General features: G+C 41.4%; 1 protein-coding gene across 1 annotated transcript; it reads left to right on the top strand.

Moving 5' to 3' along the window:
- The first annotated feature begins 6,453 nt into the window (after nt 1–6,453).
- Nucleotides 6,454–116,861, top strand: CDH20 (cadherin 20). Its single transcript, XM_065752384.1, has 13 exons — nt 6,454–6,517; nt 67,149–67,280; nt 82,725–83,092; nt 89,508–89,802; nt 91,458–91,577; nt 94,608–94,775; nt 96,612–96,799; nt 99,982–100,235; nt 103,569–103,705; nt 106,212–106,333; nt 108,056–108,173; nt 114,287–114,538; nt 115,253–116,861. Exons 3-13 carry the CDS (start codon nt 82,850–82,852, stop codon nt 115,750–115,752), a joined length of 2,397 nt encoding a protein of 798 aa, XP_065608456.1. The 5' UTR covers nt 6,454–6,517; nt 67,149–67,280; nt 82,725–82,849; the 3' UTR covers nt 115,753–116,861.
- The last annotated feature ends 27,318 nt before the right edge of the window (nt 116,862–144,179 follow it).

Consider the following 144,179-nt stretch of genomic DNA (forward strand, 5'->3'; position numbering starts at 1 on the left):
CACAGTTTAATACCCTATGGCTGAATACTGTTTTCTATAAGCTTCAACACTTGTAGGATGCAATTTGATTACTTCATGTGGTCAGGAGAAGATTTTGTTTAAGCGTATTCCCAGTACAGCAGTGAAAACATGTCAGAAGCTATTAATATTGCAGAGGAGTAACCAGGTTTCCAGATAGGTATTTTATAATTACATAAGTAGCAGCATTGTAACAGAGTGATCTAGGGCTCCAACAGAGGCTAATTTTGGGAGGAGAAGTAATGCCTTTCATGAAACAAGCTTGTACCTAGGGGAAAAAAAAAAAAAAGCAGACCAGTTTTTGTTCTGGGAAGGGCTTGTGCATCTGTCCTTCCATTCTAATCAGCAGGTCTAATAGGAAACATTACCTCCATCTACAAACCTTGCCTTGCAATATATGTGATTTGAATCAACAAATAGATCTTCATTGCACAAATAATAAGCATATGATAATTTAATGCCAATCAGTTTGTCAGTAGTGACATGTAAGCTGCACACAAAAATCTCTTTAAATACAAACCATATTACATGTATTTTGAGAAAAAATACTATTTTTTACAAAAGTTATTACTATGAATGAAACCTGTAATGTGCTTGTACAATGTAATCCAACTTTCTCTGTAGTATCGTTCTGTGTCCCCGTAATGCCCTTCATTCTTTGCTTTGTATTAAGGATATGTATTGACTTTGTAGAATCACTGCAGCAAGCTGTAAATGATGTATTCAAAGAAAAATCACTGCCCAGTTCCCATAGAGAGAACATGAACAGTGCTGGGCAATCAGAGTTATGCTGCATTTTGTATTGTGACATCCAGTGCAATCAGTGAAAGCAGCCCAAACACAGACATCACTGACTTTTGACAATAGAAGTCTGTTCCTTTTAATATTCGTACTAAGAAATTTGAAGTGTTCTTCCTTCTTCGCCTTATTCCCTTCCCATTAGCACCTCTCATCATCTGTGGGGAGAAGACAATCCTTCATTACCTACACTTCTCTTGCTGCAAGGGTGTAGCTACCCATGTGATGCCTGCTTGTGTACCAGCCTGGATACTGCCTCCAATTTGTCCACACCCCACACACAACACTCAGAAGCAGATACACCAGAGGAAACAGTTTGGTCCTTGCACCTAACCAGTGCAGCTACAGACATTCAGAAGTGCTTTTCTAAACATCTGGAAGAGCAGAAAGCTGCTCATCAGAACTGTTGTTTGAGAAAAGCTTGCAAAAGTAAATACTACAGTAATTATACAGTTCTGTGTATTTTAGACTTAAAATTCCACATGCTGGATAATAAAAGTGGTACTGGCAGGGAGAAGAAGGCCAAGGCAAAGCCAAGGTGTCATGGAAATTGCTTGGCAGCCTGCCTTGGATATCTTCAGCTGCACAAACCTCATGGTGTGCTCTGTCTGGGGTGAAATTTTCAGGTGCAAGTAGAACTCAGAACTTCTGTGCTTCTGTCTCAAAATGAGATCAGGTCTCAAAAGAAACCAATAAAGTCCAGACAAGTTTTTAAGTTGGCTCCTGCTACTGGGATTCCCTGGCAATCTGGAGTTTGAAAGCCTCAGAGTGAAGGGAAAGCTAATGAACATCGGTGGGAGAAAGGGCTGTGTTTTCCTGAGTGGCACCAGACAAATGGGGGAAGCAAACTCTTCTCTCGAAGATATGGATGGAGAAGAGTGTGGTGATGGTCTCTTCATAAAAGGCAGAAATAAAATTCTGCATTCAATTCGGTGTCTTCCCTAAGGACAGCCATTCAGAAAGAAAATGCTGAATTCTACTGCCTCCCTTCAAAGAGACAATAGACTAAAGCAGGACTGAAATGATGAACTGAAAATTAGATTTAACAAGCGGTGTAAGAGGCAAGCAAAGGCTCAATTTTTAAGAGCAGAAGATAGTCTAAAACACAGCTGTGCTGCCAAATGGCCAGGTTTAGATATGTGTTTGACTCAGGTTGTCATTAATTAAGGTAGAAGATAAGAAAGCCTTGTGGGATTTGTCCTACTATTTGTGAAGACAACCCGCTGCATTAAGTGACTGACTAATGCCAATTAAGGGAAGAAGCAGAGCAAAGACACAGTTCTGAGAGAGGAGGAAGCCTTTACAGCACTGTTTGACAGTGCTAAGCTCAGATAGCCCCCTATAAGGGGTGAAAACTTAGGCCCCAGCACTGAGCTGTGTCTGGGGTCTAATCGCCAATTACCTGGAGGAAAGGGAGAGTGGAGGTAATACAAAGGAAATAGCAGTCAGTGCTGTAAAGCCTGCCTCCATACATGCCTCCTTTGCTTTGGCCATGTCGCTGTCATGCTGAGCTCTCTGCTGGATTTCATGTGCTCGTGAACTCTTCAAGAGACTGAGGAGTTCAGCAATTTTACCATCGTGGCACATGACATCTGGCACTTTCTTGGTGAGTGGAGTTGGTATTCTCGCCTGTAGACATGACAACTTGAAAGCTGTTCCTATTACTGATTTAGTGACATCTTACACAGTTGGTATGGCTTTATGACTGCACATTGCTTTCGCCATTCCTGTTGTTACAGATGTGTTGTCTCTCTACATTGCTTTTACAGCAACATGCAATTCTGTTTTACTACTTTGGTGCCTTCTTGCTTTTTGGTGATGGCCTCTTTTTACCACTTGTCATATAAAATCCTTCTTTTTTAATGTTCACTTTTTGCCTTCCTCAAAACTTGTTGCATTTGAAAAGACATGATTCACTGCACTGTTTATATACTATATATACACTTTTTCTTTCAAGATTAACCTCAAAAAGAAACCAATAGTTGAAGGAGTATTTGAAAAAGTCATCTACATCTTGTTGAGTCCTACAACCCTTCTTGGTGCAAACATCTGGTTCTAGTACTGCTACAGACTGAGCGGTTCCCATTAGTGATACCACCCTTACTGTGGTACCACGACACAGCCAACATCTGCAAAACTTCTGCTGGAAGAATCATGAACAGAGTTGGATAAAGTGAGGCAGGGATGTAAGTAAGTTATGCAGCAACACAAAAGCTGTTGTATGACACGAAATGATAACGCCAAAGCTGAAAATAGCTTCTCCTCTATCATTTCTTCAGCTCTGTCATTTAGGTAACTTGTAACTCATTCTTCATTTCAGTCCTGCAAGACACAGCTATATGAACCCATAAGCAATATCCATATGTAATGCTGCTGCTCTCAGGTTTTCCTTGTAGGAGAACAGTGTAAATAGCTTGCAGCATACAAAATTCTCTTGTTCAAACAGTGATAGCAAAATGTTCCTTTCATCTCTCCGAAAGCCTCTAAATTTTAAAACTACTCAGCATGCTGTATTCTTTAGTATTTTTCACTCCGTTTTGCATGGCTTTAGCATTATGTATAACATGGTGTCAGGGAGAACATCCAGTATTGGAGACAAAAGACTTAGTTCTTTCATGTAAGGACATTTAACCACAGTTGTGCTTAATACAATAATCTATATTCAGGAACTGATTTCTGTGGTTCATGTAAGGTTCATGAGAGCTAGAGTCAGGTGTTTGGGTTTTTTTAATTGAAAATTGAAAATTTATGTTTTCTTTTCGAGGAAGGAGGTGACATAGATTCTTATCCACCTGTTCAGCACACAGTACATACATAGACTGCCCAGAGAGGTGGTGGAATCTCCTTCTCTGGAGACATTCAAGACCCGCCTGGACACCTACCTGTGCAACCTGGGCTAGGGAGCTGCTTTGGCAGGGGGTTGGACTCGATGATCTCTGAAGGTCCCTTCCAACCCCTACACTTCTGTGATTCTGTGATTCTGCATGAGGATGTTTGAAAACTTCTTGTTTATTTTCTCTGTGAAAAGCCTGTTGGTTGATATCACGCAGATGATGTTGAGGCAGGTGTGATGGTGGACGTATTTCTTCCATGTATGCTCAGTTCTGATTTCATAGGCACATGAGAGCACTCTTCAGTTCGCATGACTCAGCCCCATGCTAGGGAGGAGCATGAGACAACCACTGACAATTTAAGTTCTTCCTCTATTTTACTGTACATCTCACAGCATCTCCCAGAAAAGACAGTTGCTGTCACTGAGCTGTGTCCCCATGAAGGAAGACAACCCTCAAGGGGGTAATTAGAGTACCCAGTCACACCTACTCTGGTAAAACACAGTGTTTGGATAATCCATTTGTCTCTATATATGAAACTGAGGGGCCCATGTGTTAAATGGGTGATGTTTTTTTCAGTGCTCATACTGTATATTCTAAAATTCTCTTGGGTTTTCTCTGTCATATATGCAAGTGCTGCATCACATACTATGTATTAATCCTAAATTATAACCTGAAACAATAGACAGAATCTGCATTTATTTTTGTGGTGCTGTGGCGTATACAATAATCAGAGCCTTCACTACAGCTTCCATTTCATTAAAACTCTCATATGTATTTTATTCTTTTTTCATTCTTCCCTTTACTGCTGAAGTCCAACTTGAGGCTCACAGACTACACTCAAACTGAGATGCAAACTTTTCAGAGAAGTGGCATCTGTTCCGCCTTTTAAATGAAAATCAGACATCAGAGCAGGCTGCCCAGGGAGGTGGTGGAGTCACCGTCCCTGGAGGTGTACAAGAGCTGTGTAGATGTGGCACTGAGGGACACGGTCGGTGGGCATGGTGGGGGTGGGTTGGTAGTTGGACAAGATGAGCTCAGAGGTCTTTTCCAACTCTACTGATTCTATGATATCCTGAATATAGTATATTGAAGCGCAGAAATAGGGATGTTTGCACATGGTGCAAGAAAATTCCTGTTGTAAATAAGATCCTAGCCTGGATGTACACACTCATTCAATGAGAGCTGGATTCCAGCAACAGGTCATTGCTTCTGGGATCAGAGTTGTGATGGTGTGCTGGTCACTTCTGAGATGATATGACATGCATCCCGTCCTGCTGTTGGGGAGAAGTGGCACTGAGGGCCACGTTTGGCATTTTCATTACCAGAAATATCCCGAGCCTTTGGTGCTGACCAGTGGTGCTGACATGAGAGCCCCTCCTGTCCCCCTGCGCTCTTACACTGAGTTCAGAGATGAGCATGCGACAAAGGAAGCTGGGGTGACATCTTTTGGCTTCCCAACAAATCAAAGCATTCATTTATCATTGCTGTAATTCACCATTTGAGGCACCATGCCAGGCTCCAAAGTCCCAATAACTTCTCTCAAGAGATTCACATGCCCTTTTTCTTTCATAATGCTGAAATGACCGAGTTGTGGTCAATGTGAAAAATGTGGGGCCAGAAAACTAGCCTGCATGACCTCAGTTCTGTAAATAACCATTAGTGCAGATCTGGATGGAGGAAAAAAACACCAAAATCTTGACTGTATCATCTGAATCTTCATCTCCAGATCTGACTACCGAGGGACTGGCACTGTCCCAAAGAATCGATAATGAGATTTAGAGCCTCCCACTGCCAGGCTCAGGCTCAGCTGCAGTCTGTTGGGACACCGCTCTTCTGTGAGTGGGGCTGCCCGAGAGCTTCCAGCTGTACCTGAGCTGGAGTGCGCTCTGTGCTGGCAGTGGCCAGAAGTACGGCCCCAGTAGTACCCAAACGGGGTGAGATTCTGTCCCCATGTCACTGAGGCTGGCACGAGTTTGCTCCCTTCCCCTTCTGTACGCAGGAAGGTGAGTGCGGCTGGGTGGCTGTAAGGCAGGTTGGTGACAGAGGGGATGATGCTCCCCGCCCCATCCTGCCGCTCCGTGCCGTGCAGCTCTGCAGGCAGTGCATCCCAGCCAGCCTGGCAGCTTTTATGGATGCTGAGAAGATCTTTAAAAGTGGATATAAAACCCTTTTATTATTTGGTTGCTTTTCCAAAGTATCACACAAACCCTCCAGGAAACTGTACTGTTTACCCTCATAAAAAGTAGCTCTGACATTAGTCTGGGGATGTTTATTAACTAAAACTGAGCTTTCTAAAGAAAATCAGCTTTCATCTCTCTCTTTCTGTTAAATAAAGGAAAGCTTCACCCCCTACCCCCCCCCCCCAAACACACACACACACACACACACACGCACACACTCAGTAAGACTTGCTCTCCCTCAGCATCCCGTTTTCTCGCAGCCTTTGCGAAGCATCTCCAAACCCTCCCGAGGTGCGGACACCCTCGCGGATAGGGGTGTGCGGGGCCCCGGCCTCAGCAGGGGGGTTCCGCGAGGGGGTGGGCCGGGGGGTGGCAAGGGGGGCGAGGGGGAGGAGAGCGCACCGCCCGGCACCAATCGCCTCCCGCGTGTACCCGCCGCGATAGCCACGGGCAGCGCCGGCCCCGCGCAAAGCCCGCGCACGCCCCGCGCAAGGCAGGCGGCGCTGCGCCCCGCGCAGCCGGAGGCGGGAGCGAGAGGCAGCGCTGCGCGGAGGCGCCCGGCGGGGCCCTGCGAGGAGAGGAGCGGAGCGGAGCGGAGCGGCGTGGGGCGGCGATGTGAGGGCGCAGCCGGCGAGCGGGGCAGCCCCAGCGCCGGGGAGGCAGCCCGGAGCTCCTGCGCGCAGCAAGGTAACGCGTGCGGTCCTCAGTGGGGCTGCTTTCTGCCGTCTTTCCTCCTGGCTCACCGTTTCCCCATCTTTATCTTGTTCTTCAGTTTCTTTCTTTCTTTTTTTTTTTCTTTCCCTTTTATTTCTTCATTTCACCTTTTCTTTTGCCTCTTTTCTTTTTTTTCCCCTTCCTTTCTTTTCTCTCTCTCTTTCCCCCTTTTCTCTCTCTCCTTCCCCCTTTTCTCTCTCTCTTTCCCCCTTTTCTCTCTCTCTTTCCCCCTTTTCTCTCTCTCTTTCCCCTTTTTCTCTCTCTCTTTCCCCCTTTTCTCTCCCTCTTTCCCCCTTTTCTCTCTCTCTTTCCCCCTTTTCTCTCTCTCTTTCCCCCTTTTCTCTCTCTCTTTCCCCCTTTTCTCTCTCTCTTTCCCCCTTTTCTCTCTCTCTTTCCCCCTTTTCTCTCTCTCTTTCCCCCTTTTCTCTCTCCCCCTTTTCTCTCTCTCTTTCCCCCTTTTTCTTTCCTTGTTTTTCCCCTCTTTATTTTATTTCCCATCCTCCTTTCCATCCCCTCTCCCCTCCCAGTCTCTCTAGCTGGGTTCGGGGCAATCCCACCGCGCGTCAGCCCCGGGACGCCCCCGGCTCTGCAGGTGCGGCGGGCGTGGAGGGGGGAGCCCCAGGGACTCGCGGCGGGGACACTCGGAGCCGGAGCGGGGGCACGGAGCGGCCGCCTCCAACTTTCACGCGGCACGAACCGCGGGGCTTCTGCGGAAGAAGGTGCAGGCGGTGCGCGGCGAAAGGTGGGAGCTGCCCGCGCCGGGGATCCCGAGGAAGCAGCGAAGCCCCCCTGGGGGTGCCGGGCTCTGCGGGAGCGGCACCGGGCGCGGGGGGAGCGGGGCGGGCGAGCGGGCTCGGATGGTAGAAGATACGGAAGGAAGAGCCCCAGTGGCTGGGACATAAATCAGGCAGAATATATGGGGAGTTGATGAGAATAGGTCTTTTCACCCTTAAAAAAAAAAAAAAAATAGCCACTCTGGAAGAGAAAAAGGAGGCTGATTATTGGCATCCAGCTCCGAATCCCAGGCAGCTGATGCTGAGGGGAGCCAAAGGGAGCAGTTCTTCTTGGTTTAAAAACAGCAAGACAGTCTCTGCCAAAGATTGCTGTAAACACTGAATAAAGATTTCATTGTGGCTCGGTGTGACTAGAATAATTAGGCGGTTAATTGTTCATTCTGATCTTAAAGTGCAGCAATCAGTAGCGCACAGTATGAAAAATACAGGGGGAAGAGAGGAAAAACAGCAATAGGAAAATGATAGGAAAATGCATCACTTTTTCCTCTCCCGCAGGTTTTTCTTTTGAGGCTGAAAGCACGTGGATGCTGGTCTGTTTAGATACAGAACACCTTTGTACAGCCAGGGTGTAATTGTGCTTTTGCAGCCACTGTGTCAACATCACAGTGGGCTGGACAAAATCAAATTATGAGAGTTAGAGAAATCCCATTTTATGGAAATGAAATCTGAAGATGCCAGGAGAATGAATGTCTGAGCTAGATTGATTGATAGCAATTAATGCATTTTACTTATGTGTACACTTTATTGCTAGCTCAGCAGGGATGCAAGCTAATGGTGCCAGCTTTTGTGCTACTCCAAGACATTTTTCAAGCAGGCACACAAGGTTTTATTGGTAAACTGTTCTTAGTTTTTAATGCTGTGACTGTGCCCCCCTTCAAATCAAGCTCCTTGCAGCAATGACTCTTCCATGGCAGTCTAATGAAATGCTCTCTTGTTGCACTGTGAGCTGTTCCCTGTGACGCAGTAGGAAAGCACAACCTGTGTGTGCTTGTACTGGGGGAGGCTGTAAGTTGTCGAGCAGGATGAGCTCACAAGCATTAGAGCAGGACTCACTGATTGGAAGTGAAAGATAGCACCACAGGCAAGAAAGGTTCTCTTTTCTATGCAGAATGTTTTTCCATATGTGTTAGTTCATGGCAGAGAAGTTAATTGTCAGAAAGGAAGGAAGAGTGCTGTGTCTGAAAGAAAGAAAACTTCCAAAGAAGTTCATAGGCATTTGAGCAAAGTAGAAGAGCATTTAAATATCTGATTGTAAAGGTAGCGCATTAATCCCTCATATGACTTCGTGGACTCCAGAGAAGTCATTAGAAAGATACAATCCACTCAGAGACATCCAGATAGCCTGCCCATCCATTAGAAGTAAATAAATAAAGGTGCTGGGGTTGGGCAAGAGAAGCTCAGTTAAATGTAACTTTCTGTCACTGCCCGTTCAGAAAGCTACAAGCCACCCATTACAGAAAAAGGTATCATCAAACAGAAATAGAGCTTTCATTCAGCTCTCAAAAGTAGAGCGATCTGTTGCATTTTGTTGAAGATGAGTTTGTTGAAGGTTTTGATCTGACCTTTGCTAGATTTCTGTGGGAAGAAAGGTGGAGAGAACAGTCTATCCAGTGGTACAAACTGAGCACAAAACACTGCAGTCTTTGCTCCAGTCACAGAGTTTAGGGCAGTTGGGACAGGAAAGTGACTCCAAAGTTTTGTCCGAAGCAATGGTAAAAAAAATCAAGTAGATAGGCAAGTGCCATGGTTTAAATCTGCTTCACAAGCATTTTTATTAAGCTGTTGTATGTGCTTCATCCTACCACAATGATGCTGGTATTCTGTCTATGAAGAGTATTCCCGATTTAATTGCAAGGTGTATTGAAAGAAAGTCTTCCAGGCATTTTGCTTGCTACTACAGTCTAGAGTGGGATGTTGCTAGCTCTATTTGCACTCTGAGACACCTCGGAGTGTTCTGCCCTCGTTAAAGCAATTCCAGAAGTGTAGTGATCAAGTGATTACATAGGAGACTGCTCAAGTTTCTGCTTGTGGTGTTCTGACAAAGGATGTTTCTGAAGTCTAGGTTGTGATTTTCTTACACAAAGATGATGTTAAATTTTAGAACAATCTGTGATACAGAAACACAATTTGAGAGGAGCCTGAAGTGTTTTTTTCCTGCATTCACAACATTTACCAAACAGCTCCTCTTCATTGGGATGAAACATACTTTGGGCATCACAGTAAGTTGGAGAAGAGGTCTTTCTTGCATTGTTACAACATGTTTAACATTATACACAGGATTATACACTGATATTCAAGGAAAACACTTGCCATTGAATTATAGTCAAAGACTGAATACTATCTTATACCTAAAAGTTGTTTAAAACGCACACTACATCTTCATAATAAAATTGCATTGTCACAGACATAATTGTTATTCATAACAAGCAGTCTCACAAACAGATTCCATCCCTGTAAGTATTGCGTCTCAGTCAGGCCAATTATGACTAAATTACTGCATGTTCTCTGCTGTATCAACTAATTAAAGGGTAATTAATAAAATGATAATTTCATTCTATGGCAATGTCTACATCTGGTTGTCATAGCAGAGTTTGTTTGACATATGGTTAAATGGTCAGATACTACGTTGTATGAATGCAGCATTTGCACAGAACACCTGGCAAGCTGGAGGAATTTTAACCCTTAACACATTAATTTCAAGAATCTGTGTCAGTGTACTATTAGATTTCCTTGCTCGTTCTCTTCACCTGGTTGTCTTATGCATTTAAGAAAATTTGGTTCTCCAAGTAAATTTAAGAGAGTACATCTTCAGTAGGGGAAGAGTGGGAAGTGAGTTTGAGATGTTAGATTGGAAAAGCAAGGTGAAATAGTACTGGCTTGTCACTGTGGGAAACAAACTTCTGGGAAGAGACTCTCCACAGACCCCAGTATTACTGGGTGCACCCTCTAAGGAAAGCTGGGCTGGAATTTGCACAGAGGCAATATTATCTCTTTTCGTAGATTCATTTGTATGTTGGAATAAAGGCCGAGGTGGTGGTCAACAGCATGGGAAAATCTGCATTGCAGGCTTCGCACACTGTACCTGTCATCTATAGCTAAAACAAAACTTTGCTCCCCTGGGGCAGTTACCGTGGAAGTCACACATCCAGGAAAAGAAAAAGAAAAGAAACAATCTTTTATCAAGTCAACAGAATATGCAAACAGTTCTGTTTTAGACACCTGATGCTATCTTCTGAAATACTATCTTCTGAAATTCACTATCTTCTGAAATACTAGTGGTTGAAATCTTCACAGCAGTCTATGCCTATTTTTTCAAAGCTCTTTTTTTTTTATTTATTATCTTTTAGCTTCCTTTTATTTTCAGGGAAAATATGTATCTTAAGCCCCAATATTGCTGTGAAAAATTACAACCAGTGCTGTTTCAAAGTATGCAGAAGAGTATTTCTGTCCATTAAACTGTAAGTAGTGGTACTTTAATGTAGGTTAAATTCCCATTTCGCATCTGTACTGTGTCAAAATGAGTCCCTCTAAGAACTAAGGATGATAGACAAAGTTGCAGGCATAATGTTTTCCTTCTCTTTAGGGAAAAAAAAATAATATAAAAGGGGGGAAAATAACTAGTGCTTTTTCAGCAATTGAGCAAAGGGAAAAGGATGTAGTAAACTGCAGGAAGGCATGAAAGTCTGTCTTTTCCTATGCAAATGATCCTAAGTGAACAGTTCCCTCAGTGAATAGTCAGGGTGGCTCATCACCTCATGCCGTCAGGTGCAGAGTTTGGCCAGCCATGCTTATAAAGCACTGTTTGTCTGTCTCTCTGAGAGTCAGAGTACTGTTTCTTGAGAATTTCCAAGTGCACAGATCTATCTCATTTTCATTCTACTCATGGAACTCATTAACACCTGGAAAATCTTTTATAGCGTTTAACTGCATCAGATGCGCTGTCCGGCACATGTTTTCTTAATAGGGCTTTCACTGTGGTATTGTCAAAGAACCCTTATGTCACAGCTGGGAACATGAATCTGTCATGTCAGTACTGTACCCTGTTTGAGACAGGAATAGTGCACGAGTGTGTTTTATGGAGGAGCCAAACATGCCCTTATACTGCATTAGTGGGAAAGAATGTGAAGCTTGTTCTCCTGAATAAAGATTCAGGCTGGTGGTAGTGGAGTACTTTGTACTATTTAAACACTGCTATCTCTAAGGCATTGTACTTAAGGAAAGGGAAGTTTGAGGCGTGCAAGACACTCACAGTCTTCTAGTGGTGTAATGCTGATGGTTAACGATATTTCATCATTTACATTTCATTGGGAAAAAAATTGCCAGAGGTTTCTAATTCTGCTATAGCAACTTGTTTGAAACTGGAAGTTGATATGAAAGTCCTCACCCTGGGAATATTTGTTTTTAAAACAAGTTTGATTTAAATATATTTGGCAATATAAGAAGGGGAAGAGAAGTAAATGTTTTCTAATTCTGTATGCTTTTTGTGCCCATTAAATCACTGTAAAACCCAATTTTAAATAGCCTACTTTGTAGCTCTTTAATCAGCATGCCTAGGGTAATTAAAAAAGGATAGAACTGTGAATACTGGCTGAAATGCATGTGTAAGACCTACTTTTTCAGAAAAAATTTTAACACAGTTACATACATTTCATCTACGAATTAAATGCTTAAAAGTCACTAGCTCTAACACTACCCAGTCTGTCACAACTGTATTCCTCTTTGAGAAGTATTTGCGGACTTGAGTGACCATCACTGTTGTGAAGGTTTTAACTTGGGCCCTCACATAAACAATTTGTGCACAAATGCAGTCACAGGAGGTACTGTCTTTTAAAATCCTTATTTTACTTGAAAACGTAAGTGTAGTTCCTATGCTAAGAAATGTGCCGTTCCCTCGGGCCCTGTCGCTGTCACAGAGAGCAGAGCTCAGCGCTGCCCCTCTGCTCCCTGTGAGAGCTGCAGCCGCCATCAGGCCTCCCCTCAGCTCTGCTCTGGGCTGAACAGACACAGGACCCCCTGCCACCCCTCACACAACCTTGCCCTCCAGACCCTTCACTATTTTCATAGTCCTCCTTTGGATACTTTCTAATAATCTTATGCCCTCCTTATATTGTGGCACCCAAAGCTGCCCCCAGTGCACTTTTTTCAGAAGTCCTTCATGCTTCTGACCTTCTCTATAAATAGATGACTTACAGAGCAAGCCCAGCACCAAACTGCATAGAGTTTGCCCTGCTGAAGTGTGCAGCAGCCAGCAACACAGCCCAAGAGGGTCCTGACAGTTTTCAAATTGACAGCATGCTGGGGATGAATTATTCTACATGATTCCTTTAAGCCCACTACAGAAGCAAATAAAAGGTTAAAAAAAATGAAAGAAAGAAAAAGAGTCTACATAATTAACCTTTCTGCCTAGGTATTGTGACACATAGTTAAGAGCCCTTGCGATATGTAATTTAGTTACAGAGAAGCAAGTTAAGGATTGAGTGAAAGGCTTAACCATAAATTTACTTGCTTGTATGAATTTAATTTAGGATTGCCATCATGATGTAGCATAAATTAAAATAGTGATAGCAGATCACCACTTGGCAAACTTCTTAAGAAGAATATAGGTACCTTCATGAGGTTATTATATATGGAATGTCTTCTCTGTGCTTAGCCCATTACTGAAATTAGTCTGTTCTTTAATTTAAGATACTCTTGAAAAGGAGAGAGGTGATTTAACAGGTGAAGTTCCACAGTGAGAATTAGGAGACTAACTTCTGGAAAATGGTGTTTCCTAAACAGTTTAGAAGTGTTTCCCAGCAGAAAATCTGTACTTTTTTCTTCCAGTCAAAATGTTATCTGGAGGTCATTAACCATTCAAATACATATGAGTTATTCCTTGACTTGAAGGTCATGCTTTGCAGGGAAAACAGGTGTTAAAGTAACAGAGAGATGTACCTGCTCAAGGGTGTATAAAGCTACTTAGGACAGAGGAATGCCTTCCAAGAAAGGAGGTTTGGGGAAGAGTATGGATCAGTGGTTTGCGTTTGTTGGAGGGTTTTTTCACAGCTGCATGATACTACTGTATCTCTTGAGAGGATCCATTGCACTTGTTTGGTTCGTGTTTCCTATATGGACTTGCTGTACTCCTGTGTCTCCTTCAAAAAGTAATATGGAGATGGGCATGTACCACCCACAATTAGGGGTGCCAGCTCATCATGAGCATTTCTCTCTAAGGCAAGGAAGAACAAACACAAGCTGTTAAATTGATTCTGACGGGAAGCTTGCTTCCAAGCACCCTCTTTGAGGGCACTCCATGAGCACACAGGGGAGATCTTGTCAAGTGAATAGAAAGTATCCTTGATAGTGACAACAGGAAGAGCTATCAAACCTTTGGAAAGGCATCTGTGAATTACTGACCTAGACCAGTGCCCATGCCCCACAGCCCTGCACACCTTATATCCCTTCCACCCTCCTTGGGAGGAAGAGCAAGAAGGAGCAGAAAAATTGCCCTGGCAGAACATGCTGAATGCCAGGCAGTTGCGTAGCAGGGAGGCGCATAGGCACAGTGCTGCAAGCAAAAGCTGAAATCAGCCTTCAAGCAGATGACAAGAGAGGATCTGTCAAAGCAGCCTTAAAGAGTACAGAGAGCACATTGAGAGAAAATGATGATAACAGTAACAAAACCTTGCAGAGACTGAACAGAGGAAGAAGCTGCAGGAGAGCAAGAAAGCAGAGGATTTGAATAGTGAGGCAGAGAGAAAGAAATGGCAAATGTCTTAATAAAATAACAGACAGAAAAGGACAGATTGGATCAGTGACAGATATGGAATTTAGCAGTGACTTGGAGAAGAACTGATACAAAAGGAAGACAGATAACTTGCAGGCTTGTGGACAAGCATGACAGAAAGCAGAGCAGATTGTGGTAATAAAGACTGAAGGAACAGCACCTGGATCCCACAAGAAGCCTCTGGAGTGAATATTTGATATTGGAGGAGTTTTATAAGGAAATCAGGTTCCTTGCTTTGTGCATGGAATTTCAGGTAGTTCATCAGTAAGCCAAGAGAAAAGCCAATACTGGGGATATATACATCAGAAATTGAACCATTATATAGAAATTCTGTACTGACTCACGGCTAAGCTTGGTATCCTAGACTTTTGAAGGGTTAATTCTCATTAGGGTGTGTTCAGGGGCATTTCTGAGTACATGGTAGAACCGCGTTCTATTGCATATGCTATGACTGAGGTATGCTATTTGTAATGACTCATGTACATACATGGTACATCTCAACATGAAAGATGTTAGACTCAAATTGGTAGAAAAGCTAATAATCAAAAGACCCCAACAAGCACACTCAACCAGCAACTCAGTTGACAGTCTCTTTCTATATGTTTTCTTGCCCATCTGCCCAATATTGCTCTTTAAGTGCCATCTTGTGTTCTGCCATGCTGCCCTGTAGCAATGGAAGGACCTCCCATTAAAATGCATTTATGTTATGATGACTACTAAACACTTGCCTAGAAATAATGAATGAACCGTGATTCTCTATGGCAATACCCTGCAAGACTATTAATTTCCCTATTAACAAATCCATATCTCCATGACACTTGTTTGCTTCCTACCTCTGGGTTCTCCCAATGAATTCCTCTTCACTGGAGACAAGATCCATTCTATTACCTATGTAGTCTCTTGCTGGGTTGTAGAGGTGTTTATGCAGAATAACCATGCATAATAATGTGTGGCAGATAAGTATTTTTTTAATACGTATTCCCAGCCTTGAAAAATGCCTTTTGATTAAAATGTGTCTCTAGTTTTATTTCTTTAATTATGAGGTCCTTATTTTGCTGGAACTTCAATAGCTACGCCACAAATAACTTTCAGGGTGTGCTACTTTTTTCTTTTTTATGTGTCAGTTTAATAAAGCATCAGTGCAATGGTTCTAGATAACCATTTGAAATGTTTTTTATCCCATTGCTCCCTTTCTTTGCTGAGATATAAGTGCGCCAGAGTCAATATCTGTGCTCTGGTCAAAAGATGATTTTCCACAGGAGTGCATGATTTTTGAAGCTACTGTAGGCTCTGGACACTACATTCCCATTATTTTTAACAATCACTGAGCATCAGAATTCCCAAAGTAGCTACAGTTACCCACCAAATTGTCCTCAAAGAGTTGGTGGACCAAAACTTTTTATTCTGAGATTAATTACCTTCTTCTTCTCTGCAAGATCTTACCAAGCTATTTATTGAATAAGCAATTATCAAATGTCATAACATATTTGACTTGCTGGCTGAAAATATTCAATCTATCAGCAGTTATGTGCATTTATAATTTTCTTAGGTCCATTGCTCTGTCTTTTTAGGCACTACTTTTTAAAGGGAACAAACCACTTAATTTCTGATATAAAATACTATCTCATGTAGGATAATTATTTTCTAGGAAGACCCCCTGCATTGCAGGGCTCCAGGAGAGTTAGAAGTCTATTTTCTCATATGTCAGTGATGGGTGTCACCTTTGGCTGAAGAGATGGCTTTGGTTCTGTATGCTCACAGGCTATTCAGACACGTCTGAAATCATTGCTTTGATGAACTTCTTTCTATGGTAATTTGCTCATCAGGGTACCATTTTGCAGTGTCAGACTGTTACTTGAAGAACATTTACATGACGTAGTGAAGTAGAATACAAATTAGAGTGATATTTCATACAGAGATTTTTCTTCACCAATTTGCTTTACTGCATATACAGAGACCACTTGAAAAGCTTCCCCCTGCTGCATAATCCCACTGCCATTCGTTACTTTAGAAATAATCATAGCGTTCTCCTTTAGCGGGTTGCTAGCAATCTCTGTAAGGATAAGAAACAGAGTAATGTAGTGGTGAATAATCTGCATGTTCAGCACTGGAAAAATATCTCTGTCATCAATGAAAAAAGGGAGAAATGTTTTTCTTGAAAGCTCAGTACTAGATAAAAATATTTAGAATTATTAAATATTAAATTATTAAATTTATTTAATATTAATTTAAGAATTATTAAATATTTAGATATCTAGCCATATTGACCAATAAACAATTTATGGAAAGAACACAAACAAACCGTTAGAATATTTTAAGACTGTAGCTCTGACATGTATACTTTATTTATGACTTTGCAGTGCAGTCTTTTCCAGTAATGTTTATAGGATGTAAAAAAAAGGAGAGGGGGAAGATGGAGGCCCAATGTTTTATGCTCTTGCACTGAGCCATGTGTGGGGTATTATCAGCATCCGTGAGACAATCTTGATATTCCTGCCTCACAAACCACTGGAACTAAAAGAATCTCAAACATAGTGTATTAAATGTGTAAAGAAATGAAGAGGAAGGAGTGATTCTGCCCCATCTGAAATTTGTCTGATACCAGGGCCAATAAATGAGAGCCTCAAGTAACACTTACATTGATACTGAAAAAGGAGACTGGAGTGGGGTGGAAAAAGGGCCTGGCCTTAGCACAACTTCTGCCACTGCTAAATGGTCAAACAAAAAAGTCAGTTCACTTCTGATTGCATTATTATATATCTAGGTAACGGTAGAAATGAGTTTGTTTTCAGGAGATTCTGAGCCAAAAGGGATTCAGGTTGCTTTTGACTATACAGTGGATCTGGATGCTTGAGAAACTATGTGGGTTTTAGGTTTATGAGACCAGGTAGAAATAAAATTTTTGTTAATAAAACTGTTATTAATAGCTATCATTTGTGTTTTAAAGGTGCCTGCAGGTGCTAGATTTTATGCAGACCCCTATGCTGTGCAACCCTGTAGAAGGGCTTGCGATCTAAGTACCAGAACTAGGAGATCATAGTTCTGTTCTGCCAAGCCTTAGATTTCAAAATCATCACATTTCAGAAAGAAACCAAAGCCCTTTGAAAATGTTCCGACAAAAGAGCTGTCAGCATTTACATTTAGGAATGAATAGGTCAAGATTTTGAACATGTTCTGACCAGCACAATAAAAACAAAAGGCAGAACAGAGCAGAATAGAGCAGGCCTAGAAAACCTGTGAGCCACCAGGGGGCAAGGTCAGGGGAAGCTAACACTGGATTCAGGCCCCTAGTTCCTACTCCCATGCTACGTCCACCAGGTGCATCCATCTTCCTTGTGTCAGCTGTTTCTGAGCCATGGGTCAGAAGCCCTATGGGCCACAGGATGGCAGCGCTCTTTGCTTTGGAGACCCACTGGTAATGATGCTTTTATGTACAAGGCTCTAAAGAGGCCGATGTAACCCCTGGAGGCCCTGGCACCACACTGTAGCCAAGGAGGGCTCCTTCTCTGGGGACACCTGCCATCTGAACACCACTTCCTAGGGCAGCACTGCTTCCAACCCACTGCTGGAGAAACACCAATGGGGAAGAATGACGTAGGAATGAACGCATCAGAAAGACTGTCAAAGTATCTTTCAGATTACTGGGAAGAACATCCTGCTTTAAAAGAAACTTCAACAATGTTGGTTAACTGGGTGAGTGTGCTTCTAACATATCTGTCGAGCATGATAAATGGTACTCTCTTAATATTCTAATTTTACTGGATCTGATGAGCAGCTTTCGGAGTTCAGAGGCAGAAAAAGACTACTTGAAAGATGGTTCTTACAAGAAGCTAATTGCATGCAGGGCTTTCAGAAATAGTAGGTCAGTTCCTGTTCAAAAGTTGGGTGTCTGCACTTCTTAGTGGCAACAAAATTAATTCTTCTGGACTCGGGGAAAAAAAAGGAGTACTTTGATTTTTACTGGTTAATGTACTGTCGCATCTTACTTCAAATAACATTTTTAAGTTTTAAGCCATTCCACAAAGGAAGGGGTATCATTTCAAAGATGAAGGTTTGGTATAAGATAATTCCAGCAAAATTGATTGTATTATAGGCACTATGTTTATATGGCTTTTGTAAAATACTACTTTTTTAATGCTAATATTTCAGCAGTAGAAATGAAATATTGCGGCTGAGTTCTCTTCTGGACACATACATAAAAATACCATTTACACCAGTACAGCAGTGAAAGCAATGTGATTTAAGTGGGTTCAGATCTAGCCCCACAGGCCAAATTCTAGTTTTAATTACACCCTATCTATCTTAAAGATCCAGGATTTACTATCTCGGGACAGACTGGTGGTCTAATAGCTCTGGCGTCTTGTCTGGAAAAATGACCCATGTCAGATATTTCAAAGAAAGATGTAAAAGATCTTTATAACACAGCAGTATCTATGTTACTCGGCTTTAATACACTGGCTTCCATGGGATTGGTTACACTGGTAAAATTAGAATAAATTTCACCTAAGAAGGGTCTGAATGTGGTTCACAATAACCGACTGATTTCTACTTGATTGATGACCTTTATTTTTTTTATTAGCTTTCTGTTATTTTTGTGTTACCGTGATGACCCTCTCCAGCTTAGTGGTTCCATCCATCAGAGCAGACCTTGTACAGATTCCTGAGGAGGTCTCTGCCTTACTAGGGGGGTTATGGGAAGGTGTTTACAACTGATGTGCTTCTTGGTGATGGGGTGTAAAATGATTTTTAAAACCAACATTATTATGAAAAGAACAATGCACAGGGTTGCTTGTAAACAGTACTTTAAAAATCTGCTGTTTTGAAGAAAGAATTAATCTAAAAAGATTTTCAAAGGCATTCTTTAGCTAGACATCACACTGAGTCACTAGCTTGATAATAGTGTTCGTACCAGGTATTCTGCCTTGATAGTCCCACTCAAAGGATTCAAAAAGCAAGCTATAATAAAACAGCTTGGTTTGTTCACAGAAGTGTCAAATCAAGTATTTTCCTGTTGGAAAAGGAAGTTCATTAAATTTGAAAATATTCTCAGTGAAAATTGACCTTTTGGCAGATTGTTGCACAAAAATGTGGCTGACGTATATTTTGTGTTTGGGATGGGATTTTGCACTGGTGTTAAGCATCTTGAGAGTGAGAGTATCATGGCTGGTGGGGCTCTAAAGGTGGCTGGGGTGGAGGACCCACAGGTTAGACAGAGACAAGTGGACCAAGAACATCAGCTCCCAGACACGGCCATTTAGATGATGCCAAGGAGCTGTGCCCCCACAACACTCCTGCTCCCAGTGCTGAACATTTTATTTCAGAAACTTTACAATGACTCATTTCACAACATAGATATTATATTTTTTTGCTCCTTAAAACTGATTTTTAATATGTTTATTTAAATGAAATGGCAACATTTTTGCATTTTATCATGACTTGGGAAAAATACCAAATACTATAACTTCTTGTGAGACAAAAATATTGTTTTTCAATCTGATGTACAAACTGTACGGCCACAGTAAATATCCTCAATCTCTTGTAAAAGAAAAAAAAATAGTATATACTGCTACATTTCTCTTCAAATGGTCCTTGGCTAACTTGGACTTTACTGTGTGAATGAAGCTGCAGTCATCACTGTGTGTGCACATAAAACTGGAGAGATCCTCATCATCTGAACCTATGGGTTCTCCTTATGGTGCACAAGACTGTCTCCAAAATTAAATCCCTACAATATTAGCATCTTATAAAAGAGAACTCTGGGAAATGTGTAAATTAAAAATATAATAGAAAAGAGATTGAGTAGCCGTCTATAGAGCCTCCTTTGTGCTTGCACAAAGATTTGTGGGCTTCAGAATCAGCCCTTTCCAAGAGATGTGAGCTTCCAGTGGGGTGAGGAGCAAGAAGTTCCCAAAATAACTTAGCTTCGGGAAAGCAAATGTGACAGTCTCCTAATCTATGGCAAGAGGTCCTGTCATTTTTGTTTGCCGAAGTCTCATGTAACTAATCCATTAGTGCTATTTCTTTTCTGTTGCTGATAATGAATTAAATCCTTACACTGCAGTTCTGACATATACCCATCTTCTTTTCAAAGCCTTCTGTTTCCTTGTCTTACTTGATTATAGCCATAAAGTGGGCTTGCTATTATGCATGCTTTAGTGTGAGTTCATCCATGGCTCTCAACTGCAGAAGTAATGTTTTGTGCCACCTGTAGAGAGAAAAAGACACAAGGCAGCAAAGTGGCATTGGATTTGCTGTCCTTTGTATATTTCTTTCCTGATCATTACTGGAGACATGCGGTATGCTTTGAATGTTCCCTGAGGGTCCTTGCATGTCTGTCAACGTTTGTACACTTATATGGCTCAAATCTTACATCGATTCTGTCATTCTTTGGAAACAACCTCTAGATGAGAAAACATTAATCAGGAAAAAAAAAACAAAACATGATAGAGTAGACTTTACTGTGTGTTGTGCCATGTAACATACCAAAGCAACGGGCATGTGATGTTGTGGTAGGTAGACGTGCTCTCAAAGCTGGGCTTGAAACAATTTTGCACATGAAGAGATGTGATTCCAGTGTATTATCATCTCTAGCCCCTTGTGACGATTTGTGAAGTTTGCACATTTCTAGCAGCCACGATGAAGCTACAGCTTTTGGAAAGCCACCCTGAGACTTGGCACTGACGCCCTCAGAAGATAATGATTATCTCAGACCTCACCTTCTCCTTCACAAGCAAAGTGCTGCTTTTTTATTTTCCTAACACTTGGCAGCACGTAGATTTAAACCAACAAAAACAAAGCCCAGCCAAAACAAAGCACCACACTGCATACCCAGTCCTTCCTTGTGAAGAGGATAAGAGGGACAATGCACCCCACATGGCAGATGTTGGTTTTTTAATGATCTGCAGGGCAGCACTCAGATGCTGCAGTGACATATGGCCCCATGGGGAACAGAGCAAAACAACCTCCGTGCCCCTCAGCAGCGTGAGAAATGGGGCCCACCTGTGAGTGGAAGCGGGAAACCTAAAAACACAATTAGTGAAAGCCTTGGTGATCCCACAGTGCACACACGTCCCTGTGCTTCCCATTAGATGGAAGTGTGATTACAAACCTTGCTTTGGAGGATTTAAGTGGGACAGTACCCTGTGTTGATTCGCTTACTAGGAGTAGATTCCATCCCTGTATGTGTGTGTGTGTGTGTGTGAGCATCACCCAAAGCATCCCAGGCAGTGTAAACTGCAGAATTTCAAAGCTCCAGGATTCCAATTCATTGCTTTTTTAGGGGCTGCCTCTGATCTCAGCTTTTCATCCCTGTTTTTATTTTGAAAAAAATCCCCCCCATTTCTCCATGTGTCAGGTTACAGGCAGAATCCCTTTCCTTGCGTCTAGTGACCATCCGCGTTGCTTTGCATGTAGTTTACATCTTCACAGTCCGTAATGAAACTAAGACTTGAAGGAAAAGCCCCCGTCTCCAGCTGTCATGTCTAGTTGTGGCAGCAAACTGGTGTTTCATTGTAAAAGATGTTAATTTCAATCTGAGCTGTGGCTGTGTTGAGAGAAGCATAAAAGGAATTCTTGATTATCTGTATCAGTACCGTTGTCCCGGGGGACAGGCTCTGAATCTTCAGATCACATATGGCAAGAGTGCTGTGATAAAATATGCATCAATAAAACTTTGCAATTTATGATAATAAAGGAGTGGAAAGTTTTATACACTGTGATAATTATTCCTGACTGGTATTTTTTCCTCCCTTTTATTCTTCCGTACTACTCTGCTTTTAAGCCCTTTTCTGCTTGTTGTAGTACTGACTGCACTGTTGTAGCTGTGGGTTCACAGACTGGGGAGCTCTCTTTCTTCCTGGGTCCCTGACCTCCGGTCTGAATCAGTCTGCTTATGGGGCGAGAGGAATTTGCCCTCTCTGGGAAGGATCCCCTGTACTCTTCACTCTTCTGACTCTGTTGTGTATGCAGGCACACTATATCTAGCATGAATTTCCAAGTAGCTTCCAAAAAGGATCAAATTATACTCATCTAATCTTCTTTGCATATCTCGTTATTGTAATCAGTGAGAGATGCATACATTTGCATGAAGGTAGGCTTTATCCCATATTGCATGTCACCTGCATTGTTTTAAATGCATTTCATTTAAACGATGTTTTTAATCTTTTGAAGTAGGAAAAATAACGATATGTTTACAGTCCTGGGAAGTAAACAGTGGTCTATTAAGAGCCACCAATATATTATCCACGACCTTATTTTTTTTCCATAGCTGATTGTATTTTTGGTGGCCACATTATGAGAGACCTTCTCTTCTGCTTCAGCATACTCGACAGCAATAAATCATATAGCTTGCAATGAGTGGCCCCCACGGTGCAAACCGTTTGCATGCCTGGATTCTGACTGACTTCAAAGGGACTTCCACGTGCTGTGCGTATAGGCAGCACTCTTTTACTGAACACCCTCTCTCTGACATGTTTGCACAGCGTCTAGCATGGTGGGACCTCCAGTTTGCTGGGACATCTAAGCCCTGCTGTAACAGTCATCAGTATTGCTGGTCTTGTGCTTTCCCTTTTTATTTTTCTTTCCTCTGTATTTTTCTTCAGGTGGCCTAACAGAAACAAATAATTTGTTTTTATCTTTTTCAAGGCTTTTTTCTCCACAATTAAGGACAAGCAGGGAAACTACTTATGGGAAACAGTTTAGCCATCAAGAATGTGTTCCTTACTGACACTCACTTGACTAAATTGTGTGCTCCCGTGCGATGATAGCAAAGTACTTATCTTGAAGCACATGCTTATTTCCTATTGACTTCAATAGCACTTAATCACCTGCCTGAGGTTCAGCACGTGCTGAAGGGTTGTGCACACTGGGTTCCAGAAATCCATACTGATTCAGTCCTGCCCATTCAGCCTTTCTTCAGGTTTCTGCAGGTGCTTGAATTTCATCAAAGACAATGAGGCTTAGATGATTTGCATAAGTGCTTACGTGGACTTACACGTCTCTAAAGTTTTGCTGAATCTAGGCCTATCCGATTAAAAGGTGCTCAAATGTTTAGCAGGGAGAACAGATTGCTCATAATTTTGCAGGTACTTTCTCATACAGCTGTAGCAGCAAAGACAAAACGTAATACTATTAGTTCCACTTTAAGGAGTGATGAGAGATTAAGGTTAGGAAAATAATAATTTCTAATTATATAAACGTAAGGAGGAGTGGACAATGAGGTTAGTAATGAAAAAAAAAAGGATCTTAGGGTTTTTTCTTTCTGCCTCTATATTTGAGTGAATTAATAGGAACTTGCAGACTATTAGAAAGTTGATTTAATTTTGTTTCTTAACTTTGCTCTTTTTCATTAGGGTGATCCTAAAAGCAGGTGGCTTTCAATTAGTTTTGTTGACAGTGCTGGCTAATGTTGTAATGATCCTTGGGAGAGGGAAAGAAAAGAGATTTATTGCAGAAGGGATAAGCTAGGCCAGGCAAAGAGACAGAGTACATAACCACTAATTAACTCATGTAGTCATTAAAAAGAAAAAAAAAAGGAGAAAGGAAAAACAACAGGCAACCTGAGAGAGGATTGTAAAGCATTTCTGTGCTGCAGATCAGACCCCTGAGCTTTCGTTACACTGTGCATATCATATTAGATGGTATATATGAGCCAATTGCATATAAATCACATTCTCCCAATCTTGCAAGTCCTTGTCACAGAGCATATTTAATTTAACATTCTAATATTTATTTTCTAAAGTTGTAAGTAGGCCAAAACATATCCAGTAGATTGAGCGTTCTGCCACAGCACAGTGCCTGACCTACGCTCCAGCAGAAAATTAGCCCTAATTCATCTTTACGGTGACCCTATGCCAAATAACCATTTCAGATGCTCCATTCCTGCCCCTCGCTGACTTTGCTGTAGCAATTTTGCCTAATTCAGTTTGGATTTTTAATTACATCTATTCCATTCATTTGTTTCCACTTAAAACCATCGTGTTGTGCTTGGGCAACTTGTAAGCAAGCTTTGCTTGGTCTTAGTATCCTTTAGGGACAGGCTCAAGCCAGAATGCGCATATGTTTGTTGAAACCATGTCAAATGGGAACGCTAACTCACATTTGAACCAGAAGGCTTTGTTTTCTGACACAAAGGGTCAAAGTCTGTCTGCTTATTGCCATTTGTCCCTTCCCTCCTCTTCCCTCAATCTCATCAGGATTACCTTGAATTCACATTATGGATGAGAGTTTTTGCAAACAGATACAACCCATTGGAAAACAGAGGCCCTTCGTTCTTCAAAGCACCTTTCCAAATGATGTACTTGGGGCATCCCTCACAGCTGTTAGCACTTCTCTAGGGCTGGTTAGGATTTCAGCCAGTCTGCACACGAGTCTGTTTTCAGATACCAAGTACAAAAACTGAAAAATCTCAAGCATCTTTATCGTCTGATTTTGTTATTCTTGATAAGATTTAATAGGGATTTATTAAGACTATGTGTGTTTATTCCATCTGTTATTTGAGTTATTAATGCTGTATTTTATGTTATAGCACAATATAGTTGGTTCTGCACTTCCCAAGATTAACAGAGATTGTATCTGAATTCTGTAATGCTCTCTACAAATGTAGAACTGGGCATATTTGGAGAGCAGTAAGAATGTGAAGTGGGAAGGCTGCAGAAAGGACACTGAGATAAGGCAATCTGAGTCTTCCTACTGATCTCCTGCCAGGCATAGATCAAAATGTTTCATGACAAAGACTATCAAATTTCATTTATCTCTTGAATGCAAATTAGTCCTAAGAAGTTACAGTATGGGAGGAAAAGGTGAAATGTATTTAAATTTAATTTCTATTTTTTTCCCAAAAACTGTATTTATCAAAGTCAGGTGACTTCTGGTTTTGACATTACACAGGTAACGCTCCGCTGTCGTTTCTTAGGTCTAATATAGTTCTGCTTATGAACAAAACTTGGCCCATAAGGGAACATATGGGAGAAGCAGAAGGTTAACATCAGAGGGAAAGCACTTCTACAGGTGGCATTATATTTAACTCTGCTGTGTATATGCATTGCATCCAGGCAGGGGACAGAAGTGGGGTCCCCCCTCACAGAGCCAGCTGCTCCCAGAAGGAGTGAGGACGGGGCAGGGTCAAGGGCACTGCCTCCAGCCCCTGTGGAGCCTGGGCACACTCTCCCATAGGCAGCAGGTGCAAGTTGGCCATTTGCTGCCTGTTCTCACCCTAGCACCATCCCGGCGCCTGGCTCTGGAATCTGGCACTGGAGAGGGAGCCATGCTTGGCCTGGCGTCACGACCTGATCAGCTTTGCCTCGTTGCCAGCTGCCAGCTCCCTGTCCTCACGCAGGATGCTACTAAAGGAGTGATGGGGCCTGGCTCACCACAAGGCTTTGGCACCAGCACTGCAGCATTTGGGTCAGGAGCTGGGTGTTGGTGCAAGGCACACTGTGCCCACCTCTTCCATCTATCTCACAAGTGTTGAAGCTATGCTAGCCTTGCCCTGAGCATCCTAGCCTAGGGAAGGCAAATAAAATTGAAAAGAGAACATACACACAGAGGGTCATGTACTAGGATGTTGAATGAACTAATGGTTCAAGTGTGCATGGGACAGTGAGCAGCATGGAAATCAGGAAATTGCAAGAGAGCGGGATTGAGACAGGGAAAAAAAGATGGAGCCAGGCTGCTCCCCACAGCACGGCCCTGCCCAGTGCCTCTGGCCGAGGTGCAGGGATGTGGGTAACTGCATAAGTAGAAGTGAAATTATAGGAGCCACCACAATCAAAACGTGCTCACCTTGGAGAACATTTGAAGCTTTTATGCAGCTTTACTAAATATAATTTATAGAAACAGTGCAACGTTTTAAAATAATTGATGCTCACAAAATCACAAGCTATGATTTATCTTTAGCATTCTTGTTCAATCAGGCTGTTTTGTGACTGACTGAAATATCCCCATATTGTTGCTGCAAATGTTTCTGTTCGCCTGGGTGAGGGATTTACAAAAATCCTTATTTTTTTTGCTGTTTTGTTTGTTTTATTTTATTTTTATCTCGACCATCTATCTTTCTGGCAGCGAGTTATTCTAAAGTACATAGTGTGGGATTACTAATGCCTGCCCTAATGCTTTAAATGCTTTTTTTGAGCACACAGTCTGTATTCATTCTTAGCTATGCATGCATCTTCTAGTCACATTAGATAATCTATTTTTCTTTCCTTTTTCTTCATGCTGAAGATAAAGGAAAAAGGAAACTGTGAGCATCTTGTGTATTTCATTGCGTTTCTTAATGACTGTACTTGTATTACTTCACAAAAAAAAGAAAAAGTGGTAGTACTAATTGTAAAAAGCTGTCTGGCTGCAGCATGCGGGATGAAAAGTGTTATGCATTACAGCATTTGATTCTACTACACTGCTTGGTTGCAAAATTATATACTAAGTACATTAGTTTAGAATTAGAGCAGAATGTAAGAACCTAAATATTGAACGAGTTCTCACCCTATTTACTTCTTGTGACAAAGAAGTGGAGTTTTTTTATAAGCATCCATTAGTTACACTCTGCTATAAAACTTCTGAGTTCTTAAGATGGTGGTAATTTTATGAGGTGTCATGTCATCATGCACCACAGGCGATCCGCATGCAAGGCATCACTGAGGACACATAGTCCAGCTTCCTCTTAATGGAAGATGCTTACTGCAACTTTAATTGTTTAAGCTACGTTTCTAAGAAAAGACAGTAACTGCTGTTGGAACAGATGTTATAGATGGACACACGTTTGGACCCATAACTTTTACTCATCTGCACCAGCCTATCTGATGATGGATATTAGTTCCGCTCACAAGACCTGCTGCATGACACCCGTACTACTCTCTCTTACTATACACTGCACTCTTCTGACAAGTTCCTGCAATAACACTGATATCCCTCTCTGGGGACCTAGAGTACATGTCTGAGTTGGGACAGGAAGATAAGACAGGCCTGCAGAAGATAACAATAAAAGGCTTTTTAAGTGATGTGGTCCTTTTTCCCTTCCAAGATCAGTTGCAGGCTTTGAATGAAGAGTGTTTGAAATAAAGTTTTTCTAGGATAGAAATTCCTCCGTGTGCTACTCATAGTGGCCTAGCATGGATTGTTGATTTCACATAAGAAAAAAAAGTCTCTGAAGATGAGTCCAGCTTTGCCTCAAGTATTCAGGAGTATTTATTCCCAATTTATTGAGTGCATCACTAGTAAAACCAATTATGTCGTGGAAGCGACTGGTAGATTGCAATGCAAAATATATTTTTTCAGCTGTTTAGATAAGATAGCTAGATACCCTGACCTGTACATTGTATCAGCACAGGTAACCTATGGCAGCTCAGACCAATGGGTGATAATTGCCTAAGAAGAATGGTGGTGGGAACAGTGGGATCATTTGTGCTTCTTCTTCCCAGTGTCCTTAGCAAGGCAATGCCTTGAAAATACTGTTGGGAAAGACCATTACAGTAGAAGTGGAGAAAAGTCTCTTACAAGAGCAGACTTCAGTCACTGGTACTGCCAGTGTTTGAACATGAAACATTTGCTTATAAAGGCAGGATTGAAAATTATCAAATGTACTTTGAACCATTTTATTTTAAAACTGCTGAGTTTGATGGGAATTTTAGCAATGAATTCCTCTGAAATATTATGCCCACTGATACAGGAAAGAGTAGACAATATCGCTAGATAGTATTTCCTGGCAGAAAATTAGCTACCCTACATTCTACACTACTATTATTTATTATTAAGGGCTAACTCTCAAGGGGTGCTGGTACAGAAATTTATAGGAAGACAAACCCTGTAGCAGAAAGCTTTAAACTCCCCAGTGACAGGTCCCTGTGGAAAGCTTTTTCAGAGAACTGGGAACTTGATTTTTTTCTTACCGTGTTTGACTTGTCCAGAAAATAGACACAGATGCTCTTGTCAGGTTCCATACGCCACGGAAGTAGGTGTGGTATATTCTTCTTCTCAAAAGCTCTGTATGCCAAATGTAGAGTGGCTCTATTTTTTACAGTACAAGGATAAGATTTATTGAATTAAATTATAATTTCTTTTTGTTTTGTTTTAATTAAGACATAACTGTTTGTCAGAAGGGATCAATTTAAATAATGCTGCTTTTGAATTGCTGCAAGAGTCACAGTCTTGTTCTTCTATCATCACTTAGTTTTCCATTGCAGTGCTGTATTACTGTTGTCATTAAATTCAGATAGCATGTAAACTGGTGTAGTGCTGGAGAAAAAAAAAATAGAAAAGCAATCATGATGTTCCTACAAACTGAAAGCCTATCTGGATTCTGTATTCTGAAAAAGTATACAGGAAAGAGAAGAGTTAGGACAGCAATGTCTCATGGTAATGATATTGTAATATTGGTAATGTACTCTGTAGGAACATAATGTTGTGGGTTTTTTTTCCTTGAAGACAGGCACCTGAGGATAAATAGAATATGTTTGGTTGCCTGTTAGGCTCAGTGTTATTAGATGCCAATGAGCAACTGGAAGTGAGCCCGCAGGAGTTATTTGACTGTAAACTAGACTCTATCCTAGAAAGGCATTTCTTGTGTGAGCCACAGAGACAGCTGTGGGGGACCAGATTATGTGTGGTCCCAGGCTAGCAGGAACATAATGAACAGTGCAGATGCAGAAAATGGGAAGTTAATAGGAAAACAGAACATTTTAGGATCTTTTAAGGCATAGGAAGATTCTTGATCCCAATGCGCCTTGAGTGTTGACACTTTTGCTTAGTGAGATATGTTGTTAACTGAGATCAGGATATTTGATTTGGGGGCTGAATTGAACACCCTATATTACAGATAGACTTTCAAGAAAAATGGAAGATGTGGCTACTTGTCCTGATCACTAAAAGCAGCCTTTTAAATTCTGCTTCCTACTGCAGAATTAATGGGCATGCACGTATCTTGCTAGAATACTTTGAACTATATTGAAAGACAGATGTTTTATTAATCTAATTTCCGTTAGATGACTTTGAACAAAGTTGTAAAGGAAATACTGAAATATTTTTAATGAGATTATAATAATTTACCTAAGTAACATTAGTAAAGCAATAGATAATGGTGACAAATTACCATGGAATCTTTCAGGCAGTAGAGGTGAGGCTCACAAGAATACTGAATGAGGTCTCTAGGGACCACACAGGTAAAATGAATTCCTAACTCTGAGATGCTGAGATCTATCCCATGGTGAGATGTGAGAGCTCATCTGGGACTTCTGTCGTATAATTTCTGAGTAAGAAGGAAGCAGAGAAATACTGAGTGCCATGAAATTTAAGGACCAGTTGCTAACAGAGCAGAGCAGCTAAAAAAGCCTGGTGTCCTAGGATTCATTTTCTACACTCACAGATGCCTGTCCCTATTCTTCAGTAGCCCTATTACATCTATTTTGGCTCCTATAGGCAGGGTCAGCCCCACAGTATCTCCTTTTGCCTTCACGTGCCCCATGAGCATCCAGTCAAAATCAGACCCTTTCAAAGCCCCCAGAGAGGTGTTTAATGAGGCCAAGGCCCAAGCCACCTGTGTGCTAGACTGCCAGCCAAGACTCAAAGCACAATTAATTAACTGGGGAGAACTTCCTACAGATTTTCTCTCCATGGGACATTCATTTGAGTTTCTCCTCTCTTAGTTGCATTTTTATGCGCAGGACCCTCATAATTTCCAATTCTGTCAGCTCTGAAATAAGCCAGCTGAAACTGGCTGAAATACCATAAATTGAAATAAGCCCACGGGTTTTAAACTAATTATGTGCACCCTGAAAGGACAGACATAAATACAGAGCCATGTCTTAAAGAACACGCTGTGAGTGCATAAGCTCCCATGGCCTCAGCTTTGAAAAGCCTATTAGAGACCCATCAGTCAGTGCTAGGGTTGTGCTTGATAACAGAGATGATCCTGTATTACATAGTGTTGTATAGATGATCCAATCCCAGACCTCATGTGGGAAAACCTTTTGATGGAACAGGTATTTTCTGTGTTTTTGTGGCAGCAAGATGCTTTCCCAGATGCTCAGCACCCCAGGCTGCTGCACATCCAGGAGCTGACTGCTGTTTGCTTGCAGATAAAGTCAGTTGTGGGCCGTAAATCTGATGTACTGGGCTGCATCTGCAGAGAGGCTGTACCCACTGTGGGCAGCATGCCTGCCCAGACCCTGACACATGGACACCAGGGAGTTGTTCTCCTCATGTAGTGCATATTTATTCAGAATTGTGGAGGTGCCCATTCAGTTCTGTCCTTCAAGCAGTCATATGGTGGCTCTGTCATGGACAGAGGAATGGTTAAAATTATATCATTTTTTTATGAGGTCATGCTTGAAATGGTGCAAACACTGAATGAGATAATATTTCTAGAAGGATGAGAGAACAGAGATCATCAGCAAGGCAAGAAAGCCCCTGCCTAAACTGAAGATGAGTACTCCCCTTCTCTATCATAAAATAGAGTGAATCCAGGGCTGGTCAGCTGAAAAAAAATGAATGTGACACAAGTCTCTTATATGCAGTAAAACTGAGACAGAAGCCTGACCCCATTTTCCACTAGCACCCCATCCTCCGGCAGTCTCTGTTCAGTTAAGGACATGCTTAATAAAAGATGCACGTTTCTGCCGTGGTGAATTTAATGGTGCTGAAGTCCATCCCACTGCAAGACGGTAGTTAAGTACCTGCTTAACTTTTAGCAAGTCCCCAAGTACCTGCTGTAATCCACTCCTGATCATCTCAAGTACAAAGACGTCTGCCTTGAATGAAAGTGCATTCGACTGTGTGTTTCATTACAGATATTTGGGAGGTCTAATTGTTGTGCAGTTAACAGGATAATGCACTACTTAATCATTTATTAATAATTATTGGATAATAGTAGAACTAATGCTTACCTGTAGTTACAATCTCTGCAATCTCTGTTGATTAGAATTTTGCTATACATCAATGATGCTGGAAAGCTTTTGTTATGTAAGAATGTGCATTGCCAAAACACGAACAATCCCGCAGTCTGTTTCCCCTTTTCCAAAGCTGGCAAAATAGTAAAGGGAAAGCAAATCCCCTCCAACAAGTTCATTCAATTATGAAATACTGTGGAGGAGGTGTGGGAGGAGGACAAGAAGAAATTCTTTCTAATGCTCACAGTAATTAATTTTTTAGCCTCGAGATGAAGCCCAAAGTCCCTGACTTGGATTTGATGTTTGTTTAAATAGCAGTTGTTTTTGTGTCCTAGAAATGAAGCAACATTATCTTGCCACATAATGCCCACAATCCAAAAATGACAGAAACTTTTTCAGACTGCTCACCTTAGCCTGTCCCTTTCAGTGACCATCACTTTCCTTCCTTTCGGGAACTTACATTGCCCCTCAGATAAACAGCCAACTTCTCTCCAGAAAACATAGGGCTGAGTCATTAACTTCTTGGCATCAGTGACTGAATGCTCACTTGCAAGGCTCACAATAAGCTGGTATACAAAGCTTTTCCATTTAGGCACTAAAGTCAAAGAATAGGGTATTCAGCTGATCTAATTACCTGTCTAAACAGGCCTACCGAGTAGAAAAAGAAGACCACGGGGTTAGACTTGGATCTGTGTTACACTGCTGAAAACTTCAGGGCAATCAGTAATGCTGCTTCATATTTAAATCTGGTTCTGTGTCCGCTTACCGCATTAGTCTGAATCTCAGAATCTGTAATCAGCAACCTACAATTAACTCGCTGCGTTTGTGCCCTTCTGATTAATCATAACACTCCATATTATTATTAATGCAAACAGTAACCATAAAATATTTCTTCATTAGTTCTGGCTGGTCGGCTTTTTGTTTCTTCCCTTTCCTACTGGAAAAAAATAATTAGCCAGGAATAATACAATTAAGAATGATTTAAATCAATTCTATTAACTTGCTTTAATCAGTCGTGTGTTCCTCAGTCTCCTTAAAGTCTCCTCAGAGGAGCTGCTTCTGCACCAGTACTTCCTCAAGGACTTCTGCCTGCTCTGCCTGTCCCCCCCCCTGTGACTGCACAACGTACAGATCAGTGGGGGCAGAGCCATGTAAGGCCCTGACCTTTAATTGGGACGAGGGACTTGGCCGGACAGTGCTTGTCTTTGAATTGCAGCCAGTCCTATTAGGCAGCCCCAACCTGAGATACATCCTCCCCTTGTAATGCTTCCATCTGGCATCATCAGGCAGTGCGGCTTTGCAAAATGCCACAGTGTTACAAACCCAGCATGCAAACGGGCAGGAGCAGCCCCTTGGAAAGACAAAAGGTTCGTCCTTTTCCTTCTCCTTCCCCTTTGTTATGGAAGGACCGTCAGGACAGAGAGCTGGATTTCCTCGGAGATGGCTGCAGTGCTGGTACTTGGATGGATACTGAGCCGTGAGCTAGGGTTCTTCTAATATAGTGCTGTAAATTCATACTATTGTGATGACATTAAATCGTTGTGTTGCAGCGCCTATGTTTTCAGAGTGCAGACTTTCACAGAATCGCAGAATCGTAGAGGTTGGAAGGGAACTGTAGAGATCCAACCCCCTGCCAAAGCAGCTCCCTAGCCCAGATAGCACAGGTAGGCATCCAGGTGGGTCTTGAACGTCTCCAGAGAAGGAGACTCCACCACCTTTCAGTTCCAGTGCTCTGTCACCCTCACTGTGAAGAAGCAACTTCATTAATTTGGGCAGAAGTGCTCCCTTCCTTTTCCTCTTTACCCTTTCCCTTTTTCCCCTCTCCTTTCTTGCCTTCACTTTCTCTCATTTTCGTTTTCTCCCCCCATAAGACAAACCTAGGGAACAGTACATCTATATGGACAATAACATTATTTTAGAGCTTCTCGGATGACATAAACCCTTTGACCTAATGTCCAGGGGGTTCAATCACAGACTACACAAAGGACAGAAAATTATGATAGCCTTTGCATGATGTATTTTGTCATCAGTTTTCAATTAGTTAAAAATGAACTGGTGTAATCAACGAACTAAACTACTGTCTCGGTCACTGTGGGGATGAAGCGTGCTGGCAGGACCACTCAGAAGAGCACGACCATCTTCTGCAGAGTCATGGACAGAGCCCAAGACCCACCTCCCAGCTTCTCAGTGGTTCTGGCCAGGTCTTGTTCTTCGTGAGTCTGGAAGGAAAAGGTCAAACAGGAAAGCATGGCTTGCCTTCTTATAGCAAGGAGTGTGAGGTAGCAGAGGATGATAATGGTTGGAATTTGCTTGATGGTTTCTCATGCCACCACCTGGGAATGTTTGCCTGGGAGAGCACTCAGTAGTTCTTCAGAGATTCTGTGGTAGCAGGTGTGGACTAGGAAGCATTTTCTTCATATAGAGACAAAGACATTTCATTGCTGCTCTTGAGGGCTCCTAGGATTTAAGTTAAGACAGTGCCTTTTGTGATTATTTGAATACCAATAGAAATAGCATTTGATTTCCAGGAATTAAAGCTCCATTACTGTTCAGGCAGCCTCCTGTCTCTTGTCTCTACAGTTTCTAAGTAGGACAGAATCCTAACTCCATTAATGTCTGGAAAAGGAGTTGTCTTTTGAGCCTATGCAATACCTTGAAAGCTTAGGGGCAAGTTTTGCTCTTATTAAACTGAGCTGAAGCAAGATTACTTTGTTTTCACAGTTGTTTTATTTCCCTGTACTTTAGTTCCTTCACTCCTCTTGCTGGTTAAGTCAGACGTCTCTTGCTGGGAAAATGTGAGGTTAACAGGACATTTCCCAGAAACAACATACCAATTTGATAAAAGGCAGCAGAGAGAGATTCGAGAATGAATTGTGTGACTAAAACGAAATGGGTTGAAGGCTTTCTTTCTGAGAAAATAATGCCAACAAATTATAATCTTTCCCCATCACAATAGTAGACACTGACATTATTAATGCCAGTGATATACGAGGATGAGAAGTTTGTAACTGGAGGCTTGCTGCAGCCAAGCTAAAAATACTGTTACTTAAGCAATTGCCTGTGGAGAGAGAGGCAGAACTAAGCAGTAACATTTTCATCCAAGGCAAATTAGCCCTGGTGAAATGTGAACATGAGAATATGTCCCCTGCCTCAGTGATACTGTGGTCTGGTGCAGAGACAGAGCAGAGTGAATCAGTGGTTAGGAATAACATGGGAGATGGCTTCAGAGGGCAGCGCTACAACCGGCATTAACATTTTGGCTTTTCTCTCAGAACACCTTTGCTATTTAATTCCAGAAAGAGTTCTTAACACCAAAGTATGCTGCCAGGCCTCGTGGTTGACTTTGCTGTGGAAGGGCAGCTAAAGCAGACAGTGATGAGCCTACCTCCATAGTCACTTGGCTTTCTTTCATTGTTCCCTCTTTAGTTTTTCCTGCCTCAATTTCTTCTTCTGTAGCTTTAAGCTTATTCATTTCTGCCTTGAGGCTTGGCATTTCCATCTCCTTGTCTTTGACTCTGACATTTTCTTTTCTCCTTGCTTCAGGTCCAATTCATTTTTTCCTTTATCACTTCCTTCAGCACTGCACTGCTAAAGGCAGATTTTCCTGATGCTCAGGGGCAGCATAGTTTGTGTTGGCGAGTCACAGTCCTTCCTGCTGTTTGCTCCCTGTCCCCACATCCTCTGCCACTGCTGCTCTCCATCCCTCGCCTCCTCAGGCTGCACTCAGTGTCCCCATTCCCTTTTGCTGCCCTGCAGTGGCTGTCCCAGCTGCCTGCTGGCATTGTTCCTTGGCAGTGCTTCCTGCTGCCAAGCTGCAGGGGAGGAGGCTGACAGCCCTCCAGGAAGCCCTGACACCATACATGACACCCTGAGAGCAGCCTCACCATGCTCATCCATCAGCAAATGGAAAATTTCCTTGGTAGGGAGCAGGTGAGGGTTTGGGAGACCCATTCACACCAAGGCCTATGGAAAATAGCTTCTGCTCCTTTAATACTTCACTGTATTTTGGTCTTTTCTGTAGCAATGTAAATGGTTTGTTTTTCTTCTCACTGCTCCTGTGGAGACAGTCCCCTCTCCAATTTTGTCTCTGTGGGCTCTGCTCCTCCTCACAGTGCAGCAGCTTTTTCATTCTGGCTTTCTGACCACTTTCTCCAAAGACAACACCTGGAAGAGGAGATCTTTTTATTTTCTTTGACCCACCTGTTTTTTTTCTTTCTGCCTTTTCTTTTTGCAACCTTTCTCTTAGCATGTTGTTTCCTCTTTTGTCACCTTTTACATGTGCTACAGCCAGGAAACAAGCCTGCAGCTTAGGGTGAGGTGCAACTCCTTCTGACTGTAGGCAGTTTCAAGGCCACATCAGCTCTTCTACAGACTGAATATAGGAGCTTGGGGAAACAGTGCACCTTCACTAGTTGTATGGGCTTTGTTAGTAAATAACCCAAACAACAAACAGAAGAGAAGGAGGTTTCAGAATAAGAGTTTTGAGTGCTTTCTCTTTAGAGTGACTTTGCAGTACTTCAAGCAACTGCCCAAGGCAGAGGGCAGATGGGAGACCTTTTCACGCCTCTCTATGCTAGCGTGCCAGGTACAGCTCCTCTCCTTCCCCTCCACTTTCACTAATCCCCTGCATCTTCCAAGCATCTCCACAGTCACGTCTTTACCTGTCCCTGGAAATGTGCTACAACCACCTTTGGTTTTCTTGCTGCATCCTTTCCTAAATTCTCTTGTCAGCTGAGTTAATTCACGATGCATAACAGTAAGGGAAAAAGGCTGCCTCCTCCTACTTTCTTTTCTTCCCTTCCTATCTCTGTTTCCACCTTTTAGGAGTGCTTTCTATTATGAGAGTATCTTGTATCAGCAATGTGCTTCCTCCAGCAAACTCGCTCTGCTCATTTCAAACGCGTGTTGATGATGTTTTATTCTTGTCATGTCAGATGCTGTAATCCAGTTTGCATTCACGATTACGTTAGGAAAGACATGAAATACCTGAATTTGCAAAATTAGTGTAGATATTTACCAGTTGGCAGCTTGTTCCCTACTTCCTCCCCACCTCTCTGCTGGAAGCCCTTAATCCACTACTCAGATGCATCAGCTGATGCCATGCTGTGAATCAAGAAAATGTCTTTCTGCATTGTTAATTTCCATGGCATGATCGCACCTCATGTTGTCTTCATAGACATGTGCCATGGCATAACCTGATGAGATGTAACCTGTGCACTAATCAGCAGCAGGGTGTCAGCATGCCAACAGAGCCTCCTAGCAGACTGTCTGCAGAGAGCCTCGGGAAAGGGGAAAAAGAGAGGAAATGGAAGGTTAGCTCACTGTGCTCTGAGCAGGGCATGTCAGTTGTGTGCTTGAAGCAGTCAGTGGGCTTCGGGCTCAGAGGCCTTGAGCTCCACCTGTGTTTAAATTTACTCAGTTCCAGTTTTATAACATCTTGTAACAGATTGTTAACAGGCTACGTAGAGAGGTTGTGGTTGCCCTGCCTGTGGATGTGTTCAAGGCCAGGTTGGTTGGGTCCCTGGGCAACCATCATAGAAGGGTTCCCTGAGCCTTGTTCCCTATGTGCCATCCCTCCATTAAAACCCTGAAGGCTTTTTCACAGGCTGGCTATTTTCACTGTTAAAATGCAGATACATTTCTGCTTTCCAGCACTTTTGTACGATCATTCACAGTAGAAATGAGCATGCCTAGCCACAGATTTCCACCATATACCAGGAAATAATTCCTGCAGCTTTGTTTCTCACTCCCTTTTTTCCACACGAGATCTCTCCTTCCCACAGCCCCCAAAAATCCTTGCAGTCTATATTCTGATCTCTTCCAGCACATTCCTCCCTAGCTAGACAAGAGTCCAAAGGCAAAAGTGAGAGGTAAAGCCATGCCTCACACCCAGACCTTGGCTCTGTTTGCAGTCGGTGCAGGATGAGCAAATAGGGCACACAGCATTAGCTGACCATTAGCAGACGGATTCCGCAGTGTTTGTTCATCGGCAGCAGCCAGGGACTGTGCATCTCTGGCAGTGAGTCCCTCGGGACTGTGAGGATCTCTCCTGTGTTGAGTCTGCTGGGATGCCACTCTGAGCTGTGTGATGTATTATGGCAATACCATCCCAGAGTTGCAAACCTGCATAGCGTTCTGCCAAGGAAGTGTTTTTCCAAATATGCAGAAAGCTGCCAACTAGCTGTTTGTGCAGCTTAGTAAATTCTAGGTAATTTTCTTCTTAGAAGTGGAAAGCAAATAGGGAAAAACAGTAAAGAAAAATAATCTAAAATTCCCCAGACATTAGCCTTCAAAGCAGTGATGCATTGGTGGCACTGGTGAGGGAAAGCAGCGTTCCCATGGGACAACTTCTCTGAGCTGAGGATTCAGGATCAGGGTGCTTGGCCAGCGTGCCACAGTGCGAAGGCACAATTACCTTGAGCTCCTTGGTAGAGAGAACTGCCAGATGAGAGCTGGGTGGGAGCCAATGTGAGTGGGTAGGAGAGGCCTGCAGTGCGCTGCTCCCCATGAGCCCCAGCTGCTCCTGAAGATACATAGCACAGGAGCTGTGGGCATCCTCTCCTGCCCAAGGAACACTGCTTGTCTCCACATTTCCTGAGGGTCTTGGGGACACCCTGTGCAGCAAGCAGCCCCAACTTGTCACTGAGTGCAGAGGGTGAGGGAGTGATGAGGTGTGAGCGGAACCAGAAATAAGAGCCTCTCTCCATTTTCATATAGCCATGTTGGCACACAAAAACTTGGCAACAATTTTTTAAAGGGACTCTGTTACCTATTAAATTGCAGAAGACTGAATCCTTTGGTATTCATGAAGAGGAATTCATGAATTCCATAGCAGTTAACTTTAAAAATGCAGCAATATGCTGAATGCTGATTACTGAGCTGTGTAAAAAAGGGGGCAAAATCAGAGAGGTACTTCATTCTTTTATTTTCATTCCAAGTGAGTTTCATTACTTTAGCAGGCACATAGCTAACAGCCACAGCCCTACACCTGCTTTTATGGATTCTGTCCCACATCCCGCGCTGAATTCCCCTTCGCTCACTGCAGTTTTGCTATACCATTGCAGCAAAGCATGCAGGATTTTAAGAGCTAAGCTGAGAAAAAAAGCAAGGTGGGAATGTGAGTGCCAGGCACAAAGGAACGGGTTAAAGCACGTGGCTGTGCTGCTCCTGAGGTGCACTGGGTTATTCACACTCCCGCTCTGCCGCTTGAAGTCAAGGGTGGTAAAAACAAGATGTTCAGAACCGATCTAGATGATTTCTCAGGGGGTGCTGTGTAAATGTGATAACCACCACCACTGAGAATAAAGCAAACGGCAGGAAAATTTAAAAAAAAAAAAAAAAAGCAGGCAGCCTGGTCTTTGGTGGATTCACTGCGAGCCTGCCATGTCAGAAGCCATCGTACTTATCAGCTGAAACCCGGCTGCCAGCCTTATCCCTGCTCTCCATCAGCCCTGAGACTGCGCTGAGTAAACTTCTTCTGAAGGATTGTCGGTTTGTAGCCAGCTCCGGCAACGCGTCTCTGTCAGGAACAGTAATGCGTGCCGACAAGTGCACATTAATTTTAGATTATTCATCCTGACAAGGCTGTTGATTTGGAGGTTTGCTGCAACTGTTGGTTTAAACAGGCACAGAAGAAAGCTGGAGGCATGAGCAAAACCCAAAAGGGGACTTCTGGGAGGGGAGCTAATATCCTGATGGAAAGTCTTCCTAAATTTGTCTAGAGCTCAGCTTTGAGCTTGGAAAGCTGAAGTGAAATAGAGATATATTTCAAGATCTAGCAGCACAGGAGAGGTAACCATGGCAATTTAACCTATTCAGGCTGATAGGAAGAAGTGGGATAGAGTTCCTTTGGTCTTTTTATGCAGAAAATGTTTCGTGTGTGCGATAAAGGAAAGGTCATCAGCAAATGAATAAAGGAAATTAATAAAGTGCATGAGGTGGGGGTTTGTCCTGCACTCCATCACAGCTGGGGCGGTGTCCCACACAGTCCTTACAGCCAGGGCTGGCAAAAATGCTCTGTTAGATCTCACTCAATAAAGTTCAGGAGAGAAATCCCTCCTGTGTGAAGGAGTAAAGGATTTCACTTTATGTCGCCAAGATGAGCTCTGTGAGGGACTTCTCTCACAGAAGCATATGGAGAGAAGCATCTCACTGATAAGCTCCAATCAGTGTGTCCAAAGGACTTATAATATGCTGTAGAATAAAGTAGTCGGCCATTCTCACGGGTGAGAGGAGAATCTGTACAAGGAAAGAAAAAGAGTGGAATAAACTGTGCATTCAGGTTTCACTGTTATTTTTGAGAAGATGCAAGCAGATACCAAAAATACAGGTGGGTGTGATAGCATCAGTGTGACAGTTACAGCAATGAGGAATTTCACTGCTGTGAGGCAGGAGGATGAGCAGAGCCTTGGTTCAGTACCTGCTGTCATCAAGCATCCCTACTTGCTTTCCTCTAAAGATTACATTTTTAATGCACGTTGCACAAGAACAGGCAACTCTTCTTTAACATTATCTTTTGATAACCACAGCTTGATGGCCTTCAGATTCACATAATCAACCAATAGCTCTTGTCATGCATAAACTTTTCTATTATTAAAATAAACTCCCAGTAAAAAATGCACACTTTGAGATTTCCACACAGAGAGGACAAAAAGCTAAAACTGCCATACTCTTTGAAACATTCCCAGCAAGGAGAAGCAGTTCCAGTCATCTAAGTATTTAACATCCTCCTAAAGAAATGTTTTAGCTCATGGACTGTTAAAGTTCACAATAATGTGATGGTTTTTTTTTTATGAGTACAGATCTGATCATTCCAGGCTTTCAAGTCTTCACCTCCAGCTTTCATTCATTCCTACAAAAGTGCTACTTTCTTGTACTGGGATGGCAGGGAGAGATGTGGAGGTGGTGCAGTGGCTTTGCTGTGGAGGTTAGTGAATGTCAGCACTGTGCAGTCTAGCAGAAATGACAACCGGTTCTCAAGTGGCTGATTCTTCTGTGGTTTTGGTTGTGAGTACCAAAACTTTCAACAGCATCCAATGATAGCAGGGTGTTTTCCCAGAGGCTGTGTTGCTTCCTGCTAAGTGTGCCCCTCACCTGCAGCACCTGTACTGCTCGAGCTCTGCAACAGGAACAGTGCCAGGCACTGATGTGAAGGAAGGGACAGCTTCATGGGTAAGCTTCATCAGCTTTCATGCTATGAAATTAATATTGGGAACAGAATGTAAGCTGTTTGATGCCCTGGTGAAGGACACGAAGGAGTTACTAAAGTTCAGGTGTGTAGGGGGTGCTCATAGCCGCACACAGCTGAATGCATGCAAGGGCAGGTACCATCTCCAGCCAGGTGAGCTCTCTGAGCAGCACACAGAGTAAAGTTTCTGTGTTTTTCTCAACAGAGCATGAGTGGCCCAAGTGAATAATTGGCTAAATAGCATGAAGTCTGATGATCCTCAGTCATCCAAATTCAGGTGAAAAACTTGGGCTGAGCTACTGAACCTGCTGCTGCTCCCAAGCAGTAACTTGGGACAAGTAATGAGCTTTCCCTCGTGCCAAGCTACAGAAATTGCTCATGGCAGCCTGTGATTGAGCACATATCCCCCACTTGCTTATTCTTCTTTGCACACAGAAGTTTGTACCCAGCTCCTCCTCCCCTCTCTTTGCCCAGCATGCCTCCTGCAGGCACTGGACCAGATGTGGGAAGGCTGAGGCCTTGCCACAAGCTGCACTTCATCCTCCATTTGGAAGGCAGCTCCCCCTCAGATTGCAGCAGTAGTGGGCTTGGTTAGACCAAGAAAACTATGTTTTGAGTCCCAGTCAACTACAGCTAACTTGTTTTGAAGGACTGCAGTGTAAGAATGCAGTAGAAATGCCGGGGGGAAGGGGCAAAGTGACTGAAGATGATATGTGTGAAATGGAAGGATGTGGCTTGTGCAACCTTCCTTTTCTCCCAAGGAGCACTGAAGGAAGGAAAAGAGACTGGAGCCATGAACAGAAGGAGGTCTTGTAGGAAGGCCCTTGAAATCAGATAAGGATAAAACTTCAAGTGAAAACTCTCCACCCATCACCATTCTGTGTCCCAAATGCCTTGCTTCAACATACTAGCAGGATTTTTCATTTTCATTTAGCCATAGCTGTTTCACTACGATTAAAAAACTCCTGGATTTTCTAATATTTGAGTGTGTTGTAATTTTAGTGGTCATCCTTAATCTTTTTTCCCTAGCACAGCTCTTTCTCTCATCAGCTTAATATTTAAACTGGATTCATTTTTAATGCTTTAATATGCAAACACATTTATGTCAAAATTGATTCAATATTTAAACTTGTTCAGTTTCAAACACATTTTATGCTTCAGCTGCTCCAACTTGTAGATTATTTCAAACGTGGAATTGATTCCAAAATTAAGCAGGTTTAAATGTTCAGTCAATTTATTTTAAAGTATGTGTGTGTTTTAGAGACCTGTATTGAGAAATGATAATTTTCTTTCCCGGTGCTTTTGCAGTTTACACTGCGTCAGCAGCTTGAAGGCACATATGGCTGGCTACGATTTGCCCAAAGTCTGAGTCTTGTACAGGACCTACAAAATGGCAGGTGCCCACTCTGTGCACAGACAAGGTGGGCAGACATGGAAAGATAGATCAGTTAACCTCAGAAACATGTTTTTGCCTGTCTTCAAATATGTTTGGTGACAACTAGGATGGAAAACTTGACCTTTTGGCTCTGAAAGTCTCATTTGAAATCCCTTCTCTCTCTTTCAAAGCAGAGATTTTAAGCCCGTTTTCCCACTTCTTCAAGTCCACGTAGAATGTTCCAAAGTGTATTGTTAGAGCTTTAATTTTTATTGATTCACCTTTTCTTTTTCAAAAATCATAAATGGCACTGAAATCTCTCTTCAGACAGAGCAAAGCGAATGGGAAGAGGAGGAGTAAAGCAGGATGCTTTGATTTATTTTTATCCATTTCAGTGATGAGGAGTGCAAAACAAAATGTGGCTTGAAGTAGTTTTCCTTTAGTTTTGTTTGACTGTTGAAAGAACACCCTCAGTAAAACTTGATATTTTGATATTTGTTTTTTCATATAAAACTGGAAGAAGAAAATCTCCAGCTTTTCAGCTGGCATGACTTTCTCCGCAATCTTATGAGAGAGAAAAAAATTACTGAGGGGTTGCAAAGACCTTTGCAATTTGATACACAAGTGATGCGTCTTCATATTATCATGATAATGGGTTCACACTAAGAGCTGATAGATTATATATACTTGCCATCATCGTCTGTAAAAAAATAAGTAGGTTTCACGTTTGCATAGCTTTCTAGATTTGCATAAACTCAGTCTTTCTGTGTCAGACACATTTTACTTAAATTTTATTTTAACAAAACTGTAGGTAACAGAAGACAATTGCATGGATTTATTAAGAGCTTAGGTGATTTCAGAAGACAGTGTGTGTACTCACACTCCCTGAATGAATAAGTTACTATGTCATATTTACAGCGTTTTGTTTTTTCTTGTGTGGGACAGCTGCACCAACCCAATGAAAACATTCAGGTGTTCATTAGTAGTAGAATCTGGGAGAAGGTCAGGGGTAGCTGCTAAAAGGAACCTGAGGCTGCTTCTATCCTACCTAATTAATCATGCCTTGGGCTGCTCTCCACTACTGAAACCAGTGGACATTGAAGAGCTTGTGAGACTGGGGACCATTCTTACAGCCCTGAAAGACAGATTACCATTAAGTCCTATCATGATTGAATTTACTAAAGTAAGGATAGCCTAACAGCTTATGTTCTCAGAGCACACCCCCATAACTCTAACAGCAGCATGTGGTACCATAAGGATTTACCTGCTTGTTTCCAGAAATGATATAAAGGTTCTTGGATTAGTAGCTGCTGTTCCCTGCAGCTCCCTTTTCCATGGATGCTGCATTGTAGCTCCTGTTTGCAACTGGACTGTGTCCAAATTCCCTGTGCTATACCATCCTGCATCCAGCTTCCTCAGCTGTCACACCGAGGGGCAGCTCAGCGCATCTAGGATGCAGACATAGCCTTACTTTTGATTTTCAGTTCCTTTTGTTGTAGAGCAATGAGGATTCATCTCTGAGTGTTCAAGGTAGGCCTCTCAGGTGTACCCAGAACAAGGAGGAGAACAGGAATGTCTTCGACCAAGAATGAGAGAGGAATGGACTTATAAAGATGGGAACTCCACCTCTGGCAGGAAAGGCAGCCTTTGGAAGCTGTGCCTGGGACTTGGTGGGGAGCAGTAGTCTTAGTTTCATGCCTGAATTCTCTTTTGTGGATAAGAAGGATGGCGATACTCAATCCACCAGTGTGAAAATGTAACTAAGATGCATCCTGAAGGGAAATGGGAAAGCTATCTGTTTGTTAGCACTTTGAGAAATTAGAAAGGTATATAATCTGCTGACACATCACTGTCTGGTGTAAACTTCCCATGAGGGGAAAAACAACTGAATTCTGTGTGGATTTCAGTGGGTTAATGGGTCCAGAAACACAGTGGTGTTAATATGACCTTGTCACTGCAGAACATCAGACAATTAAATACGCTCATGTTTTCGACAGAGAAATCTCAGTCTGCGTAATACCATGGTAAACAGCTAGCTTAAAATACTATCATCCTTTATTAAATATGCAGAGTAAGAAAAGAAGAAGATTAATGCATCTGACATATAAACAACAACCTAACTTAGTTTTAGCAGTGCACCCCATCTCCTTAAACTTTAGCTGTAGACAGGCCATTTGGCAAGCCTTTGGCTGATTTTAGAGATTATAGTAATTGTTCTTGTTAAAGAAAAGATAAAATGTCAGCTGAGCTAGCGTGGAGCTGTTTTGTCATGTCCTGGCTCCTTGAAGACAAGGAAAAAAGGATAAACAAGCATCAAAGAAGGCAAAAAGGGCATCAAGAAAAGTAAAAAATGGTTTTAGTTTCTGAGATGGGCTGTTACTTACAACAGCAGTTCTACAGTGGCATGCACAGGACATGCTCATCTTGGCCAGTCAAGCTGGTGTCTTTGGAATGGTGTTGGGCCAATTTTTTGGTAACTCTTTTTATAATGGTATATACAATGTAGCAACGAAAGCTTTCCTCTTAGTCAAGAACGCTGAGAGTCACATGGGGAGACAGTAGCATGACGAAGTGCTCACAAATGTGTGTAAGATATCCAGATCATGCAGATAGTAAAAGGAGAGTAAGGAAAAAGAAAAGAGTTAGACATGGAAAAATAAAAATAAAGAAGATAGCGACCATAACATTGTTTATAATTCAACTGAGTTTTGCCAGAGCTAGTTTTGAGGCAAAAAGCTGCCTCATAACTGTAGATCTGTCTGAATTCCTTGGTTCAATCTCATTGTTTTCCAGAACTAGGGCAAGTAAGGTCCTACAGTCTTGGGTATGATCAGAGATGTCCCCATCACGCGTACTATCTGCTTACTTGTATTTGTGGCCTTAGTGTCTAATTATGCTTCCTTCCAGTTAGCTTTCCAAATATATCCCTCCTAAAAGGAGGTAGAGTAACACATACTCTCTTTATTAGCACACTGTTTTATACCATTGATTTCTGGTCTTATTTCTCATGCTTGTTGCTCAGACTTCATCAGAATTCCCATTCTCATCAGTTGGTTAATTTTGTGCAACACAATGAATTGCATACATGATGCTTCAGAACAAGTAGTTTCTTACTTACATTTGCTCAGTTACTATAATAAAGACCATGAAATGAAAAAACAGCCCTATCACATCTAAAAACCACAAGTTGTAGTTGAACATAGGCATTTAGAGGGGTCTGTAGATATTTAGAAGGAGCAGCCAGTGATGCAAGATTCTACTCAAAACTGTAGTTTAACCCTTGTATTATCAAGTACATGTAATATACACTTGAGAAATACTCAAGGACTGGGAGTCCACCTACTCTCCTTATAGGCTATCTGTATTGATGTGTGATCCAAGAGGCAGATCAACTGCAATGCTGCATCCGTATTTCTCAAAGAAATCTACAGTGACCCAGAAGATCTCAAAGAATTAGACTGAGATAGGCAGGGGAAATGTAAAAAGTTGTCTGTTGCGATATATATTTACTAAATGCACAATGCATTAGGTGATATGGACTGCTGTTCCATTAACTATACATTTTGGAAAGAGATTTTTCTTTGCCTTTTAAATAGTTTTTGTAAGAATAAAGAATATCATTACATCAAAGGAAATATTCATATAACCCAAAAGATCTGACATAAGCCCTCAAATGCCAAGCAAACTATAGACAATATTAAAATTCTGTGTCTACCTCTAGCCATTAATGCAAATCAGTAAAGGGTTCCAAAAAAATGTCATCTTTTATGCTGTAATTCTGTGACAAAAGGACCTGAAGGCAGACAAAGTGAGTATGCCCAACCGATCACTTTTCACAATGGTAATGTTGTCAATGAAATACTTTTAAAATGCCATAGTTTATTATCTCAAAAGACAGGGTTTGGTACCTCTCAGAGGCACATCTGTGCACTGAGAAACTTGAAATTCACTTTCCCCTTGAAGATGGCCTTGGAACGTTCTGCCTTGCAGGGATGTTCCTCACCTCCTTGACATTATGAAACCCTCCTGCCACTATTTCTTCCGCTAGCGAGGGCAGGTTTGTGCTTCTTACATTGCCAGACAACTCTCTAGCAAGGATATGGAGGTGGAGCTGAGTTTGGGATTCAGTTGTGTCTTCTCAGTCGCTGTCTGGCTGGGCTAGGAGTCAGAACTAGTACTAGAAATTTGCTTTGGAGCAGTACTGCAGTAAATGTGCATATTATCGCCATGGACCCATACTGGTTGAAAAATACCCAGCTCTTGAAAAGACAGGAAGAACAAGAAATACGAGGTTCCTATTCATATATAGTGAATAAGCAGAACAGAGCTTACAGCATGTTGGATGCTTTTCATTAATTCTTTATGTTTATGTAGATTACCTTTTAATTCTATGAAGAAGAAGAATTATCTTGAATTCAATTTCTTGTTTTCCTTTTAAAAGGGAAAATCACAGACCAGCTATAATAGAAATTCTAATTAACCAATAATAAGCTATCAGTATTTTTTTCTAACAATCAGATTTTATGGGCTTGAAAGTTAAGCAATGAAGAGGGATCAATATAGAGAAAGAAATCAATATGCCTTGCATGCACTGTTTCCTAAGTTCAGAACAAACCCTCTGAAATGTCTGCAATTCCATTATAGCCATGTATTTTAAAAGCTGTGTAAAATCAAATGTGCAAAAAATGTTCTAAAAACAAATGTAATCATAAATTCTCCTCTCTCTCCTACCTCCCATCCCCCAGATGTGCATTTATTTCCATTGCCTCAATCAGAAGAAAGAGGTTTGTACATGCTGTTTAGTTCAGCAGAGATGATTCAGGGGCTGGTGATGAAAATTGCTAGAGACACAAAAAGACTTCCATATGAAGAGACAGTGAAAATCCTGAAGCTGTTTAGTCTGGAGATTAAACAAATAATGTGGAGTATGATAGACGTATACCAAGTAATGAATATTATAGAGGATGCAACTTAGGAACTCCCAATTACCTTTTCTTTCATAACATACAACAAACTGCGTAGAGGGGTTATCTTTTTTTACTCAAGAGCACAGTTAAATATGAAATTCATTGTCACTAGCTATCGCTAATGCTAAAAGTCTAGTGAAAAAAAAGAAAGTTTTTTTGGAAATATATATGTATCAACGTACATAACTACCTATTAATATCTATCGAAATATCAGAATAGCAGAAATATCTACTGATAACCTGGATCATCTTAAAAACACATTGAATCATAAAGCTATATCCTTCCAAGGGGGAGCCAAACACTAATGTGATTTGGTCATGCAATTGTGCAAGTTCTTTGCACATCCTCTGAGATCTCTGTGACCAGCCATTGGTGAAGGCAGTGTGAGAAGCCTGGATGAGGGGCGTCAGTGCTCTGCGCTGACTTAGCAGCAGTTGAACATCTGTAAAATATAAAGAAGGAAGGGCTGCAAGGTCAAAAGGCCATCCCTTCCTAAACATGGGATCAATTATACCTCCAATTTAAGCCTGTTTTTTAAGATGTCCTCAAGTGGAGATATAAGAGCCTCCCTATAATAAAGTATATTATATAAATAAAATATCCCTGTCTCCAGGCTGCACAAGGTCCATCTTCACACAGTATCCCTCATCCACGATCCACCCCTGCCTGACCTGACTGTGTAGGCTGTCCACCATGGGCAGAGGAGCAGATCACATCATTCTTCTTCATGACACCATCTTACCTACATGATGACTGTTACTATGCTGCTTCCTTAGTTTTTTCTTCTTCAGGCTAATTAGCTGCAATCTGTTAAAGCTCTGCTCTGAAGCCACATTATCTAGACCTCTAATCTGTCTCGGTGCCTGCCTCTGCCATGTCTCCACTTGAGCTGCACGCTGGTTGAAGTGTTAGAGCTCAAATCTGGACACTGCTCCACATGAAGCTTCCTCAGTGCCAAGTGTAATGAGAAGGGGTGTTCCAGATATGTTGCTGTTTCCCTGTTCCTACAGCCCAGTATGGCACTTCCTTTTTTTTGTACCAGCAGCACATTTTTGAGTCTTGTTCAGTTCGTGGCCCATTACCACCGCTGAGCTTTTTCCTTTGAACTGCATGTTACGAATTAGTTCCCCCAGGACAAGTATATCTGATAAACCCAAAGAAGACATATACCTTACTTTGTTCCTCCATGCTGCATTCACTGTAAAACAAGAAATGGGCTACTCATTTGGAATGTCTGAGTTTTGTAATATATCACATGAACAGAATAATATAAAGAGGGTAATGGATCGCTTAAAGAGCTCTTGTTCATTCATTTGTTAAGTGTAATTTAGCCTTCCCTATTTATTGCAACAGAAAATCATTTACTCCTAGCCTCCAGTGGTGAAGTCTTAGTCATACAGAATTTTGTGACAACATTTTTCAATTTTGGTTGTGTGTGGATTTACTAAACAAAAACCAGAATGACTTCCCTCTTGCAGTTTCCACAGAAGTCAGCAATAGGTCTTAAGGAAATATGAGAGCTGACTAGTTTACTTTACTCAGATGTTAATGATTATTGGTATTCCAGGAAGGATACGTAAATGTATGGAATCACTGTTTTGACCACACATGAAATAAAGTTTTGTCACTAATATAACAGTGATGTTCAGAACATACATGGAAATTCTCAGATATTTTAATGTCCTGATAGGTGCTTAAATGTAACAGGGGGACTATAAAGAAAATAATCTTTCAATTGGCAATGTCAAGTTTTCATAAGCTACAACAATTGTTTTCTAATTTCCAAATTTGAATCTTCTTTATAATGTTTTTCAAATATTGGTAAAGGGATACCTGGTTTGCATCTTTGCTTTCCTAGTAACCCAATTATGCAATTTTCATGAGTTTTTCCTAGGTAGATACATTGGAAGAAGTTCTGGTATATCCATCCTTACAATTGTATAGTTGTATTGACTGTTGACAAGTAACACTTGTTTTCCTGTCTTAATGGAAGCTTTTTTAGTGACATGCTAGCAAAAGGACAGAGGTTCATATAGCTAGTGAGATTTAAAGTTCTCCAACGTCAGTGAGGAAGCAAGCTGAAAGATGCCCACATAATCATGGACTTCTGGTGTAAACTGATTTGGCAATTAGCTCTATGGAAACCTTCAAAGCTCCCAGCCAGGAGTCTCACCTCTGTGTCTTTGCTTTATGGTCAGCTCAGCTCATGCTCCAACTCCAGCCTGGGCGAAAAGCAGCAGCTCCTGACTCCCACCTTCCTCCATGAACATGGTCAGCATGGCAAGAAACGGGCCAAGAGAAGAAAGAAAGCCAACCTCTCTGGGGTTCCATTATATTATTCATCACAGAAAACTGGAGAGCCAATGAGGAGCTGATCCGCTGAGTCATTCATTCATGCCCCTGCTTGTACATAGCACAGATGTACGCCCAACTTCAGCATACACAGGTGGCTACACTTCTATTTAGGTTTTAAATTGGGGGAAATTTTAAATTGGGTTGCAAAAACTGAGGCAGAGAGGGTCCAGCTAAGCAGATATGCTCTTTTTCTGCTTTGTTCTCAGTTCCTGCTGATCTAGTAGCATTAATCTTCTGCTTTTAATAAAAAACAGTTGTTTAACTGACTTGCCTGGAAACTTGTAATATCCTAATCAAGCAATTGCAAAAGTGCTCTTTGCTTTATTTTCTATGAAAGCATTTCTCTCTCCATGCTCTCCCTCATGTACAGGAATAAAAAGGCTGTTAATGTACTGCTGATATCTGATCACAATCAGGACCTTGCAACCTGCTTTTACTTAGTGGATCTGTAGGCACTGGGAAGTTTTAGTGTTTGTGCAAAGTGATTCTAGCCTCTTGTTTTGATCATAAAAGTTCTTTCTAATTCTGAAGTTCCTTCTTTCTTTCAAGATCAAAAGGAGAAAAACAAAGCAATCCTTTACTTTCTTTTGTTCTTAAATCAATTCAACTTGTAAAATAGAAATTCCCCCCAAACCAGCCTGAATAAATTATGTAGTTAGGCATTACGCCTCCACTTATAGAAAATGTGATTCTCTGGGCTATAGAGGCCCACAGAAGTCAGACATCCCAGCTGTTAAGAGTCAGATACTTCTCTCGGAATAGCTACTCTGGGTAAATAGCACAGTGGTGTGTGGTCTCTACCTATTCTATCTGCACAGTACCAATCTGTTGGCAAGAACTGGATGTGTTTGTCTCCACAGTTTCCTTGGGAGTTTGGGCAGCACTCTTACTTATGTTTGCCCCTGGAGCCAGAGGCAGGGGAGGCCACGAAGTGTGCGAGGTGTTTGGTAGTCAGTCTGGTAGCCCATGGAAATCAGATTTTCCAACTCTGACACCAGAGCAAAACCCAAAACATTCATTCTGACTTCATGTAAGAGAAGTAGGAAATGTTAGTTATGAGCAACTTGATTACTCTCAGAAATTATCAATGTAAGGAGCAGGTAACACATCTTAATCTGCAGTCCTTCCTTGCCTTGCATTACACAGTTTGCCTCAGCTCTGTCACATGAGAAAAGGGCTCATGAATGCTTGAAGCAGAGATCCCAAGTTACTATTCCAATAAAATGATGGTCTCCTGTCAGGGATTCTTCTTACACTGAAAAGCATCTAGTAAAGTGTTCAGTAGCCCAAAGCAGAGGAGGAAAGGAGAGGATTTTTCCCCTATTTGCATGTAACTTTATTCTGAAAAATCACCACTTAAAAAGAACACCTTGCTCAGGAGGTCTAATTTTGCTGCTTTTTTTTCACAGTGCCCAGAAGACACAGTGTGGATAGGCAGACAGAAACTGAAGTTTCTATAATCCTCAGAAGTGTTTTAAGACAGCTAATTAGCCACAACCTGCCTTATAGCAGTATGGCCAATCAAACTGCATAAAGTTCAGCTGTGGCACAGTTATGCCAGTTAGCCATTCGTGCTTGGTAGCTGTGAAAAAGACATTGCCCAGAAAGATCTAGGAACAGTTTGCAAGGTCTGTAGTCAGGGAACAAGTAGGCGCTTTGCTCTCAAGTTGAATGTATTTTATGCAGAAAATCAATGTGAATTAATAGGCATCCATAATGTGATATTTGTTGTAGAAGAACCTCTCAGAGTAACGGTGCATTTTAACTCCCAATAATGCTGTGAGACATAAAGATCTTGGAGGTCTTCATATATGGATGCTTTTTTTTTTTTCGTTTTCTGAATTTAATCACAGAATTATATCTACTACCATATACATAGGCTTAATGTTTAATTCATTAGGTCCCCAAGGAAATCTTCAGGTTCTACACAAAGCCATGAAAATCTGCCTTTCCCAAGCAGAGACCCTATTGTCAGGTCCACCTCGACACCTCTCCACAGCTAACATTTCTTGATTAGAGGAAAACAATATTAGGCCTCAGCTGTGATGTGACAGTTGAGCTATTTAAAGTTCCCCACTTTAGCAATTCTGAGTGATATTAAAACGTGCAATCCCTGGTAATTGAGATCGGAGTTAAGGACAGATCAATGAAGCAAAAGCAATTTGGAATGGCAGTAATAATTATGAGTCCCTTTGCTTCCATGAAACATGAACTAGTGAACATCCAGCAGTGGCACAGGTGCTGCAGGATGAAGAAAAAGGAAAAAGAGAGCACTGGGGCAAAACCAAACCAAATTTAAATCTGAGAAAGCTGTCACTTCAGGCTAAATCTGAAGAACAAGCAGGAATAGCATTTACATCCTTGTTCTAGAGGCAGGATGAGAGCCAGAATTGTCCTCAGCATCTCTCTGTTTCACCTTCACTTGAGGGCCTGGGAAAGTCTGGGCTAGATTAGGCTGTCTGGGTATTTCTGTCTGCTCCAGGCACTGAGCTGGGCTCTAGGCTCCTGGAGCTCCTTAGGTGTCTGGGATTACCCGGTTTCCTGGAGGGCTCTGTGCAACTCCTTTGTACAGATGATGACATACACAGCCCTCACCAGGATGCTGGAGAAAAGTAGGATGCTAAAAACACAGAGGCGTGCAGGGAGTGGAAAGAGGAATTGGTCAAAATAAACCATGAGAAGAGGACAAATAAAGACAAAGGAGTTGGTCATGGGTTGCAATCCCAGACCTCTTTCACATTTTGCCAGTGCATCCTTGCACCCATAGCCTACTGAAACACATTTTCAGCTCTGTGCTTTTACAGATGTGCCATAGTGAAACCTCTTCAAAGCTGAACCACTCAGTAAGAGTCCAGGAAATAAGAATGAGGAGAGTGTTCCTCATTACAATTTTGCTTAAAAAACACCTACAATAACCTCAGTCTTGTGACCGTCATTCCTTCCTCAGCTGCCTCCTTTAAGTTCTTTTCTCACCCACTCTGTTCCCCTTTCTGCTTATTTCATGTGATATTTTTTGTTGAGAGGCCATGAAAAGGGAAGGCAAGAAATACAGTGTGTTCAACCACTGCCAAAAGCTGGAGTCACTTCACAGAGGCAGAGGAGGCTGGGGTTTACTGTGTAATCCTGAACATGTGAAAACCGAAGCAGGTCATTGTGGGGCTCAGATCACAAGATGCATTGTTACAGCCTCTTTGGTTTTCCTGTCTCATCAGTAGAAAGAAACCTTTATTAGGTTGTTCTTATTAAAAAAATTAAAAGGATATCATGCTTAAATGATCTAGTGTGCTAGATTGGAAGCAAATTGATTTCATTGCTCAGGACCAATTTACGATAGTCTTAAATAAGCTTTCTTTAACAGGTGCAAATTGCATGCCTCAGTTTCCTTGTTGAGGAATACAATTAAACTAGCACAAAGCTGGTTGTGACTCACATATAATGAAATGAAAACAGTATCATCACCATTAAGCAGCAAATAAAGCTATTGATTCCTTGCATGCTGTCAGGTTCAATTCAATTGCATTTTTTTCTCCTTTTTGTCCTTAATTGCATGGTGCATGCTGAATCCTCATTTTAATGCATGGGATGGAACAATGCCATTACCTTCGTACCTTAGCATCTAAAATGCAAGCCTGCTGAGCCCCAGCATATCTTTGTTGGACTTAATTAAGGCCAGCCATGTTCACAGCATCTGATAAAGGTAGATATTTCAGTCCCGAGACTGTTAGGGGTGGCAAGGCAGCAGATCTACTCCATCCTCAATGTCAGGCTGTGCTGAACTCTTTCTGCACATCCCTGGCTGAATGCATCACAAGTGACTTCCATTTAGCTTGCGCAGATAAAGCAGGCCATGAGCAAATGGCGTACTGAGCCAAAGCAAAGGATAGGAGGGCAAGAAAGTGCTGCAGCAGCCAAAATGTGAAAGAAGAACCCTGAGTGACTTTGCTCATGGAGGCAATGGGCAGCAGGCTTCAAGGGGAGAAGCAGAGGTGGAGAGCTAAGTAAGGGAGAAGGGCATCTCATAGAGTCATGGAATATTCTGAGTTGGAAGGGACCCACGAGGATCATCGAGTCCAACTCCTGTCTCCACACAGCACAACACGACATCCAAACCCTGAGAGTATTGTCCAAACACCACAAATTCCTTGAGGCTATGCCCACTGCCCTGGGGAGCATGTTCCATGCTCATCACCCTCTGGTGAAGTACCTTTTCCTGACATCCAGCCTGAACTTCCCCTGCCAGTGCTTTGCACCTATAGCACTGGAAGTGGATGCCCAGTCCCAGATGTGCTGTGCCCTAAATGTGCTGTCTCTGTGGGCTGGGCTGCAAGGTGTATGCAAGGGTGGGGACTTGCTGGACCTCTTCTGATGAACAGAGCGTGCTGAATAGTGGGAAGAGAGGGTGGTTTTGTTGATTTTTTTTAAAACCACCACCATACAAATCAGCTGAATAGTATATTCACTGGATATTGTTCAAGCAGCACTTTTCCGTGCTTGCGGCCAGTTTGCAATAGATGTATTCATGCTGAGGGCAACCTTATTCTTTGAGCTATTCATGAAGTGCCTTCTTAATATGCATCAGTGGCAAATTTGGTCCTGGCTGAGTAGCTGTGTTGGGGATGGTCTAGACTGATGCTATTTTTCCACTTCTGACTTTCTGATGAATATGATCTGTGACTTATAGACCAGTTCTACTCTTTGGACTCAGACCTTGCAAAGTGATCTCCCTCAGCTCCAGCTCCTGCAGCACGGAATTCCTGCACCGCTTGCTGTGAGCCAGGGTGTCAGCACACTGCAGGCAGCTAGTGCTGATTATCCATGAGGTGACATGTCTGGGTGATGTTTTGCTTCTGCCCAGATTCACAGGGATTTTCAACACAATTAGGTGAGCATCAGATAGAGTCCCCTTCACAGAAAGCGGTAAAACATTTCCTCTGCCTTTTCAGATGAGCATAACAGAAAAGGAGGAGATTAGAATAAATCCCCTGGCATAAATTCAAACAAACTATACCTGCCAACATCTTAATTAAGGACTGAAGGTATTGTATCAAGTGAATTTGTGAAGATATTGACTGAAAAAATCAACAAGAAAGAGCCTCACAGGGCTCATTTCCTTATAGGCTCCTGGGAACAGTGTTTCTTGTGTTTTCTGTGGCAGCTTCTTTTACCATGGAAAAATCCCACTGTGACTCCTACCCTACCTGTTAGCATGGCACAAGACTGACCCAATTGAAATACTAGGAAAGTTGATATTGAAATACTGTCCTCAGTTGGGGTGTTTTGGGGTTTTTTTTAAGAGTATTTAAACTCTAAAGAAAGTTATGATTGCTACTTGAGTTTTGTATTTCAGGTGTCCTTCATCACTATAGAGACGCACCCCCAAGGCTGTGGAACTATCCCCACCTACAACAGCACTTAGAAAATTTTTCTGATATATATATTGTCATGAGTCATAGAATCATTGAATTATTAAGATTAAAAATTACCTCTAAGATCATCTAGTCTAACCGCCAACCCCATCATGCCCACTGTCCATGTCCCTAAGTGCCACATCCACGTGTTTCTTGAACACCTCTGGGGATGGCGACTCTACCACTTCCCTGGGCAGCCTTTTCCAAGGCTTCACCATCTTTCTGAGAAGAGATTTTTCCTAATATCTAAGTTGAACCTCCCCAGCACAACTTGATGCCAGGACCTCTTGTCCTATTGCTGCTTCATAGGAGAAAAGGTTAACCCCCAGTAGCAGAAATGCTAAGTCACAGCTTGAAGCAGTGATTGAGCACCTGGTGGGGAGGCAGGGCCAGCCCAGGGGAACTCAGGTGCAAGCAATGTACCTGAGTGATTAGAAGGGGTGAAGTCAGGATCCACCCCTTCCCAGACCTCATTTAAGGGTTGGCAGTGAAGGCAAGGGTGTTGCAGTGGAGATTTTTGTCTAACTTAGACATTCTCAAGGTTAGCAGCTCTTTTCTGTTGGCTTTTTTTGTTTGCTTTTTTTTTCTTCTGGGTCTGTTGCATTTGGGTCTGTCCTCATTTACCCATGACTTTGCCACCCCAGTGTTATCACAGTACTTTCCATCACATTATAGCATTTTATCTCCATTTTGCTACAATGTCCTTTCAGAAGAAACTGCAGAAAAAAATTAAGGTTGATGGAGACTTCTTCAGACTTCTGATGCTACCACTTCTGAACCTCACAAAACTGAGTTTGAGTTTCATAATGATCTTGGGTTACTTTTCCTTAAGAAGATTAATATTTATATTTGTTATCAGTTGATATTGCTGCTATTTTAAGTTTCAGGGACAGGCTAAAAGAGAGGTGGAATAAAATGCTTCTAAATTCCATTTCATATCCTGTATGGGTCTGTGTGGGTATTGTGGAGCCTGCTTTCATTCTCTAAACATATATTTTATTCTGTTATGCTGAAAATGCAAAACAGAAAAGAACTGCTGATTTGGGATCTCTGTTTTGAATGGAGAGGGTTTAGGTCTATGTGGGCTTAATTTTCCTGCAGGATTATAATAATGCAAAAGAATTTGATGAGATTAATACAAGTGGGTCCAGCACTTCTATGATTTCCTGCAAAAGCACACAGATATAATTAAGCTTACATTCCTCTCCTGTATAGGCAGGATATTTCTTACTCTGTAGCTGTTGCCTTGAATATCTTGGGGGGGGAAGCAGCTAAAAACAAAGAAAAACAACCCTGCTGTTTTAATCTCTATTACAGCCTTAAGGGCTCTGTGTTGTCTGTTACATGTGTTCCTTTTCTTCAATTTCCACCTTTCTTACAACGTTTTGATTTCTGTTGCATTATAGTATATGTTGAATTAAATAGAAGCAATGATTTTCAAGCTTTCAGATGTGGATGGTAAAACCATCAACACCAAATGAGAGTTTCCTTTGGTAGACTTGTTTGCAGCTTGTTTACTGCTGCTTGCAACTGTTTCACGTGGTCTTTCCCCCATCATCTGCCTGAGAGTGGATTCAGGGGGGTGAGACAGTCCAGTGCAAGGTGAAGTTCCCCATATTCCCTGCTTCATTGGAGGGATCTCATCCACCACAGCCACAGAGGTTGCTCAGCAGAGCCTCCAAGCGATAGCATTAGAAGCAGCAAATTATTTTGTGATTTTTTTTTTCTTTCCATCAAATTTTCCAACTCAGTGAATCATTAATGTGGTTTAGAATGGAAATGAAAATGCCACAAAAGAGCATTCATTGCAGGATGCCTGTAAAGATATATAAAAAGATCTCTTCGTAGGTAATTATTCAAGCCACTTCATATAACTGTCACCATTAAAAGGTCACTAACTTTTACCACACAGGGCTTCCTTAAGATGCAGCATTGTTGCTATCTTCTAAAAGCAAGTAAATACTCTGCTTTCATATGTGGTCATCGTAGTATTGTAGAATGGCTTGGGTTGGAAGGGATCTCGAAGTTTCATTCAAGTTCCAACCCCCCTGCTTGTGGGCTGGGTTGCCTCCCACTGGATCAAGCATTAGATCATTGGTGATACTGCTTGGCTTCATCTTATCTTAGCAGAGAAGATCAAGGTGACCATTGTGACTGGCAGCGTGTAACCTCATAACAAATAGTAGTTTCTTCCCTGCAGAACTTGCACTTCTACGATGATGGACTGTATCTCAGGCATGTCATCTTTTCCTGGTAATAATTGCAGTTACAACCTACAGTGTTCCTGCTATATTTCATATTTTAATTGCACACTATAATTCTCATTCCAAATTAACATCTCAGAGCGTATTTTAAACTGTAAATACATCTTTAAAAAAAGATGACATTTTTTATGCAACAGCTCAAGCAACTGTGTGTGGCACATTTAAAAAAAAAGTTATATTTGTGGAGAAGTTAATATACTAAGCTGCAGTGGAAGGGAAAAAAAAAGTCCTTTGGGTATATCACTTATAATCCTCTTCCTTATCTGCTATAACATCTTCTGTGTCAAAGAGAGGTTGAAGTTGGCTAAATGGATTCCAGTTGTATTAGATGAGGACTGACAGGCAGTAAGAAACAACTGTACATCCTTTTTCTTTGTGAATTTCAGCTAAAATCCTTTATTCTCAAGGTTGATGATGCAAGTGATATTACTCCCAGCAACATTATTTGATTTGCAGCTGTATTTTTCAGCTGCAGAGCTACAAAAATAAGGCTACACAGATGTTTTGAGGCTGCCCTCTTGATGGCAAAGGAAGCCTTGGGCATCCCTGAGCCCTCTGAACATCTGCAGAGCCCTGGGAGGTTACATATGGGCGTAATGGGTGCCAGTAAACATTGCGTGCCATCCTTACAGTCAAATGTCAGTGTCCCCACTGCACTGTAAGCCAAGTGAACCCTGAGATGCAAAAGAAAGGAACTTTCTGTTTGCATAGGGAGGGTGCTAAATGTTAAGGAGTCTAGTGGAAGGTGCAAGAACATGGTGATGGGACACGGAAGAATGGATTTAAACTAAATGAGAGGAAATTCAGGTTAGATGTTAGGGGAAAAATTTTCACTCAGAGGGCAGTGAGGTGCTGGCACAGATTCCCAGAGAAGCTGTGGTGCCCCGTCCCTGGAGGCACTCAAGGCCAGGTTGTGTGGGGCCCTGGGCAGCATGAGTTGGTGATGGCAGCTCTGCCTGTGGCACAGGGTTGAGGCTGGTGGGCTGAAAGGTCCCTTCCAACTAGAGCCCTTCTGTGATTCTCTTCTGTCATTAAAGGAGAAAAAATATCATCTTTTTTGGAGTGAAAACTGAAGGGTGGTTTAGAGATACCTGAGGACGAGATGTGACATGCTGCTGAAGTGAGATGGCAATGAGTCGGAACTGCTAATAGAGAGCAGAGATTAGCCTGGAACCTCCTTGGTCAAAGACAAGGGCTGCTGTTCAGAGCAGTGATATTGTGTCTGTGCAGAGCAGGCTGTGCCTAGTGCTTCTAGCATAGCATCAGGGACTTGGTATTGTTCACCCTTTAGTTTTCTCTTACTCTGGTTATCCCAATTGCCACACAATATCCAACAGGAAAGAAAAAAATAATTGATTTCATTTCTTCTGGGAAGCCTGGAAGGAAGTGTTCATTTCAACTGAAGATTAGTCTGAAATTATATCTGTTATGTAATAGGAAATTGATGTTTTCCAGTTGCATTAAGTAGAGATTGCATACTTCACTAAGATGCATGATAGTGTAGCTGCAAATAAGTTGTCTGTTTCATCTGGAAGCTGTCAGGGCTGAGGAGTCTTAAACAAGTATGTAAACATGATTCCAAATATCTAATTTCAAACAGCTTTTGGCATGTTATTCTAGTGCTTGTGCTCAAGCTTCAGTAGCACAGAAGACACTTTTGTGGTCTTCTGGTTAATGCTTCAACAGATAATGGAGAAATTCATGCAGTGTTCATTATTAGTGATTATTCCTCTCTGGGAACACTTGTTGAATGAGCCTTTCTCTTGCACCAGTAATAGGTGGTTGATTGGTACTGGTTTAATGATGCGTAGCATCTTATCTACTGCTGAGACCAGAGCTCACAAGAACTGCCAGGGTTGTGCCTGTTGAGAAGCTGACATGGGCTGCATATTTCATGTGCTGCTGAGGCATGCAGCCAGGATGTGTAGTGATAAAGCCCCAGAAGATGTCTATATCTCCAATTTTTCTGTGTAACGAAAATCTTGTCATCTGTTGACATGAAAGACTGAGATAACTGCTCTGTGACCCTATATAGTTCTTCATTCTGGACAGATTAGACAAATCTAAGTGACTGAGCATGAGCTCTTCTGATTTTCATCATGTTAATGCAATGCCACATTCAAAACATAAAACAGTTTTGAACTTACTATGCGTATCTGCTGCTTGTAGTGTTCATTGTCATTTCCAGTCCAGACTAGAAGAAAATGCCAGCAAAGTTGGATTTATACGGGGTCGCCTAGGTGGAGTCTCCCAGCTCACTTGCAGGCCTTTCAAACCATGCATGTTTGGGAGACTACTGTTTCCCACTTGCTAGAAACTAGTACTTGACAGCTCTCCATTGGATGAGAGTTCACAGTGTGGGATTTGTGCACTGGATGCAGTCTGACTGGGGCTGGGAGCTGTGTTTGCCAGTTTGTATCCCACGACAGAACTTGTACTCAGTGTTCCAGCTCTGACTCCTTCTCCTTCCTCCCAGAAGTAGCCAGTCATGGTTCCCCTCTAAGTTCTCCTTTATGGGCAGTGATTAAAATAAAATGTTTTAGTTTTACCTGATGTTAAGCTAACTAAAAATAAATGTGCATGGGCATCTAGGTAAAAAAACATCCACATTCACACAGACATTTCATCTGGTGTTAGGATCACATCTATCGCTGTACCTCACCTCGGTGCCCACAGCCTGTGGCTCATAGTTTCACTTCATCCTTGCTCTTTCTTAGTCTTCCAAGGAAAGAAAATTCCAGTGTGAATATGGTTTTACTGAGTGGGAAGCTCGTTGATGCCTCCTTTTCGGAACTGGAGACAGACATCATTTGGTCTGCTGTGGTTACTACTGCAAAAGATTCTGCTTTACAACTTAATCTTATTTTGTTTTAATAGCATCAGTCGGCAGAATTTAGAAAAAGTGAAACAACAGGAGACCACTCACCGTCTCATTCATAACAATATAATACCAAGGCTTCTTTATTGCTATTCCGATCTAGAGTGACTGCAGTTTGTATTGAATTTACCTGAGATTCACAACTTCATTTCCAGCTAACTATCTGATTTTGAGTGCTTTTTTTTCCTTTAAAGCTTTATTTGTTAATGCATTTTTCTATAATTATACCATGATCGCTCCTAAGTGCACAGTTTACATTGAACAGAGCCATTAAGCGTTACTGCCTGGAGTTGGCTGTTTCACACAGTTCTGAGGAGATCTTAGTGTTTAGACCCAAAACAGCTTTACAGGGTGAAAATATATTTAGCTACAGGAATCTCCAGTTGCTATTTTTGTTGACATCAGTAGTTAATAGACTGGACAGCCTACAGGGTGATTTTGCAGACAGTGTTAAGCAGTTCCGTGCTCAGCAGAGGTTTCTGCAACCTTGCTGTGCATATACAGCATATGTGTGCTGTAGTGGTGGCTTTGAATTGTGCTCTATCTGGCACAGGGGCTTCGTGGTGCAGTAGGAACTGACAACAGCGCCATTTTCCTTCCTTCTCTAAATTCATCTCTAGGTGAGGAAGGGATTTTATATTCACAAAACCTTGATTCTGTCTCTTTGGCAAAGATCTTGGCCAAATTTGAGTAATAACAAAAAAACTACAGCTCTTTATCAACATGTTTATGACTCAGGTGGTGCATTATCATTTGAGGAAAACATTAGTATGTGTAACATTAGTGATGAATAATTAACATACAGTTATAGCATCTCTCATCTTTATGGGTTTTATACGGGCTAGAATCATTTAATTTTCCCCAGGTCACATCTGGAATAAGACAGAGCAGCAGTAAAAGAGCCTGTATGCTCCCAAGTGGTCCAGGAACTGAAGATGACTGCCACATGAGGAAACAACAGAGAATTTAGCTAGGCAGAAAGTATTAGCAGGAAGCAAGTGATCCATCTAGTGATGGAGCTTAGCAGTGTGTCTTACACATGCAACTAACTGGATAAGAATTTGGAAAGGACACAGAAGATTTCAGTGCTGCCCTTGTTGAAAGGATTACTGCATCTTTTAAGGCCTCACATCAGCAAGTGCTCGTTTCAGTGTCCTATTCAGAAGAAAGAACATATCATCTGCAGAATTAGAGAGAAGTATCTGTGATGTGTGGGTGTTCCTTAGGGATTTCCCACTTGTGACATTTAACATCCCCTTCCCTAGTTTTAAAAAGCCACAGAAATACAGAGTGACACTAGTGCTTAAAAGCTGCCACGGGATACATCTAGGAAGGGTTCTGTTTCTGTTTAGGCATTTAGGTTTGCTGAATCAGGGAAAAAATACGAATGTAGAAAGAGGAAATGTGAGTGGCTATAGTGGCCTTCTCAGAACTGTGCTCTGAGCATGAAGTCAGTAGACATGAGACCACCAAGGTGCCACTTCTCCCTTAGCACAGTGAACAGCAAGACTGGAGGTCTTCAACAGACAGGATAGGGTGTTAGGTTGTCTGATCAAAATGTCTGAACTTTGGTCCAGCATTCAAAAATGAGTAATCTAGGACTGTGGAGGGAAAAGCTATTTTGGATCCATTTGCTATCAAGGCCAATCCAGAGGATTGATGTATTGAGCAGTTGACAGAGTAGTGATGTGATGGTCCTTGGGCCCCGCTGAGGCTGTGAAGGTCAGGCTGCAGCAGATGAGTCTTCAGCATGCTGTAATGGAGACCTCACTGTGTACGAAGCCTTTGACAGCCACAGTAAGGAGATAAGATCTAATAGACTTCAGTTCTGCAAGGTAAATGTGCCTGGCTCTAGAAAGATTTGTTCACTCACAGCCAGCAGAGAGGAGATCTCGTGCATTTTGAAGTCATCAGTTTTGCTCCAACTTGGAGCAGCAGGCCAGGCAGATTGAGTGCCACAACAAAGTCAGACCTCAGTTCCTGAGGCTTTGGAGAGAGAGGTCTGTCCTGGGCAGAAAAATGGGTACCCATTCCTCAGGGAGCACTGCCCATTCATCACTGTCTATTGACTTCACCATGGCATGCAATTACTTTCAGATGTTTATTTTCTGCAAAAAATTTACTTGCCATAAATGCATTTCCCTATTTATAAAGAGAAAGGTCACATTCATCCTATATTCAGATTTCTCCAGCATGGCACTAATTAAAGCCAATGACAATCTAGCCCATTTTATAGACATTAAATCCCCTTCACTGACTCCTCTTAAGGAAGGAAGGTTTCCTGAATATAAATAATATCTGAAATTGATCCTAAAGCCTCAGTTCTTATTTTGTTGGCTGGAATGTATGTTTTATTGGCTTTGCTGTGTTTTTAAGAGGGAAGCAGAAACTGACTGACATAGGATTATAAAAATACCCCTTTCTATATTATAAAAATTACCCAGTAAGCATTTGCCTACTGGGTGGTGACTAGCCATTATCTGCCTTGATTAAAAAGAATAGCAGGACACAAGAATGTATGAGGCTAAAATAGTGCAGAGTCTGAGGTGTGTGCTTCTGAATTAGTTGTATTCATGGGTTTATGACTATTAAGAAGTCAATTCAGAATGGATTTTTGGTTCCAGTTTTGCTGACTGTTCATAGTTTTTAGAAATGAAAATTATGCTATAAAACTTCTGCATTTCTTTTTTTTTTTTTTTATGGAGAATCTAATGGAAAATGAAGCTCTTAAGCATTTTACATAACTTCCTCCAGAGACCTTTAGAAATGAACTAAAATTACAACATCTTTTTAAGTAATTAATTCAGTTATGGGCTGTTTAAGAAACAAAATTGCTTATCTAAGATTCGTAAGTTGGTGAAATTATTAAGGTCAAAAAGCTATTCTCAGGATTGACATTACGAACTGAAAGTGTGACTTCGCATTTTATTTTTTTTCAATTACTCTGATTTTTATGATGTCTTCCTTTCTTATATTGCTTTTTGCTTTTGGTGTGTGATGTTAGAGTTAACTCATCTTTATAAAAGACACTAGCAAAATTTTAGTGCTTTCCTGTGCTAGGCTAACCCTTGTCCTGAGTTCTATGCCAAATATCATAGAATGATAGAATCATTTAGGTTGGAAAAGACCTTTAAGATCACCAAGTTCAATCGTCAACTTAACACTTCTAGGTCCACCACTGAACTATGTTCCTGAGCACGGTGCTCACACATCTCTTATGTACTTCCAGGGATGGGTACTCCAATGCTTTCCTGGGCATGATACTGAAGAGGATCTATAAGGAGTATAAATTGATTTGGACACAAATCAGTGTTATAACTTGTGCCATACTGCAATTAGTTGCAATTGTAAATGTCCTTCAAAGTCCATAAAACCTCAATAAAACAGACCCTTCACTTCTTTGCTCCCCACGAAGAAATAATCCAAATGAAAATTTTATGTCATAATAATATCAGTAAATGTGATATGGTTCTTGAGTTGATCTACTTCATCTTCTGCATTTTTAGTGATTAGTATCCAGCTGTAGGTATAAGTATGTAACTGTGTGTTGCAGTTCGAAGAGTTAATTGCCTGACACCCCTCCATCCCCTTGGGAGAAGAGGGGGGAGGAAGAGGAAGAAACTCAAATAAAATAGAAGAAACTAATTTATTAAAAAGAATGTGAGATGCAATCAGAATCACATTTCCCAGAGCCAGATTCACATGGAATAGCTGAGTCTGCTAGAAGTGTAGTACATGAGAAATGCACCCAGGACTGTGCTTAAGCACTAAACAGCCTGCTGCATGATGCCATGATATGGAATACTGATAAAACAAGGACACTGTCACTTCAAATTCTCTGTTACTCCCTATTTTGTTAAAAATGTATAGTGATTTTGGCATCTTCTCATTGCTCAAGTGAGATGAGATACTCTTATCACGTTATTCCTGCCTTGCAAATGAGGAACTGAGTCACAGAGAACATTGTTTTTGAATGCCCTAATGCAAGTTGCTTCAGAATTTTTTTGGTCTTTTATATTTAGAATCTGTCTTTCATGAGGAGCAAATGATCAGTGGTTTGACAAATAGTATGAGAGGGTGGTGAATCTTAAACCCAGAAAATGTTGGACAGTTAGGAGCTGCCTGAGGATAGACTGGGTTAAAAGTTCTTCCTGCTCATCTAACAACGTCTTCTAAATCTGCTGTGGCTGATGTAGAGGTTTTACAGAACAGTGTCTCTCTCTTCGCGCTCAGAAGAGAGCCTTCCTTTTGCTTACCAAATTATCCCATCACATCTCTTTCCATGTTCATCCTTCAGTCCCTTCTGCACTACACAAACCTTCAGTTTACTCCCTATTTCCTTATTGCCTTTATATATGGGATCTATATTGTTGCCCCTTCTGTTTCAGCTTAAGTGACTTCCATCCTGACAACACAGTTGTGCATCAGAAGGTCAGTGGTTGAGAACACACAGGGAGGTTCTCTGCGTGAATAGTTGCTGAACAGAGAAAAATAGAAGGAAACCTAATACTGAGCACTGCTGGATTTTCATTTTCACATTAATTTCTCCTTCACTATGAGAATTGGACAGCCTGACTGAGGGAGAGTGGTTTTTGAGAAGTTAGTTTACAGTGAATGATGTTTTTTTAGAGCTTGACAGACAACAGTGTGCTGAAAGTGTTTGACACACACTCATGTGATAGCAGTAATCATGTCGGTCAAGGGAAGATCCTAGTACTTCTCATTGGCATTCAGCAGCCCCCAAAATTAAAGGTCCCTTTCAAATCTGATGGTTCACATCTCTCTCTGTCAGACACCGACAAAGAATTCATTTCCACTGCATGGCTTTGAGTGTGTCTTTGCCTGGAGAAAGCACTTTGAACTCACTTTATCTCATCTGCAAAAGAAGATGACAGCTCTTTGCTATAGAAAATATGTGTTAGATAACTATATTATCTCTTAAAACACTTTTCAGCCACAGACAGCCAAATGCTCACCACAGAGGCAAAGCAGAACTCTCCTCATTACTTTTCTTCTCTGTAAGAGTTAATTCTGCACTTTGTGACACTTGCCCACAGACTACAGCATAAAATGGGCATGCTGGGAGAGACTGTGTAGGGAGTATAAGGGGGAATATCAGAACTTCTTATACACTTCTTGTCTTTTTTTCAAGATATGCCACGTCTGTCCTTTTTACACGTAACATTCCACTCTGCTTTTCTGGGCTGCCCAGTCCACACAAGTATGACCAAAAATATTCCTTTTCTCAATTCTGCCTGTCCCACAGTGATTATATGTACTGCTCTCAGCCTCCAACTCTGACAAAGAATATTCTTTGTCAGATCAGAAGGATCAACTGGGTCTGTGGAGCACACCACCACCCCACTCATCAAAGCCGCATCCTGCCACTGCTGGCTACAGCAAGACTTCACACAAGCTGTATCCAATCTATTTCTACGCTGCATTGTCACCTGTTAAAATTGGTCTTGTTCCTCAGTTCCTACTCCATTTTCAAGCTGAAAGGAGGGAGGAATAGATAAGCCCCAGTTTAATTTGTTCTGGCAATTATTGGAAGTCTCCCACAGAGAGAGAAGCCCTTGCCTATCAGTGCAGAATGACTTACAGCCATACAGGCCCAGACAAAAGGAGACCCTGCTTTTCTGCAAGTCTATTCACCCATGTTAGACATATTGGCTGAGGTACTGGCCTATTTGAATCTTAATGGGGGAGAAAGAGAGAGAAGAACATTAAAAAAATAAAATAATTTTAAAAAAGAATATATATATGTAAACTATAACATGAGGGCTGGCATTGAAGACTTGAAAACAAACTTGAACTGGTGAAGAAAGGTGGAGGAAGCTCACTTGACTCTCTAGTTCAGTAGATAACTACGCTGCTGCTGTTTGTGTTTCAGAAGGATCAGAATAATTCTGTTAGTACAGATAAAGGTTACAATAAGATTGATTTTGAAACGTGAATTGGAGATGTGTGTTTTGGAGCTGGGATACAAGCTAAGCTTCTTCTTTTTCCTCTTTCTCTCCCTCTATTTTTGCAAATCAGGATTCAGCATTAATTCAATCCAAATGAAAGTGTTAGGATATTAAAAAAAAAAAAAACCTTTGAGAAGCATTTTAAAATATAATTTCCTGCAAAATGAATGTGTAAGTTTATTTAAAAAAAAAAAGCAACACAGTAGTCAAAAGGTGAAAGAAATATACTATGTGATTATGGAGGAAGAAAGAGGTTATTTAAGAAATAGCTGAAATGGCAGTTCTTTTAAAATTGTGATGTGGGTGCCGTTGAAATGCAATGACAATGGCAGGTTTTCTTTCAGGCCTTTTCCTTACACTGTGCTCCTGAGAACAGGGAAGAAGTGTTTGTGGAGAAAATCCTTTTAAATTCCAGGTAGTTGTTTTGGTTTTTTTTGTTTTGTTTTGTTTTTTCCTGTCTCTGGATTTATTTTGTCAATTTATCAGTTTAATAATACTTAATAGTAATTCCTATGGCCAGCTGGTTTGTCTACACTGAAAACAGCTCACAGAATTAAATGTCATAGTTTGGACATTGACATCCCACGAATTTCTTATTGCTTTGATAACTTGTTACAGAAGAAGAGATGTAATGTGAACCTAGGAAATAACAGACCCACCCCCACCCTCCCTTGTTTTTAAAGGAATTGTTGGGGCTGATCCAAAGCTCATTGCATTGATTGAAAATGCTTTTGCTGGCATTGCTGGATTTGGAGCTGATGCATTGTTTATAGGGATTATAACCTCTGTCCTCGTTGTTGTCTGTAAGAAAAATTTAAGAATGTACAGCACTAATGAAAGTCTGCTTTCTTTTTGTTAATGGTGATTTCTTTGAGGAATGATTAAAGAATTTCTGGCTGATCAATGCTTCAGTTACACAAGTTAAAAGTAAAGTTTTTAGAACAAAAATTATGCTGCCGGATAGTTAGAAGATCCGTGTGTCGTTCTAAGAAAATTAGTTCTTACTGCAATTAGTGGCCATTGTGTCTGAGCATTAATAGCCTGGGGCAAACATAATAAACCAGTTCCTAACTGTTGGTAATGACAGATTTCTCAGGGATTATTACTTAATTAAGAATAATTTGAAAGGATGGTTCAGCTGAGATGAAGCATTCATTTATATGGCACATCTAAACAATACAGATCAAAAGAACACGTAGTCTGTTAACATTTCTCTTGGTCTTTTGGTTTCATTTTTGTATGTCTGCCTGCTTGCCTGCCTACATAAAATATTATTTTTGTATCTGAGCAGGTTTCTTTGTGGGCCCATATAACAGTAATTGATTCTCCCCTGGATATATGTGCACTGTTTTATCATCGTACCGTGTCTTCTGGGTCTATGCAGATGATGATTTTAATTGGAAATGCTAACTTCATCAGGAAAATACCTCCCACACCCACGCTTTACATCCTTCCCACTCCAGAATAGGGCAACTGTTTCCCCAACACATGCATTATTCATTCCCAGCCACCTCAACATGAAATGTTTGCTATTGTTCCCACCATTCACCCACGTAGCTTATGCTCTCTCGGCATCTTTTTGAGTGAATGGCTTCTGTATACCTCACCTCATGGATTACTGGCCTCATTCACATACTAGTACATCAGTTGAGAAAGAGGCTAGATCTTCAGACAAAGAATATTCTGATTGGTTTGGGGTGATGTCTTTTTTTTTTCCTTGAAAATTGCCACATGCTATAATACAAATGAAACTTTTTCTTTAGAGCCAATTGTGTTAAAAAGAGGACAAAGCTGCCGAAGTGCCCCTTGTGCTACCCAGGAGTGTATGAGAGAAAGGCAGTGATAAGCTGAGCTGCTTATGACAGGAGCACAGAGAAGTGCAAACATAGTGAAAGGTATGTTGTAACGCTACTATTTCTTTTTCTCTTTCCTGTAGCATACATTTTCTCTGTTGCTTCTTGTTGAATGTGGTAGATTGCTTGAAAACAGAGAAGTTCCAGGAAATGTGCTTTTGCATTGTTAAGAAACAAGTGAATCTGCTGTGTTCTCTAGGATATGGACAAGTTGTCTAAAATAGTTCTTGAGAAATATTAAGCAGCTGTCTGTTGCAGTCATTGGTATCCATGTAAAAAGCTCAGGAATAGTTCCATTATTTGCTCCTCAAAAGTCTGTTCAAGGAGGCTGTAATTTTAAACCCGTGCATTACTTCAGAGTGACAATGACAATGACACAGGCATGTTATTCTTAAACAAGTTGTAAAACTCCTCTAATTGAAAAGATGATTTGTAAAATAGGCATTAGACCAACGCATTTCTATTTGTGCTTTCAGAAAATTCCTCTTCAAATTGCTAATCCGCCTGTCTTGGCTGTCTATTTGGAAGCTTGTATTTAGAAGTAGATTAGAATTGCACTTGTAGAGAGCTCTGACTTGTGCAGTGGATCAAGATTGATTATGGTGACACCAATTTCACTTTTATTTCAGTAGAATTTAAAGATTTCTTTAGTTTGCATAACATCAAAGGTGTCCTTCTAAATAAATATCTTGCAGTGCTCTGTCTTAGGGCATATTTTATTATGTACGATATAATCAGATTGATATGGTATTGCATCAGAAACAGCACATGCTGTTTTGAAATGTGCCTTGTGGGAAAACAAAATAAGGGATAAATAACAATACATGTGTTTGAAAAGAATAGTTACAGCAAACGAAGCTCAGTTATGCTAATTAATAGCATTAGACAGACACTACAGCTACTCCCGAAATACTGAATGAATGTTAAAGCAGAAATCAAAAGTTTTATCATCCTTGACATATTTCTTTCCAAATCACTGTTCACATTTCTTGTAGTTTATTCAATTTTCCTTCATAGCAAAATGGTTAGGGACTACTGCTACAAACTCCACTCACAGAAATTAGTGGAGTTTGGGGTCTGTCATCAGAGAATTTCTCCTGTGCCTTTTAAGGAAAGTTGCAGCAGCAGGTGAAAACCTTCACAAGCAGAACAGCAGGACTCCTTCAGAGAAGGAAATTTGCATTTTCCTCTTCCGTCATGTGGCGCACAGGACAAGGAGCAGAGACTATTCTGCCATGTCTTAGTCAAGGCCACCTCTTCAGCCACCTCACCAACTCCCTGCCCCGCGTGTTGTGGTGTTACTCTCGCAGGGGGACCCTGAGACCTCCACAGGCCAGAGCTGGGTGCCTGCCCTCTGGCCAGGGCAGTGCCAAGAGAGTTCCTCATCAAAATGGCTGTGAAAGGGATTCTTCTGGGTGCCTATGCCAGCTGGGGCAGGTGGAAGATGCAGGGAACATAGAGGGTGCCATAGGCAAAGCACAGAACAAGCAGAAAACCCTGTTCCAGCTTTGAACCGTGTTGCTTGAGACTGTCTCTGTGCAGAAATGGGACAGCCCAGACCACTATGTCCACATTGTTCCAGCAGCCTGCAATGCTTTCCCTATTTGGGTTTTGCAAGATAGCACTCTCCTATTTATATATTCCTAAAAACACAGTTTTTCACTGTGGCTTCCTAAGCCTGTGTCATTCATCGGTTTATTACTCTGCCTTCAATATTTATCTAGAAATGAGCAGCAACAGATCTTAATAAAATCTGATAATTTCTTCAGTGTGACTGAAACCCTGGACTTAAACATGACTTAGAACTCTCCAAGTTGCTATGGATGCGAGCTGCGTATGAGTTGGGTTTGCCCTTCCTAGGGTTACCGAATGTTGTGTATTCATGAGCATGTCATATCTTCTAGGGAAAATGGACACCATGCATTTCATATGTGTCATATTATAATGCATTATATTACTTTATGGTATATTTTATTTTATTATATTATACCCTTTTAACTTAGATGAATGAAATATTAAGAAATCCAGTCCCCTCCTATTATGCAAGTGAAGATCATTCTGACATTAAAAAGCAGAAAAATTCGTTTAAGCTCAATTTTGTTTATTATCCTGTGATTGGCAGGGAAAGTATTTCTTGGAGGAAAGATGTTTTAGTGGCTGGAGAAGATGTGATAGATTTCTGACAGGTAATACTATGAATTTATATTGCCCTTCCATCCCAAAGTATGTCACAGTAATATAAACAGCACCTGAATAAAATTTTCGTTTCTTCAGACCTATTTTGTGCCTGCAGTTACTCATTGTTGCTAATGAGACAGTTAATAGGCTAATGGGCACAAATGATATAATATAAGCATTTAACTCTGCCATCTGAGTGTCAAAGCTACCTACAAAGTATATTGTTAGGAACTGTAATTCTTTTCTGTGCCTGTGCAGAACCTCAGGTGATATTTTCTTGTTTCTGTTCACCTGAGTATGCTGAAAGGTGCAAATGAGCAAAGCAAGTGAGATTTGTCCTGTGCAAAGCTTGTACAAATCTAGAGGCTCGGCCAGAGGCTTTTAGGGAAAATACAGCCTTATGCACAAAAAAAGCACTTTTCTTGCTTTTGAAATATGAACATCCAAGGTTGAATGCAATAATGCAGAGCGTTGCTGTAAGACTGCATAGGCCAGAAGTGAATTGATGCCAGCTGTAAGTGAATTTAGATAAACAGGAAGGTGAACTTATAGGAGGTGAGAAAGATCATACACGATTACAGTAAGTTCTAATCATTTGTAAAAGGCAGAAATAGCTACGGTCTTCTGTGCCTGAACTAATGCAAAGTGTGCATTACTTACTGTGTCCCATGATGTTGTATAACAATTTATGATGGAATCACTGGGGCTCAAACTTTGTTTTATTGGAATTGTGTTGTACTTACCAGGAAGGATCAGTTAATTATTTTCACTTGGATACTTGGACTGTGAAACCGTACTCTGAGACTGGAATCAATAAGAAAAACGTGTGGGTAGTTCTTACATAGGGATTTGAAAGGCAATAGGGAAGAATGGTGTTTTACAAGCTAAGGGGAGTTCTGACTATCTGCCATTCTTACATTAACTTGAGCTTTAATAAAGCTTCAGTTAACATATACAGAAACAGAAGCCTCTTGTGAATCAATACGACATCATTTTATGATCGTTTTTGAAATAAAATTGCAGCCTTAGTGCAGTTATAGGGATTACAGAGTACTCTATACCACAAAAATCCCAATGAGGGCACAACCTCCTACTTGCAGAGAAAATCTTAAAAAAAAATGACTTTGGGACTGATTTACCTGTTATGAAAACACTGCTGTTACAGAAGTGGGAGCAGAGTGCCATTGTGGTTAATACACTATTCCCAGACAGCCCTACAATACAGCAATCACAGATAAGCACCTTCTGGTCATCTCCCCTCCTGGAACAACCAATTTCTCAATATTTTCTAATTATCATGAGAAAAGCTAAGCATCCTAGGGTTCATTTGTTATGTTCACATATGATTAAATGTATCAGCCGTGCCTCTACCACTTAATAAAACTGGTTTATTTGAGCATTTGCACAGTAGAGACATTTCACAGCACGTGTGGATTCAGCATAACAGGAGGAAGCAGAAGGGTGGAAAGACCCAAAGGAATGGTAGAAGAAGACAAGAATAAATGAGTACTCAAACTTTTCTTCATTGTAAGATATAATTTTATATGTTTTGGGATCATAGAAATGTAAGACTTTTTTAACTTCCTTCTGTCTTTTGCTTCTGATACAAGATCAAAAGTCACCAGAACTACTTCCAGTAGCCTACTCCCTAACCTTATCTTAAAAGCTACAAAAGTCCAGATTTCACTGTTCCTGTCAGTCGTCTCTTCCAATACTTCACTCACCTTGTACTAAAAGTTTGATTTGCTTGTAACCTAAATTCCTCTTGCTGCAAAGTAGGTTCACTGCACCTTTAGCTGTCCCTAGGAACTAAGAAAGTAGATCACCACTCTTCTGATTATACTTGTTAATAAAGTCTGGACTTCTTTTTCTCGATTCAGCATATACAAATTTTCAGCCTTTTCCCAAGTCCTGCTTTTTCTGACTGTTGTTCAAATTATAAGTTTGGGAATCTGGCTCCATCTTCTTAAAGCTGTGCTGCACTGCTTTTCTGTGCTAAGGATGCCAGTATAAGTGTTTCATATACACAATACGCTCAAGGCACAAGATAACACAGTTGATACAGTTCAGAATAGCATTTTCCTCCTTTACCACAACCCATGAATTGAGGCTCTGGCTCCTGTTCAGTTTGTAGTCAGCTCTTTTCTTACAATGCTGATTCCTAGGTTATTATTCACTTCTATATTCCTGGGCATTTGATTTAGCTATTCTGAGGCTTCTGTTTTCAATTTGCCCTTATTGAATTTTCTCATATTGATTTTTACCCTTTCTTCAGTTTATCAGGATCATTTTTAACTCTAACCCGATCTTCCCAAGTGCTTGAAGCATCTCCCAGCCTGATGTCATCCTCACATTTTACAACTGTACTGCATCATCCGAGGTGTTAGTATAAATATTCAATAGAGCTGGACATGAAACAAAGTCCTGTATGGTCATTTGGTGTTGTCTCCCATTAGCTGAGACACTGAGTTTTGGATAGCTGCTCTTTGAGTTATCTTCCAGTCTGTCTTACTCTTATTTCACCTGGGCTATATTGACCCATCTTGTTTTTGACAGTGAGCTTTGTAAATATCTTACAGAAATCAAAATGTGTTGTATTTTTCTCATCTTTCATCTTCTAGGCTCGTTATCAAAGCAAGGGAGATTAGGTTGGCTTGTTGTCAATCTGTTCTTCACAAATCCGTATTCACTGTTCCTTACCACTTCGTTATCCTCCAGATACTAAAAAGCTGGTTGTTTGTTCCAGTAAATTCCCAAGTACTAAAGTTAAGCTGAAGGATCTATAATTCACTAGATATTCCCCAACAACCCCATTCCTCTCATCTCAGTTTAAATGTAGGTATAACATTCTTTCTCTCTGTCCTCTAGGAACTCGCTCATCTTCTATAAGTTTATGAAAATAACCACTAATGTTTTGGCAATTGCTCTAGCTTGTTTCTGAAGTATCTGAGGGTAAATTCTGTTTGAATTAATTGATTTGGCAAGAGATTTCAGAAATGTAGGTTATGCAGCCTGAGAGAAAGCAAATGTAATATCTAGATATCCCATCAGTTGTTCACTGGGCACTAGATCAGGCTTTGACCAAGACTGAGATGTGCTGATGGAGTAAAAACATGTTTTTCTTTATGCTCCTCCCAAACTTTAAGAGAGAAGATGGAGTAAAGGCTGGAAAATTTGGAAGAAATTGAAGGTGGTATTTACATGGCTAGATATTTAGAGGTAAAATTGTTCTTCAGCCAGAAGGAAGAAAATAAAACTCATGCTTCAGTGCCTAAACCATTCACAAGGATCAGAAAGGAATTCTCACCTTTTACAGCACCCTAAAATAGTACAGCCTTCTTTTTCATCATTATTAACTAAAAATGATGAATCAAGCAGAATCATACTATTGACCTCTAAAAGCACTGGTGCTTATTCTCATTTCTCTTTATTTTCCACTTCTCTTCCTTCCCCTGTCTGAAATTTCAAATACAAAATATTTAATTAATTAGATTTCACCCACAAGGAGGAAGAAACAGTGATATCAAGGATGGATGCTTCATCTTCATCTGGAAGCAAAGCTTCCTTGAGCAACCATCTTTCAGGCAAATTGTTTAAGTTTGCATGCACTTTGTCTTTCAACTTTCAAGCATTTTCTCTGCAATCCATAACTCAGTATCTAAGAAAAATTCCACTTTTCCTCCTTTTCTCATGCTTTTTGCAGTTAGTATTTTACTTGTTCCAGACTGGAAGCCTACTCCATTTCCACTTGGGAAGTACTATTTCTCCAGCTTCTTGCTGTAGTCCTCTTTGCTTCTACTAATTACAGCTATTCTGATGCCAACTTTCTTTTGTAAGGATTTCCTTTGCTTCTGAACTATCACATCCAAAAAATACTCCAGAAAACTTTAACTACTTGGAAATACCAGTTATTGGCAATTTCCAAGGGCAAAAATCTCAACATTCAGAGCAGAAATCTGGTTTGGCAAGGATATCCTCAAGTCTTGAAAAGATACACTGCAGTACTGAATAAAAAGCGTAGATCCACAAGTAAGATGGACTAAAAATAAATAAAACAGCTCTTTTGCTGCAATACACACATGAGCTAGCAGCAAAGCTGCAATCTCATTTGAGAAGTTCTTCTGTTTTTCTTTTAGGCCCTCATTTTTTTATTTTTTTTTTTTGCATTCAGTCTTTGATTACATATTATCAACTCTTCGCCTGAGTTCTTGAGAATTAAGAAAGAATCATTTTATTATTTGAGAGATCTGATTAAATGACTACCCTCAGTGGAGAAATGGTCCTTGATATCTCATGCAGTAGGCAGTAGGGTCTTCCCATGGTTATGTGCTGTGATGAGGGCCAACAATTCTTCATCTCCTGGCTGATGTCCTTGTATTTAAAAAGAAGGCATTATGCTTAGATAAAGGAGACCCAAATGACCTGCTGCTGACCACACTGAAGAGCAGCAAATGGAAGCCAAAGCCTACTTTCAGGTCCGTACTCAGAGTTTACATTGGTGTGCACCAATAGACTGCAGGCAGTGGGATGGTCCCTGGAATTTCTTTGGATAAAACTTTCCTATGGGGCAATTAACGAACAAGTCAAAAGGAAGAGAACAATGAAGCCTGGTTTATTGTGTCTACGTCTTTTCCCTGTAACTCTTTCTTCCTGTGCACAACAATCTCAACTTCTTCCAGCTGCGTTGGCATACCAGCTAAACACCTACTGCTGCTACGGGAGAGCAAAATGAACAGTTGACCAAAGATATTAACTTTTCATCCTTTTCTCAGTGGGTTCATTAGTTGGGGTCTTTTTCCCTAATTCCTATGGAGTAGATAGAAATGCAGTAGACCTTGGGATCTCTGTTTTACAGTATCAGTGGAGTGACACATTATATCATTGTGTATATAAATTTTTTTGTGAATACAGACTCAAACCATATGCAAAAGATCATGAGAAGAACAACATCCAGATTACAGTAGATGATAGGAGGATAGGAATTATGATCAAGAATACCTTATCTCTTATAAAATTTGCAATTACATCACCATTCAGTATTGAATATTAAGGCGGATGGGTCGCTGTGTTTTGAAGTCTCCTCTGGAAGTCTCACCTGTAACAAACTGACAAGCCAAGAGTTCGCCATCATGGCAAAACCTTGGAAATCTTATATTCTATTAAATACTAGATCTTAGCCACTAAGAAACCCAGATGGAGGAACTAATTCATCTAGAATACTCAGCTTGTTCACAGGGGAGGGGGATGGAAAACCTGGGAACATCTCCCAACAGTGGATTGTGAAAAAGACAGAAAATAGATAATGGAATAATCTTCTTATGAGGTACTCTGTGCATGTCATATTTTCAGGGGTCAATTAAACAATGTTTCCTATGCTCCCTGCAGAGACTGCAACAATTGACTTTGAATGCCAAAAATCTAGAAGTTGGTATTCAAAGCATATGAGGTTGTTTTTCAGACTTTGTGAACCTTACTCTTACCATATTAAAACAGATCTGGGGCAAATGAGGTCAGAAGATCTTTATTCGTTCTTCATTCTTTCAGCTTGAAAGTGTCCCGTGAAGGCCAGGCACTCATATTCTGTATTTCTAAAAACACTTTGAAGCTGTGTGATAAGAACAAGGTATCACTAACACTTCAGATTGAGAAAGGCTGTAAGTCCTCTGTTTCTTTTGCTGGTTTCATTTCATAGACAGCAGTTTAAAGTTGGTGTGGAAATGTTCATCCTCTTGGTTTGTAGCATATCTTCATGTTCAAACAGGGAAAGGGAAATCTGTGAAGTCAAGACAAGGTACAGATGCCAGTGCTGAACAACTGAAACAATGTCATATTCAAGAAATAGGAATTAGGGGAAAAACGTTCACATCTTAAGAACCTGCAGCTATTCTGAAGCTGAAATACAATCCTTTTTTAAATCAATGTAATTTTAAGTTAAAAAATATATATATTATGTGCTAGGGGGTATATATGATTATTTTGAGAAATGGATAAATATTGTTTTCTGGCTGAAAACAAAACAAAACCATTCAATTCTTGTCCTTCAGCAGCTACTCTTGGATGTGAGATGTTTTGTGTCTAATTTTAATATGTCAAAACTCTGTATGAAATACCAAGCTAACAAGGAACGTAGTCATAATGAAACTAGGAAGTTGTCTTCACCAATGACAGCACAATGACCCTGACCTATCATTACTTTCAGTCATCATGCATGAATAAAAATACATACCTGAAAGACCTCTATCTGCTTCAGACAGCTGCTTCTCTTATCTGTCTCCAGATATGAGATAACACTTTTTTCCATCTTCGGTACTTAGCATGTAACAGTGAGCCTTATCGTCTATCCAGCAGCTCTGGGATAAGAAAGAGTCTTGTTTCCATTGCTACATAGAAATCTGTCATGTTCTAAGGGCTTGCATACCCAAAGTGCAATGCTTAGCAGCCTAAGGAGATGATTTGCTGCCACAGCCACCCTGCAATAGACAGTGACACTTCAAGTTCAAAATACATTCTAGGTGTGGAACAGCAGTGGGTTTTATCCCATTGCAGAAGAATGAGAGATCAGGTTAGAAATCCGCTCAGGACCTGGAAGAGGGGAGACAGAGGAGCTGAAGGAAGCAAATGAAAATAAAAGAAAGAAGGAAGGGACTATTTTTTGTCAGAGGATGTCAACGGTTGTGAGTAGGTTCTGTTCTTGCTGTAAGTACTCCACTGTCTAGGGCACCATGTTGTACCCCTAAGCTATGTCCCTGCTGGCCTCACAGCTTGCAGAGATTGGGTGGGCACTACAGTATTCACAAGGGAAGGTGGACTCACCCAGCATTACCATCTCATCTTCTCTACACTGGGTCTCTACCAGGCACCATCTCTTCATACTACACCTGACCCATCCTCCTCTTTCTTCCTTTTTGAAAACATCAGAAATTCCTCCATTCTCATCCAGTTCTCTCATTCTTTGATGAGAAACAGCAGATTTTTCTTGTATTGCTTGGGAGTCTTGGGATAGGTCTGAGCAATGGGCAAGAAAGGTCACACTTTGACAGAGAGGAGGAAGTTCCTGTCTTTAAGAAATTTACCTGTTTAAGAGGGCATGAACATCAAGTAACAATTCAGAGTTGCTTGCATATGATTGTTCGTGAAAGGGTGTCAAAAGTATTAGAACTAAAGTGAACATTGTATTCACATTAAAAGCATACTTAGTATCATTTTCATATGTATTACATATTTTTGTGCATCCTTTATTGTACAGGGGTTGTATTATCTTGCATTTATTTGGATTTTCCAGTGTATTCATTTTCCAATGCCTCATTTGTTCCTATTGAGGTTGACTTCAGTAGAGTTAATTAGACCAGCTTTTGAAACCCTCTCTTCCTTCACTCCTGCTCTTTTACTATAGTATTTACAGTACCTCCCACTGTGTAAAAGCTATGTATCTGATCTTCACCCGATGTAAGTTATCAACATCATTTTATTTAGAAATGTTTACTTTGTGATTGTGTGCATGTTTCATTCTTTTTGATCTTTTTATGAGCCTGTAACAATAGGGCTGGGATTTATACAATGGGATTCCCTGTCATTCTGTGGGATTTTTTGCTCTGCCTGCACTCTATAGCTTTGAAACACTTCAGATCTTGAGCAAAATGAGTTCACTGATGTGTCCCAGGAGAGACCACTGACTGGTCTGTGGATATAATTTTATGACAATGGATTGTATTGTAAGTTAATGTTTATGCACCATATGGTATGTTGTCAAGTTTCATTGTATTTATGAAGATCTCAATAAAAATGAAGTAAAAATAAAAATACATATTCAGGCCCAGTCTATTTTCAGTAACAAATGCCTCTAGATTTTTCTTTCTAAATTGAACTTGCCTGGTGAATGTAACAAGGGGGTAATAATAACAGTAAGACTGGCCTGGGCCAGGGATAATAGCATACACAGTTCTGGAAGTAGTATGGATTCATTTAGGACTGTAGTCAGCCTGTTTAGAGGTAACTAATTTAGGTACTGAAAGCATTAGGAACTCTAAAATGAGACAGGATTATGCAAATTGCCATAGAGATTTTAGAACTAGCTCAGTGCAGGGGGGTAGTCTTGGAGTCTGATGTTAGGCACCTTTTACAGGATGTCTGCCTAGCTAAGAACACAGCTTACACTTTCTTACTAACTGATGCTTGTGTTGGGTTACTGCAAAGTCATCAGACATCAAAGCTGTGAGCAAGTGAGGGTACAGGAAACAAGAAGTAATCTGTGAAAACATATAAGAGTAATATATTTGATGAGGGAAAAAAAAACTGAGCAGCACTTACACCTCCATCTTGGGTTCAAAATATCACATGAAATTCAAGGAACAAAGTAAATAGCTCACTTGTAGAATTCTTTCCATTGAACTTCAGTTTCTTCCTACAGGGTTCATTAGAGTTGTTTGATTTCTTTTGGCAAAATAGTGGGGGAGAACTCTTTAAAAAAAGGTATCATTAAGCATAGAAATAATTTTCCATTAAGGTATTATTGTTGCAGTATGCATACTGCCAAGAAACATTTAAATAGTTGAATTAAAAATATCACACGTATTTTTGTATTTATGTATGGATAAAGTGGATGAAGGATTTTTAAAAAGCAATTGCCTCTTTCTTCCTTATTTTGTCACTTTAGTATGTCACCTGTAAATGAAATTTTTCTGCTCTGTGTGGAAATGTGCCTGCATGGGATCTTGTAAAATCTGCAGTGCTCTATATGAGCGCTAGGTCCATACAGCAAAATCCATTAGGACCGGGGATAAAGGATGTAAGCATGTAATTAATTTTATGAATGCAAATAGTTCACTGACTTTCTGGGAGACTGCTTGCTCAAAATGGCAAATTTGCTAAGCGTGCATGTAAACCTTTTCAAGTTTCAGCTTTTTAACTGCAAAATCCTTGGCATTTATGTAAATATGTATCGAGCACAATACATGTCAATCCCGGTGGAACTCTGCATGCTCACATGGTCGTCCTAACTATTAATATCTTTATCCTTTCTTTGGAAGTGCTGTTCTCTTCAGGATTAACACGATAAATCTGTCACTTGCAAGAAATGCTAGAAGTTGGTTCTGGTGCCTATTTCTTTTTCTTTTTAATCTTTGACCAGAATTAGATATTCAATTAAGAACAGTTTAATTACTGTTCATATATGGAGGGGATGGTGGAGTCTTTAAAAATGGAGCATGAACAGTATTTCACACTTGGAATATGCCTGTTTTACTCACATAATATGTGTTAAAGGACATATTTGTATTTGAAACAGAGGAAGGTGCCTTGTGACTTTTGTGTGGAACAATTAGATGGTTCCTTTGTGTTGTATATAGGCCACCAGTTGCATGGGGTTCAATTAGATCTTCATGGGTCTTTATGAAGCCAAAAGCCATATTTGTAACTGTTGAATGGCAAGAAAAAGGATTTTCAGCAATGTCTTCAAGGCAGGAGCAGGAAAAGAAAGTAAACTAAACAACTGAGCTGGTAATCAAATGTTCATCACAAAAGGAGTAAGAAAGGAGTTCACTTTGGGTCAGGGATCTAAACTGCACAGATGCAGCTAAGCTTATTACAATAGGGTACTCAACTGAGAGTAACAAACTGGGTTCTGAAACATGCTTAATTTTTTCTTGAAAAATAAAGTATCCTCTTCACATTGTGGTCATGCAGTCTTAAGCTTAATAGCTTTTTTTGGTTTGGTTTGGTTTGGTTTGGTTTTTTGTGTGTGTGAGTAAGGAAAATAAGATTTCCCTCCTTTTACTTCTTTGAAATCCTTTGCCCATCCCCATGCTGAGACATGAAACACAAGTTTCTATAATGTATTTTATGTAACAGGGAGAAGTTCATCAATTCTATCTTTGCAGATATAGTTAAGAACCTGTTTTTGGAGAGCTCCAAGGAACAACTTCCATTAAGAGAACATTAAAGGTCTTTATCAGCTATGCCAGCAAGTGCCTTCCTGTATGACGGATTCCCTTGATCTTCCTGCAGAGAACTACCCTGCCTGAGGCAGAACAGACTGCCTCAGTTCCTGTGTCATCCATCTATGGCAAACAGCTCTAAGGTCCTTGTAAGGCTAGAGACCCTACAAAGTCAGCACAATCAGAGCATATGGCTATCCCAGTGGCCAACTGTCATTGCTACAGTTCAGGTGACTCCATACTCATCCATCACGCTCAGCTGGTGAGGCAGCCATTTACACAAGTCCTCTGAAAGACCTCATCATCCATGACCTTAACTGTACAGTTCAACCCTCTATGTACTTAAGAGCTTTTATACATTTGAGAAATACCTTGCTTGAAAAATAGTATCCATTGCAAAGCCAAGGACCAGCAGTAGGTGAAGCTGAGAAGGAGCACCAGAAGGATCAACAGCACAAATGGTCCAAAAGTTTACAAAGGCCTTTTTCATTCTTTCAGTATGAGCTAAGGACCTGAGATAGAAAAAAATAGTGCAGTCCTGCTTCAGAGGTAGAGGAACTATTTGTGATTAAACTGTTATTCATTGTAGTATTGAGCCTGCTTGCTCACAATTTTGGACTACAAAAACATATGACCATGTCACTGCGGGCTGGCATTAAATGAAGAAACTACTGTTACTCAGAGAAGGAGCATCCTTCATATTACTTAATTCTATGTTTTGTTTCATGATAGTGCCCTGCACTGAAGTAGGATTGCATTGGGAATAGTAAATACTCCTTATAATGTAGCTGTTGAGGACCACAGTGTTGCACATACTTTTTAAGAATGGTTTCTCATAGAACTACATTACAATGCAGAGTGACATTCAGATGACAAAAGCTGTTTTCATACACAGCCTGTAATAATGCATATCCAGAGAAAATGCATCCTGATGACCAGATTTCTTCTGCTATTACCTCATTACAGGTATACTGTTAATTCTGTAAGTTTATATATCCATATTTCAGTACTACCTTGATTGAGATCTCTTGACATTCATTGTCTGAATTTAATTGGAGGAGATGATGAGCAACATCAGTTCTTAATTTCATGTTTTGGTCATTCACCTATAACATAATTCTCATTGCCATAGGAAATGGTTCATCATGTTGTGTCACTGCTTTTGTCACACAGAGAAAAATGTAACTGACTTGTACAGGAGAGAATTCTAAGAGTAAAACTCTAGATGGGACCTTAGCTGGTGGCTTTCTCTACAGTAGCACAGTGGAGGCAGTGATGGGTTCCCTCAACTTGTGGGAAGAGGTGGTGGAAGCCTCTCCCCATCTATATTCATCAGTAAAATTCTGGTTGTCACCTTAACTTTCTTGGGAAAAACATGCTCTTGACAACATACAAAGAGCAAGGTGTATGTACCTACTATGTGATGAGGCCTTCAGCTTCCTCTCCCCAGTGTAAATGTATTTTGGCTATTGGGAGATAAGGATTCTCAGGACAGAGAGAGGCAAGCTCTCTGTGCGCTGTTGCTGAGCTCCTTAGACTGTAAGCATCCAGAAAGCTAAGCCTTGACCCTGCCTCTTACACAGCTGCCAGCTTCTTCATGGAATGACACATACACAGTTTACTGTGGTCCTACTAGGCTTGTACTGCTCAGATAAACCCCTATTCTTTTCCTTTTCAAACAATGAAACCAACGTATTATGTAGCCAATATCTAAACACCCAGCAGTTCTGTAAATTGCTGTGTTTAGGAGAGATTTACTACATTCTGTGCTTACAGTCTGTCTTTTCTTCATTGCACCTAAAGTTTAAACTTTTGAAGGGAAGGACTTGTTAGTTGTTTGTCATGCTTCACAACTGTATCAGCTAGCAGCACTGTATAGTCTTATTCCTCCAGGGCTTTATACTTGGAAACATCATTTTGTGTAGAAATCAATCTAAGACAGTTACTTTGAGTTTACTTTCCTTGAAGATACATATTTCAGAATTAATCTGTCTCTTTCAGATTTCAGCGAGCTTTTGAATTAAATTCTAATTTGCTAATTCAGCAGATAGTAGAGATTTCTAAGGGTCCCAGGACTCCAGTTATACTAGCTTGGATGCTAGAAAATTTTCTAACACTCTCTTCTTCTCTGTTGAAAGCACTGTACTGTCTCAGTCATCACTTCAAAATACTATGGTGAAAATGTTTGTAATGCTTTTTATGATATTGAAATCTTTCAAGATTCTTTTAGGAATATTTGACGGATGTCTCCTGCTCCTTTTTATTTAAAACAATTAATTAAAGCAAGAGACTTAACTGTGGAACAGCAGAAAAATGAAGCGTATGCTTCTTTCTTAAGCCTCAGAGCCCAGTATGCCTTTCCTAATGAATCCGGTTGTCTCCAAGAGAATTGAGAAAAGAGTTCTCCAAAAGAGCAGCAAAAACACTAGGCCCACAGAGGATGTATGCAGTGTTTTGGCAGAGTAATTTGAGTGTAGTATCGCACCATTAAACCCAACAGAACAGTGAAGGAAAGGATTGCTACAATCCACAGCCTTTACTGAGGTCACCAACTAATCTGACTTTATGACTACAAAAGATCCTAGACTGATGAGAAAGTGTCCTCTGATAGAGGTCAGCATTCCTCAGCCAAAATGTGTCTTTCAAGCTGGTGGAGGAAAAATGTGTTAGGACATATCACACAATAGCATGTGACCGTCAGCACTCTGAAACCTTTTGTGGGTTATAAAATGATTAACTGACCATTCAAATTGTAGAAATGTTGTATTTGTAGCAGCGATCGGCTCCTCAGAGAGGAGGCAGCAGAGTGTGAAACCTGAATTCAAGCAGCAGGAAAGGTTTAAAGTATAATTAAAACCAGAAATAGCTTGCAGCTGCTAGAAATGAAATTCAAGGTTGGTAATGCAGCAATATATGTATTTAAGTAGACATATTTGCATGCACGTGTGTGTAATGACAATGGCATAGTTTGCAAACAGGAAAAAAAAACACAAAAACTTGTTGCCAAGAGGTGTTCACCAGATATTACAGATTTCCAGAGTGAGCAGTATTAAATATTCTCTGAGGATTCTGGTCATAAATATTTCTAAAGAGTATGCACTTAGCTCATGCCAATCAATACTATAAGGAAACACTACAACTAAGTTAGTAAAGTAGAGAGCTCTTACTTACTGACTAAATCCCGGTGATTCTTTTATCTGAGGTTCCAGTTCTGCAGTTTATATGGTAATAGTCTTCATAGTTTCAGAATGTGTGCACCCTGTTATTATATTTTTATATTGAAGATTAAATATTTTATAGCATATTTGCCTATTGAGAAAACTCTTTTACCTTGGGGAAAAGAAGATCCTGATATGAATTTCCTTTAACTTTACAGGAGGCAGTCATTCTCAGAACCAGGATATCTCTTGGACATTTCAAAGGAATACACACAAGACCCACTTTCATCTCAAGGGATCTAAGATACTGTGTTTTGACTTTTAAGTCAGCCCTAGTATACGGATGTGGACTTCAGGTAGAATGAGCAATGCAAAGAACTTGTTTGGACTTGGGGTCTCCTTGTATTTTTGGGGACTGATGGACCTAACTACAACTGTGCTGTCAGGAAGTGCAAGGCCCCTCACTGAAGGGCCAGAAGACAACCTGTCAGACAAACTGCATCAACGTATGAAGAGGAGCTGGGTGTGGAACCAGTTCTTTGTTCTGGAGGAGTACACAGGAACTGACCCTCTCTACGTTGGGAAGGTAAGAGCTGCCCGAGGAGGATGTCTGGTAGAGTACATGCATCTGTGTATGTGCAGACTGTGGCAAAACAAGGGAAGTCTCTCTAAGTGCATTTTTATTTGCTTCTTTCTGGCAGTGAATCTATCCACATTAATTTCACTTCAGCTCCCAAGAGCTTTTCACCAGTGTCACCTTTAGCCGTGAAGAATTTCCTTCTCAAGGTGCTGTCAATATATTTGCCTATTTCAAAGAGATCTGCACTAAACATCATCAGCTGTAATTGAGGTAGTGATAGGAAGTCTGCAGTGATCTTTCCAGGGACTCCTTCAATGTCAAGACAAAGCAAGGTTATATTGACACAGGAGGATTAGGAAGGAAAGGAAGTGTTTGTGATCATGCTTCTGTCTGTGATCAAGTCAGCTGGAAGATGAAACACCGAATCAAATGAAATAGCCAGTACCTCTTGAAAACTGACATTTCAGTTTTTGTTTTCTGCAAATCTCAGGGGTCAGAGTATCTCCTTTCTTACCACAGCTTGACCTCAGGTTAATTATGTGGACTAGAGAGAAGTAGAAGGGTAGAGGGACAGCTTATTAAATACAACAATCCTATTTTCAGATCCCTTATAAGCTAAGAATCTATACATTAGTACAAATACTTGTAAAATGAACTGCTATGCTCACCCTGTCTACCTGGTAGCATTTTGAATTCCCTTTACTCTGGCTCCTCGAAGAACATGCTGATGGAAGTCAGACCCGTAATGTCTGCCATCACAGTCTACCTCACTATATCCATCCTCCTTAGTCTGCTTTCCCAACACTTGTAAAGACTGAACAATTTAAAGTATCAACCTGCTAATCAGAGTATTGACCAGCTATTCAAAGGCCTATGGACAGCACTGGATTTGCTTCTCATTAAAACCAAGGTGACAAATCTGGGAAAAGTGGGGAGAGTTAGTGTAGTGAAGTGTCTCAACAATGAAAATGAGAGATTTTACACATCTAGATGATGAGCACATGCTAAATATAGGTAGATATGACAAATTAATCTAAGAAATGATGCCAAAAAACAGTTCCTTCCATTTTCATTGCTTTCCATCCAAGCTATCTGTCTGTAGAAAAAATTAATCACAAATCCAAAGGTGCATTTTGCACTCACATTTATCGTTTTACAAATCCAGAGAGCTAAACTGTACCTTCAGTCATGCCAGTATAAATCAAAATGAATGCACTGGCTTCAAAGGACCTCCTTCCAATTTATCCTTGTGTCACTGACAGCAAGAAGTTCTCTCCTTCCTTCCTCCCATAGCAGCGGTATAACTAGTGATTGCCATCAAATAAGACAACATTAGTCTTCATTCATCTCTGTACCTAAATTTTCAGCTCTTGAGATCTCTATTGATTAAAGAAATTCTTATTTTCATGCAACTTACAACTTTGGAACAATGACCAAACGCATTATTTTGCATACTCAGTTTAATCTGAAATGAATCCAGACTTGCACTGTAAGCTGAATTTTAGCTACAAGCAGTACTGGAAGAGGTCAACTCCTCTTTGCTTTAGACTTGTGGCATTAGGAGCACAACAACATGGTACATCCAGCAGTGCTCTTGGGCTTGCTCCCACTCAGTTCTACTGAATGGGAATAGCAGCAGTGGCACTTCGTAGTCTGTGTCCACTCCTTGAAGGGTCAACATGGCATGAATGAGCTCTTTTCTACACCGTGACTGGGTTACAACAGGGGCAAGCTAGGGCTAATTAGCTCTCAGGGTTAACAGGGCCAATTAGCCTTATGTACTCACAACCTGTTGATCCAACAGCTTCCTGTGTCTGTTTCATGTACACCAACCGTCATGGAATTGTGCTGCCAAAATGAGCTTTGGGGTACAAAATCTCATCCTCTACCATCCCTAAACAAAGCGTAGAGAAGTGGGAGGAGTGCTAAGGCATCTGTTGGGAGGGAAGGGCCTCTCTCCTCAAACTGCTTAAAGCACAGACCCTTGGAAGGAATTGCAGTTACCACAATCCATCACCACGCTTGCATTCATGCTGCTTGCACCTGAGGGATCCTTAGGAAAGGGGTCAGCAGGGAAGAGGCTGTGGGCTGAATTAATTGCTCTGGCAGGACGGAAATTTTTCAGCCCAAGTCACCCCAGGCAGGCTCAGAAATATCTCATGCAGAGCTACGCAGAAACTGAGAAGGACCGTGGGCCCATGGCCTCAGTGCGAGCACCAGACCTTGAAACCACCCTGGCTGCCTGCTGGACAGACAGATCCTCCTCTGACCCCTACCACCCACAGCACCCTGCAACATCCTGCTTGCAAGGTCTTGCTTTCATCTGCCTGCTTTCCACAGCCTGTGGCAGATAGAAGCAGCATACAGTGTTGGTCCAGACATATTCATGCTCTAAAGTCATGCCATAAGGAAGGAGTTCCTCCAGTGCTCTTGTACAGCTGTTTCTGGCTAGCAATGTGCTACTGAAGCAACCTCAAAATAGATTGAGTCGAGCCCTGGGTCCAGGCTCGCCTCATACGATTTTCAAGGCTGCTATAAAAAATGTACTTTCCTATGCACCTGTAAATCAACAGAACAAAATATCTATTGGACAGGGAAATGAAAGGAAACTTCCTAAGGTGAAGTCAGTACAATTTTTGCTTTTCTCCAGTGCTCATTGTTCTATTTAAAGTGTTTTAGCTTCAGAAGTTTCCTTGTCACAGATAAATAGGAGGCTTGAGCCTCTTAGCTAGTAGGGCAAACTAGGAGAACCACAATCCCTGCGTGTGCTGCAGCACACGTTTTCCATATTCATATGGCAAGCTAAACTGCTTCAGTACTTTAGATGGAGACAGACTTCACTGCTTTGCAGTGTCAGAGCCTCCCTAGCCCTGTTTCAGAGGAAAGGGGCGTTTGAACCACAGCAGCTGAATGAATGAATAAAATGCCTTCTTTCTACAGTCTATCAGTGCATATCATCCAAGAGCTCTCTTGCATCCCCAGAAATTCCCCTGCAGGTCCTACCTCCCTGGAGGCAGAGATGGGAGCCCACGTCATGGACAGTCACAGCCCATTCAGTGGGTCTGCACGCGTCCTTCCCTTAGCTGCCCCCAGCAGCACCACTCTCTTGCACACGCTCTTTGCCAGTAAATGCATTCTTTAGGTGCAGGTCCATCCTCCTTAATCTTTGTACTATCCTTTATCAAACGAAGCAGCACGGGTTGGCATAGGTAGCAATTTCTCAGTGTTTATCTGTTTCATTCCTATCATGGTTGATTCTTTAGTGCAGAGGAGAAAGTACATTCGAATTGTCAGCCACATGACACCGCAGTTTATTGTACCACCCATAAAATAAAGCCAGCTTAAAGCTGGATCACCTTTTCAGTACAGTCACTTCTACATACGTTCTTCCATTGTGATATTGGGTTTGTCATTGGAATGGTGTGAGCTTTAGTTTCTGCGGACACCTCATTTTTTCTGATTTATTACAGTCTGCATTTATTAAGGCTTTTTTTTCCCCCATGTCTTCAGGCTATATGAGAAGTTACAAAACTGCTGCTAGCATTTCTTACTGCCTAGTCTTAATTGAGACCCTGGTTGAGACTTTTAACAAATCACAGTTAGACAGAGATCCTCTTGTACTCCTGAATTCTTATTAGTGTGCCGTGGTCATTCTTTGTTTGCTCCCTGCATAAATACATTCATTCCAAACAGAGTTTTGAACAGAAGGGGTAACTAAACTCATCAGTTTTAGTCAGTATCTTCTTCCAAGTCCTTAAAACTTTTCAGAACATCTATTTTAAAACATGCTCTTTTTTTTTTCCTTTTTTTTTTCCTTTATCATTTGCCTTTGCCTTCACTGTGACTTTCTTTCCTTCTTTCTTTTTTTCCATCAGGCCCTACACTAATTCCCTAGTCAGGTCTAACATCTGTATCTATCTGAGCAGCTGTACATTCTCACTGATGCACTTACACACTAAAACAAATGCTTAAGATGTAGCTTGGTGATTCTGAATCAATCTGAAAACCTACATAGGTCTCTCTGTAAGTAATGCCTGTATGGGAACTGTTGAATCACAGTCTGAACCATTGATTGATCTGAGGCAAGCACTGAGTCAGCTGTAGGAGCACAGGTGAAGGCAATTCACTGTGTGACCGGAAGGAGTGGAGTCTGGCTCCACCTCTCCTAGACCCCGTTTAAAGGCTGACTGCCACTGGGGAAGGATCTCTTTCTGGAGATTGCTCCTTTGGAGTTTCCTACTGTGAGCCTAGGACACGGGTGAACATCTTCCTTTATTCTGATTGTCTTTCTATCACAATAATCTTTCTAACTATGCCATCTGTAAAATATCTTGGCTACAATACTATTTGGCATTATTCATTCTGTTAATCGTACAGCCTCCTATTTATTTCCAGTGAACAAACCTGCATGACCATTGACACATGGTTGTAAAAATCTGCACCAGTGGAGGTGACCCACTGTTTCACAGCTGCTATGATGGCATTGTTGCTGAAACACACCACCCACTGCCTTACTGTGCTGACATCCTTTGTTTGATCTCCATAAATGTTCAGTAAATATCAATGAGTGTCAGTGGGTGTCATTTTTTTCCACATGGAGGAAGTCAGTGACACACCTTTGCTTCATACGCACTTCGTGTCAGATGCTATTCTGTCAGATTGCCCTTCTGCTGCCATCTGTCACACAGCAACAAAACGTAATGATATGTTGATGGGAAGGTTCAACCTCTAGTGCCATGCCACCAACATCCACCTCTGACTTCTTGGGCCAACATAATAAAATAGGAGGTGTTACTTGCAGAGCAGCCCTTGTATAATAGTGTCCTCCTTCTGGAAGCATCCTGTTCACAAACCATGTCAATGATAATCTCTCAGTAATGACTGATTAGGGCAAGTAATGACAACCACTGTTGTTTTTTAACTTAATCACAAAATGCTGTTTCCTGAAGATCCGCCAGTTTACAATTCTGGCACCTGCATGAGAAATAATACACATGGCAGTCATCTAAACATAAATGTTTTGCCAATTTTTTCTGGGCTTGTTCTTCCTCCATTTAGCTGATACGTCACCTGAGAGCTGCCAGCATTCCTCCAAAGACCCAATACAGATTTCTCAGATACTGTGGCCACTGCAGGGACCATGAGCAAAGTGATGAAATGAAGTATCAATTACCTGACAAGACAGTTGTCACGATCTGTACCTTTAGCTCTTGCAGCCACTTTAGAGCTCAGCTGTGGCAGATGGGTACCTGCCTTTAACAGTCCTTGTCACAGCAGTCATTAAAAGGTCCGTGTGCCACCTAAGTACTGTGATGACTGGGTGTCTGTTGGTTGCTTTGTTTTGGTTTGTCTATTTTTTATTCATTTCCCAATGTGATAATCACACTCGAAAACAGCATTCACACCTCAGCTGTTCGTTTAAGTCCCTTTTGATTTTTGCACCTCAGTTGTCATCCCATCCCATTCATTAGGACTGAAACAGTTCCACATTCTCTGGGCATTGGTCATGACTTTATGCTCTGTTCCTCAAAACCATGGAAGTATGAGCAAACTGTTAAGCATCCATACAGTGTGAGTGTTAATTTCAGCGTTCTGTTTGTCTTTTGATAGTCATTCCAGTATTTCAGAGGAACCAGGTGTTTAACAGAATGGCAGTCCCCAGGATTATTTGTTTCTGTTTCAGATGATAATTAGCACAGCATTTACTTTTTCTCTGTTCTGTTGCATTCCCAGCTATCTGTGGCTGCTCAGAACTAATTAGCAGTCATGCAATAAATCCATTTGCTAATTCCCTAGAATCTCTGGGATGCCTCTCATCTATATATGCAACCACAGACACAATCAAACGTTCCTCATTGATTGCCTTACCTACTGCTTGACAATAATTCTTTCCTGAAGATGTAATGGTCCAGCTGAATGTTTCTTGAGTTTCACAGGAAGATTTCAGGGGAAATTCTTTATAAGATGTCTGAACGATGGCACTCGCTGAGTAGCTCTCCCATCCTGCTTTCTCCTTGATCACAAAGAGATTTACTTTATCTGTCCAATATTATGCTACTCCTGCAATATCTCTCTCCTCCATGAGCAAGCGTTGTCTGTATTTTTGCTACCTCTCCTTACCCCAGACCTGGCAGTGATTTCTTCAATGGCCACAGCAACCAGGCAAAAGATAATTCTTGTGCTGAGAGAGATTTGGAGGAGGCACAGGGTCTGATCCTGTTTGGGTGTCCCTGCCTTTTCTTCTGGCACAGCTATGGGTGCAGATACAGGAAGACAGGAGAGGGAGTTTTACTGCAGCTCTTTGATACAGACTTCACTGAGTTTATAGAGCTCAGTGAGACCAAAATACTCATGTATTCAGTATCTATTGGAAGCTATTTGCCCTGCTCATGCTGTAACTGAGTCCTGTTCCTTTTCACAGCTTCACTCTGATATGGACAGAGGAGATGGTTCCATCAAGTACATCCTTTCAGGAGAGGGTGCTGGCATCGTGTTTACAATTGATGATACCACAGGGGACATTCATGCCATTCAGAGACTGGACCGGGAAGAAAGGTCACAGTACACCCTGCGAGCACAAGCTCTAGACAGACGAACAGGCCGGCCGATGGAACCAGAGTCAGAGTTCATCATCAAAATTCAAGACATCAATGACAATGAGCCCAAGTTCCTGGATGGACCTTATGTGGCTTCTGTTCCAGAAATGTCACCTGTGGGTAAGACAGATTTTGTGGTTAGAGGCAGTCTCCAAAACATCACTTCCCCAACTCTTTGGACTCTGTCTTCGCCCCTTGTGGAAGCTGCTGGACAGATCTTCCTGAGGGGGGTGCCTGGCTGCTGTAGAAGAAGAAATGTAGGCTTTGCACCACCATCGTATGGGCAACTCTGAAAGGAAAAATGTCAAGGGGAGCTGAAGAGCTTAAGAAAGATGTAATTTGATCATGCCATCTGTAGACAACTGGCAGTGATGTAGTGCTGCTTCTCCCTTGCCATCAGATGATAGTAATAGTAATGACCGTTAGACATCCGTTACCAGCCAGGAAATTACGGTTGCAGAAACCAATGCAAGTTCATACTGAGGGCTGAAATACTGTCCAGGAGCCCTTGAAATCCTATAGACAAAATGACAGTTTTTAACAGCTATGTGCCTTCTAATCCTATATGCCTGCAATGAACACAGTTCAGTCAATCCCAAAGATCCAGTACTGTTTGCTCTGCACTTCTAGAAAGTGAGATCATTTGAAAGACAATAGCTATTGCAGTGTAGCCAGAGGGCAGTTCGCATTTTTCCTATCTATCCTACAAGTCAGGATAAACTATTATCCCATTATCATATAATAATTCTAATAGTCACTTTAAATACTCCTTTTTTAATGGATTTTTTTCTTTTTTTTTTTGGAGAGGTATGTTGCTTTTTGCACAGTGACATCCTTTTTAAAATCATACCAAATCAAGTCACAAAGTTACAGATATGCTGAGACTCCTCATTCTTCAATATAATGTTGGCATAAAGCTGGAAACAAGTATCCAATTCCAAAGTTCCATTCAGAAATAATGGTACTTCATGTTAGTACGTAGCTTGAATTCATGTTTATTTCCCAGCGTATATCTAGTAACACTAGATTTGTTTCTAACACAAAACGTTATGTAGAAGGCTAAATGCGTTCATAAAGGTATTGTCTGACATTTTAAGGAGTCAAAACTCTCATATATTTCAAACAGTTATGTCTCACCTTCTCCTTGTTCTTGATAAATTACATCACCTACAAGCCATTATTAGCTTCAGGGGGAGCAGACCTTGAAAACCGATTGAAGGAAAAGTATATGCATCTGTGCAGGGTCCAAAAGGCACTTTTTAGAAGAGTGTAATCTCTAGTCCATGCAACATAAATTGCAGTGCTATTGAGAGATTATCTGAGAGATGCATCCCCTCATGCTCAAAATTTGTGAACAATTTCCATTCCGTAGTCAACATATAGCACCCATGGATCTCCTGCAGCAGCAATTTATGATTTATGTCAGAATCTCTATAGAAGTTGTTTGATCTGATTACAGATAACATTTTAAAGTAAGAAAGGGGGAAAGGAAACAAATAGCATATTACTAATTACTCCCTGAAAACTGCCACAAAATACTGTCAGATCAGCAATTCTGCAGGGGTGGTCCATAGAGTACTTGCTCTTTTATATCTTCTTAAAGATGCTTGATGGGTTTATGACTATTAATTCCTTCAGTGCTAATGAAATGCAGGAATCAAATGGAGAAATTTGGTGTGGAAAAACTTGTCAGACATTTTGATTTGAACTGTTTACTTCCGTAGCAGCTCTTTATCCCACACAGTCTTCCTAATTTATTATTTTATTTTTGTCAGGCACCTCTGTTATCCAGGTGACAGCAACAGATGCCGATGACCCAACCTATGGGAACAGTGCAAGAGTTGTGTACAGCATTCTCCAAGGACAACCATATTTCTCTGTGGACTCTCGGACAGGTATGTTATTTCATTAGGGAATAAGTCAGTGTGAAAAATAAAACGTTTTAAGGAGGTACATCATGACCATGGACATAGGAACACATTTCCATGGCTTGAAAACTGGACAGAGCAGCACTGTGAGGTGGTTAAGGCAGGACTGTGGTAATGAACTTCAGAAGAAGGACTCTGCAGTGATATGTTCATCTGAGTGGCCAGATTCTGCTGTTAAGGATTAGGGCTTGTTTGATGCTGTAAATATCTTGGTTAGCTTCTATCACTGCAATGATGTCTTCAGCAGATTTAGTTGGTAACCAGAACTGGAAAGTACAAGGTGAAGCATGTAGTTATGTGGAGTAATTTTACCTAAGGGTGTTCTTGTTAATAACCTTAAATTTATCTCCAAGACAATCTCTCTCTTGCTTGTTTTCTCTCTCTTTTTCTGTATATATCCAAGGATTATATCCAAAAGAGGAATCTGACAGGTTTTGACAGTTTCTAAAGGGCATCTGTAGTGCTAAGGTCAGAAACTCATAAGACGATAGTCGCTGCTGAGCCCTAGGGGACCAAGTAGAAAAAAAGTCACTATGTAATCCACTTCTGAAAGTTAGCAGTTGTGGTTAGCAGGTGTATTATCTGAACACAATGTGCATGTGGCAAGCCAGCTCTATGCCATCTAATTAAAGCAGTAATATTAATTTTGTAATCAGGTTATCAAACGTGGAAAAATAAGGGCATAATCGTCTTTTTCGTTAAGTACTGAATGATTTCTAAGAAGAACTAAGAGGTAATATTCAACTTCAGATCCAATTATTAATTTAACTACTAGAGTGAAACGTAGGCTGCAGAGAGGTCCTTTTAGTCCAAAATCATGCACTTGAGCACTGTGTAGCCCAGTAAAGGTCCTCTTTCTCCATTTAGAAATTTCCCAATTTCTGCACCTCTGGACATGAGATCCAGAGCAACTTAACCCATTTAGGCTGCACATACTTGTCATCCAGAAACTTTTTTTTTCCCCTGTCACAGGTACAGGGCTCTTATCAGTTTCCCCAGTGCAAACCTGCCTGCAGGATTTGGTAACCAACAAAATGTGTTTGACCCTCTCATGTTCTTCAAAACCAGAGCTAGAGCATCAGCAATAACCGGTTTCTTCCATCAGGCACCAGTAGTGATGCCTGCTGATTAAAGCACCCAGGTGCATGCAACCCATTTCAACACATTCTTCTGCCAGCAGCACTTGGGGTCCTTGTTCTTCACCTCCCACATGTCTTAGCTCAAGAGCAGTGCTCCTGCCACTGTTCTGTCATTCACTACATGGATTTTGCATTAACCTGAATGTAAATGAATTCAAAGGAAGGCCAAGACCCTTTGTCCCTTTTCCAGAGTACTTTAACAACCTGTTTCTGATCAAATTCCCCTAGAAAGTTAAAGATGTGGATATAAGTCCCCTCAGGCAGTAGGCAAAGTCCCTGATTCTCCCACATCTTGAGAAACGATTTGGCTGTTAGAAATTGAAGGGACATCGCCTCCGCTCTTTACTATTTTTTAAGAGCCATGCTCTATTTGCTAGAAGAAATAAGGCCAGCACCTAATTTTGGAGAATCTGAGGATCTGAGCCCTTCCTGTAGTGTAGGGAAGGCTTAAAGTTCATCACCATCCTCAGTGTTCCTTTGCCAACCAGTGGTGTGCAGCAGTAGGGAAAGTGACCAGCTTGGCCCCTCCTCCAAACATTACACAGGGAGGCTGAGTATCCAGGTGTGGGGGCACTGTAGAAACCTACTTTTTCCTTTCTGTGAAACTCAAGCCAATTACATGCTGGGCTTCCCCCAAAAAGAGAGATCTGTTGGAGGAAGAGAAACCTGGGGCTGGGAGCAGAGGGCGTATGGGAGTCTGAATGGCTCTGGAGGGCTGGTGTCCTGGACCACAGGCTCCAAACACAGGCGCTGATGTCTTTAGATCTAGCTCACTCTCTCTCACGGACAAGCCAGGAGGAGGAATTCCCAGCAAAATATTTACTTACAGAGAAAATGTCTTCCAAAATGCTATGCATTTTCATCTCTTGTTATATTACTGGGGAGTTGAGGAGCTGCTCAACTTTGCAGATGAAACTATTAAGGACTCCAGGCAGCAAGATTAAAATAGTGCACTGTGAATTGCCTGGTCCCGGTCGCTATTTCTTTCCTTTTACACACGGTGATAATTGCCAATGAAGTATCTTTTTTACTGCTTTTTTTATTAAACCCATACTTTGTTTGCCTACTAAAAATAAAGACTAAAGGAAATCACTCCAGCAGGCAGTGCCCTGATGTGCAAATCGTACATGCTGCACGGTGGGTGCCTGGGGCTGAGGGGACGGCGTGGAGGGACCCCTGAATGTGTCCCAGTCCAAGTGCAGCCGTGGCTTTGGGTGCTGCGGTGCCCAGCAGCACGTCCTGCCCCAGCCGGCTGCTGGCAGCGTCCATAAGAGAAGTGATGCTGCCACCTCACGTCCTCTCGCAGTAGTGTCATCCGAGGAAGGGGATGGCCATCCCCACCTTCCCGTAGAATTACAGAATCACTGTGGTAGGAAAAGACCTTCAAGGTCAAGTTCTGGTTGCTCCCAGGGTAGGTGCCTGTTGGACTTCAGTCATTTTGTCCCCAGGACTGTGCAGGAGGACATTCTGGAAACCTGCTCGCTATGTATCTTTTCTCTAATCACATTACTTATACCTTTTATGCAGACTTTTTTAGCCTGCACACAACTATAATTCAGCACTGTGTTCCCACAGTACTTCTCCAGCTGCCGTGGAAGGCAGTGCTTTAATTTTGAATGGACAGCCTGCCCCACATCTGATGCGTTTTAACCGAGCTCCTTTAAAATTCATGCCTTCTGTTGACCTAGATTTAATTTGGGTGAGTTTTACTGTGCCAACGAAGGTGAGACTGAGTGCAGAGTCTGGTCTGATGCTTTATAAAGGGAGCAAACTGCAGAAGATGGACCACCCTGCCTCGTTTGTGCACTAACTGCTGTCTCCTTTGTTCCCCAAACCACTTCCCCTTTCAATCTCACAGGCTTAATTAGGACAGCTCTGATGAACATGGACAGAGAAGCAAAAGAGTATTATGAAGTGATTGTCCAGGCCAAGGATATGGGCGGACAGCTGGGAGGATTAGCTGGAACAACCACAGTCAACATCACGCTCTCTGATGTCAATGACAACCCACCCAGATTTCCACAGAGTGAGTATCCACCCTGTCAAGTCTGCAAAAAGGGCTGCACTGCACGACTGCTATCTGCTCCTGTTCCAGCTCTTTGCAAACTCCGTGTAGCAGCAACAAGAGATGAGCAGAATTTCAGATCAAAGGAGGAACTTTCCTTCAGAGAATACCAAAAGCTTCCAATAGTTTGTCTTTCAGAAGAGGTTTCTGACTGCCAAAACCATCAAAAGCAACGTGTTTTTAACAGGGTGGAAAATTAATTTACAGGACAGCGTTTGAAAAAAAGAGAGGGAGTGAGAGTTTTTGTGTTCCAAGACTGCTCGTGGCTTTTGCCTTTGGCTCCTAATAGCTGCCCTTGTTCTCTCCTTGTCCTATGTCCAAAAGTCTGTCTGTCAGATTAGGGCAATGTGGCAGTGCTGGAAGTTGGAAGATAATTCATTCAACACCACAGCCAGGCCACTGCAGGGAGCATCTAGCTGCTGAGCTACTGGCGTCATGCATGCTGTCCTACACACTGTTCTCCAGTAAAGGTTCACCAATACCTCAGTAGTGTACAGCTAAATGCTAAGAAATGCAACAGTAACTGTCAGTGCAATGTGAAAACAGGCACCTCCGCTCATAGCAGGAACATCGCTTTGTCCTTACGAAGCTGTAAAGCAAGATTTGCTGGTTTTTGCTCTATTTTTTTATTGTTGTTGTTAAGTATTCTAGACCAAACTGACCTATTATCTTGCATTTAAATATCAGAACTAACAATTCAGATTTGTTTGGACCTCCAATAGACTTCTGTTTTTTAAAAATGTCAGTTTTCTTGTGGCATAGATCAGTCTCAAGCTATTTTAGTTTTGCCATGTTTCTTATCTGGATGAGGAACAAAAGCTCCTGCAGTTCTTTTTGTTGCTGTGCTTCTTCTCCATCTGTTTCTGCGTGTGGCACTGCTATATCAAAACACTCCACAAAGACCGATAAGAAACATCAACTTCTACTTTCCTTCTCCTTTCAGAGCAACTTATTGAATGTGTCATTGCCAGTCCTGTTTGGAAAATGACATGAGTTGTAACTTTGATATCAAAGCCTGGATTAAGGAAAATGAGAACAAATCAAACCCTACCCTTTGTGTTAGTCTGCCTTGTGATGCACTGTTGAACAGGGATAGTGCAGCAAGGAAGGTTTGGATGTAGAGTAGGATGGCGGGACTGTATTTTAGGGAAAGCATGTATATTTTTAAAACATGTAGTTTTAAAATGCGTACTTTTAAAATAGCAGTCCTTTCTTTTGCTGCTAAGCAAATTAGCGATGCACTAAATGAGCTCAAGGCCAGGTTTGTAGGGAGAGGAAGTACATTTTAATAGAGTAACCGTTAAATTTGGAAAAAAGAACAGGCAAGCTTCAGGGATCTCACAGTGCTGTTGAGGGCCGAAAGAAAAGTTTGTGCAGACTTGGGGAAGGATTTGTGCTGCTCAGCATGGGTGTGTTTATTCCAGCTGTATGTCTGTCAACCTAACTGTGCTTCACATTCTGCTGTAGACAGTGGCTGTACCACCACTGGTGCGAATATCTCAATTTTTCTATCTGGAGTTCCTATTTTTGGTTTTATTGCTACTTTGAACAGAATCCTTTTGAATAAACCCGTTGATAAAACAAACACCTGGATAAAATGTTCCCTGGCAACTCAATCTGGCTGCCGTCTGTTAAAGGCAGTCAACACTGTGCTGTGTCCACTCAGGGAAAGGTTGTACAGATTCCCATCAGAGTAGGGGTACTGTGGCCCATCTCGATCTACCTTTTGAATTTCCGTGTAGTTTCTGGTTCCTTTTCACAGCTTGTTGTTCTGTTTCTCCCCGCTTCTTGTGGCAGAGCACTACCAGATGAGTGTGCTGGAGTCTGCTCCCATCAGCTCCACCGTGGGCCGCGTGGTTGCTAAAGACCTGGACGAAGGCATTAACGCGGAGATGAAGTACAGCCTCGTGGATGGAGATGGACTGGATGTCTTTGATATTAATACCGATCCTAATTACCAAGTTGGAATCATAACTGTGAGAAAGGTAGTAAAGTTTCCTTTTTATAGTAATTTATAGCTAGTGGTCCTGGTTACACTTTATGTGTGCAGTATTCCCTTATGCATGTAGTAACTTGGTTCCCGTTGCATGGCAGAAGCCCCTTTCCTGCTATAAAACAGCATTTCTTTAACATTCATTGCTAAAATATGAAAGAGGATCGCGTTCCAAGGAGCAGCTTTTAAAAAGCAGGGACAGCGTTAGCATAAACATGTCTTTTCCCACCAAAGGAATATTCTGATTTGCTATTTATCTATTTAAATACTCTCTGTAGCTTAATTATCCTACAATGCAAGAAATTAGATCAATATTTGCATTCGAACTATACACATTTTTCACTCCGGTGTCCCACAAACAGTAATAAAGCATGCCTTAGAATTATTTATAAGCCAATAAAACCCAGGCAGTGGGTTTTTTTTTTAATTGCTGCTTGAAGATCCATAAATGCTAATTAGGCTGGAAGAAGCTGTCTCTAAAATGGCAGCTGTGAAGCTGCTAGTGCTCGGTACCGCGGGCTATACAGAACAGAGCAGACCTTTCTGCGATAGGATATTTATTCCACAATCTTATGTAAGTGCTAGAAGTATTTCTAGGTTATGAAATTGTAACCATATTTCTGTGTAAGTGTATATCTGGTGTACTAATAAGGGAATATATACTCCCTTTAAATAGCCCAGGACAGAAATATACACTAAAATGGAAGTACACCTGGGATTGATCTGACCCTGCAAGTCTCTGTGCCCTACAGCAAAGCATTTAAGTGTATATTTATGATCACCTCTCTCCAACTCTTGTTCATGTGCACTAATCCCTAAAGTTAAGTGTGTGCTTAGATGCTTTGCCAGAATGAAATGTTGAATAAAAACCCTACTGGAATTTTTCACTCATTTATTGATGAAATAAAGTAGTTTATGTGGAGTACATATGTCAATTAGTGTGACTTTGGTTATCCTAAACACAGCTTTACTAGGTGTTCATTTGTACCAGGAACAGTTATAAAAGGTTTATGACATCAATCATATTGGATATATACTGACATCACACTACTCAAGCCACTGTACATAGATATCTCTAGAATGCTGTCTAAACCTGAAGCTGTTTGAAATGTCATGGTTATCCAATAGCCAAACACTGGAAAGCTGTCCTTTGGAGCCACTCGACCAAAACCAAAAACGGTCATGCAATAGGTATTGTTAGAAAAGGATATCACAATAAGGGGAAGAGAGAGGGAGAGAATTTCTAAAACCAGAATGAATTCTTTGAAAGAAAGGCTTCTCTCCTCTTGGCTGTGCCCTCGGCAGGAGGTATCCAAAGCAGAAGGTACATGGGAAGCTTGGAAGTCTAAGCTATGGATGAAGGAGGCCAAAGCAAACTGAGGTGGTCTAAGCCTAGAAGTGTGGTGGCCTACCACGTGTGCTTAATTTTTCTTTTGTCTTTTTTTTCCTAACTTAAGCACCCTAGACAAATACTTCCTAACATAGTTGGGTTTTATAGCTTTTAAGTCTTTCTGTGATTTAACTGCTCTTTTTAAAACAGCTTTTTGGTTTACGTGCAATGTTTCTCACATGGTCTTCTTCATGTGAGAATCCAGGAGATATAATGGCCTCTTTCCTGATATACACTTAGGCAGCTTTGAATTACACGATCCTTGCCAGATGGACGATAACTATTGCTTGATCATGTGAATATATTTTATTGCTATTTTATGATGCATGAATACGCAATTGGTAGACCACAGTGACTCTGTACTAATGGGTAATATATTTGTAGGTCTAGTTAAATCCTTGCTAACAAGTGCTGTATTTGTAGTAGTCACTGATTCACCAGGAAAACTAAATGCAGCAGGAGTAAGTTTTGAATCATTTGCTTGTACCTCTATTTTCTTGCCCTGCTCCTGTCCCTGTCTATTCATATGTCTTCAAAGTGAAGGAACTGAATAGGAAAAAGCAAAGGTTTTGGATGAGAACAAGAATGGTCTTATTGGAGTCTGAATGAAATGAAAGTGCATGGTAGTTCCACACACAGCACTCCAATTCCAGTGTACAAATGCAGCCGCACAATTTGAAAGTCATCCGTGTAACAAAAAATGAGCATCACATCCCACTGGGCAACCCTGAGAATGGGGCCATTTCTTTCCTGGTACAAAGTCTGTTCTGCTCAGGATCCGTGTTAAGGAGTTCCAGTTGTGCTGGCTTTCAGCATTAAAATTCCCTGAGATACAGAAATAAGGGGTTGTGATCATTTAACCTCAATACGATTGCTTATAACTTCCAACTACTGCTTGGAAATTATGTCTGTGTCCTCTGTAAAGTGAACTTAGTCTGGTGAAAAAGTTCCATACAGTCATTCTTGTCAGGTTTTCTCTTCTTGGGATTGGTAAATTGCACATTAAATATGAAATCTATTTAACTGCTTAGATTTAAATCATTTAAATCTAAGCAGGTTTTGGAGAAGCTCCATTTAATTCAGGGATCTGTGAAAAAAGAGCATAGAGGGAAATGAAAGATTTATTTATTGAAAATTTCAGTGTCAGAATCTATTATTTCCATACCCAAGATCCCCAAATAAATAACTTTATCTGGAAAGGAAATCAAATTCATGCAAGTACTAACACATAAAGCTCATCTCTTCTTATGCACGATCTGGGACCTCCTCACCATCACCGCCACCAGGGTCTGTTTCTGAGCCACCAGCTCATCACATTTTTGCCGGTTTTGGGGCGTTTCCAACCTACCTGTTTCTGCCTGTTTTTGTTGGGGTTTTTTTGTTTTGTTTTTGTTTGTTTGTTTGTTTGTTTGTTTGTTTGTTTGTTTGTTTGTTTTTTGCTAGAGTAGAATGAAACTGAATCACAACACTAGTGTGGTGCAGCCACTTTTGTTTTCATTACAGCAAGAAGAATGAAAGAATGCATATTTTAAAGTGACTGCAGTATGAATACATTTTACAGGCTGACTTCAAAGATTCAGGCATTGCCACTGCCAATACAGCTGTCACTCAATGCTCTGTCTCCACCTGCAAATATTAATCTTTATTAGCCTTGTGAATAAAATCCATGGTAGAGATTTCTTATTTACAGTACAAATTAGCTTTTATGAGAGGCTTCTGAAAATTAGAATATCGTCTAACATAGATGCAGCTAGCCTAATCATAGATACAACTTTTCTCCTTAGCCTTTAAGCTTTGAGAGCAAGAAAAGCTATACCTTGAAAGTAGAAGGTGCCAACCCCCACCTGGAGATGCGCTTCCTGAACCTGGGTCCTTTCCGAGACACCACTACTGTTCACATCAGCGTGGAGGATGTGGATGAGCCTCCTGTGTTCGAGCCCAGTTTTTACTTTGTGGAGGTGCCTGAGGATGTGGAGATTGGGGCCACCATACAGATAATTTCTGCCAAGGACCCAGATGTGACCAACAATTCAATCAGGTCTGTCTTCTCTTTGTGTGTTCCCTGGTAGCTCCGATTGATGGACTGGTGATGGGGATGACAGGGGACAGATGGGAGGGACTCTTTCTTTCCAGCCTGTTATAGTCATCAGTGAGTTTAATCAAACAAGATCCCATACAACAAGGAGCCTGGTTACAACTGGCACAGCAAAGCAGGAGCTCACCCTTGCTTTTTCTGGGACATAGAGGACACGCGTAGCTAGCATTGCCATGAACTGGTCAAGGCAAGCCCTGACAGCATACATTAAAAACAAACTCCAGACCATTGTGCTTTTGCTGGCACAATCTGACAGTGGAACTGACAGCACTGCTGAGAATCTGCTGTAGGACTAAGGGAAAAGTAACAAGCTCACTTCTCTCTTCCCGTTCTGTTTCAAAACCATTGCTATGTGCAACCTTTCTTTGTCAACGGCTACATATGGAGTTGTTGAAATGCATACTAATAAGTATGCATGAGCCACTGCATTATACAGTGTCTGGTCAAAGCTGCAGAGCTAAATGTACCTATAAGGAGTTAAGAAAGTAGTCTGCTCTCAGGTACTGGGAAATACTGGAGGGAGTCCTAACACTGAGTATTGAGAGTCTTCAAAGAAAGGGAGGTCTGTATGAGTAACTCTGGGCTTCAGCTGGGAGATTCGAGCAGACACAAAGCTTGTTTTTCTTGATAGTACTTTTTCTGTGTTACTGCTGTAGTTTTTTCATCTCTTCTACTTAATATACCAATTTTATCTACCTATATTATAAAGCTATCCTACTTCTTATGACATTGTCTCAAATTGTTGAGTAAAACTAAACTATTATACTGTCTGCAGCACAACTTCATTACTGTAAACTATTTTTTTTGCCTGCTTCTATTTTGCTGATTGCTGTCTAGCATCATTCAGACATTGCAGCACAAGCAGCTTTGTGCTAATCTGCTCCAGATAGCATAAAAATAATTATGTAGAGTATTGGCAGTGTTCATTGTTATTTTCAATGCATTTTCTTAGTTTTCTTCAGAGCTTTCCAGTGACTCCCTGTAATGAAAAAGCACTCTAGGAAGCATAGAATGCATTGCCAAGGATATTAAAAAAAAAAAAAAAGTTACACATTTTAGAGATTCCTCTGTAACTTTTCCATCCCACCTTCTTTGTTTCCTTCCTGTCTTCCTTCCCACTTTATTTCTTCCTTCACACCTCATACGTACAAATGTGAATGACTGAGATAAAGAAAAAAATAGGAATAAATACCATCTGAACACCATTTGTAATGCCAACTAAAATGCAAACATCAAGTATTGCTTCTCCTACTCTTTGCCTGCAATGTGGTTTCCTCCATCCATGCCAACTCTGCACAGTATCAATCTGGCATTGTTTTGGGCTCACTTTGCTCAGGGTAAAGCAAAATAAGTGAATCCCAGATACCTGTCATGTTACGTAAGATGGAATACATCTGAAATTAAAATTGAGACCCCAGAAGTCCTTTCCAACCCCTACAATTCTATGATTCTGTGACACCTCCTCTGGCCTTTTCCCCAAATACAGAAGTCAGGTCATGTCTGAGCAGGGCTCGTCAAACATGTGGGAACTCAAACCCTCCTCTTCCAGCTTCAAGTATCTGGACCCCCACACTGTGAACTTCTGATTGCTAAAAATACACTGTGATTGTTGTCAAGGGATTTGGTAGATTGCCTCCAACAGAAATGAGTGTGAAGGAGCAGACCTTATTAACGGGAGAACGTACACATAGAATCCAGACTAAGACTCCACCTGTGCTTCTTGACACCAGTGATTAATACTGCACTGCTAATCATGAGGCCATATTCAATTTCATATACTCATTGGCCTTAAAATGTCAGAGGGAAATTATTTTTATAGCCCTCATGCAAAAACAATTATTATAGTAAAATAAAGCAACTCTGTATGTATTTCCTAAATAAATCAATTTCCTCAGAAATCTCTTTATTTAAGAAGAGATAGAAAGAATTGGGTGGAAAAGGGAAGCAAGCCTGCCTTCCCGCCCTCTTTCATTTTTCTGAAACAGCATAACCTGACAGTACTTTAGATCCCAGCTCAATGCATCACTATATAAAGATTGGGCTGGCATTCTCGTTCCAGTGAATGCACTTATGCTGAAAGGAGAAAATTCAGACAGCAAGCCCTGCTCAGCATCTGTTATGACTAATGCTTTCAATTCCCATCAACTTTGAAGAAAGAACCAAGAGAGAGGAAGTCTGGGCTCTGTTAGAGTCTGTGGCATTTGCATAAGCACACAGGTAGCTTTTGCCAGAGGATCTCTTGCCATGTTAACATAATTAGCTAGGAAGGCGACTTGTACAAACCGTTGGTAAGAGCTTTTGGAGCACATAATTGAGTATATTACACACCCTGCAAAAAAGTGTCTTTGCCACCAGCCTTGTCATCTGCTGAAGGAAAACTGGATGATTGATGGGAAAAACCCCGACACCCCCCTTGCAAGGACACAGCCCTGTCAGTAGGACAGTACAGGGTTCAAGTGGAGTTAATTCCACTGGAGGGAAGAGAGGATGTAAAAGCAAGAGGAAGGGAAAGGTTCCTCCTCATCAGCCTAAGTGCCCAGTGAAGGAGTTGGTGTGAAGTCATTTTCAAACAGTCTGAATTGTGCCTGAGGGAAAGGTATAATTATTTTGCTTAGAAAAAGAGCTTGTGCTCCTCACTGACTGACAGATTTTCTCTGTGAAGCAGATGTTCCCATACTGAGCTGTGTCTTGCTTTGTGGCTGCTTTCCCTAAATCTTCCTGTCCTCCAGCTCCAACCCAGCAGTACTCGCTGTTACATGCCATTAGCCATGTGAACTACTCATTTTTCAAGTGACTTGCTCCATACCTATAGAAGTCACTGGGGCACACAGCTGAGTTGTGGATTTGTTATATAGGATCCCCAGTATTCTCGCTGCTGGATTACTTTGTTGAACATCATAGAATCCCAGAATCATTTGAGTTGAAAGGGCCCCTTAAAAGCCGTCTAGTTCAACTCCTCTGCAGTGAACAGGGACACCTACAGTGACATCAGGTTGCTCAGAGTCCCCTCCAGCCTGACCTTGAGTGTCTCCAGGGATGGGGCATCCACCACCTCTCTGGGCAGCCTGTCCCAGTGTAATTGTAAAAAAAAAAAACTTCTTCCTTATATCCAGTCTAAATCATCTCCCTTCTTTTAGTTTGAAACCACTGTCCCATCACAGCAGACCCTGCTTAAGAGTCTGTCCCTGTCTTTCTTGTAGCCTCCTTTTAGATATCGAAAAGCTGCTCTCAGGTTTCACAGGGGTTACAAAATGCTTTCAATATGTACTCTTGCAGGTACTCAATTGACAGGAGCAGTGATCCAGGGAGGTTCTTCTATGTTGACATCACTTCAGGAGCATTGATGACTGCAAGACCTCTGGACCGGGAGGACGTTTCCTGGCACAACATCACAGTGCTGGCCATGGAGCTGAGTAAGGAGAATGCAGACTGTGCACAGATCAAAGAGATGTAATAGACAAAGCAGGCTGAGAGACCAGGATTCAGCAATTCATAGGCTCTTGTGTATGGAAGGGGAAGCAGTACTGAGTTACTTCTTGGATATCAGCAAGCCAGTGCTGCATTTTATTTATTTCTTATGCTCCTTTTCAAGGGATGGTAAGAGAAGTAGAGGCTGGCAGTTAAATGCAGAGTGCCATTTTTTTCTTCTCATTAGTATTCTAGGGATTTATTTAAAACTCTTCCTGAAATGTGTCTCTGTGAGAGCTGTTTCTCCAGAAGGCCCGGGCAGGTGCAAAGGCTGTGCAGCTGCCAGAGCTGCCAGTCCTACCTGGGAGGATGGTGTGGTGCAGGAACTGGAAGGCAGCAATGATTCTTTACTACTGGGTTGCTGCTTGAAATCTGCTCTGGGCCAGTAGCAAGTGAGTGGCATCACCATCTGCTCTGCGTGGATGATTAGTGGAGGTTGCTGTGGTATCCTCTTGTATGAAAACCCCAGAGTAACTGGAACTTAATAGACTCTCAGGTTTTGCAGTGATCTAAAACTCAGCTCAGGATTCACTGACAACAGATATTTATAAGGCTATGAGAGCAAGGAGATGCTGATCATCTGATAGCAACACAATGAAAAATGATATTCAGTTTGCAATACTTAGAAACGTGAGCTTCATAAAGGAGCTTACTTTATATGAGTAAATAAAATAAAGAGTTCACCCAATCTTCACCTGAAATCCGTTTGTTCCACATAGCTTTTGGTCAGCATTTCAGTTCATTGTCAGAGGGGCAGCCGTTTTCCAGAAGCTTGCTGCCAATAGCTGAGCCATTCCTCATTTCTGAGGAAGCTTCCAGGCTGCAGCAGGGACGTGGGGCAGTTTGAAAGGGAACAGATTGTGAGAAGCTGCCCCAAACCCAACCAATCAACTTGAAGAAGTCAGCAGGGGGAATATTTAGCAAGAGTCAGGGGGGAATCTGCCACACATTTGCATGCTGGAACAGCCTACAAATGCTTTCTGACACATTTTTAGTAGCGAGAACGGACAGTGACATGACAGGATCTCAGCCCATCTGTTTCAATGCTAGTTTCATTTTCAGCCACCGATGGTCACTGCAGTTCCATGTAGATGCACACCGCCACCAAGTCCTTAGAAGCCACCCCCGTAGCCTCACTGCAGGGCTGGAGCAGTCCAATGATGTCCTCCTTTGACTCACCTTCCCACCTCCTCCACCAGTTTTGCACTGTACACGTGCAGCACAATATTTTAATTTAGCTTCAGAGATGCCATAGTTGTGCACTCCTAAAGCTTCTGGTTTCAGCAGCTAGGTGAATGTTACTGAGTATAAATGCAGACGTTCATGTGCCACAATGACAGGTGTGAGAGTGAGATATGTATGGGTATGTGGGAAGCCGAAGGATGAAGTTATACATCAGAGAGAAACAGTATAGTTTAAGAACATTATCTCAGTGACACAATGTAACACACGTGATGGATTCAGCATGTTGAACTTTCAAGAAAATTCCAGAATGTGAGAAAATTATTTTTTATACAAACGCATCATTTTATGCTATAAAGTGAGATATATTTGGAGATAAATGCATGACATGTTCTGGTTCCAACAAGCTTAGTTTTAAAGAAATTTCTAGATTTTTGCTCCCTTGCTTACCTCCTAATCATGATTTTCTTTTTCTCTTTCCTCTTAGAGTTTCATTTTGTCTTTTAATGAGGGAGAAAAGTTGTTCTGGGGCAGAAAAACACAGTAAAATATAGTGTTCTCTGTGGCTTCTGAGTTTGGAAACTGTGAAGAGATGTGAAATGATGTCTGAATGTACTGGGCAAGAGAGCTAATGAACCAGTGGACAGAAATATCACAAATGATGTCATGCAGAATGTAAAATTTTCATTGCAATTTTAAGCCTCAGTGAAAGCTTTTCTGTACCATTTCATGTGTTATTGTGTTTTAACCCCCTGTACAAAAGTAGCAAAAGAACTTGACACAATTTTTTCACGTTCAAGGAGTATAAATTCTGAGAAAAAAAAAAAAAAAAACTGAAATGCAGAAGTACTGTTTGCAGCAAGCTGCAAATAACAAGCCTGTCCTTAAAAACAGCCTCAGCACAACTGATGCTGCTGGTACAGAGGCTCAACAAACAGCATTTCCCAGCCAAAGCTGTGACTGCAGGGCACTGTCTAAAACTTTTACTATAGAAATAGTCCTCTTTGACTGAACCAGGTTGAAGCCTTTTGTATCCAAAGGAATTTGAAAATGATGTGACCGGATGGAAAGCCAGGATAGACAGAGTAACGTTTGCAGCTTCGCTCTGAGTCACACGACACTCAAAGTGACTGCAGTTCCTGATGGGAAAATAAGTGATCAACGTGAATCAGTAGCAAACAGGCTGCTGCAGCTCATCAGCAGAGCAGAGAGCCAGCCCTTTCCCTTGCCACGCTTTGCCTTCCCTCACGTTGTCCTTTCTCATTCCAGACAACCCCTCACAGGTGGGCAGCGTCTCTGTCACAGTGAAAGTCCTGGATGTGAATGACAACGCGCCAGAGTTTGCAAGGTTCTATGAAGCTTTTGTTTGTGAAAATGCCAAAGCAGGACAGGTGAGAAATGCTGGAAACACCGGGGGCTGGCAGGGGGGCAAGGCTGTGAGAAAGCCCATCAGATAGAGTGAGCCTGGAAGATAGGATATGCCTAACCAAACATTGCATCTGAGCTCTTGTGAGCAGTTGCCTGTGCTGCTTTCCAAGGGTGAACACATCGCACTGGTGTGAGCGTTGTATAGAGCACCATTTTCTCTCCCACCGTAGTTTCCAAACTCACTGCACAGTACATTTCACTGCTGAAATAAAGCCTGCCCTTGGGCAAGTGCCAGCAGGCAGGCAGCCAGTGTGTCCTGTAGCAGCAACAATGAGAGGACAAGTATAAGAAATGACACAGAGTCAGCCTGGCCTGTGGATGACCAGCAAGGCTTAATTGTAAAAGACCCTATTTATAAGAGCCTTAAGCACCCCGACTTATGGGAGCTGGACATAATATGCTACATCAACTTCAAAGGGTAGCAAACTGAATCTGTTCTGCTGTGAACTGAGATTACAGAGAATCATAGTTTAGTTAAAACAGGACTCCCAGCTCTGCACACTGTGAGCCTACATCTCCAAGCAAGCAACCATGCCTCTTTGCTTCAACCCCTTTCAAAGCCCCTTGTACATGATCTGCCTGTGTCACACATGGACCCTTCTTCACTGGTGGTACTGACATTTCTGCTGCTGATCGCTGGTGGGAGGCAACCTGCTGTTTCACTGCCCAGGATCTGCAGCAGGGACCTATGTCTCCAAATGCTGATGAGCATAGTATAAGCACACAGATGCACAACTGATTATTTATGAAGAAAAAATTATGGTAGCAATATCACTGCTCATTCAGTTGGGCTCCTCCCAGCTTGCTGTGAAGCAGAATTAAATAGTTACTCACTTCTGGGGCAACCAGCTTACTAAAAATCACGTACAGGATAATTTCATCCTACTAACTTAAGGATATCCATAATAAAGAACATAAAGAATAGAAATCATTGCCCAGACATTTTTCTGGTTTTGAAAGGTCAGCGTCAGGCTGGATATTAGGAAAAATTTCTTTCAGAAAAGAGTGGTGAGGTACTGGCACAGACTGCCCAGAGAGGTGGAGAAGTCACCGTCCCTGGAGATCTTCTAGAAATGTGGATGTGGCACTGAGGGACATGGTTAATGGGCATGGTGGGGATGGGCTGATGGCTGAACTAGGTAATCTTAGTGGTCTTTTCCAACCCTAATAGTTCTGTGAGTCTGTGCCTCTGTAAGTGAGTTGGCAAATCTCTAATCGTATCTTAGTTTCTTCTCTTTGTGTTGTTTTTTGCTCATACTGTGCGTTTGCATTTTCTTTCTTTGTTTTCCACTGACTTTTTGGAAGGAACTTAATAAGAGTGATAAAAGACCCAACCTTGCAAAATGAAGCTGAAAATAAGTATGGGCTTTCTTACAAGCTCCTTAGAGAATGGTGCATTTTCTGAGCACCCTGGGTTCTCAAAATATATGATGATATAATGAAAAGATATAATGAAAGATAGACACATAGGGGAAAATTGTCCGTTATTTGAACCAAATTATCTCTTCCTTTGTTTAAAAGTGATTTCCATGTTGAAAGCAAAATAAAATGAAACCTGCAAGGCAGTTTTATCCCAGGTTGCTTATATTTACGTATATAAATATATATAATGTTAATGGTTTATTTGCATACGTGATGTGTGTTTTGCTTCTCACCTGCTTCCACTTTGTTCTCTTATTGTGCAGCTGATCCAGACAGTGAGCGCCACTGACCGAGATGACCCACAGGAGGGTCAGCACTTCTACTACAGCCTGGCACCAGAGGCAGCCAACAACCCCAACTTTACTCTAAGGGACAATCAAGGTAATCAGAGCAGACATGGACAGTTAGCTACTCTAATTTCTAATATCTGAGTTGGGCTTGAGAGGCTGTGACACCATTTCAAATAATACCAAGTGACACCTGCTCCTTAAAGGCAGTGATAAAATGACATATTTCTTAATACATTTGAAGGTTATATGATATTTTCTTCCCCTTAAATATTCTCTAGCAATAGGTCCCCTTTTCTTCTTCGAGGAAATGTGTCAGTGTTCTGTGCAAATTCAGGTCTCGTGGTCAGGCTGCAGGCATCTTGGATTACTAGAGTGGAAATTGCATTCATTCAGAAGGAGATGCTTAAAGGTAGGCTAGAAACTGGAATGAGGATACAAATCTGAAGGGAATTACACTGCTCTTTTTTGTACTCTTCATGTTTTCTTCCAGGCGCTGAAATGGAAGTTTCTCATATTGTTCCCATCTTTTCCCCTAAGCACTCTTTTTCTTCCTCTTTGCACATAGGGCATGGGGGTGGGGAGAGATGCAAGGCCTCAGGGAGTAATTTGGAATACAGCTACTAAATGTCTATGTAAAAGGTTCCAGCAGAAACTGAAATACTAGTGGGGAGACTCGTGGCAAAGGGCTGGCATTTGTGTATCCTCACCAGTGGAATTAACTTCTTTCAAGGAAGTTTTGGTGGTTTTGGAGCCTGCAGGAAAACTCTGCTGTGAGAATTCACTCACATGACTCTAGTTGGTAGAGGATCTTTGTGGGCACAGTGACACAGAAGTCAGATCCACAGCTGCCTTGGCAGAAAAGAGGAATGACCTTCAATGACCCAGCGCAGAGCACTGAAAGTTGGTGTGATGTCAGTAGGACATCGTGCAAAGTAGCACAAACCAGCAAGGAATTCTACTATAAATGGGGATAGAGGCACCTGCAGCATCCGTGACCTGTCTCCAGGCATAGTACTGATCCTACTCCCACATAAGCACACAAGCCTACTTGTCACACTTGTTTCCATAAGCCCCCATCTGTGCCTCTTGCGAGCATATGAGAGAGTAACCTATAGGCTAATAAACAAGCTTCTTCCATCACTAACCAAATATATCTTAAAAAATGCTACTTGCAGAGCCTGGAGCTCTCCTTCACAGCACCCTAGCACTTTTACATCCCATAATCATTTTATCCTTTAGACTCCCTGAAGTCTCACCACACCATTTCTTGAATTTTTTGTCTCTCATTGTCTCTCTCCTTTTTTACTTTTGAACATATATTGCCAAAATAAATTAGAAAATAAAACACAGCCATTGCTAAAACATTTGGCAGATTAGGCTCATTCCGTCCTGAAGGCATTGTTCTAAAAAAGGAAACAGATAATTCCCACCATCAGATGCATTTTTTCTGTCTAAGGCCATACATGCTGTAATTTATAGTGACAGCAGTGACTGAATGGCCGTGCCTCCTGCTTTCTGTAAAATACCAGTTTTCTAGAGCTACATATCACGAGAAGTACAGGGTATTGTTGGTTGCAAATCCAAAATAAAAATGTGAAGTATTGTACCACTGACTATTTGAAATATACGTGTTAAGAGTTAATTTACTGCCTCAGCAATTTGGAATGTAGTAGTTGTTTCAGTACCAATAATTTATATTTATATTTTCATCTAGGGACCACTGAGTACTACATAAGTTATACAACTTAGTCACAGAGGGCATAGACATACTGCGCGTCACAGAGTGGCAAGATAAGGAACAGAACCTGCCTTTCTCATTGCAGCCTGTGCATCTAACCATCACACAGCAACACTTCCCTGGCTGTGGGAAAATGCTATTCACATTAGCAATTGTGCTAATTACTTGGTTGCCCCATACAGCAGCAAGAAAAATTGCAAGAGGTGAAGCCATTCTGGCAACAATGAAAACTTTGGTTTACAATGAGGAGCAAATAGATCACAGTTTGCATTCTGATGAGCTGCTTTACATATTTCTTTGACCCTTCTTATTACACTCTCTGAGAACTACTTTAGGCTATTCATTCTCCCCCTATCTCTGGCAGACAGAGAAATCTTATTGTCTCCGCATTGTAGACAGAGATCTGGGCCGAAGAGAAATTAATCTGCTTACTTGCCTGGTTCCCTTTGAGTTTGGTAAAAACAGTGGGCAACGGACATGCAAGTATCTGCAAAAACTGAGGCCTGAATGACTTCTCAAGGACATAGAGGACATACACGGTGAAGCTGGGAACTGAACTGAGTTCTTCCTTCTCTTTGTTTACTGTTAGAGGGCGTTGGTGAGCCATCTTTGGCCCACTTCTAAATCCAGGTGAGATTACACTGGGAGAGTTGGCAAAAGAGGCTCGCTGTAGGAGTGGGATAAGCAACAAAATAAGCTTACCAAATATCCAGACTAAACTCTCAGCCAGTCTCCTGTTGGCTTTAAGCTGCTGCCCTCCATTTGAGGGCAACAGGAATTAATGAAGAGAGTCATCGCTTGGATGGGTGCAGGCATCAGTGTCATACCACTGTCACAACCATCAGTGGAAGTTTCTGGAAGTCCTCTCCATTGCATTTAAGTTAAAATGTCAGGGAGGAGAGGCTCTAAGGTTTGCTTTCACAAGCACACCAGCCAGAACGGCCAGGGTAGTGCTGTGCTCTACGGTGCTTCAGCTCAGTGGGGTAGCTAACTGATAACCATCCAATGCTGTACTAGAAGCTGGATGCAAATTGCTGTGCCTTCTTACTGGGCTTTTTCTATTTATTTTTAATATAATGAGGCTCTCATGTTCTCCCAGGCCCTGTCTGTTGACAGCTAGGACTTATCAGTTATCAAATTGGGAAGAAAATATAGCGTGTTCTAGTTTCTGCCATGCTGCATCACATTCTAGCATGTCCTTTGCACTGCAGCAGCACATCAAATTGCATTGGCTTCTGATGAGTCACGCAACAAGCTCTGGCACCAACATATTGCCATTGTGGTGTAACAGGTACAGTGATTCTTTAGGGACGATTTATGTAGATGCTTGCCTAGTACAGAGCAAAACAAAGCAAAAGGGCTGAAACACAATGCTGACAGACACCAAGGGAACCATACAGCCAAGAATATTGAGGACCTAGGTGATAGGATCAGCACACCACAGAATTATATATATATATATATATATATATATCCTTCATATATTTGATAATATATATATCCTTCAATATTTGATTACAGAAACTTGTTTTTCAGTCTGAAAAGAAAAATAATTATGATTAAAAACTCTTGAGATCTCTCACTAAGTGATTTTTCACAATTTGAGTCATATTCACTGCCTGTGATTTCCTCTACAGGCAAAGTATGGCCAGCTCCAGAATAATGAAGTCTTTTTCCTTCACAAAGAGCAGTTTCACATAAAATGAAGGTTTGCTGTCACCTGAGTGGAATTTGTGACTTCTATTATAAGCCGGTTTAAAGAGCATGAGTCTTTCACCCAGGAAAAAGCAACCAAACCACTACAGTTAAGATGACTGAGACGCAATATAAATCCAAACATCTTGTCATTTTCTGTCTTTTGGGCTGCTTTTTCTCGTGCTACAACAGGCCAAATAATGAACAGATGTGTTAATGATAGCTGAGGAGCACATACTGGAGGGCACATAGCATGAAGAAGGAGTGAAAGCACTTGTGTGTGTCCCAGGAGGGGAGCCCTTCATCCAGGATCTGTAGCAGCCATGGGGTGCTGATCTCTGCTGGGTCCTGGGACACATTGGTGAAAATGTGCCTGCATCTGTCACACCTGCTACACTTGTTCAGAGCAGCACAGTCTATTGAAGAATGGTAAAATTAGCAAAAGCTGAAACATCATCAGTTTTAAGCAACCTTAGGGATTTCAGCCTGCATCTGGTGCTATTTGGCAGTTCTTCTCAAAGCCCCAGCTCTTGGGATCCTGTGATTTAAGGATACGCTACAAAGCTGTTACATATTCACGTACAGGCACATGCACACTTCAGTATTTTACACTTCCAGAGCAAAAGCTTGAAATGTCACAGAAGTATAAGACATGAAAGATCCTGAGATTGCTTTTAAAAATGGATGACAAACTGTGGAAGCTCACTCTCAATACTTGCATACACCAGTATCACCTGATGCTGAAAGATTTGCAGCACAAAATAGGGAACTTGCAGCATAGTTCAAATCTGGCAGGAAAGTGTAGAGAGACCATCTTGAATTTGCATACTTTCCATAGCTGGCTGTATAAAAGGCTTCCCATTTCATTCCTAAAGGCCATCAAATAATTTCTGATACTGCTGATTGACCTGCAAGTCAATCAGCCACCACACTGAAGAAAACCACAAAAGATTCAAATTTTAATAGTGAGTTGACATGGAAATAATAAGGAATCATAGAACAATAGAATCATAGAGGTGGAAATTGAACAATCAGTTGTTGGTACCGTGTTTTTTTTCCACAGTCTCCTTGTGATCAGGTTCCTTGCTGTTTCCAGACAGCCAGCTTCATTGTGCCAGCTCAGGAGGACCAGCTGATTGGCATCCTGCATTTCCAAGCATAGCACGTGTATGCTGGAAACAACCTAAAGACACAGCCAGCCAGACTACAATCTCTTTTGAAGTCAGGGAATAGGAAACAAAACTAAGTAGTAAAAGAAACTGCATGAAGCTCAAATCCCCAGAATCCCACAGCAACACTTTGCATGGTCAGGGTATGTCTGCCAAAAGAGAAAAATGATCTTTTGTTCCCTACCTATCTTTGATGGCCGAGGATATGCAAACACGTTTCTAAGATGAGCCAATTGTCCTACAGGTTCTTTTAGATGCCTTGGTGGACCAAACCACATTGGAGACACTCAGCCTTGCTGTTCCCCAAGTCTTTGAGGCCTGAAAGCTTAGAAGTCAGTACAGGCAAATTAACTGACCTCAAAAGGATTTGTCTTGGTGTTTCTGAGATAAGACTTGAGAACAAATTCCTGAATCCACTCTCCTTCTCATAGAATCATGGAATCATAGAATCACCAAGGTTGGAGAAGACCTACAAGACCATCCAGTCCAACCATCTACCTATCACCAATAGTTCTTGCTAAACCGTGTCCTTCAACACAATGTCTAAATGTTCCTTGAATACCTCCAGGGTCAGTAACCCTACCACCTCCCTGGGCAGCCCATTCCAGCTCCTGACCACCCTTTTGGAGAAGTATTTCCTAACATCCAGTCTGAACTTCCCCTGGCGCAACTAGGAAACTCAGTGTATAGTTTGAGGAATCTGTGAGAGAGGGTAGGCAAGAATTCAGACGCCATTGGGAAATCCTGAGATTAAAAATAAATAAATAAATAAATCCCCAATATGAAAGCCACAGATGAAGGAATTTCCCTTGAAATGAAAATTAAAAGCAATTTCCTCTTTGGTCACTCTCTTACTCCTTTGTTACTGTAGCATCATTTCAACCCATTTTGTTTCAAGTCCTGATAAAAACCAGGTGGCAGAATGGGCGAATTAAAGCAGAACAATTCTGACAATGACAACAAAGTATTCTGACTTTTTCTAAAGGCAAAAGTGCTGACGAAACTGCACGTATTTCACTGAAAAAATGTTTAGTTGCACAATTTTCGACTTGCTGCTCTTCAGAATAGCCAGCCATCATTTTTGTTGTTCTTTATTCCTTTGTCTTCTTGTTGCCTCAAGCAGATGCTCATGCCAAGTATCAAAAACCATAAAGACAACCTTAACATGTCCTCAAGGGTTACACACCAGCATCGACAAAATGGTGGCAGCTCTTAAGAGCAATGCCTAGAAAAGGTGCTGAGCAAGAGCAAAAAGGGATAACAAGTTTCCTTCAACTATTCGTTTCCATCCTGCCTTCTGAAAGCTCTTCTAGCTAGAACTGAAGGCTGTGAGTTTGCTCTGGGCACTTCATGTCAGAAAGCGTAAAAGCAGCTCATAAGGTGTGCATGTCTTGCAGGTTTTGAGCTATGGCCTCAGAAGATATTGAAATAATGGAGGCAGAGGCAAAACGCTGATCAGTGACAAATTGATGAAAAAAAAAAAAAAACAAGGAAAAAAAGGGAAGACAAATGCATGTGGGTCTAGGGCTGATTATTTCTAAACCACCTTTTCTGCTGAATATATTTGTTCTTCTTTTCTCTCCATTTATTTTCCACTCATAGACAACACAGCATGGATTTTGACGAGGCGCTCTGGCTTCAGACAGCATGAGCAGAACATCTTTTACCTCCCCATCCTGATCAGCGACAACGGCCGCCCTGTGCTGAGCAGCACAGGCACGCTAACTGTGCACGTGTGCAGCTGCGACGAAGGTGGCATGGTGATGTCCTGCAATGCTGAGGCCTACGTCCTCCCTGTCAGCCTGAGCAGAGGAGCACTCATTGCAATCCTCGCCTGCATCTTTGTCCTGCTAGGTAAAGCTTTGGCTGCTTCTTGGGAGGGCAAGCTCTTCTGTTCTGGCCAGGAGGGTTGCTGATGCACCAAAGGTGAAGGATACAAATGCACGTATATTATATGTAGACACACATTCACACATAAAGGGTCAAATCAAGGAACAGATGTAGTCAGCTACATATGGCTTCAGACAAGTTTGTAGGGATGGGGGAGAAAATACAGCCTGCAAATATTCTGTCAGATCCCCAGTGTCTCATATGACTGCTAAATGGGAAGAGGTATGTCAGGAGGAAGTAGACAGCTGAGCATCTTCCTCGTGTTCTCTCTCCACAAACATATCTCATCTCTTTTTGGTTTTCTTTTTTTTTTGTGTGTTTTTTTTTTTGTAGCTGCAAATCCCAGCTACAAAGCAGGAAAAAAAACATCTTTGTGGAGCTGTGTGCTGCTTCAGATAAGTAGTCATTGATACTTGGTCTAGCTACCTTTAAAGTATCGAGTATCACTCTGCAAATGCCACTGGGTAGACTTGTCCCAAGTGTGACCAAGAGGTAAGACTTAAGGCAAGCTAAGGGACAGAATAGCCAGACCTCAAGACACTAATTTCAGGCAGTTACCTACATCCTTCCACATGCAAAAATCACAGCTCTTTATATCTGAGGGGCTGCCTCGGACATAAAGACTTTGCAAGATCCGTCCTCTTACTGATGGCCCCATGTTTCGGTTGCCTCCCACAGTGCTGGTGCTCCTCATCCTCTCCATGCGGCGCCAGAGGAAGCAGCCATACATCATTGACGAGGAGGAGAACATCCATGAGAACATCGTCAGGTACGACGATGAAGGCGGCGGGGAGGAGGACACTGAGGCCTTTGATATTGCCGCCATGTGGAACCCACGGGAGGCCCAGCTTGTGGTGAAAAACAGGCAGGACATGCTCCCTGAAATAGAGAGCCTCTCCAGATACGTGCCTCAGGCGTGCGTCATGGACAACAACGTCCACAACTATGTGCTCGCCAAGCTGTACGAGGCTGACATGGACCTCTGGGCTCCTCCGTTCGACTCCCTCCAGACGTACATGTTTGAAGGGAACGGCTCGGTGGCAGAGTCACTCAGCTCCCTACAGTCGGTGACGACAGACTCAGACCAGAGCTACGACTACCTGACGGACTGGGGGCCGCGCTTCAAAAAGCTGGCTGAGATGTATGGTGCCACGGACAGCAGCGGGGCCCTGTGGTAACAGACAAGGAATTGCAGAGGGATTCACACCACGTGAGATGGTGTCCAGTTAGATCCATTCTCATCAGATGCTTCCATGGACATGGGTGAGGCCTCCTAAAATAGCAATACTGTGTTCAAATGAGAATGGGAAGAAGAGTGTGAACGAAGGTCTCTCTGGATCAGCTTTACTCAGTTAAATTAAATCATATTTTGAAACAAATGAGAAGCAGAAGGAAGAAAGTTCTTCCTGTTTTTCTACAGAAAAATTGGAAAGCTCCACTCCTGGAATATAACGACATTACTCTCTGTCCCTCCCTCTTTCTCTCTCTTACACATGGCAGCTTACTGAGCTCTTTATGTCTGGGTTCAAAGACCTGTGAACACCAATTGTAATCTCCAACTCACAGAAGACTGGTTCCTCATTGGTTATTTTCCCCCATTATAATGGGAGAAAAAATAAATAAAGACATGCTTGCTAACAAGAGAAAAAAAAAAACACAAAGCAGAAAATTGAAACTGGAATCTCAGAGGGCTCTTTGTAAACTGAACCTCCTTTTCTCTGTTGCTAACAGAGTCCTTTTTTAAACCTTTAGAAACAAGGCTGAGATTTTTTTTTTCACCTGGCTGAGAGAGCTGGGGAAGAGGCTTTGACTTTCTGCTCTAGTTTAATGACTGATCTATGAGTCATTGACATTAATACTAATCCATCTCCTATCAAGTTTGTGTAAATTTATTCTCCTCTTGGCTCTTTAAAAACCATGACACTGCTAAACTGCTCAGAACAAAACCAGAAAATCTGCCTCTTTTGCACTGTAGATGTCTCTTCCACGTGCCAAATGTGAAGATTAGATTCTACCAATGAAAGCCAAATAAATAAAAAAATAAATAAAAATAAAAAGCTATATTTGGTAACTACATGGGTTAGATGGGCTTTCCTAATCTGTGTGAGGTCAATCCAAGGGATGTTTACATACTGTAGATAACCTACTTGAACAAATGCAGTATTATAGACCAATAAATGGATGTAAGAAAATTACATGTATAAGTTTTGTATATTTGTTAATTTTGGTAATAAATATGATGTACTGCATACAGTACAGTACCTTAGCACCTCTTTTAATAAAAGTTAAACAGAAGGGGAAGTCTGATGGCAATTTATTGACTACTTTGCAAGCAGCAGTTCGTGCTTACCTGTGGTTTTATTGTCACCTGCCTCGGGCATCAAGAAGAAGAAATGGTTGGTCAGTATTCCACCAAGGATACAAGCCTTCAATTTGTAAGTTTGAGCAGACTACCTCCTGCTTTTATTGGTGTTGACTTGGACACTGCCCTTAGCAGTGAATCAGCCCATGTGCAGCCCATCAGAGTAGTTAACACTTCTGAACCAAGTAAGTCTGTTGCTCAGCCTTTCCTCACAAAGGAGGTGCTCCAGGCCCTTTATCATCTTTGTAGCCCTCCGCTGGACTTTTTTGAGGAGATCCCTGTCTTTTTTGTACTGAGGAACCCAGAACTGGACACAGTACTCCAGGTGAGGCCTCAGCAGTGCAGAGTAGACGGAGAGGATTGCCTCCCTCAACCTGCTGACCCACTCTTTTTAATGCATTCAGGATGCCAATGGCCTTCTTGGCCACGAGGGCACACTGCTGGCTCATGGCCAGCCTGTCGTCCACCAGAACACCCAGGTCCCTCTCTACAGAGCTCCTCTCCAGCAGGTCATTCCCCAGCCTGTACTGGTGCATGCAGTTATTCCTCACTAGGTGAAAAACCCTCCATTGGTATATCACCCTCCCCCACATTGTGTTTAATACATTCTAGCTGCTCTCTCACACAAAGAACAACTCCAACACCCTGCCTTGACCACCTGTCTTTCCCAAAAAGCACACAGCCATCCATGACAGCATTCCAGTCATGTGAGCTGTCCCACCACATCTCATGATCACAATGAGATTGTGGTCTTGCAATAGCACACAGATCTCTTAACTCCTGTTTATTTCCCATGCCGCATGCAATAGTATACAGACACTTCAGGGAAGCAGCAGGTGCAGGTGTTCCTAAAGGGACACAAGAAGATGCCAGGCAGGGAATTTCCAATGGTACCTCTTCTAAGGAGTCCTCAACAAGATCCTACAGGACAATCCAGAGATTTTTCCCTACAGACTCCTAGAATGACAATATCCCCAAGCTGTTCTCTGTCCCACTGACCTTCACCAATCAGACACCTCTGGGAGTCACTGCTACAGCCACTGATCAGATGGCTACAGGAGGCGCAAACACAGCCACTGATAAGACAATAGTATCTAACCAAATGCTTTCCACTCTCCTGAGAACAGGAAGAGGCCAAGACTTTCCTGTTTTAAAAATAAAATTCTACAAAAATCCTTGCTGAGGGTTTGCGCATTTACTTCTTTGGGTGCTATGGGAAGGCATGAGGGGCAGATGGATGTGACCTTTTCCTTGTATGTAAACACAGCAATTTGTCTGTTGACCAGTGTTTGGCAGGTGATTTAGCTTAGCAATTGGCAAAAACGTGTTCTCCTCCAGTGTCTGATCACAAAAAAGACCACAATCCTGTGGGTCTTTCTGTGGAAATGCAGATGTGCAGGAAAAAGCAGGCAATGAATTTCTGCTGAATTCAATTTCACAGATGTTTCCTCCAGAAACATCTCTAGAGTATCCACTATCATGCCAAACACAGGTTCACAGGGTAGGCTAGGTTGCAAGAGACCCAAAGAAGCTCATCCAGGCCAACCTCAAGCTAAAATGCACATTCAGGTATTATGAACCTATTGGCTTTCAAAAAACCTTCCAACTGTCAATCTCTATAACACCGTTTACAGCTAGAAAGCTTTTTAAAACAATTACTTGCTTTCTCCTCTGTTTAAATACAACGGTATTTATTTTAAAAGGACTGAACACAGATACCACAATGTACATCATAGATTCATAGACTTGTAGACAGCATCCAAAGGGGAAATCCAAAGCTGGTGAAGGAGGACAGGACTTACAAGGAGCAGCTGAAGTCCCTGGGTTTGCTCATCCCAGAGCAGAGCTGAGGGGAGGCCTGATGGCGGCTGCAGCTCTCACAGGGAGCGGAGGGGCAGCGCTGAGCTCTGCTCTGTGTGACAGTGACAGGGACAGCATGGGGCTGCGCCAGGAAAGGTTATTAAGGAAAGGTTCTTCACGGGCAAGGTGCCAGACACTGGAACAGGCTCTCCAGGGCAGTGGTCACAGCCCCAAGCTGACAGAGTTCCATAAGTGTTTGGACAGTGACCTCCAAAAGACAGCCAAACTTTCTAGTAGTGCTGTGTTGAGCCGGGAGTTGGACTTGGTGATCCTTGTGAATCCCTTCCAATTCAGGCTGTTCAATGATTATATGGACCTGGAGATTTCCCAATGCTGTGCATGCAGTGAAGAAAGCAGGGCAAGTTCTATGAATGGCCATGGGCAAGCAATTAGCGGCTCCAATGATTTCCCTTCCTACCATCCAACTCTGCCTTGCCTAGGAAGGCTGCATGACCTGTCATCTCATACAACATCGGTCATCACACGTAGCCTCTGAGTACCAGCTGCTTGAGATGTGTCAGGAGCCCAGAACTTTTCAGAGCAAAAAATACAGAAGACTGCATAATAAGAGCTAACATCATTCTTTATGGCGTAAATTTTCCTGCAATACTGAGTTTCATTTGCTGCTGCATCAACCATTTATCCAGCTTTATTAGGTCCCTCTTGGTTTTGTCATTTCTTCTCTACCTTTTATTGGTCTTAATCATTTTATGCCAACTTCCCATTTGCTGCCAAAGTATAGAATCTCCTTAGATGATTCATTAAAATCAATAGTGACACAGATCCTTGGGGGATATAAATATTACGTTTTTACCACCTTGAAACACAATTTACTAGGCTACACCAGAGTTTTGTCTGGTGAAACCATCATGTAGAGCAAACCAGAACCTGCCTCACTGCCTGCTGCTGACTGCAGCTTCCAGGCACCACCAGACCAAGAGGGATAGACAGATCCCAGAGGTCTGCCCTACACACACACCACATATTACCTGTGCTGACCATGAGACATTTAAAAGAGGCACAAGTGATGCCTGACAGGCTCCAGGAAACTTCTGGTACGGACAAATTCAGAATTGAGATTAAATTGCATTTGCCCTCGTGCTGCCAGGGCCTTACTACTGAATAGCTGTCAAACTCGATCACTTCAGTTTCTGCTAGCTTAGTTACTCGTTAGCCCAGACATGTCCAACCTGCAGCCCACAGGCTACATGCAACAGCAACAGTCAAACACCAACGTGCAATTGGCATTGCCTGTGCTGAAAGTAGGACATGGGGAAGGTACAGTGCAGTGCTGACTCAAGGGAGGATCAGAGTGTTGACTACAGTTGCCTACTGGAAGCATGGAAGAAGAAACTTATTTTCTCACAGGGACTCAGTGGTACAAGGACAAGAGCCACCAGGCTCATGCTGGAGGATGAACAACACTCATTTAAAGAAGAGGAAAAACTGTCAAAATGAGGATGCTCAGACAAGGAACCAGTGCCTGGAGAGACTGGAGGTCTCTGCCATCCACAGGGTATTCAAACTTAACTGAGCTGCACTGAATCAGATCCACAGAACCAACAATTAATCTCTAAATATGTCACCTGCACCAAAGGCCTTCACAACAAAGGATGAGCCAAAGGGAATAAAGCTATGAATTGACTGAGAAAAGACACATACCCATGTTAGTCCACTGAGCAGCTTAAGAGTTGATACTGCATCCTGGGGTCTGTTCAAGATATCCCAATTTGTGCCTGCCAGGACCTGCAGCACTCAGAAGAGGAGGAGCTGTCTTTCAGTCTGTGCCCTCTCTCAGGGTAATGCATATACCACCAAAGCACTCCAACATAGCTGCTGCTACAGAGCAGATGCATCACTCTAAGGATTCATTCTCATATACTAGAGGTCAGTGATTGGCCTCTCATTTGGACTGTGATGCAGTAGCAATGTACCAGTTGCATCCCCTATTAACAGACAGAGAAAAATCAGCAGAGATGGCAATGAACCTGAGGTAGAGTAAGAGCTGTGATCCAAGGAAAGCAGAAAGGGTGGGGAATCCTATGGCCAAACCAAGGATTTAGGGACAGATCTTCGGTTTTCCTTTTCTTCTTAAACCTTCTAATGATCCTGACCCCACCAGTAGATGATGTTTTACTGTTGGCCTCAGAAGTGGCAGGTCCAGGCCACCCATATCACTGGCTCTGAGAAGAAGCAGTATGATGCTGACACTATTTTCTAAGAGGCAATAGAGTAATAATGAGGAGGTGAAAGAAAGTCACATCACAGTGACTTTAAAAAATAAAAATCAAGTGATTTTTATTAGGAGCTGTTATGGAAGGCAGTACACAGTCTGAATACCATTTTTAAATCTCATTATTAAGACCACAGTTAAGGAGTGAGCCTCTTGGGGAGTATGGATTTCCTAGGTAGGATCTGAATATCTATAGGCCAGTCCCACAATGACTGGACCCTGGTTAAAGGTTTACTTATTCCAGGTGTTTCTCCTGCCAAGTAAGTCAGAGCATAGCATGATCTTCCCCAGCACTAACATATCACAATGAGTCAGTCAGTGCTGGCCCCTAGTAAGCCTCTAAGTGCCTCACATTTTCTTAAACTGGTCCTCATTCAAGTCAGTTATGAGAGAGGAATCAAGATACGTACAAATCCCAATTTTCTTTTCAGCTATGGAGGCATTTTCCCCTGGATAGCTCAGACTATGGTTCAGAACAGGAGAATTCGTAAAGCTTCATGATGCCCACCTGAGCTGTAACACATATCACCACAACTCTACAGGAAAAGCGTTTCTGAGCTCAGAGAAAAACTGCTCTTCTCCCAAGGGTTGGGTACTCATAGTGCTGCACACTCTTCTTGACAAGGGTGCACAATCCAGCAAAGAGGTAAGGACTGCCTGGATACATCAACTGCCACCACGTCTGCTGCTCAAATAGACATATGGCAAAAACAATTTGGCCAATCTCCCTTTTAAATAAATAACTGTTTGTACTTAAAGCAGGATGCAAGATCACAGTGCTAGTCCGGTGCACAGCTGTGGTAAAGACTTAGACCTAAAGCCAGTCATCATTCTGTTATTAATGGATCCCTGCCTACAAAACAGGGATAATGGCCTACTCCACGTTAGCTATTCTTTCTGCAAGGCCAGGAAAGCAGCTCTCATTCTGTGCATGGACAATGGCTACTGCAATATATCAGAATTATAAAAGGAAAAATTATGCTGTTTAGCTACTTTTGCTGTTACATTCTCCCTGCCAAGCTCTGCCTGCAACTCATTGTCCAGTCTCTGCAAGTAAACATTGCGCTAGCATCTAAAAGCAAAACACAGCTGTGGTGTAATACCTGATCAGCTAGAAGCCATTAAACAAACATAATGCCTGCCTTTTCCTTTTGTTTAAAATATCATTACTGGGAATAAGTCATCTCTCTTGCTGCCTTTGTGCTTCAGAGCCCACATTAGGCTTTTCAATCTGACCTAGTTTTGTCTGGAAAGTTTCACAGAGAGAGTTTGCAGATGCTACCAATGCTAATCAATGCATTACAAATACTGGAGCATCTCTCTTTGCTGAAGATGAGCAAAGGGACTCAAGCCACAGTACAATTGCATCATTGCACACAGGGGGTCCTGTCTCCCCTCATTCCTTTTGACTTCCTGAATGCTCCGTGGAGATAATAGAATGGCTTGGGTTGGAAGGGAACTCAAAGCCCACCCAATCTCAATCCCAATCCCCTGCCATGGGCAGGGCTGCCACTCACCAGCTCAGGCTGCCCAGGGCCCCATTCAACCTGGCCTTGAGAACCCCCAGGGTCGGAGCATAAATGAAATCAACCTCAATCCTACAACAGCTCTGACATTTTTAGGTGTTTGGATGGGCTGAGTTTAGAAACAAAGACTTAGTTTCTGGAAATGCCTGTCTTCAATTCTCATTTGTTTTAGCTGCCCTCAGGATTCCCCTTAGAGATGCTTCAAGTGACGCTGCTAAGAGGGTCATGTCATGCAGGGGACAGGCAAGGCAGAGTTCACAGTAAATAGTCTGCTCTCGCATTTCATCTGTAAGAGCTGACATCAGAGTGAGGTCAAAATGCATCTGACCACAAACTGAGACCACACAGAGGCTGCTTCGCATGTAACCCTGGCACTGCACACTAGCATGTAGGACCCACTCAATGGGTCACACACAGGGAGGTGACAGGCAAGGTACAGGGGCACACAGCTGAAGTATGTGAGGGGACACAGAAATAGTTCACATGGAAAAGGAAGGTGCAGCATCACAGGGCTTCAGAGGAGGCAGGGCAGGGCCCCATCCTCCAGGAAGAGCAGGATGCTGCAGGGAAGCTGCTGCCTCGTCGTGAGGTTTGGGGCACAATGGGTTGAAAATGATATTTCAAAGGTCTGGGAATCACACAGAGGAGAGAAGATGGAATAATTAATCTGTGAGGATGTTCAGTTTACCCATGCAAAAAGCACGTTCAAGATGTGAGGAAAAGATAACAATAACAGAAAAGCATTTGTCCCACTTCACATCATTCTAGCAGAAGAGGCAGAAAATGAAGGACATGACCTACAATTGTCCAAACAAAGGTCTGAGGATGAACAGCAAGCTGCAACTGCAGCAGCTACTTGTTGCTGCAATTTGCAATGTAAATAAGGAGGTTCCAGGGTCACACAAAGCCATGGGCCATTGGAGACATGCTCCCTAATCCTTATATCTGTGCTTGCTAATTTGAACATCTCCAGACACTTTTTACCATATAATTGGTCAATAGTGAAGCTAAAAGTTGCTCAGTAACAAAAATAATGAATTCACTGATATTTTTAATGCCACTAATACTAAGGTTCCAGATGAAAGGTAGATGATACTGGAACTAGAAGGAAAGAAGTAGAGGATGGCTAATCCTGCAGCACTTCTTGAGAGTTGCCAGTAGCTGCCTAAGGTAATCCCTCTCCTGTGTTCACTCCATAACTAGTGTTCAACAGGTGATGTCTCTCTTAGAGATAACTACCACAAAGATAGGGACCAAAACTTGGAGAGGAAAACAAGTTGCCACCACAAAATACATGGAATCATTTCTGTTCGGTTGCTCATTGTGACAGACATGCTCTTGTGAGGTGGTTTTATCATATGTGTAATTTCAAAATACAGGGCAAGAAGACAAAGATCAATCCCACTTTAAATAATAGGTTCATACATTAATCATAACGTATCTTAAGTGATTTATAGCTGATATAACCATTTTAAAGATGAGTAATACACATTGCAAGTCCATCAACAGAAGATTTAATGGATAGGCAATCAGTCAGCCCACATGACAGCTAATTAACCATCCTCAGAGACCTCTCCCTGTGCCCCACAAACCCTTACAGTGCTGGTCATAACCACACCCTCAGCACTACACCTTGCAATGGTAACAGAAGCAAGCTGACCTCACCATTAAGCTCTAGCTCTCCATCCACAGCCCAGTGCAAAAAGGCACAACAAGCTAATGTGACAGTCAGCCTGGTGCCTGGCAGTGCCCTGCTCCACCAGAGCAGCAGGCACACAGCTCTCCCTTTCCCAGTCCACCAGCATGTCCACCAGCAAATGTCCCTCACAAGATTCTCTATCTAGCATGCTGTGACCCTGGGATGGTGATACATCTTGAGTTTTAATAATTTACTTCTACTAAAGGCCAGAGAGGAGGAGTATGAGCTGGCAACAAGGAGGGATACAGAGAGAGAAGGGGGGAGAGAAGCAAGTCCAAGGTAAACAGGTTTAGGAGTGACTGGATTCTCTTTATACAGGACACAAAATAAAATGCAAGAAGCTGTACACTGCAAAAAGAGAAAGATTGCCCCAATAAGCAAGCAAGCTGGGAAACACATGATGTATGGGAAGGCACAGGTCACAGACAGAGGTTGTTTCCACCTAGCCTAGAGGTGATGGATAAGCCAGAGCAGCCACTTAAGTAGAAAGGTAGGCCTATAGTTCTTTGAGACTTGCTTTCTTTGGTTTGTACACTACAATGTGACAAGTTCTGAGGTTTTGGTGATCCTCAGAGGGTCACCAAATGTTGGAGGGGCATGGAATTTGTGGCTCCATCTCTTCAGCTCCAAGGACTGGTGGGATTCAGTGACATAGTGGTGGACAGCTGGGAGCTGCAAGCAAACATAGCACTACACCCAGGGAATGGAGAGAAGAGACTTGACAGCTGCTGTAGGACCTACACCACAGCCCCAGGGTAGATGGTAACGTATTAAGCCTGGTCAGCAAAACCCACTGCTCTACTCTTGTTTTCTTGATTTCTCCTGAAAATGCAGTAACAAGGCTGTACATCTGAAAGTACTCAAAACAGCAAAAGCTAAACAAATACCTGCTTGCAGAATGCTTTGTGTCCAAGCTCAGACAGTTGGAAATACCATCAGGAGAAAAGCTGGAGAAAATCTCCCCTCTGTTTTTTTTTTGTTTTTTTTTTTAAGTTTGGTTGTTTTTTTTTGTTTTGGTTTTTTGTTTTTATGGATGTTGTTGCAACTGAGAATATCAAAACACTGTAAACTCAGCCAGACAGGTATTTCCCTTGGGTCTCTGAAAGGCTCTGGAAAACATAGTAATCAGTGTCCTGATGGGATCCCACGATGCCCTCGCTCCTGTTGAAATCAGCACACTGATTTCAAGGGCAAAAGTTTATTGCTTACATTTTAAAATCTAGTGAACCTTTTTGTGGACTATCCATGCTAGTTTCTACAGCAATTTCTTCCCTATAATTGCTTCAAAAATCTTTTAACTACCATATCATTCAGAAATATTTCATTTAGATAATAAACAGCATGCACATTATGAGCCTCGTGGTAGCTTTAATTGAAGGACAGATATCTCAGCAATGTAGCACTGTTATTAAAGTGTGTCCAATGAAGAACAAAACAGACAACCCATCCAGAAGTCTGAAGGGGCTCAGGTAGTGATCAATTCTGTCTTTGAGGTTGTATGTTTGTACTTCATTGATTTTTTGATGCAAGTAGTGAAAAATAACGTGAATTAATATAACTGATAATAAGCCACTGGAAAAGGAGAAGCATAGCTGAATATAAAAACAGTTTTCCTAGTGAGAAACAGCAGAACTTATGAGCAAAATCTTCACACTTTAGCGCCTTTCTAATTGTAATGGACAAGGATGACTTGAACGTCTGGGGCTTTTCATTTATGCTTCCACAAACAAAATTAAACTAGATACAGAGCAAAGCCTCCAAAACCAGGAGGTATTCAACTGCATAAGAACTTCGCAAAACTAGAGCCAAGATTTTCTTCGCTGCTCTAACAAGCTCCTCTAACTCTAATTTCTCCATTTGAAAAGTCTCTCACACAAATTTCTGGTTGCCTTTGAGGCTTTATATACAGGCTTTTTTAACCCTCCATTTGTTTTATAGGGCTGCTGTTTTGAGCAGGTTCCTCAGCAGTTAGGCAAACATACAACACTGTTACTGTCATATCCTTAATTATGACTTTTTTTTTTCCTGTTTTACTCATAAACATGAATTGAGACGTTATCTCTTTACAAACACGACCTAGTCTGCTGTTCCTCTGTTTACTCAGGCACTACAAATTGAAAAAAATAACAGCACTGGTAGTTAACTGAGTGCTGGCAGTATAGCCTGGCTCTCAGCCCGTGGTGGGCAAAAGTTCAGGTGAAAAGTAAGATGTATAAATGCACTCTAAGTGAACCAGAACTAGATACCAATCAGACATACAAGAAAAGCTTTAGATACCACGTGGAAGAAACTGAGAATAGTACAGCTTCTGTATCCAGTCTGAGAGGTGCAAGGCCTTTGTAGCAGAAGGAAGGTTATACAGAGGTTGCTGCTCATCGGGCAGGAGAGAGAACAAGCAGTTCAGTACAGGGGAATCCTTTTAACTGGGGAATGCACGCAAAGAAGGATGCAAGAGGTGGCAGAATCTCTTTTGGCTCTCTTACTAGTGAAACCAAACTCCCAGGTAGTGCAGCTAATGAACACTGAAACCCACATTTAACCAGAGAAGAAGCATGGTGAAAGCTCAATTGGTTTTTCTCTCACTCCCAATTTTCTTTGCTGTTCCCCTGCAACCATCTCTCTCCTTTCTCCTTACTCTTATGCTATTCATGGGCCAATTATTAAGCCCTCATGCAGCCAATTTAATACCCTCAAATCCCCATCAGTTATAATCATAGTGGTGGAGTCTAGTGGATGAAGAGGCTGCCTCATATTTCAAAGTTTAATGAGTTCCATTTCTTTTAGTGTTATACTTGTATTAAAATTCATGGTCATTTTTCTCCATTAATTTCATTTATGAATTAATTCCTTCTAATTTTCTAAAGCACGATGTGACCAGTGACTTATGTAGGTCATGCCAAATGAGTATCAGTAAAACCTTTATAATACAACATCTAGTATTCTGTACACCTTGATCGTGACCCTCCCACACTTTATAATTGGGATTCACAAGGAAGAAGGAAGAAAAGGGACAATGTTCATAGTTTATGTTCAGAGAACAGTGAAAAATTAAAGTGATCCACATTACAGAAAAAGCTCTCATGTAGAGGGAATGCTGTGCCTGAGATATGAGAGCTCTGCTTCACTTAGTCATAGAGAATAATATATGGGCAGAAAGAGTACAAAGCCTGGATGCTATAATGTCTTCTCTTTTCTTCTGTTTCTGCTCAAAGACTGAGCAGCATGCCAGAAAGCAATCACATCCTCCAGGTAAATGGAATAAGAAGCTAAGAGCATTGAAAAGCATCTATCTAGGGCAGCTCACAGCGCATGAACACCCAAAGCAAAACTGCTAGAAGTTTACCAGGATTCTACCAGCACAGTACATGTGCTGGCTATCAAAGCCATGCGGGGCAGCAGAGCACCTCTGAGGAGAACTGTGCTCAAGCCTCAGCAGTCCTGCCCTGCAGCTGTCACATCAGGGGCAGCTGTAGGCCCAGCAGCAGGTATGTCACGGCAATGAACCACAGCCAGCACACTGGGGCAGCTTCGTTGAAGCTTTTTCCATGGGTAGGCTCAGTAAAGGTGAGTAATTGCAACATAAACATGGCAACTTGTTAGTTAAGAGTCTCCAATCTGCCTTCCTGCTCTGGTAACGTGCCCTGATATGAGCATCCACGAGAAAATTTACTGGTGCAAACAGTCATTGCAAAACCTCTTTCTTCCTCCCAAATAGTCAATAAAGCATGACAAGTCTCAAAGGCCTACTTTGCACAAAGTACTGCATCACATAATGCCCAGGGCTGTATTTCTTTCACTCTCACACTGATTCATCATCCCACTGCTCCAGTTTAACACAGTACAGAGGTTTTCAAGAATTCAAAATTATTTTTGGAGATCACTTCTGATGCAGCTCAAGAGTTAGTTGAAACAAATAAAGCAGTGTGAAGAACATTTTTTTCCCGCTCCATACTGTTTGCACCATGGTATCATGGCATTTTCTATCGCTACACAGTCTGTTTTACATATATTAAAAAGATTCCCACAGAGCTGCTCACAATTTACAGAGAGAAATTCATCTTTCAGCCACACAACTGATAGCTGCAGAGACTAGCCAGCAGCAATCAGAGCTCATAATGAATTGATTCCTCAGCAAAAAGATACAGTTCTGTATGTAAACCTGCAAATTTTGGGTCACCAGCAAACTCTGAGCACATAGTTATTATCAGATTAACTCATCTAGCTGAAAGTAGGAGGCTCAAAGATATCGTTATTTTGTTAAATTGCATTAAATTCTCAGAGCTGTCTAAATCATTTGATTGTTTGAGCTCAAAAAAAAAAAAAAGCCACTGTTCTGTAAACCAATCTAAAGAAACTTTTATAATAGACGTTGGCAAGGTCAGATGGAAGCATCAAGTACAATGTCTGCTCACATCTCCCTAGTGTAGCTGGAAAAACAAAGGAAAAGCGATCTCTAGCTCTGCTTTCAATCTAAAGAAATTCAGAGTCCACAAAATCCTAGTCACACTGCTTACCACAGCAACAGAAGGCACTCAGATGCTGGACTGACATAGGATCCAATATAGAAAAGAATGGCAGTGTGCTGGCTGCTTTATGGGTATACTGATTATTGGAAAAGTCTGGATCCTCCAAACACAAAACATTATCCTCCAGTGCACAGAAAATTGCTTTAAAAAGTAATTATTATTCACAGAAAGGAACCAGAACAATGTTGGAAGAAAGGAAGCAGAACAGTTCTGAAATAACTGAATTTATTATCTTACTATGAAAAGAAAAAGAAAGAGAAGAATAGAGAATGAGAGCATACAAATACAGTGCATATGAGCTTCAATATTCACACTCAAGTCCAAAAACCATCAAGGATTTATGGTAAAGTTTACCACCGTTCTAAGTAGCCACTCATTTCAGTCATTCAGAGAGGACTTAGCTGCCTGAATGCAAGATTCAAGACCTATTTTAGATGCTCTGCAAACTTAAAAGTATTTATGTAGGGCCAGCACATACAACATAAGACTGGAAATCCACATCCTCCTGGAGAAACACCTTGGGCATATAAGACGAAGGCATCTGGAAGGGCACTAAAATGTCTCTACTTGGAAAACTGAGCCTCCATTCTCTTCTCTTAAACCTTTCTAATGCAATTTACTCAGAACACATTTGCATGCTGCTGTATGTGCACTTTGCATCATACGCTTTCTGACTGCATCACTTTAATTATAACAGTTCTATCTGCCCTGATTTTTTCCTAAGGCAGTTTATAGTCCAGAGGAAACAGACCTGAGAAAATATTTTTTTACTCTTTTGAAAACGTGATTGACTTCATATACTGCTTTTGCAAGAAGATAAATTTAGGAGACATTCTCACAGAGAGCTTGATGCCAATAATCAATATGATTTTTCCCTTTAAGTCATTGGTATGAATCCTGTTCAGCTCAAGAGGATGGCATAGCTTAATCCTGAATGAACTGCCACAGTCAAGGCTATGTGCTGGCATAGACTGGGGGAAATATAGACTCTAGATCAAGATTTTCCTTAAGCAAATTGTCAAGAGCACTACCACCACCAGGAGAAACAGGCACAAGAAGTCAGGGTGAGTCTCTGCTTCCCCATGCCAGTCAACAGGTGTTAGCAGAGGCCAGAAAGCACAGGCTTCCTGGTGTAAGAATTCATCCTGATAGCATGCTCTGGACGCTCCTGAAAGTCACCACATCTGCACACACCTGACTTACAGACAGAACATGTCTAAAACTACTTTCATTTCTTGCCTCTCTACAGCAAAATGTATTGAGCAGAAGAACGATAATGTGACTCAGCTATGCTGTGTGTTCTCTGGTTCATTTTACATCCCCTGTGTATTCCACTATTCCAAGGTGCTCTCAATAATTAATAAGAAATAACACTGGAATGCTTAGCTGAGCTAAACTCTGTGCAAGTTACCCATCAGCACTGTTTATTTTCATTCAGTGTTAACTGCTACACCACAAATTCTTTTGCTCTAAAGAGACAGGACACACACAAGAACAAAAATGCAAGTCAGGATTCCTTGTCCTTAATTTGCCTGGGGGCAACTCATGTTAAGGTCTGTACCACCCAGTCTGTGCTGGTTGAGAACTACTCTGCCTAAACTCAAGGGAGAAAATAAAAGCACAAGTTAAAAAAAAAAACAGCATTTTTAAAATATATCTTAGATGATTGTTTCTGACTTAATTTCCAAGGGAAATGGCTACAACATGTTAAATACAGCACACTCAGACAGGGAACATAAACCGTACAGTAATCTGAAAAATTCAGGTAGTTAAAGTGACTGTACTGGATCCAGTAAGGCAGTCAGTCTTTTTTCGTTTTCAGCTCTCATGGCTGCAATCAAAAGGAAGAGAGGGTGCTGACACTCTAAAATAACTTCTTTATTAATCAGAAGGCCTAGATGCACCCAGTGAGAAGCTGTATGCCATGAGAAGGGGTGACATCAGTAACAGAACTGATAAGGGTTCTTCTTAATATTCTTTTCTAATTTTAATTGCTTTGACCCCTCTTCCAGCCTCCTTACCTTTCAGTCAGAATTGTTGTGCTTATTACAATGTTATCATTACAAAAATTGTATCCATCCCATGAATATAATTGTGCCTTGGTAGAATGAAAGAAGTGAACTAGACACTTTTCCAGTGAAAAGTTGAGGTTCTCTAATGAGTGTTTTGGCAAATTTTAGAGATTATTTAAATTCTTTGTGAGGAAAACCACCACCCATTTTGAAGCTGGTTCCTCCTACTGTTTCATCTACACTACACTTTCCTCAATGTTGTGAATCAGTTTTTAAACAAAAATTTAATTCGGTTGGTTGCTTCTTATAGCGTGTGCAAACAGTGCTGCTCTGAATAGCCATTTTTCTAATCAAAAATGAAGGGACAGATTCACAGGGGAGAACCCCTTGCACAGAAGCAATTACTAAAAGGCAAACATTACGGTTGCTTTTATTGACTTCAATAACAGCTGGCAGTTTTCTGTCTCTTTGATACTCAGGCAACTGACTGAAAAATGAGACAGAAGGAATGAACTTCAGGAATTCACTTAAGCTTTAACCAAGTGGATGCATCAAGAGAATATGGAAGTCTTTCTCCATTTCCAAAGCGATCTCTCCTTTGGAGTAGCAACTCATCCCTGCTCCATTAAATGAAAGCTCCTATTTACCTAATCGAGGTTCATTTTTTCCTCATGCAGCAGGACAAAATCAAAATTTCTTCTTATTTCTCGCATTACTGCTTGTATTGCTGCTGTGCGTGGCAAACTCTGGTCCTCAGGGCAGCAGCACAGCAGGGAAGAAACGTTGACAGGAGGTTCCTACGTTTCAGTTTAGCTCTAATAATGGCTAAGGTATTACTAGCTACTGCAATTACAGATCTTCATAAACTAAATGATCATGCAGCTGAGCACAATGAGGTGCTAGCAATTTCCATTCTGGTCATTAAGAAGCCTTCAGAGTAGTAAAAGCTCACCAAAGAGGTATTCAAAAAAAAAAAAAGAAAAAAAACAATCACTGCAGTTGCTTGTTTCCTAACAGAACATTGTTTAACTCTGTTTCACAGAAGGTTTTCACAGTTAATACAGTGAACTGCAAATAGCCTTCACTTTCATACCTCCCCAGAGACTATCTGGTGGCAAAAAGGTGTACAAGGACATGAAAGAAAGGAAGAGACATATCTTCATGCAGAGACACTGTGAAGGGAAAACAAAGTTCCCAATGATGTGGGCAACAAGCAGCTGCTCCTCCTGGAACAGTGCTCCAGCAGTAATTCAGTGGAAACTTATCCCATTACTTCATGGCTCTTTCAGTTTAGTTTGTTGGCACAAAGTTAATTCCTTCCTACATACAAGAGAAATTTGTCTGCCCTAATGAGACTGGAAAGTTAATTCTGATGAGTAAGTCAAAACAGGCACACAGCGAAGCTGAGAGTCATTTAGTGTGGGCTATTTTATCCCTGCATACCATGAGGAAGTTTGGGCTCCAGCTCACAGAGCAGCAGTGCAACGCAATGACGCTCACCTCAGTGGGAGGTGGTGACACTAGAGCCAGTGCAAAGGCCAGTCCACAAATGACTGTTAGAGGTCTACCTAACACCACACACAGCTACTGGAGTAAAACTAATGCCATGAAACTCTTCCCCCAGCTCTGAAAGAAAGCAAAGAAAATGTTGTTCGTTAAATCCCTTCTCTAAGCCAGCACAGCTCTATTCATCAGCCGCAGGGAGCCTCGTCTTTATTTAGGAAATGGTATTTATAATGCAGTGCTATACTCTATGTCAGTTCCCAGAGGACAGTCTGTGCCGTCTCTGTTGCTCTAGTGGAAGTGAACAGCTGCTTTCTAGATTTCCCAAAGCCCTGGTGCAAAATAAACCCTTCTCTCTTCACTCAATTTTAAAGAGCAACTACGGTTGGGCAGGAAAGCATGTGAGGGAGAGGAGCAAAAGTGAGGAATGAATTATTTTATATCATTTCACTTCTGTATTATCTGTACAGTAATCATTTAATCTGCAAAACTGGCAAAACTAAGAATACCATTACAAGAGCGGCTGAGGAACTGCCACAAGGTACAAACATCTCCCTCTTCTCTTACCCCGTGGCAAATTCACCCTTCTCTACTTCACAATGTCTTTACTAAAATGAAAGAAAAAGGAATCTAAAACTGAACACATTTCATCCTAGAGAAAAAGGGAAAATGAGAGCAAACAATATATAGATTTCCTTCAGTTCCTATAATCTAGCCTTCACAGGGCTAAGGTCAAGATTGAGTCATTCTTTCCATCTCACTTCTTATTTTTAGAAGGTTTATACAGCTCCATTGACTTAATATACTCTAGGTTGAAATCCAGTTTACAGAGTAGAAGAGCCAATTTTTTTTAATCTGAAGAGGTCGCACAATGAGTCTCAAGGGTTACTTTGTGTTATTTTCATTTCTGAACATGTCCAACTTTAAAATTCTGCCTTTTAAAAGCTGAGACAAGACTTCAGGTTCACCCATGAAGAAATCTGGAGAGGGGAGCCCCTTGATCTTTTTGTCCCCTTTCTCTTCATCCCAAGTGCCATTAAGCTTTCCTCACCATTCTCTTTTTAAGCACGTACCCATGACAGAATGAGGTGTTGCTATCCAAGCTCAGACATACTGGGAAAAATAGCAAGAACTATTATGCTCCCTAGTGCTTATATTTATGGGGAGATATATTCACGTTTCCACCATCTGTTTACCTTCTCCGTTATCACCAAATGCTTCAGCTCACATACGCTTACAGTTACGATGCTGCCCTTTACATTCAGGCAGTTTTACTAATGATTCACATCTGATAAAAATTCACCTAGTGCTTGAACTTCACCTGGAGTTTAGCAGCATGCTGCCGTAACTCCAAATGCAATTATGGTTTAACAGCGTGGCGTCTCATCTCTTATTTCCTATCTAGATAGAATAAAAAGTAAATAAATAGTAACATGTATATTTAATCTGCGCCCTCTCATCCGTGTGTCTGCATTTACACACAGACTCGCATGCACAAACTGTAGATTATATTGCATTCACATGTACGTCACTTTAATGGCCTCTCTTCTTTAATCAATTATCCATGATAATCCATTGTATTCCCCCAGGTACTTAGTCATCAAAGCCACTTTAAACCTCTTCTTGAAGATCAAATGGCTCTTTAATCCATTTATTTACAGTTTACTGAGTTATAGAAAATTAATCAGGATCATAAGTTAGCTGCTGCAGCAAGCCTCTTCTGAAGGCTGCTATCACTACAGACAGTAATTCTCAGAGAGCCAACAGGATGGAGGGGGAAGAAAGAAACAAATCTCACAGCGTCTGTTCCTCACATCAGCCGCCGTCAATGACTGCCTCCCTCTGATCCTTGCTCGATCAAACTCTACTCCATCAAATCCATTTAAATGAATTAGCACTACTAAGGTAACTGAAGAGCTAATTAGTCTTAAACTTTGTAGTGAAGTTCTTCATACTGTGTCTTTTGGTGTCTAGCAGGCTAAGCAAGAGGTTTTCTTCTGAAGTTAGCTGGGCACAACATGTGTGCAAGGAAGTATTTGAGTTGCTCAAGAGAGACCCATTTTTTAGACTCTGCCAAAGTTTCACTTCATTGTATTCTCCTCCACACATTTCTGTGTACTAACCATACTGATGAATACTTACTGGCAAACTTTCTGGATATGATTGGTATTGAACCACTATAATTAGTTGTTGATTAGGCAAGGCTGCAGAAATTTAAGACAAATAATTAATGCACATTCATACGTTTGCCATGCATATTCACACCAGTTCTCTGCAGCAGCAGAGAAACCAAGCCAGTTAACCTGATGGGCTGTGAGAGCCTGAATTAATTTCTTAATAATATCATAGGACTTTGAAGAATTAATAATTGTAAAATTTGCATACACAGACAAACACAAATACGGCAACCTCTAAAACTCTATTGTAGCTTTCAGAAACTGTAGGAGCAGAAACAAGTAACAAAACATGGTTTTTACAAAGAGGAAATGAACAGAAGTTCTGTTGCCAAGTGGTGCTGCAGAAGGACTCAAAGTAAATGCATAATTAGCAAGGTTTCAGTTTAACCTTCACCTCCAAAGATGATATTACAATCACAACCTACATTTTCCAAATACACATCATGCAATAGACATGCTGAAGCTTCAATACTTAATCAGCTCTCAGGAGGATGTAACAGATAAAAACCTTTCTTCACCAGAGAAGATATGCATATGGTGTCACCCACCCAAATACAACTCACATCACTTTATTTTGACATGGTGACTTCAAATGATTTTGCAAATGACCACTTCATTTCCAATTATTCCTGTGGTTAAGTGACAATGTCATCAGACTAGAATGTTGTCATAGGGTAGCTGTCCCCTCCTGCCATATAATGTCTACTTACTTTATTTCTGTTACACCAAATAATAAGGAGCTAGATCCAGTTTAAAAGACAATATCTATCTGACAGTACTGTCACCAAAGAGCTGCAGTCTGTCTGCTTCTGAGAGCAGAGTGCTCCCATGCTACAGATAAGTCCCAGTCAGGTTACCTGCTAACATACACTTTAACGTTGGTTTGTTTTGTTGTTGTTGCTTTTTGTTTTAATTATACCCTTTCATAAATAAGTTGGATCCAATAGCCTAGAATTCTCTCTCTTAAAATTTGTATTGATAAATAAATGCTATTTAAGCAACTAGACTGCTTGGTATTCATTTAGTAGAATTATTGAATAAAGGCACTTAGATGAAATCAATAGGAGGATGTCAGAAGGAGAAAATTAAAATAGATCCTCCTAATTTAATGTGACAATTTCTTCTGGCTCTCCACCCTGAAAAAAATTGTACCAACTTGTATCCCTGTACAACGACATATCAATAAGCATCTATTTGTAAGTCTGGGCATTTAACTCTTCATTCACATATTCCAGTCTGCTGCTAGAAAGATGCTATCGAATTATGCAGCATCTGCACAAGGCTGCTTAAATCTGCTTTTCCTTACACTAATATAAAACAACGCAATAGAGTTAAATCTACACAAACAGAAGCACAGGGAAAAAGAAAATCGAGCCAAGTAAATCCAATCTTCAATACCTTATCCTTTTCTCCTGATTACAGTTCTACTTTATAATGACATTAGTCATCTCCCGAAACACTGCAGCTATCAGATAAGGCAGGTAAAGATACAACAAAGCCCTCACAAGGGGTTCAGGCCACTGTCACAGCTTCTCTGATTGTGCTGAAGCTGACTACAAAGAGAAGAGCTGTGAATCCTGTGTATGGTCTTAGCGTGCCAGGCACTTGTCTGATGCAGAACATCCTCTGCTTCTCTCTCTATTTTCCATACTTCCAGATTTCATTTCTAAACGTCCCACGCTAAACACAACTCAAAGGCTACAACTGACTGTACAATAATACATCCTAGACAGAATGCTAGGCAGGCATTCTCAGAAATCAAACTATGTAAGCACTTTTCAGCACGGCATCAAACTCTTCTATGTGTGGTTAGTTCTTCCTTTTGCCTAAAGGGGAGAATTCTACATGCATTTCCTGGACAGAGGCAGGAAGAAAAATAATGTAGCACTTTCCAAACACTGATGTTTCCACTGAAATATGGAAATGCAGTTCTCTATGATCTGCAGTGTCTTGCGTTGGTGCACAGGACAAAATCATTGGGACCTATAAACACTTCTCTCCTCCTCATCACTCGTGAGGAATCTGAAGCACATCATACATTTTCCAGCAACCAAAAGATGGCAGTGTTTCAGAGCATTACTTGTGTCTATGTACAAAAAGGCAGCTCGTTAGATAGTGATATAGCATTATATGTTGTCTTCAGAGGTTAAGAATCAGTTTGTTTGTGACACTGCAACCCAATGATAAGGAAATAAGCAAAATGGTAACCTATGAAAACATAGGAATCCATGCAAAACCTGTTAATGTGTTCTGAATATTCTTCAAATCTATCAAACCAGAGCTATAATCAAAGTCGCATATATGTCTGTAGAATGTGTGTGTGATGGTAAAAAAAAAAAGTGTTTCCAAATTAAATACTACATTTTAAAAAAAAATTTCAACAAGTTGAAGTCTTTGGCAAGGAGCTGAGCTAAGCGTCACATCACAAGTGCTGTTTGTACTCACTCTGTTGCACAGTAATCAAACAGAGCAAGGAAAAATCATGCACACATCTGCAAAATCAATGTGATTTGCCTTTGATTATGCAAATCACCTGACAATCTAATCTAGCAGTTGTATCTTTTCAGCTCATCTCTGCTTCATAATAACGAGGAAATTAAGCATCACCGTAAGAGTGCACAGTCATTCTCTGAACTCTAAGTTGAAAACACATTTCTAACTTCCGTGTCCATACTCCTTCAATATTTGCAAAAACGTCTACATCCCTCAAACACCTACAGAGAACTACAAGATCATTACATTTATTTTAATTGCCCTGACACAGGCAGATTTCAGCATTTGAGAACTTAAAGTCTTTAAGCACGCTGTGCTACCTTCACATCTCCTATAGGTATGTGCTCCAAGCCCATCACAGAGGTCTTGAGTAATGCAAACCTATACAGAGGGGCTACAGAAGCCCTGCAGAGGCTCTCACCTTCCTGTGTAACTGTAAATATAAACTACTGGCACATTTTCTCAGGCTATTCTCAATGCACAACTAAGCCCTTTTAGCAGTCCATGAGTCTACCACACTAGCCTTATGTTAGCTGTTTACATTTCAGTTCTTTTTCCTGTGCTTTCTGCACTTTCAAAGCTCTCACTGTTCCCTTAGACTGCAGATTTTATCTTGTCTTTGTTGACTTTTCCTACCCTCTGGCCACCACACTTCTCAAACACCCTGACTGCTGTGTTACCTGAAACGTTTGCAATTTCTCATGTAGCTAGAATCTTTCTTGGATTCCCAATTCATCTTTCCTCTTTTCATTTTACATGATCAGGAGACAAACTGAATTTCTGTGGTGGAAATGCAGGTCATTTACAATTATAGAACCATTTGAGTTGGAAGGGAACTTTAATGGCCATCTAGTCCAATTCCCCTGCAATGGACATGGACGTTTACAGTGGGATCAGGATGCTCAGAGTCCAGTCCAGCCTGACCCCGTATGTCCCCAGGGATGGGGAATCCACCATCTCTCTGGGCAATCTGTTGCAGCATCTCACCATCCTTATTGTAAAAAACTTCTTCCTTATATCTAAACTAAATCTCTCTTCCTTTAATTTCAAACCATTTCCCCTTGCCCTATCACAGCAATCCCTACTAAAGAGTAAGGATCTTTCCTTCTTATAGGCCCCCTTCAGATACTGAAAGGATGCAGTCAGGTCCCCCCCTTAGCCCAGCTCCTCTGTTACTGATGTATGAAGACTTTAAGAGTGGGGGAGTAGCAAACTAGAAGATAAAAGATTTTACAGCTAAAGAAACAGCATGTCAACATGAAGAACAGCATCCAATCTGTATTTCTGCTGCTGGATTTCCTTTTGATGCTACTGACTTTAATCTTCAGATCTAAGTCTGCAGTCAGTAAAATGTGGATAATATTACCTCTACATGAAAGACACTATAAAGGTTTTAGTATTTGAAATCCATGAGGTTATTCCAGCACAAGCACCTTAGAAAAGCCCAAGAGAAAATGAATAAGTCCACGTTTATGGGAGAGTTTATGAGTTCATATCAAGGAAGAGTGGAAAAAGCAGTATTTTAGAAGATGCTCTCTGAAAGAGCACCAGGTGTCCTGTGTGTTGGGTGAAATGGGACATCTGTGGAAAAACCATGACCAAACAGTAATCTCTATAATCTATATATGTATGTGTGTGTTTTCACATACATATGATACATATATAGATATAGATATAGCACTTCAATGACAAAAATATCTTCCTGCTTTTGCATGCTATCAGAAGTGTGGAATTTTCTATCACAGGCACTCTCACAAGATAGAACATTGCTTTTCACTTCTGCTATTAGCTATTGAAACATTCTCTCATTTTCACCTTCATCATGACCTTTTTCCTTCTTCCTCGTCTTCTACCTCTGTACAACCTCTTTGATGCTCTTTTCCATCCACCCAAACCATAACATCGCACAGCAACACGATGACACTGCTAGGATGGTATCTCTTTGAGAAACTGTTTTTCTTCAGACTACTCCTCCTGCCCTCCTGGCAGATGTGACTGCCATTAGCATCAGTGTGAGCTCTGCTGCAAAGCAACTGCAGTCTATAGCTCACAAGCTGCTCTCCACCAGCCTTCGGGGGCTTTGCTCATTAAACAGTGCCATTTTGTTTAGCTAGTAGGGAGAGCTGATTTATTTACTTATCGTTTAACTAGAATGGACTAGATTAAGTATTTTTTATTCTCCTCCTACAGCCAAAAATACAACTTTCTGATAAGTCTGAGCTAAAATCTCTCTTCCATCATGCAACTGGCTTCAAGGCCACAGAGTGAGAAGACTTCAATGAGCCCTTTGTGACTGCTGACCTGTGGGAAAGGAGGAAGATGTTATTTGTTCAGCTGAGAAAGTAACATTTGATTGGAAAAACACCTGTGACAAATTGTGGAATATACATTAGAATACATTTACTGTTCTAGCATTTTGAAAAAGGTACATAAAACAGGATTCTTTTTCTCTTGAGATTTTCTTTAAAATTAGCTATTAAGAACTGTGGTTAAGTGCAGCTGCACCATTTATTAATGTATCCTGGCTATGGACATTCTTGGAATATTATTCTTATTCAAGTACGTACAGTCATTTTTCTGATTTTAACCTTCAGTGTCACCTAGACTGTCAGCATAGCAAAATAAACCATGTCCAGGAAGCTGAGCTGGGTCTTCTTGTGGTCAAGTTGGAACAGTAATATCCTAGCAGACAGCACTGCTGCGACAAAATCACTGCATTTGAATGACCTTTTGCAATAGCAATCCCAGAGGAGCAGGAAAAATACCAGAAGATGCTAAGAAAGAGGAAAGGGAACACTAGCTGTTAAGTAAATGCTAAAGGAAGTGAACTCTCAGACAAGGAACTGAAGGTTATTGACTTAATCCACTGAATATTGGGACAAATGGCTTCAGGAGAATGAAGAGAGAGCTGTATTCCAATAGGAATTGATTCTCATGGACATGCAGTTCTCCAGCACTGTATTAAGCCATGTAGAGGAACTTCCCAAATGCACGTAAAAGTCCTGTGTTTCACATGCCACAAAGATCCCAAAGGGATTAAGTAGAAAGAAAGGTATGCATACTTATTTTAAGCTGTTTCAAAACCATCTTGAAAATGCAGAAAAGGGACAGCAAAAAAAAAAAAAAAAGGCCCTGAAAGAGCATTTGAGGGGCCTTATATAAGCAGAGTCATGAATTCAGCGTGAGGAAGACAGTCCTTCCACAGTTTAAGCATCAAGTCCTAATAACATTCTTGTTATCATCCACTAGGGAGGCTGACAGTCCATGGCAGAATTCTCGGGCATACCACAGAAAATCCTCTCTTTGATAGCAGAAGATGAAAGGACACACAAGTTTCCAGCTGAATTACGTGTGAAGTAGAAAATAGACAAGAAAGGGAGGGCAAAGTGTCCCAAGATTAGGAGTTAAAGACCTGCAGTTCTCATGGGTTTTGCACTGTATTGCATTAAAAATATTTTCAAGTCATTGTATAATCATTTGACTAAAGGCAGATATCCTGGCAACAGAAAACACAGAGAAGGTAGAGATACCAAATGTTTTCTTTGCTCAGTCTTTGTTGACAGGGTCAGCTCTCAGGAATCCCTGACCCAGGAGACAAGGGAATAAGTCTAGAGCAATTAAGACTTCCCCTTGGTTGAGGAAAATCAGGTTAGAGATCATTTAACAAACTTGACAACCACAAGTCCATAGGCCCTTATGAGATACACCCATGAGTGCTGAGAGAGCTGGTGAACAAGACTGCTGGGCCATTTGCAACCATATTTGAATGGTTATGGCAATATAGAGAGAATTCTGAGAACTGGAAGAAAATATATCACACCAGCCTTCAAAAAGGGCAAGAACCAGGGAACTACAGATCAGCCACCCCAACCTCAGTCCCTCGAGAGGTGATTCTCATCCTGGATGTCATCATCCTGGGCGCCATCTCTAAGCACGTGGAAGACAAGAAAGCGACCAGGAGTAGTCAGCATGGATTCACCAAAGGGAAATCAAGCTTAATCAACTTGATTGCCTTCTGTGATGGGATAACAGGCTGGATAGAGATGGAAAAAGCAGTGGGCCATGTCTGGCTGGACTTCAAGGCTTTTCACACTGTCTTTCATTATATCCTCATTGGCAAGTTCAGGAGGTACAGGAGGCCAGCGAGGTGGGTTGAAAGCTGACTGAATGACAGATCCCAGAGGGTCGTGGTCAGAAGCACGCATTCTAGTTAAAGTTCTGTAGCTAGCAGTGCCTCCCAGTGGCCATACATTAGTGGTCGAGATGATCTTCGGAAGTACTTTCCGATGCCTGAGACTTTGTGATCAATGGCGTAGACAAAGTAACAGCACCTCCTCAGAAAGTTTACTGACTATACAAAACTGTGAAGATTGGATGATATCCCTGAGTGCTGCCATTCAGAAGAAACTCAACAGGCTGGAGAGATGGACAGAGTGGAAACTTTTGAAATTCAATGAAGGCAAGTGCAGGGTCCTGCACCTGGAGAGGACTAAGCCCATGCATCAGTAAAGGCTAGGGGTTGACCCACTGGGAAGTAGCTCTGTGCAGAAAGTCTTGGGCATCCCGGTGGACAATAAGTTGATTATGAGCCAGCAGCATGCCCTTTTGACCAAGAAGGCCAATAGTGTCCTAGGGTACATTGGGAAGACCATTCCCAGTAGGTCAAGTGACAGGATCCTCTCAGCCCCACTGAGGCCTCATGGAGAATTCTGTGTCCAGTTCTGGGCTCTCCAATATGAGAGACACACTGGAGAAAGCACAGCATAGGGCTACTAAAAAGACTAAGGGACTGGAGCACCTCTCAGATGAGAAAAGGCTGGAGGAGTCGTGTCTGACCAGCCTGGAAAAAAGAAGGCTCAGGGGGCATCTGATTAACACATGTAAGCATATGAAGGAGGGTGTCAAGTGAGCAAGTCCAGGCTCTTTTCAGTGATGTCCATAAGAGGATGAGAAGCAAAAGTCACAATCTGAAACACAGGAAGTTCTGAATGAACACAAGGAAAAATGTAATTACTGTGAGCAGAGGAACAAGTTGGACAGAGAGGTTGTAGAGTCTCCCTTTCTGTAGAAATTCAAAAGCTGTCTGGACACAGTCCTTAATAATATGCTACAGGGGACCCTTCTTGAAAAGAGAGCTGGACCAGATGATCTCCAGAGGTCCCATCCCACCTCAGTGAGTCTGCAGATCTGTGACTCATTTTCCCATAAGTATTAAATCTGAAACAGAAACCAAATCTCTATTTAAAAGATCAGACAATTGAGAACAGTACTAAGGTAACTGTCTAAAATGAAAAATTGAGAGTTTTTTGGTCATTTACAGCCCTAGACTACAAGAGCACCCAAGCATGCATACCTTTTGAGTTCCAGACTGATAGGGGAACAGGCTCTTCCCACCCTATAAAGATCACAGTTGGAGTATTTGTATTCTCAGTGTCTCAGCTACTTACAAATGCTATTATGAGTTATTCAGAAATAAATAAAATAGTTGCTGGTAATAGGGTGCCATGCCCTCCTGTCAGAACAATCTAAGTCTTATATCATTGAAAAACAGGGAAAAACTTCCACGGCCACAAACAACTCCATGCAGATTCTCATATTGCAATAAAAGTTGATGAGATGCCTCGATCCATAAAGAACACAGTCATAAAATCATAGAACCATTTGAGCTGCAAGGGACCTTTAAAGGTCACCTACTTCAACTCCCCTGCAATGAACAGCAACACCTCCACAACTTCTCTGGATAACCTGTTCCAGCACTCTGTCACCATCACAGGGAAGTTTTTCTTCATGTTTGTACGCAACTCCCCACATTGAAGCTTGTGTCCACTGCCCCTCGTCCTGTTGCTGGACACTACTGAAAAAAGCCTGGTTCCATCCACTTAACTCCTACTGATTATATATTTACAGCAATTAAATCTCCCCTCAGCCTTCCCTTCTCGAGGACAAACAGTCCCTGGTCTCTCAGCCCATCTCATAAGGGAGACTCTCCAGGCTCCTGATCATCTTTGTAGCCTGGCCCTCCTCTGGACTCTCCCTAGTAGCTGCCTGTCTTTCTCAAACTGACAATCCCAGAACTGGACACAGTACTCCAGATGCGGCCTCACCAGGGCAGAGGAGATGGATAGCATCACCTCCCTCAACTTGCTGGCTGTGCCCATCTTAATGTGCCCTGGGATACCAATGGCACCCTTGTCTACAAGTGCACACTGCCGGACCATGGCCAGATTTCTTGAGAGATACTGAAAAACATGTCAAAAAATAAAACTCACCAAATAAATAAACAAACTTGAGAGGTGTACAAGGCTAAAGACAATGACCTCAATCACTTTGTGATTTGTTGTTAAATTACTACACTGAGGAATATTCTCCTAAACAGAAAATAATAGTAAACCCTTTAAAGAGAAGAGGAAGATCAAATAGACTAGAAGCTGAAAACAAATTTAAACAAGAAAAGAAGAAAGAGATCTGTTGCATTCTTTTTATACAGATGGTAAATAATTATTTTTTCTCGCAAAGTTGGGAGGACAGGATGACTTCTATGACTATGCACACTGATTATTTTCCAAGATCAAAAGTAGCAGCCAGGGCCACGGATGACTCTTGCAAAGGAGAGGTGGAAGTAGCAATGACTTTTTGCAGAGTCTCATCTCATCGAGATAACGTGGTTAACACTTGATGGCCTCAGAGACTCACAGATGATACATGGAGGTCAGGATTCCAAAGCAAAAGGAAAACCCACAGATTGCTGTGGCTTTTCACACATTTCTACTTCTTTCATTAACAGATTTATAGTCCTTTTGAATTCACCCACCAGAGTGTCAGAGAAGATCCCTCCCAGATATCTGCGTGTTCATGCATGTAGCAGGCAGACCTCCACCACATGAAAAATAGGAGCAGCAATGACAGTTTGGAAAGTGTTGATTGCATTATTCTGCCACCAGCTGGTCTCTGGGGATAAAAATACTGGGCGAAACTGGATGAACCATTTCCCAACATCACCAGTATTTCTTGAAGCTCTAATTTTTTCTGTTAAAGAATTTTAAAATACTGTGATATTTATCTATACAAATTTCAGTCTGTCTTCATTTCACTCTTACTTGACATTATCCTATTATGTCAGTAGAAAAGGTGCATGACATGATGTTGCAAGTTATGTCACAGCAAGCTGATGTGTAACGTGATGAGATGTTATAACAAAAACAAATAGATGGTTT

The sequence above is a fragment of the Cyrtonyx montezumae genome, unplaced genomic scaffold (genome assembly GCF_038088225.1).
Source record: "Cyrtonyx montezumae isolate F1298 unplaced genomic scaffold, pur_monq_1.0 scaffold_8, whole genome shotgun sequence".
Taxonomy (NCBI): Eukaryota; Metazoa; Chordata; class Aves; order Galliformes; family Odontophoridae; genus Cyrtonyx; species Cyrtonyx montezumae.

Coding starts and splice junctions, on each gene's coding strand:
- CDH20 (XM_065752384.1), top strand. CDS start 82,850: ATGTGGACTTCAGGTAGAATGAGCAATGCAAAGAACTTGTTTGGACTT. Junction 91,578..94,607: donor CTCTGTGGACTCTCGGACAG/GTATGTTATTTC, acceptor TCAATCTCACAG/GCTTAATTAGGACAGCTCTG. Junction 100,236..103,568: donor GTGACCAACAATTCAATCAG/GTCTGTCTTCTC, acceptor GTACTCTTGCAG/GTACTCAATTGACAGGAGCA.